Genomic DNA, 144,179 nt, shown 5'->3' with positions numbered 1-144,179 from the left:
AGGATGCATCTTTTCGGCTACTGCTGTTATTGTCACCTTCAGAATTGGCATCATCATTGCCATTAGACTCATCACTGCTATTGGGATCATCTCCTTGTATGGATTCATCATCAAACTCATAACTATCATATCCAGCACTGTTACTCTCACTACCTGTTTGGCCATGTACAACTTTATTTCCAGGTTTTGAATCCTGGCCAGATTTTTGCATAGTGTCAACCTCTCTTTGTGTCTTGACATTTCCATTGCCTATAATCATTCCATGTTGTCCTTTACTCTCTTTGTCAACTTTCCCAGCTTCTTTGGTAATATTGTTTCTGTTGCCGCTGTTGGGACCTTCCATTTCTATTCCCTATGGAAGAATTAAAAGAAGAATGGTTAACTAGTGAATGTTATACTGCAAAATTGCATTAGTCTGAGAGAGACTGACTGAAGAAAGTGACCAGGGAAGCATAAGTTTACTTCAGAAACATTATTTTTGTGAAAATGTGCTTTATTCAGTACTTGAAAGTGCTCTAATGTTTAGATTATATAACATCCCATCCATGTTTTTGACTTAGTAGAAACTTTTATAAAATGTTACATGGTGCAACCATTATTTAGCATAAGATTATTCTAGAATTATAACCAAATTTTCAGAAATGTCTGATATTTAAAATTGTTATATATCAAAGTCTAGTAAGGATTCTGACTTTCCCATCAAGTATTCAAGTAATTTAGGTGCAAAAATACATAATGTATTTATGTGCTACCATTAGTGGAGCAGAGGATAGAATTTAAACTACCATTAAAAAAATCAGCTTCACAAACTAACCTTATCTTGACCTTTCCCATTAGAATTTGGCTCTGATTCTTTGGTGATTCCATTTTTCACATCATTGTTTTCTCTGTGGTTGGTTTTCTGGATGTCCTCTATTCTTGGGCTATCATTTTCCTCTGGAATACCATCAGAATCCTCCTCACTTTTGAAGGCATTATCTTCATCCATGTCATAGAGATCTTCTTTGTCTTCAGGGTCATCATCTTCACTACTGATTGAATTTTCATCTAAGCTATTATCATTGTCATCTTCTCTTCTATGACCCTGCTCCTCCTGCCCCTTGCTGTTATCAGCACCCTCTTTTCCATTTCCTGTTTCTTCACCTTCATCATTTCCAGAGCCCTTGTCTTCATCTTCATCTGCTCCATCCCCACTAGGACTCCCATCAGAATTACCTAAACCAGAATCTTCTCTATTGCAAGCTCCACTTTCCCCTGGTGTTACTCCTGCCTCCTCATGACCATTTCTCCCACCTTCTTTGTGAGGTGTTATTCCACTTGTACCATCCTCATTTTTACAGGAATTACCATTTATTTCATCCTCGTGGTGTGTACTGTTACTGCTTCCAGCTACTTGATGTTCATCTTCTTCAACAGCAGTGGTATTCTCACTCTGAGTTGCATCTCCAATATCCTCATTTTTTGAATTCTCATGAGTATTTCCATTAATATTGCTTCCATTTTGTGCTCCAGTATTGTCAATAATGTTTACTTGTTCCCTTATACCAGTGGCTATGGTAGTATCTTCTTTTTGATGTATCCCATCATGACCATATGTTTCTGGTTTTCCTGTGCCCCCATTTGTATTCTCAGAGTTCCCTTCTTCGTTTACTAACATGGGGTGTATAGAAGAACTTTTCCCTCCTACTTCTGTCCACTCAGAGCCATTTGTCTCTACTTTGTAACAATCTTTGGTATACTGTTGCCTTCCCATTTTATTTTCATGCATGGGGACACCACTTCCATTGGTGGCATCATTAGCAACTAATTCATCCTGGAAAAGTAACAGTTCAAAATAAATTGTGAATATCATCATGAAGTAACACAAACTGAAAATATGGGCATTAATTTTTTGAAAGGTAATAGATTCTAAAAACATATTAGAAACACATTTTATATTCTATACCTGTATTGGCGCTTTTAATTTTGCTGGAAGATTGAAATTTACAGATTTGCCAACAGCATATTTCTCCAATGGCTTTATTCGAGGAACCTGCCAAAATCAAAAATATTCTTACTTTGTGTACATGTACAGATACACACAACACATCTTTCCCTAAATAAAGAAGAAAATAAAGATACAACATAAAGGCTGAATTATGCTTTAATCAAGTAGAAAAGAAAAATGATTTTTACAGGGCTTATATAGATTTAAATGAGCATACAGATATTTTTTACATTGGTTTTATTGAAGAATTAACCAAACCATTTATCTCAATTATAGAAGAGGAACAGCCTTTTCTAAAGATGAAAAGATAGAAGTTTGTTATTTCTGTACAATAAGCTTGCAAAGCATAAAATTCAACCTAAGTATAATCCAGGCCAAAACCCTTAGGAGATTAGTTAGTATAACCAGAGTCAGTGCAGAAGAAAATCAAATAATAAACTATTTCTGTGCTTTTTAGGAGCACATTTGAAAAAGTTGAGAAAATACTCAGCTACATAAATACCAAAGTGTTGGTATTGTAAAAACATATCAAAATGTTAACCATAGCAGCTGGCTAATAAAATTACAAATATGTAAATTTTCTTAATTTTTCTTTGTTGGTATTTATCTGTCTATTCCAAATTTTCTACAGTGAGCATACAAAAAGTAACTTTCTGAATAAAACATTGATTATCTCCTACATTTAAAAAAAATCCTATTCTTTTTCTATTTTTCTTTCTTGAAAACTTCCTAAACAATATAGGCATTATTGATATTAAAATGAAGCTCAGGGCTGACCAGGCAGTGGCACAGTGGATAGAGTGTCAGACTGGGAAGCAGAGGTCCCAGGTTCGAAACCCCAAGGTCACTCACTGGCTTGAGCGCAGGCTCACCAGCTTGAGCGCAGGGTTGCTGGCTTGAGTGTAGGATCATAGACATGACCCCATGGTCACTGGCTTGAGCCCAAAGGTCGCTGGCTTGAGCCCAAAGGTCACTGGTTTGAGAAAGGGGTCCCTAGCTCTGCTGTAACCTGACAGTCAAGGTACATATGAGAAAACAATCAATGGACAGTTATGGTGCCGCAATGAAGAATTGATCATTCTCATCTCTCTCCCTTCCTGTTTGTCTGTCTCTATCTGATCGTCTCTCTGACTATCTCTCTCTGTGTCTTTTTCACACACACACAAAAAAATGAAGCTCAAAGCACATGAGCAAAGAAAAACAAGTCTTTATGATTTCTGGGCATTAAATGTAAACTGATCTGAATGAATTTTTAAATAAGAATCCTACTGAACATCATGAATTTGATTGGAGATGACTTTGAAGTCATGTTTGGTTTTGTTGAGATCTCAGAGATACCTTGTCAAGTCTTTAACACAAATCTAAATGTTTAGGCTCAGCTTATCAGCAAAGTCTTAAGGAAATACATATAAATATGTATTTGATGTTAGATAAAAAGAGGTAGCAAAGTAAAGATGTTTACTGAGGAAGACATACTTACTGGAATGGCCCATGCTGCTGCCCAAATGCAAAAATATACGACTATCTTCATTTTCTTTAGAAATATTAGTTAATGGCTATTTAAAAGAAAAAGAATAGCAGAAAATTATTTATAAAGCAAAAGATAATAACCGCATTAATATATCATTTGGTTTGTAAGCATTTGCCTTTTTCCTGGGCAAGGAGTATTTATTGAGCATAAGAAGGTGGCTGTCATGTTCCAGAACATACCTAAAGTGGGTGGTCACTAAGATATGTAGGGCATCATTGGCTTCAGCACCAATGTGGCCACCTAGACTTCTCTGCCTCTGCCAGTGAAGGGGAACAACCATGTAGCCACAAAGTCATAACCATAACTTTGTCTTTCTGCTGTTCTTGATGGTGATAATACCTCTCTTGTCTGAATAGTTTAATCAAATATTAAGCAATTGTGCTAAGATTGGACTTAAAAGATGAAGCACTTATTATAACCTCTATAAATTCATACAGTTTGACTAATCAAGAAGGTAAGGGACAGGTGTGAGGGAGCCTCAGCTAATGAAAAAACATAAAGTTTAGATTTAGAGACCTGGGTTTGAATTCTACCTTTGCTACCTGATGTGTGAGTTTGACAAATTTAAGCACTTTATTAAGCAGTGTTTCCTCTGTCTGTGATAATAATTGAACCTATACTTGAAGATTCCTCAACTGTCTTAACAGAAGAATCTTCTCCGAGAAGCCTTGTCTGACCCCATTTCAGAGGGGTTAGGTGTCTCTTTTTTACACCTGGCAGCTCTGCACACCTCACAGGTAGCATCTTACATGTTCCCCTGCCCCACTGAGAGCTCCTCAGACCCAGAAGAATGTCTTGATAATCCTTGTATTACAATACATAGCACAGAAAAAGACAGTTAATGAATATTGTTGATGACTAAATATGTACTTATTAGTATAGCAATACGTGGCACAATCCTGGGTATTTAGCAATCTCTTAATAAATGATCATTATTACGAGGGACTTCTAAACACATGATCCTTTATTTCTGTTAAATCACATTCAGAAATGGTCTAATATATATACATGTATTTTTATGCACTGGAACAGGCATGTATTGATATATAGTCTATGTGAATCAAAAACTTAAATTTCTATTCACTGCAAATTGGATTGCTTGATGTAATGAGACCATTACTATGAAAAGGAAAGGAGAGTTTTACTCTTATTTTATGAACTCCCACTATATTTATAGGTTATAATGCTGCATGTTATAAAATAGCTTTAATTAAATTTAATGTTGATAGTGAAAGCATAATAAAACCTCAGCAAACATTAGCTGCCATAACATTATTAGCATTTCTTCACAGGAGAAAGGATACACAGTTCTGGAATTACTGAGAGGAAAAAAAAGTGTTTACTCTTGCAGCTGCTTAGCAGAAAGTCAAGACCTCCTTCCAAAATGTTATAGATTAAAAACAAGGCTGAGGTGACCTCAGGACAATTATAATGCAGAGCTCTAGGCATAGTTCAAGGGCAATTATTCAGTAAGCAGGGTTATACCATACTTTGTAATCCCAAACCTAATTATTACATAGGTTCTGAAGAAGGCCAGTCTACACTGTGATTTGGAGGAGTCATAGTGCCCTGGAAAGGAACCTGTATTGAAGGCCAAGGTTATCTGCAGCCCCATTTCTAAACTGCAATCCAGAAATCTGATCACATTAGGTCCCTTTCAGACCCACTCCAGAACAACTGCACAATTCACGATGGTGCTCATCACTGTTTCCACAGGTAGATAAATGGCTCAAAAGACTCCTATAGAAATGCCTTTGGTCCTGTCAGCCTGAAAGCAGAGACTTAAGAACTGTGTGAAGCCTCTTCGGATTATTTCATGTATTGTCAGAAATGAGATGAGATTTAGCAATTACCTAGTTAATGGGGAGGGGGGGTAAGGGAAAGGCAAAGCCTAATTAAAGCCCTGTTTGAATGCCCAAGTTAGATTTCTAAATCTGAGTTACCTAATTTCTTATCAAAACTAACCAAAGCAACCAGATAACTATCAGATTTCTACCTCAATTTGCCAATTTTTTAGCAACATGTCTTTCTTTTTTCAAATGTATCATATTGCAAAATGGAAATCCTTTTTTGAAACAGAAGTCAAGATCTCCAGCTATTCTAAGTAGAAGTGTATCTAATATAGCTTTTAATATAGCTTTTAAAACCTTAATGTTAATTAGCAAAAGAAATAATAATTTTTTAGGTCAAATGTTGATTTTTTCTTTTTAGGGACCAAGAAGTTAAATGTAAGCTGAGAATCATTCATTCATTCAACAAACATTTGAAGGCCTAATATGTGTCAAATACTGAGTCCTAGAAACAGACATGAGCCCTGCCCTCATGGAGCTTACCACTGAGTGAATTAGACAGATTTTGAAATAAATGTAACATAATATATTAAGTCAAATTCATGTTTATTTCCTAACAGAGTCAGTGTTAAAATTTTACTATTTTTACTATTTGAAAAGATGAAGAGATTGTTTCTTTTCTTTTTTATTCACTCGCACCAAAACTTACATGGCACTGGTCAGCCCCACCCCCCAAAACTGCCTTTAACTAGACTCAAGATTATTAAAAAAAAAATTTTCTGGGTAAAAATAACAGTACTGAAACTTTAATGAATTATACATAAAAGATTCTAATCATTCATTCTGTTGTTAATATTTTAGATTTAAAATATTTGCTTCATCACATATATACTCTTTTTATTAACAACTTACATTTTAACACATTGGCTGTGGGGGGAGGAACCTATTCTTCAGTAATGCAATGTTTTTCTAGATGGCATTAGTATTCCTCACCACATAATTTTCCATTATCTTTTAATACAAACTCTTTATTTAACAAGTTAAAAGGGAAGGGGAAACCTAATCACACAGGGTTATTCACTTTATAAAATCTAGTTGACTTCTTTGAAATTCAAATTTCTTCTAAAGACAAATATTGGTTCTGAGTAAAGAGGGTGTTTCATCTTACCTTAAAAGCCTTCAAAGGGACTTTGAAAATCCAGGATTTCTTATCTTTTCCTTTGAAGACTGAGTGGTACACTGTCCTGGACTTTTGCATGATAATTTTGTACCTGCTGACATTTAAACACAGTTTCATAATTTTCTCAACCAATCAGTGCCTAGGATCCCTGATATAGGGTTATAACATGCCACCATGTCTATGAAACACATAATAACTTCCTCCACTTCCTTCACCTGCTGACATGTATTTGTTCACTGAACCATTCGATTCCAAAGGGACTAGACTTACTTTCTCTTAATTAAATAGCATTTGGGAGGCTGTTTTGCATCTTAAATATAGAGAATCAGTGTAACATATCTGAAAAGAGCCACTTAAACTCTATCACCCTGACATTTCTTGTCTTACTAAGATTGGCAATCTAAGAAAACTCTAGGTTTCTTTAGTAAATATGACTGCCTATTTAAGATCCCTGTCATTCCTGAGGTAGGTATTAAATGTTCTGTGCTATAATTCAAGAAACTGTCCACATGCTACAGCCTTGGCATTGAGCCAAGAGGTGGCTTTAACAATCTATGAATAGTATCTCTGAAATCAGAGAGAATTATGAAATCTCTCTGATCAAACTACTTATGTGAAGTTTTAAAATATATCAATTTATTATTCAAACTAAGTTTTAAAATGTATACTCAAAATACCAAAACTGTATTATAAGGTAGTTAGAAATGCAAAAGTATGTACAGACAAAAGATTTAGCTGTTAATTATCTCTGTTATCTGTCAGCTGTGGAGGACAAAATAAAAAAACAAGATCGAGTTTCTAGCAGAAACTTGTGGTACCTGAACTCACCATTCTCTCAAACCCCAGACTGTGTTATAATGGAGGTAATCTCTAAGCTATTTCTTTAGTTTGTGAGTTCAGAAACTTGACAATCTATGTCTTTTCATGAAATTGTTCAGAATTTTCAGGAATAACCATTTTTATATGTTATAGCAACAAAAGATATGAACTATGTTTGACTGCTAATATCCTACTACCCAACAGTAACACAGAACAACCTCAGAATTTATAAATTTATACATAGGACTATGACAGGGATAGCAGTAAGGTTGAAAGGGCATAAGGAGAATGGAAAGAGGATTTGCTTTGATGCTGTGTTGTCATAGCAAGCACTTTGTTTTTATTTAGACACCATGTTTATGTGGATGGCTTAAAAGACCTAACCAAGTTTTAAGGAGTCTTAGGTCACTCCTGGGAATAACACAACACCATCATTCACAGAGACACTGGTGGAGGTGAGCAAAACTGAACCTGCCTTTCTTATTCTTTAATTTGAATGAGCATGAGTTCTAGTCAGAGATTCATAATTGATAGAACTAGTAATCAGAAAATCAGTACAAACAAAAAGTTTTAAAAAGAAATGTCAACCAACTTGATCCTACCATTTATTCCACACTTCAACAATAGAAAAATAAACATTCTTTTCAAACACTTACTAAGATAGACCATATTCTAGGTCCCAAAACAAATCTCAATAAATCTAAATAAATTTGAGTCATACAAAGTATGTTTACTGATCACAATAGAATTAAATTTGAAATTAGTAACAGAAAGATCTCTGTAAAACCCAAATATTTGGAAGCTAAATAGCACACTTCTAAATAATCAATAAGTAAAAGAAGAAACCAAAGGAAAATTCAAAATGTATTGAATTAAATGAAAATGAAAACATAATTTATCAAAATTTCAGGATGTTACTAAGCATTTGTAGGGAGAAATTTATAGCACTAAATGCCTGTATTAGAAAAGAAACAAAAATGTCTGGAAACAATGACTTCACCTTCCACCCTACATAACAACAAAAACAAAAAAAAAATTAAATTCAAATTAAGCAAAAAAAGGAAATAGTAAATATCAGAACTGAAATCAATAAATTTTTTTAATAAATAGAGAATATCAATGAATTCAAAAGCTGTTTTTTATAGAAGCTATAATTATCAATATAAGGAATGAGAGGAAAATACTACAGATTCTACAAACATTAAAAGATTAAAAAGGGAATATTATTAATAATTTTATGCCAATAAATATGATAACTCACATAAAATGGATAGATTGCATAAAACCACCAAAGTTCACTGAAAAAGTAGATGCTTGAATATTGAATAGCCTTATACCTATTAGAAAAATTAAATTTGTAGTTAAAAATCTTCCCACAAGAGTCTATTTTTATTTTGTATTCTCTAAATTATCCTTTTTAATCTAAGCAGGCAGCATTTCTATTGATAAAAAGTTTTTTTAAGAAGCCTTCCATGAATTTCACAAGGACTCACTTAGACAAAATTTCTATCCACAGATCTTTCTGTACCTTTGGATTTTGCTGAGATGGTTGAAGGGCAATGCTCTAAAACTACTTAGAGTTCCTCTGGTTTGAAAGAGAAGAGCTGTGAAGAGAATATTTAATCTCCTGTGAAAGAATATTCAGATATTTTGATAACTTTCCCAGCTTTTAGCACAAGGTTGTAGAATCACTCCTTTTTTCTAGATCATGCTCCCCTTACAACGAATCTCTAAATTTTAGCACCTTTTGCACTTTAAGAGGCAGAGTATTTTCAATATATCATCAGGTCCTGGTTTCTTTTTGTTTAACAGTTCTTCTCTCAATGTATTTCTCTCCTCTTGCATTTTACTGTAAGCCAGGCAGCATCCCCAATACTTTGCTTGGAAATCTCCTGAGCTATATATCAAGTTCATTGCTTCAAGTTCTGGTTTGCACATAACTGAAAGACACAATCCAGGTAAGCTTTCTCCTAAGCTTTTTTCCATGCAGCTAACCATCCTCCTTCCTCCACATTCCAGTAATGTCTTCCTCAATCTCTCTGGGACTTCACCAATGGCATCTTTAACATCTGTATTTTTACTAATAGTCTTCTAGCCTCCACCCACTGCCAGATTCCAAAGCCACTTCCATCTTTTAGAAATTTCTTATGGCAGCCCCCCCCCATTTTCATGTACAAAAATCTGTGTTTATTTTCTATTTTTTTGTTTTTGTGTTTTGTGTGTGTGTTTGTTTAATTAGGTGAGAAGCAGGGAGGCAGAGACAGACTCCTGCCTGTGCACTGACTGGGATCTACCAGGCAAGCCCCTTACTGGGTGATGCTCTGCCCATCTGGACCGCAGCTCTGTTGCTCTGCGACTGAGCTGTTTTAGCACCTGAGATGAGGCCATGGAGCTATCCTCAGCACCTAACTGGGTGCGAGGAGCCAACTTTGCTTGAACTATTCAAACCATGGCTGCAGGAGGGAAAGAGAGACAGAGAGAGCTAGAGAAAGCAAAAAGGGGAAAGGGAGGGGTGGAGAAGTAGATAGTCACTTCTCCTGTGTGACCTGACTGGGAATCAAACCCAGGACTTCCACATACCATGAGATGCTCTGTCACTGAGCCAACTGGCCAGGGTCTTTCTATTGCATTCTAAAAAATCACCAAGTGTACCTCCACTTTTAGAGGGTTCATTTGGCTAAATTAGCCTCATCCAAGTAATCTCTGTATCTTAAGATCAACTAAATAGGAGACTTAATTACATCTGTCAAGTCCTTTTTATCACATAACAGGACAAAATCATGAAAATTATACTTCATCACATTTATCCTTTTTTCCCCATAATCAAAGGAGAGGAAATTATAAAAGGGTGCAAGTCACTGGGGGTCATTTAAAAATTCAGCCTACTATACAGTTTCATCGATAATGAAAAAATAGATGAGTGACTTCATGGAGCTGGGAGCCAGGGGTGGAGAGAAGGGTGGAAGGAAGGGATTATAAAAGGGTCATGAAGAAATTTTTGTGGGTACTTCTTACTATCTTTATTGTGGTGATGGCTTAATAGATGTATATATATACATATATATATATATCAAATTATACACCTTACATATGTGCAGTTTATTGTGCATCAATTATACCTTAATAAAGCTATTAAGAAAAAAAAAGTAATTAAACCATTTCAAATCCTGTAAACTACTCAGTTAAAACTACGGTTTTAATACGGGCTCCTCAAAAGGAAATATAAACCCCAATTTATTATAGAAACCAAACAACTAAAATTTAAAATCTGGAGTCAGATATCCATACCAATTTAGTAACTAAAAAAGTTATCTAAAAACCCTTCATTAGGATTGTTATTATGTTCTTAAGGAAAGAATCTGGACTGGAATTCTTAACCTAGTGGCTACTCTATTACCATGACTTTGAACAATCTGCCTTCCTGTTTTCTTAAATTTGGATAAACAGTAACTGAGCCAAATGTCAAAACTAAGGCAAGAATAGCAATAGCAGAACTGACACAGAATGAATGTTCTAACTCAAATTATTTCAAGTTGATTCAAACTGATTCACAAACCAGCAGAAGACAAATGAGTAGTGGTTTTCCATGTGGGTAGATAGATGTACAGCATCTCTGACAGGGATCTTTGGTGAAAATTTAAAGGGAAAAAACCTTCAACTCAATTGTCCTTTGAAGGGCAATTAAATTAATATTATATTAATGCCAGTGCAATTGGGAAAAAAGATACAACCTTAGTTTTTGAAAAACAATAACCATAGTTTTTAAATAAATGGTATCCAGGCCCTGGCCGGTTGGCTCAGCGGTAGAGCGTCGGCCTGGCATGTGGGGGACCCGGGTTCGATTCCCGGCCAGGGCACATAGGAGAAGCACCCATTTGCTTCTCCACCCCCACCCCCTCCTTCCTCTCTGTCTCTCTCTTCTCCTCCCGCAGCCAAGGCTCCATTGGAGCAAAGATGGCCCGGGCGCTGGGGATGGCTCCTTGGCCTCTGCCCCAGGTGCTAGAGGGGCTCTGGTCGCGGCAGAGCGACGCCCTGGAGGGGCAGGGCATCGCCCCCTGGTGGGCAGAGCGTCGCCCCTGGTGGGCGTGCCAGGTGGAGCGTCGCCCCTGGTCGGGTGCTTGCGGGAGTCTGTCTGACTGTCTCTCCCCGTTTCCAGCTTCAGAAAAAGTATAAATAAATAAATAAATAAATAAATAAATAAATAAATAAATGGTAACCATTTCTTCTAGATTTTTTAATTCTATTTCTCTCAAGTCCACAGTAGGCATAACTTTCTTTGAAATATCTTTATTAAAATGGACATTATAACTAAACTTTAAGTAACAGACATGTCCATTGACCAGTCATAGCTTCTATTGTCTCATTATGACCGAAAACACAACAGTTACTAGACCATTTAATCTTTTCTTCCCATGAAAAATGGAACACTTCGATTTCTCTCTTTTCATGTGCATATATTTTCTTTCAAAATTGTGTCTCGTATTGAGAGCTAGCAGAGAATAATAATTGAGATGAGAGGCTTTGAAATCAGATATGTCTGGGTCAAATCCCCACCAGTCAGTTACTGTGTGACCTTAGAAAAATAAACTAATCTAAGATTCATTTGCTCCTCTGTAGAATTGTTATAATAGCTAACACTTGTTAAGCATTTATATGTATTCAACAATCTAAGCCTATTAACTCATGCTATCTTTAAAACAGTAATAACACAATTACCTGCATCTTAGAGATGAAGAATGTGGGCCCTGAAATAGCACAACCAATAAGTGACATAACCAGATTTGCATCCCAGAATTCTGACCTTAGAAACTGATTCTTAGCCACTGCACTAAATTAACTGCTTGATTCTTAAAGACATCATGAGGGTAATACACACTCGGTGCCCAGAACACACACATAACTCCTAATAAGGAGAGCTATTATAAATTCCATGGCTTTTCATTAAGTCCAAGTCCTTTACCTATCACTGAGCAAATTTTCCTAGGATTGTTGACTAAATGATGCCTTTTAAATAAGACCCCCAAACACTGACAGTTAATTTATTTAATACAATAGGAAACACAAATCTAACGACTTTCATTCTTTCTCTCCTGCTGAATGCTAAGACTCCCAACAGACTCACGTGCTTCCAGTCTCTGGGCCTTGCTTCCAAAACTCTTAAACAGATGCCAGAGTTATCTTCCTAAAATGCAAATCAAATCATGTTACTACTTAGATTCAAACTTTTGAATGACTCTTTCATCTGGCTTGAAACTTCCTAAACTATCCATTGTCGTCTTGGACCACTCTCCTTTGAGAACCTTTGAGACCCTAGAGCACAACCTGTGTGTTCTGGCAAGGCCACAGAGAAGCTGGGCCCAACACCTGCTTGGAAATGTTGTCAGATGTCCTGAATACAGAGAACAAGTCCTGTGTTTTAATGATTTTTCCTACTCTCCATATTGACTTTGTGAGGATGACTTTAATGTTCTATACTCAGCTCCTCTCAATCACAAAAAGTTGGCAATTCATGCTAGTTTTCCACAACAGTAATTGTTGCTTGAATCTCTTATTTGGTAACACATATTTTTCATATATAAGAAAAGGTCATTCTTTTAGCTCTGGTCAGTTGGCTAAGTGGTAGAGCATGGGCCCAGCGTGTGATATCACGGGTTTGATTCCTGGTCAGGGCACACAGAAGAAGCATCCATCTGCTTCTTCACCCCCTTCCCCCTTCTCTCTCTCTCTGTCTCTCTCTCTCTCTTTTCTCCTCCCACAACCATGGCTCGATTTGAGTGTATCACCCCTGGCGCTGTGGATGGCTCCATGGAGCTTCTACCTCAGGCACTAAAAATAGCTTCATTGGGAGCATCCCCAGATTGGCAGAGCATCAGCCCCAGACAGGGGTTGCTGGATGGATCCCTATGGGGGTATATGGAGAGGTCTGTCTCTCTCTATCTCCCCTCCTATCACTTGGTAAAGAAGAAAAAAAGAAAAGACTATTCTTTGACCAAAGTCTCAAGTCATGAACAAAAAACTACCTTTAATATATATATTAAATATCAGTACCCATGCTCTGAAAATCAGCCAATGAGAAACAACCTCATTTCATTAACTATACTTCTGAAAGTTTGCAAACCAATGACAGTCCAAGCTTCCAAAAATCAATCAGTAGCAGTCCTATGCTTTTATACAGCAGCCAATCAGGAAGTATGTCACTCCAGTGACCATACTAGCACATCTGCAAGTCCACTAATCCCTGGATTCTCATTTCTGAGAGTCCACCAATCGTTGAAAGCCAGGCTTCCAAAAACATTAATTCAGTAATGCTGTGCCTTACAAGTGCAGCTCTTCCTTGTAAGTAAAAGGGAACTGCATCTGTTTTACATCAAATAGGAAGTTCAATTTATTGTTGATTTGCAAGTTTACAACTCTTTTAACAGTTCTGCCTGTTTACAGTTAGTTATGAATTCCAGCTTGTGAGTGACACACTATCACAACTGTTACGTTATCAAGTTCAATCTTTTTAGTTCTTGCTGTGGTTGTTTTTTATTTTAATTTGTGTATATGTTAACCCCAAAATGCCAAAACATAAGTGTGAATTTTGTGATAAATTTTATGAATGGTTAACATGTATCATGTATTAAATAAGGAAAAAGAGAATTTTTGAAACTCTTTTGGGGCTCCCAATTGTCGATTTAATATTAAAAAATGTGGAGAGTCAGCTGTAAGCTCATATACAATAGTAACTAAACATAAGGGAAATAAAAATTTCTCAACTAGTGCCAAAGATATAATAAAATAATAAATTTTCATAAAACATTTAGATGAGAGAGATAAAATAATCACCAAAGAAGTTGTCATGACTTTCCACACTGCATCTCATCATCAGTATTCAGTGCAAATGACAATTAAAATGTCCAGCTACCAAGAGTATTTTCTGATTCCAAAACCACAAGCAAGTTACCAGGATGAAATCTACTGCAATAAAAAAAAAAGTGTGATAGTTCCATTTACTTCCATAGACCTTATTGAAGATCTAATGCCTTACCTTTTCACAACATAGCTACGGATGCAACTATAGTTGACCCTTGAACAACATGGGTTTGAACTGCATGGATCCACTTACACACTAACTCAAAAAGATATATGCACTCCCTTGTTCATTGTTCATAGCAGCATTGTTTAGCCAAAATATGGAAACAACTTGTATGCACTGATGAACTAGTGGATAAAAAGTGTATCATACATATGTACGACATGGACTATTACTCAGTCATAAAAAAGAAGAAATCTTGCCATTTGCAAGAATGTAGATGGACATTGAGGGCATTATGCTAAGTAAAGTAAGTAGGACAGAGAAAGGCAAATACCATATGATCTCACTTACATATGGAATCTCAAAAACACAAACAAATAAACAAAACCAAATGCATAGATACAGAGAACAGATTGGTGGCTGGATGCCAGAGGCTGGGTGGGGAGGTGGAGGCAGGATAGATTAGAGGTAGGTGAAAAAGTAAAGAAGGTCAAAAGGTATAAACTTACCATGACAAAATAAATAAGTCCTGGGGATGTAATGTACAGCATGGTGACTATAGTTCATAATGCTTACTCTATTGCATATTTGAAAATTACTAAGAGAATAGATCTTAAAAGTTCTCATTTTTATAAATGGGCATGATAATATTCATTGCTATTTGTTTTGTTTTTAATTTTTTAATTATTTCTATTCATTTTAGAGAAGAGAAAGAGAGAGAGAGAGAGAGAGAGAAGAGGGAGGAGCAGGAAGCATCAACCCCCATATGTGCCTTGACTAGGCAAGCCCAGGGTTTTGAAATGGCGACCTCAGTGTTCCAGGTCGACGCTTGATCCACTGAGCCACCACAGGCCAGGCTGTTTTTAATTTTTTAAGTGAGAAGAGGGGAAATAGACAGACGCCTGCATGCGCCCTGACTGGGATCCAACCGGCAACCCCATCAGGGGCCACTATTTGTTATATTAGCAAAAAATTGGAAACAACCAAAATACTCATTAGTAGGGGACTATATAAATGAAAAATGATATATAATGGAATAACTATATAGCACTTAAAAAAGAATGAACTGGACTCAATATAAAAACATGGATAGATCTAAAAGAAATAATTGAAAAAATAAAGCAACTAGAAACCAACTGATATGTTTTCTATCCTTATAGTTTTGCCTTATCGAACATGTTATATGAATAGAATCATATAATACAGGGGTCCCAAAACTACGGCCCGCGGGCCACATGCAGCCCCCTGAGGTCATTTATCCGGCCCCCGCCACACTTCTGGAAGGGGCACCTCTTTCATTGGTGGTCAGCATCCATATCCTGTGCTCCTGGAGTACTGTATGTAGCAGCGTCGCTCACGTACAGTACTACTTCCGGTGACGCGGGATGCACGCGTCCCGGCTCTGGAAGCGCGTCATATCACTTGTTACGGCTAGCAGTGACAAATATAGAACCGGACATTGACCATCTCATTAGCCAAAAGCAGGCCCATAGTTTCCATTGAAATACTGGTCAGTTTGTTGACTTAAATTTACTTGTTCTTTATTTTAAATATTGTATTTGTCCCGTTTTGTTTTTTTACTTTAAAATAAGATATATGCAGTGTGCATAGGGATTTGTTCATAGTTTTTTTTTTATAGTCTGGCCCTCCAACAGTCTTGAGGGACAGTGAACTGGCCCCCTGTGTAAAAATTTTGGGGACCCCTGATATAATATGTAGTCTTTTGAGTCTGGTTTCTTTCACTTAGCTTAATGTACTTATGATTAATCCATATTGTTGTAGATATCAACAGTTCCTTTTTATTGCTCAAATGTTTTACCTAATTTTTATTGGGCTATTATTATATATATGTAACACTGCTCTAAAAAGTAAAATAAATCTTTGGGAAGATTAAAAGTGAATATTATTGTGATATTATTAGCATTCAACAGTCTTCAATTCTCTTACATTCAGAACCCATTGGCTCTCTTGAACAAAGTCATTTAAGAAAATTTTCAGTTTATATGAAGCATTTAAATCATATTTTAATTCTGAAAAAAAGACTCCCTAAAATTTTATTGCCTTTTAAGTCTTGATCGAAGCCTACTTCTTTCTTATACTTCTCAATATCTCTTTAGTGATACAATTATGAAAATTGAAAGAAAAGCAAACTGTGTCATTGAAGTACAAATTCTTAAGGGAAATTGTGAAATGTGTTAAAGAATTACAGAAAAATGTATTGCTTTAAGTGTCAAGCCTGTGCTTAGTAGATTATTGCTTACGAAAGAAAAAAATTCTGACTGGATATAGATAATATTATGACATTTGTCATGACTATTTTGTGACATAATTTCATTCCTTGAAGGATTTGATTCTTTTATATAAATGTTTTTAAATACTCTTCCAGCATGGGAACAAGTAAAATCATCATGTGCACTATTGAAGAAGAGAATAAACATTGACAACAATGATTTTGTCAGTGGACATAATTTTAAGACATCATTAATCAAGAGATGAAATACAATCCTGAAGGATGGAGAAGTTATTCAGTGAAATATGGTATTATGTTCTTCGATAAACTGAATTTGAAGAGCAATTCTTAGAGTTTATGCCAGTACATACCAGCTCATAGTATTAACACTGAGTGTGTTTTTTAATTAATGAATTCTTAGTGGACAAAAGAAGAGACAAAAGAATTGGATGTGACCACTGTAGAAGTTACGTCACAGTGTATTAAACATAGACTATAATTGCAAGACGGTATTTTATAAGTAAATCCTGCAAAATAAGTAATTATAAGAAGAGCCAAATAATAAAGATAATTTTAAAATTATGTAATTTAGATATAGCAGTAATTTATTTCATAAATAACAAACACTAAGTATAAGCATGTCCCATGCAATAATTTTCTTTCATCTCAATATACATAAGTATAGGTACTTAGAAATCACTTAAATTTAACTGTAGCCTTCTGCATTTTTTGTTTGCTAAATTTGGTGATTCTAGATTGGATTCTACCAGCAGATGTAAAGCTGCTCTCGAGGTGGTCATTTTGTAAACGTTTTACGCTTTCTTTTCAGGAGAGACAATCAGATATTTGAAGAGATGACAAGAGCTCTGTAAAAGCCCCAAGCTCTGTAAGAATTGTCTTCACTTTTCAGCTGCCCCTCCTCTTATTACAGCTGCCTGGTCTTCCCACAGAGTCTTCTGTAGTAAGACTGTAGTGTGGGCTCAGATTGGCGTCACCCAACCAACCCCTCTACAGGTTGCATGCTTGGTGGATTAGGGAAGCTGAGGTTGTGACTACAACATTTATGGGACCCCTTACTTCAGGAGTCTCTTGATCAGGAGTTCAGTACAGGGCATATGGCTCCTACTCCAGATCTTGATCCTTCAGCCACTGCTGGATACTCAAGTTTTATTTCTCCCCAACAAGGGGAGCAGCAGGTTCAGACCAAGTGTGGCCAACAGTCCTCTCTGCAAAAGTCCTTTCAGCTGTTGAGAACTCCATCTCAGATAGGAAGACTGAGAGAGTCCTCTCCTGGGGCTGACTGTGCTACTCCCAAAGTTGGCTATGCCCCTCGACTAAATCCAACAATAGACTCACAGGAACCCACACTTCCCCCTGTGGAATCTAGCCCAGCAGGACAGAATATCCAGCACCCAGGCCGGCTGACTGTAAAGCTCCACCCTACCCAATGCACATGAGCCGCTGTGCTGTTGCTGATCACAGAGAGTGAAACTCACCTCAGCCGGGCCAGGTGTGGGGAGATTTTCATTAAGATATCATCCTAGCAGGGATTGTTAGGTCCTGAACCAATGCTTTCTGCAGCTAGCCCCTGGATGTGCCAGCTCTGGGCCTCCCAAACAGAAACCCAGCACAGACCAGTGGGAGACACTGCCCGTGACTGGCCCTCAGCAATGTTTTTGGAGCTACAAACAATTCAGAGTTTGTGGCTGCCTCTGCTGGGCCCAGGTGTACATGGAAATACCAAGCTGCACTCCTAGGCTGACTTTTACTCACTCCGGTCCACTCTGATCTGCTCAAATGGCCAGGTTTCCCTGAGTCTCATCTCCTGCAGCCTGTCTGTTGGCTGCTTGATGGACTCAGCTGCTGAAAAAACCTCTGCTAGAGTCTATAGCCTGCGGCAATTTAGCGATTAGGAAGGGTTGTGGGTGTGGCTCTGCCCCTTAGCCCCAGGTGTCAATCTGTCCAGACATTTTTCATAGACCTCTGTAGGGTGAGGCCCCAGGAGTCTGGTGGGTGTGGCCTCTGAGACCCAGAGGTGTGGTCTGCCTACCCACAGTTTCAACTGAGTCTCTTGTGAGATGAAAGCATCAGTCATAGACTCAGGAGAGTGTGGGAGGGGAAGCTCCAGTCTCAACACCAGAAAACTGAGTCACTGACATGCCTCCTGCTTCCTGGCCTCTCAGAACAACCCATCTCCATGACGGGTAGGAGAGACTCCCCACAGCAGAGCAGTTGCTTTTCCCCAGGCTGATGCCATTCAGAGGGGATTGTTCTGCCCAAGAAAGATAGCGACTGCAGTACTGGAGAATGATTCAGCCTAGGGGTTCTGGTGGCCATCCCCTACAGTGTTTCTCCCTGGGCCTCCAACTTTACACTCTCCTCCTGCAACTCCAGTCCTCTCAGCTCTTCCCTGCCAGAGCCCCAAGTAAGTGGCTGTGAATGAGGTTTTCTACGTGGGACCTTTAAAATAAAGGTGTGTCTCTTTCTCACATACAGAAACCCGGCTCTTTTCACAGCTAAATGATATCTGGGTGCTTCTTCTAGGCTCTGGGGCTGTAGGTTGGGCTCCAATTCTGGGGCCAAGAACCCACACCTCTCACGGCAACCCACCCCACATGAGAGTCCCTCTGGGCCGCCGATTGCTCCTGGGAGTGGGTCAGCCCTTTCCGCATCTCTGCCCTTCCTACCAGTCTCAGTGTGGCTTCTTCGGTGATCCTTGGTTAAAGAGTCCTCTTAGTTTAGTCCAAAGTTGGTTTTTCAGGATGACTGTTCTTAAATTAAGTTGTAATCCAATTTGATCCTGGGAGGTGGCAGTTGAAACATCCACCTACTCTGTTGCCATCTCAGTCCCTGGTAATCATTATTTTTATCACCATTTCACAAATGAGGAAACTGAGGCACAGGAAGGTTAAGTGCCTTGCCCAGGACTTACATTAGTGAATAGTGGAGTCAAGAGCCAACCCAGGAAGAATGGATGAGAAAACACAGAGTCACAATTCTGGCTCAGGTTAAAGAAGTCTATGAAATGCATTTTTGTTACTTTAATTTGGGGGCACAATTTTATATTTTTATTTTTTTTCTTTTCTTTCACCAACTACTTTCAACATCTTGATTATACATATTTTTATATGTTCCCTCAGTTCTTTCTCCTTAATCAAAGCAGTTCATAAATAAACAAAAGGTCACTTAGGACTTTTTACCAAAATACTATTATTTATGATTAATCATAATCATCATTATCAAAAATATTAACATTTATATTTGTTCATAGTATTCTACTGGAAAATATAAAAATTTAGTCAATGAAAATTGAATGGGATTTGGCCTGGTTGGTACCATGTAAAACTTAAAGTATTGTTGTTAAATAATATTTAAAAGGCAATGTGTTTCCCCTTCCCCTTTATTTCCCAATGTGGAGAAGTCAGCAAGGTGGTTGACGGTGTCAGGGCAGTGAAGGGTTTGGGGCACCATGGGAAGGCACAGGACAGCAACTATATTGACCAAGGACATGATACAATAGTGAGAAGGGAGACTGAGGTAGCAGCAGGAGATAATGACTGACAAAGCTGGGAACTGGTTACACTGAGCAAATGAGTAAATAAATTAGAAAAAATGAGAGCCAAGTTTCTTTTTGCCAAAAAAAGGTATTTAAACTATGGAAAGGTAGGAGGCTGGAAAGAACCTGGAGATATGGGATTAGAATCAGAGGTAACGATGCAAGCTCATGGTTTTGTAATACACATATGCAGATAAAAATAGTTATAGATGTATATGTGTAGTCATATGCATGCTTATATAATCCCAGCTTTGTCTACTAAGAAAGACCAGAAGCAATGATGCCACAGTAGTAATGAGTACACCAAGCACCCAGATGTTGGTTTAATTCTCCTCTGGAAAAACAAACAAACCAAAGTTCCTTGAGAAATGGCTGATTCTAGAACTGAGGCAAATAAAATACAATCTGAGCCCCAAATGTCTTTTTGTATCAAAAAGGACATAAATCTGTAAGAATCATGGTGTCACATCACAGGGATACAGGAGCCAGATTGAAAGGGCTCCCACTGGCCAATGGGCAAACAAATTTAAATGTCAAAATAATGGTAGTAACAGATTACAACCAGTAATAGAATAGAAATTCATGCTAGAGTTTAGACATAACAAGTAGAATCACTGTTGAAATACATGATGTGAACCTGCTGTTTTCTGACATTGATAGATTTCCTGACATGCACTGGCCTCATTTTATGATTTATTTTAAATTTTATTTGCTTGTAATGTTGCAATGATTATACTACACTTTATCAAATTTTATATGTTCATATCAACTTGGAAAGTACCTTGAGAGGTAAAAATAAGTATGTAACAAGTTGTTCTTACCTGTGAGCACTATATATTGGTAAATAAGCTTGCTTTGAACTAATGTATACTTGTGCGTTAATGCATAATCCTGGACTCTGGCAGAGAGAAAAACGAGTGATATTCTGTATCTTGGACTGTACCATTTGCAAGTAACTGGAGACCCTCTGAGATATGAATATATGTGGAACATGAGTTTAAAAAAAAAAAAAAGAATTCCAAAAAAGAAAAAAGTCTTCTCTAGTATTAGAAAAAAAAAGTCTTTTTATTTGAAGATCCTTTCCTTTTCATTTAGTTTCATAGTCCCATGGGTTAGGATAAGAGTGAGAGTGGAATTGAGAATGTATCAGCTTCATAGACCAGCTTTTTTCTTTTCCTTTAAGTGAGAGGAGGGGAGATAAGAGAAACAGAATCCCATATGGGCCCCAACTGGGATCCACCCAGCAACCCTGTCTGGGGCCAGTGCTAGAATCAACTGAGTTATCCTCAGTGCCCAAGGCCCATGCTCAAATAAATTAAACCACTGGCTGTGAGAGGGGAAGGAAGAGAGAAAGGGGAAAAGGAGGAGAAAGAAAAGCAAATGGTCACTTTTCTTGTGTGCTCTGACCGGGGATCAAACCCAGGATGTCTGCACACGGGGCCAATACTCTATCCACTGAGCCAAAGGCCAGGGCCCTGTTTGCTTTTTAAAACAGGGGAAAATCAAGCTCAGCAGTGCCCCACCACCATTTACATTGCCTGACTCCTGCCCTCCCTTCAGTTTCCTCTACACCCACCCAGCCTGAGGTGAGACACACCAGCCCACTCCTCTGCACACACCTGTAATTGGACAGAGGAGGAAACCTGGTAACATTTGCCACCAAAGATTGGCAAGGTGCTGGAGTCTTTTAGAACCTAGTATATTTGAAAAATGAATAAAAAGAGAAGGAAAGCTATCACTGTGGGATACTCTTAGTGTGGCAGGCAAAATATTGGCCCATATGACTTTCACCCTCTACTGCGCCCATAAATATTTTACCTTACATGGCAAAAAAAATATGACTTTGCATGTATAATTAAAGTTATGACTCAGTTGACCTTAAAATAGGAAGATTATTTTAGATAATTTGGATAGGCTCAATATAACTACCTGAGCCCTTAAAAAACAAAAAGGGATGGGAGCAGGGAGAGCCAGAGTCACTGAAAGCACAAGAAGCAGTCAATGCATCATTATTTACTTGAAGATGCATGAAGCCACAAGCAAATGGGAATCTCAGTCCTACAGCTGCAAGGAACTGAATTCTGCCAACAAACTAAATGAACTCAGATGTAAATTCTTCCTCAGAAATTCTTTTTTTATTATTATTAAATTTAATGCAGTGACATTGATAATTCAGGGTACATATGTTGAGAGAAAACATCTCCAGATTATTTTGACATTTGATTATGCTGTATACCCCTCACCCAAAATCAAATTGTCTTCCGTCACCTTCCATCTGGTTTTTTTGTGCCCCTCCCCTCCTCCACCCCCACTCTCCTTCCTCGCCCCAACTTCCTCTCCCCCCACCCTCCCACCCCCGTACCAACACATTCTTGTTCATGTCTCTGAGTCTCATTTTTATGTCCCATTTATGTATGGATTCATATAGTTCTTAGTTTTTTCTGATTTACTTATTTCACTCCGTATAATGTTATCAAAGTCCAGCCATGTTATTGTAAATGATCCGATGTCATCATTTCTTATGGCTGAGTAGTATTCCATAGTATATATGTACCAAAGCTTTTTAATCCACTCGTCCTCTAACGGACACTTGGGCTGTTTCCAGATCTTCGCTATTGTGAACAATGCTGCCACAAACATGGGGGTGCATTTCTTCTTTTGGAGCAGTTCTATGGTGTTCTTGGGGTATATTCCTAAAAGTGGGATAGCTGGATCAAAAGGCAGTTCAATTTTTTGAGGAATCTCCATACTGTTTTCCACAGTGGCTGCACTGGTCTGCATTCCCACCAGCAGTGCAGGAGGGTTCCCTTTTCTCCACATCCTTGCCAGCACTTATTCTGTGTTGTTTTATTGATGAGCACCATTCTGACCCGTGTGAGGTGATATCTCATTGTGGTTTTAATTTGGATTTCTCTAATGATTAGTGATGTTGAGCATTTTTTCATATGCCTACTGGCCATTTGTATGTCCTCTCTGAAGGAGTGTCTATTCATTTCTTTTGCCCATTTTTGGATTGCATTGTTTGTCTTCCTGGTGTTGAGATTTACAAGTTCTTTATAAATTTTGGTTATTAACCCCTTATCAGTCGGGATGTCAAATATGTTCTCCCATAGTGTAGTTTGTCTTTTTATTCTATTCTTATTGTCTTTAGCTGTGCAAAAGCTTTCTAGTTTGATATAGTCCCATTTGTTTATCCTGTCTTTTACTTCACTTCCCTGTGGAGATAAATCAGCAAATATATTGCTCTGAGAGATGTCGGAGAACTTACTGCCTATGTTTTCTTCTAAGATGCTTATGGTTTCATGGCTTACATTTAAGTCTCTTATCCATTTTGAGTTTATTTTTGTGAATGGGGTAAGCTGGTGGTCTAGTTTCATTTTTTTGCAGGTAGCTGTCCAATTTTCCCAACACCATTTGTTAAAGAGGCTGTCTTTACTCCATTGTATTTCCTTACCTCCTTTGTAAAATATCAGTTGTCCGTAAAGGTGTGGGTTTATTTCTGGATTCTCTATTCTGTTCCATTGATCGATATGCCTATTCTTACACCAGTACCAGGCTGTTTTGAGTACTATGGCCTTGTAGTATAGCTTGATATCAGGAAGTGTGATACCTCCCACTTTCTTCTTCTTTTTTATGATTGCTGAGGTTATTCGTGTTCTTTTTGGTTCCATATAAATTTTTGGATTACGTGATCTATATCTTTGAAGTATGTCATTGGTATTTTAATTGGTATTGCATAGAATTTATAGATTGCTTTGGGTAATATAGACATTTAATGATGTTTATTCTTCCTAACCATGAGCACGGTATATGCTTCCACTTATTTATATCTTTCTTGATTTCTTTTATCAATGCTTTATAATTTTCCGAGTACAAGTCTTTAGTCTCCTTGGTTAAATTTACTCCTAGGTACCTTATTTTTTTGGTTGTAATAGTGAGGGGGATTGTTTCCTTAATTTCTCTTTCTGACTGTTCATTGTTGGCATATAAAAATGCCTCTGATTTCTGAGTATTAATTTTATATCCTGTCACTTTGCTGAATTCATTTATCAGGTCCAGTAGATTTTTGACTGAGACTTTAGGGTTTTCTATATATAATATCATATCATCTGCAAATAATGATAGTTTTACTTCTTCTTTTCCAACTTGAATGCCTTTTATTTCTTCTTCTTGTCTGATTGCTGTGGCTAGGACTTCCAGGACTATGTTAAATAAGAGTGGTGAAAGGGGGCACCCTTGTTTCTGATCTTAAGGAAATTGCTTTTAATTTTTTGCCCATTGAGTATGATGTTGACTGTGGGTTTGTCATAGACGGCTTTTCTCCTTCTTTTTGTTTATGTGATGAATCACATTAATTGATTTACAAATATAGTACCAGCCTTGCCTCCCCAGAATACACTTGATCATGGTGTATGATTTTTTCCATATATTGTTGGATCCAGTTTCCTAATATTTTGTTGAAGATTTTAGTATCTATATTCATCAGAGATATTGGCCTATAATTTTTGTTCTTTGTGTTGTCTTTGCTTGGTTTTGGAATCAGAATTATGCTCGCCTCATAAAAGAAGCTTGGAAGTTTTCCTTCCTCTTGAACTTTTTGAAATAACTTGAGAAGGATAGCTTCTTTGAATATTTGGTAGAATTCAGTTGTGAAGCCATCAGGCCCCGGACTTTTCTTTGTTGGAAGTTTTTGATAACTGTTTTGATCTCATTTGGTGTAATCAGTCTGTTTAGGTTTTCTGATTCTTCCAGATTGATTTTTGGAAGATTGTATGTTTCAAGGAATTTGTCCATTTCATCTAGGTTGTCTAGTTTTTTGGCATACAGTTCTTCATAGTATTTTCTTACAATATTTTGTACTTCTGTTGTGTCAGTTGTTATTTCTCTACTCTCACTTTTAATTTTATTTATTTGAGTCATCTCCCTCTTTTTCTTGGTGAGTCTAGTTAAAGGTTCATAAATCTTGTTTACCTTTTCAAAGAACCAGCTCCTAGTTTCATTGATCCTCTCTATTTTTTCTTTAGCCTCTATGTCATTTATTTCTGCTCTGATCTTTATTATTTCCTTCCTTCTACTACATTTGGACTTTACTTGCTGTTCTTTTTCTAGTTCTTCTAGATGCAGGGTTAAGTTGTTTATCTGAGCTTTTTCTAGTTTCTTAAATTGTGTCTGTAGTGCTATGAACTTCCCTCTAAGGACTGCTTTTGCTGTGTCCCATAAATTTTGAGTTGGTGTATGCTTATTGTCATTCGTTTCTAGGAATTTTTTTATTTCTTCTTTGATCTCATTCTTAATCCATTCATTATTTAACAACCTGCTATTTAGTTTCCATGTGTTTGAGAATTTTTGAGCTTTTCTATTGTGGTTGATTTCTAGTTTCATGCCATTGTGATCAGAGAAAGTGCTTGATATGATTTCAATCTTCTTAAATTTGTTGAGACCACTTTTGTGCCCTAACATGTGGTATATCCTAGAGAATGTACTATGAGCACTTGAAAAGAATGTATATTCTGCTGCTTTAGGGTGAAAGGTTCTGAAAATATCTATTAAATCGAGATGATCTAGTGTGTTCTGTAAGTCTGCTGTTTCTTTGTTAATTTTCTTTCTTGAGGATCTATCTAGTGATGTTAGTGGGGTATTGAAATCCCACTATTATAGTATTGCTGTTGATCTTGCCCTTTAAATCCATCAAAGTCTGATTTATATATTTAGGTGTTCCTATATTAGATGCATAGATATTTGTAATAGTTATATCTTTCTGTTGAATTACTCCCTTTTTCATTATGTAGTGGCCTTCTTTATCTCTTACTATATCCTTTGTTTTAAGGTCCATTTCGTCTGATATAAGTATTGCTACCCCAGCTTTTTTTTCATTTCCATTTGCATGAAATGTTTTTTTCAATCCTTTTACCTTCAATCTATGTGCATCTTTTGTTTTAAGGTGTGTCTCTTATAGACAGCATATGTATGGGTCCTGTTTTCTTATCCATGTAGCTACCCTATGTCTTTTGATTAAATCATTTAATCCATTTACATTTAAGGTTATTATTGATATGTAATTTTTATTGCCATTTTATTCTTTAAAGCTGTATTCCTTTTTTGCTATATTCTTCTCTCACTTTGATCTGTTTACAGTAGGCCCCTTAACATTTCCTGCAGCATTGGTTTGGTTGTAATAAATTTCTTGAGTTGTTTTTTGTCTGGGAAGCTTTTTATTTCTCCTTCAATTTTGAATGATAGCCTTGCTGGATAAAGTAGTCTTGGTTGTTGGTTCTTGTTCTGCATTACTTTGAATATTTCTTGCCATTCCCTTCTGGCCTCAAGTATTTCTGTTGAGAAGTCAGATGTCATCCTTATGGGGGTTCCTTTGTATGTGATAGCTTTTTTTCCTCTAGCAGCTTTTAATATTTTCTCTTTATCACTTAGCTATTGTTTTTTAATTATGATGTGTCTTGGTGTAGATTTCTCTGGGTTTCTCTTTAATGGAGTTCTCTGTGCTTTTTGAAATTGTGAGAGTTTCTCCTGCATTAATTTATGGAAGTTTTCAGCTATGATATGATTAAACAAAGTCTCTATCCCTTGTTTTTTCTCTTCTTCTTCAGGAACTCCCATGATGCAGATGTTATTTCTCTTCGTGTTGTCACAGAGCTCTCTAAGAGTTGCCTCAAACTTTTTGAGTCTCTTTTCTTTTTTCTTCTCTGCTTTCTTGCCTTCATTGAAGTTGTCCTCCAACTCGCTGATTCGATCCTCAGCTCTATCCATCCTGTTTTTAATTCCTTCCATTGTGGTCTTCATTTCTGATATTGTATTTGTCATCTCCAACTGATTCTTTTTTAATATTTCAATATCCTTTTTTTTTTTTTTTTTTTTTTTTTTATATATTTTTTTTTTCTTCATTTTTCTCAAGCTGGAAACGGGGAGAGACAGTCAGACAGACTCCCGCATGCGCCCGACCGGGATCCACCCGGCACGCCCACCAGGGGCGATGCTCTGCCCACCAGGGGGCGATGCTCTGCCCATCCTGGGTGTCGCCATATTGCGACCAGAGCCACTCTAGCGCCTGAGGCAGAGGCCACAGAGCCATCCCCAGCGCCCGGGCCATCTTTGCTCCAATGGAGCCTTGGCCGCGGGAGGGGAAGAGAGAGACAGAGAGGAAAGCGCGGCGGAGGGGTGGAGAAGCAAATGGGCGCTTCTCCTGTGTGCCCTGGCCGGGAATCGAACCCGGGTCCTCCGCACGCTAGGCCGACGCTCTACCGCTGAGCCAACCGGCCAGGGCTCAATATCCTTTTTTTATACTTGCTATTTCTTTATTTAGGTGTTCATGATGACCATCCATTGTTGTTCTAAGTTCCCTAAACATCCTTACAATCATTATTTTGAACTCTGCATCTGGAAGTTTGATTATTTCCATATCACTCAGTTCATCTCCTGAAGGTTTCTCTTGTGGTTTCATTTGTATTGCACTTCTTTGTCTTCTCATTATCTGTGTTTGGGTGTTTTGTTTGTAGAGTTGGTTGAGTCTAGGCTTGGTGTTGTTTGCCTCCAGTTTTCAGTTGTGTTATTTCTTGGTCTTCTTGGGTTGGTATCAGCTATTATTTGTAATCCACTTTCAGATTTGTGCCGCTTTGAAGTCTTGATTTGTTTGTTTTCTTAACAGGTGATAGTCTTGTTTACTGATCTCAGCAGAGGGCTTCCTTGAAACTGTATCCAGGAATGTGATGGGTATAACCTGAGACTCTGAAGACCTCTTCCACCAACTAATCTCTCTGGGGGCAGGGTGTTTTCTCAGCTTCAGTAGGGGGAGGTGTATCTCAGATCTCCATGGAGACCTGAGTTACTTTCCCTCCTTCCCACTTCTTGTTTTCAGCTGTGTCTTGTTGCACTAATTGGAGCTGGAGAGATATCTGGAGATCTGTGATCTGGAAATAATTCAGTTCTGTTTTGTGGAAGGATCAGTCCCTCCCCCAGCTATGGCCACCTCTACCATGGATGAGTCAGTTTTTTATGTCATCTCCTGCATTCCTTTGCCCCTCACAATCTGTCCCTCTCTCTTTCCTTTCCACTTGGGAGATAAGCCGGTCCTTTCAACACACCTCGCTCCCTGGTCACCAGGCAAGTGGCTGTGAGCAGTATTTTCTGCTCTTACATAAGTTTACAAACTTTATATCATATTTTGCTATTATCACCAATATCCAAGGAAGGTTATTTTAACTCCAAATCAACAGGTAGGATATACTCCCATTAAAAGATGACAGTCTTTCTCAAGAGAGAATAGTTGACACCCTTTTCATTTCACCCTTTTCAGTATTTTCTGAAAATCTCACCAGTATTTTCCCTGGGGTGAGATTCCCCTCTAGGCTCTCAGCCTCACCCCCCCCCCTCCATTTCTGTAAGCAGGGGAGATTCAGGTGCTTTCTACCAGGTTTGTTGTGGCTTCTTCTTTGCTCCTTGGTTTTTGAGAGCTGTTCTTATAGTCCAGAGTTGGTTTTTCATGCTGATTTTTCCTATATTGATTTGTATTCCAGTTTGATGGTTAAAGCTGGGCGTCTGTGCATCTGTTTACTCTGCTGACATCTTCAGGTCTCCCCAAAGCATGCATTCTTGACAAAACCTTGTCTTTGGCTTGTAATACCCTGAGTGAAAATTCATCCAGCCCATAAAACTGTGAGATAACAATTGGGTGATATATTAACCCACTAAGTTTGTGACAGTTTGTTAGACAACAATAGAAAATGAATACAATAGGGATTGAAGTAAAAGGTAATGAAATAGACTAAAGGCCTAAAAATTATGATCATTTCTTACTTCTGCTGAAAACTTTATTAGAATCCGAGAAAAGATGGTGTGATAGAGAAAATACTATGATCATGGACACATTCTCTTTCTGGACACACATTTCACAGCTGGTCATATATCTAGGGTGGGATCATGGGACTGAGCTCTCATTAACAGAATGTGGGCATAGGAGGTAAATGCACTTCTAAGCCTGCGCGTAAATTGTTCCATACAGTCTTCCATTTCTCTCCCTGCCCCTGTTCATATGTTGAAAGTGAAGAAATTTATCCAGATGGTAGAGGGACTTACATAAGTTTACAAACTTTATATCATATTTTGCTATTATCACCAATATCCAAGGAAGGTTATTTTAACTCCAAATCAACAGGTAGGATATACTCCCATTAAAAGATGACAGTCTTTCTCAAGAGAGAATAGTTGACACCCTTTTCATTTCATTTTGTATCATTGAAACCTTTGCCATGGACTCACACTAATGTGAAGAAAGTACTTGGGAACCATTGTACTAGGTGGAAACCTCAAATGGCATATATGGTATGAGAACAATAGAGCTCCTGTACTTTTCCAGAGTTAATTTCCACAAAGACAATAAAGTTTATGGTTCAAAGATCTGGGAGGGGATTTAGCAATACATTCATGTGGTCATATGATTTTGTGAGTATGCAAAAGTAAGACATTTTAACCAAAATCAGTGAAGATTTTTGTCTCATTTCATTCTGACTTCCCTTATGTCCGTTGATGCTACATGGCCATAGGCACTTTTGGAGTTTAGTTAAAGTAAAAAGTGAAATGAGGGCATAAACATTCTGAGTTGAGTGGGATATTTATGTTGTTCACAGTAATTTCTGTGCATAGTGAAGTTATTGGTAGCTGTCACAGTAGATAAATGCTTCCAGGAATACTCCTAACACTGCTGTGCCAATTCACCAGGCATTACAAAGTTGCAGGGTCAGAGCCAGTTCAAGAAATGAACCTTTTGGCCTTGGCCAGTGACTCAGTGCATAGAGTGTCCACCCAGCATATGGATGTTCCAGGTTCAATTCCCAGTCAAGGCACACAGGAGAATAGACCATCTGCTTCTCTCCCTTACTTCTTTCCCTCTCCCTCTCCCTTCTGTCCCTGTTTTCCTCCTACAGCCAGTGGCTCAATTGGTTTGAGCATGGCCCCGGGTGCTGAGGATAGCACAGTTGGTCTGAGTGCATCAACCTCAGGCACTAAAAATAGCTGATTACTCAAGCATTGGCCCAAGATGAGGTTATCAAGTGGATACTAGATGGGGCACATGCAAGAGTATGTCTTATTACTTCCCCTCTTCTCACTTAAAAAAGGAAGAAAGAAGGAAACAAATGAACCTCTCATATTGTAATTGGCCCCAGAAGCATGTGGTCATCATTGAGAATCAAGGGTTGAAATGTATGGAGACAGGATCTATAAAAGTACTTCCAACATCAGACTTGCAAAATGGTAGTGGGAGATTCAGTTCTCATCTATATTTTCTCAAAACAGAAGTTCTCTCCTATCAAGATTATATGCTCAATGATGCAGCATATACAATTATAAAAATGAAAATGGCATACTTGATAAAATCAACTGCAATTTGGCAAGAAGTATAGCTTAGTTTTTTTTTAAATAGTGAGAAATTACAATCTTCTGACTTGATTTTTATATAAAGCATAACTTGTTTTACAATTTTAATTTATAAGAATAAAATAAATTGAAATTAATTCAATGTTGAAAAGAGAACTGTAAAATCTTTTCAGATTATGTCAAAATCAACAATTAATTAAGAGACAGTGATAAATTTTAAATAGAAGTGGGAGGATCCCAAGATGGCAACAGAGTAGGCAGATGTTCCAATTGCCACTCTTAGGATCAAATTAGATTACAACTAAATTTAAGAACAATCATCTTGCAAAAACAGCTTTGGACTAAATGAAGAGGAGTTCATAACCAAGAATCACAGAAGAAGCCACATCAAAATTGGCATCAGAGGGCCCAGAGGTACTCTTACTAGGGGGAGGTGTACCCGAAGAGGTGTGAGTTCTAAGTCCCAGGTCCAGCACCCCATCCTAGAGCCCCAGAGCCTAGAAAAGGCACCCACACAGCATTTGGTGATGAGAAGAGCCAGGGTTTCTGTCTCTGAAAAAAAAGACAAGAGCTCTCAGAGATTCAGGCTCCATATTAAATGGCTCACACAGAAAATCCTGTTGACCTTGGCTGGTTGGCTCAGTGGTAGAGCATTGCTCCAGTGTGTGAAAGTTCTGGGTTCAATTTCCAGTCAGGGCACACAGAATTTACCATCTGCTTCTCCCCCTCTATCTTTCTCTCTTCCCCTCCTGCAGCCATGATTTGAATGGTTCAACCAAGTTGGTCTCAGGTGCTAAAGATGGCTCCATGGCCTCTCCTCAGGTGCTAAAATAGCTCAGTTGCCAAGCAATAGAGCAGCAGTCCCAGGCAAGCAGAGCATCGCCTGGTAGGGGCCTTGCTGGGTGGATCACAGTTGGGGTGTATGTAGGAGTCTGTATCTGCCTCCCTACCTATCACTTAATAAAAAAAATTTAAAAACTTGTTCATAGCCACTTACCCTGGGCTCCAGTGGAGGCAGAGTTGACAGAACTAGAGTTGCATGAGAAGAATGTGAAGTTGGTGGCCTAAGGAGACACATTGTGGTGATGGCCACTAGAACCCTTATGCTGAGTCATTCTCCAATACTGCAGTTGCCATCTTTCTTGAGTGGAGCAGTCTTCTCTATGCTGCATCAACCTGGGGGAAAGTAATTACCCTACCCTCGAGAATCTCTCCTGTCCCATCCTATGGAGACTAGGCTGTTCTGAGAAGTAAGCCAGGAAGGAGGGGAGCCTTCATGACTCAGTTATTTGGCATTGAGGCTGGAGCTTCCCACATATACACACATTCTGGAGACTATGACTGGTGCTTCTGCCTCATGGGAGACTCAGTAGAAACTGTCCAGACTGTAAGCAGACCTCATCTCTGGGCCTCAGAGGCCACACCCACTGGCTTCTTGGTGGCCACATCTTATTGAGATCTGTGAAAAAAATCTAGACAGACTGACACCTGGGGCCAAAGGGTGGAATCCACACCCACCAACCTTCCTAATCCCTGAACAGTCCCTACGCTCTAGACTACACCAGAAGTCTTATTTCTGTGGTCAAGCCCAACAAGCAGCCAGCAGAAAGAGGCTGCAAGATTCAGGTCTCAGGGACCCTTGGCCTTTTGCTGACCTTCACCCAGGCCCAATGTGGGTAAAAACCAATCTAAGTGTGCAGCTTGGTATGTCCATGTGAACCTGGGCCCAGCAGAGGCAGCCACAAGCTCAGATTGCTTGTCACTGCAAGCAAGCTTCAAGAAGGTTGCTGAGGGCTAACGATGGGCAGTGTCCTGCACTGGTCTATGCCGGGTTCCCTCCAGGGAGGCCCAGGGAAGGCACATCCAGAGTTCAGAGGCCAACTGTGGAGAGCTGTTATCAGTTCTGGACCTAACAACCCTTGCTGGCGGGGTGTCCTAAGGGAGGGCTCAGCAGACACTGGGCCCAGCTGAGGCAAGTTCTGCTTTCTGTGATCAGCACCTTGCACATATTGGAGCTTCACAGTCAGCCAGCCTGGATTCTGGATAATCTGTCCCGCTGAGCTAAGTTCCACAGGGAGAAGGGAGAGAAATTTGGGACACAGACATTCAAAGTGTGAATCCCCACGAGCCCATTATTGGGTCCGGTTGAGGGACTTAGCCACTTAGAATGGGGGGGAGCACAATCAGCCACAAGGGAGGAGACTCTCATCCTTCCGCCCTCAGACCAAGGGCTCGCCAAGTGGAAGAACTTCTGCAGAGAAAACTGTCGGCCTCACCCAATCAGAATCTGCTGCTCACCTTACTGGGAGAAATAGAACTGGAGTATCTAGCACTTTCTGAAGGATTAAGCTCTAGAATAAGGGCCACTTTCTCCATACTGAGCTCCTGACCAAAAGGTCCCTGAAATAGGGGATCTCACTAACATTGTATTCCCAACCTCAGCTTCCCTAACCCACCAAACATGAGATCTGTAGAGGGATTAGTGGGGTAAGGCCAGTCAGAACCCATACTACAGTCTTTCTACAGAAGACTCCATGTAAAGACCATGTTGCTGCAAGAGGAGGTGGAACTTGGGGCTTTTATGGAGCTGCTGCTATCTCTAAGGAGGAGGAAGCTGATCATTATACACAGGTTGGCCCCTCCCACACTACTCAGGCACAGAAAATGCAGACGCAAACTGTGAACATAGCAGTAGCTCCAGACAGGTAACCCAAGGCAGATTACAAACAACAGTTGATGCCAACCCAAAAAGACCCAGAACCAACACAACCAGTAGTAGGTAGCAGATGGCACCCATGCTAGACTCAGCTAGCTGCACAAGCTGTATGCCAAAAGGAGGATTCCAGCAAGCACGAGACACTATGGAGAATAAATACGTGCAACAGGACAGACACTACACAGAGTCTAATACACATGATCTAGGTTGATCCTTAGAGCCAGTCAGCCTAAAGGGATAACCATGAAAGGACCAACTGCTTTCAATGCTCACATACCACATGGGGGTAAATAATACCCTCATGAAGCAATCCTAGAGCAAGAAACTCAGGAGGCCTGGAGGTCAGTACCACTGAGCTCATCTTTCTTATGAAGGCACAACAACAAATTTATGTCAGAAAAGAGATACCTAATACACAGACAAAATGAGAAGACAAAAAATATGGCCCAAATGAATCAATAAGAAAAATCCCCAGAAACAGAACTAAATGAAATGGAAGTAACCAAACTACCAGATGCAGAGTTTAAAATAATGGTTATTAGGATGCTCAAGGATCTTAGAGCAACAATGGATGATCACAATGAGAAGTTAAACAAAGAGCAAGCATCAAAAAAGACATTGAAATCATAAATAAGAACCAGTCAGAAATGACAAATACAATATCAGAAATGAAGACTACACTAGAAAAAAACCAAGAGCAGGCTGGATGAAGCAGAAGATTGAATCAGTGATTTAGAAGACAAAATAAACATAAGCACAGTAGCAGAGCATCAAAAAGAAAAGAGGCTCAGAAAGACTGAAGAAACTCTAAAAGACCTCTGCAACAACATAAAAAGAAACAACATTGCATCATAGAAGTTTTTGAAGGAGAAAAGAATGAACAAGAAATAGATAACCTGTTTGAAGAAATCATAGCTAAAATTTTTCCTAAATTGATGAAGGAAGAAGTCACACAAGTTTAAGAAGCACAGAATGTCCCATTAAAGAGGAAGCCTACACCAGGACACATCATAAATAAAATGCCAAGTTAAGAGATAAAGAAAGAATACTGAAAGCTGCAAGAGAAAAGCAGTTAATTACCTACACAGGAGTCCCCCTAAGAATGACATCTGACTTCTCAACAGAAACACTTCAGGCCAGAGGGGTTGGCAAAAATATTCAAAGTGATACAAAACCAGAACCTACAACCATAAGAACTTTATCCAAAAAGGCTATCATTTAAAATAGGAGAAATAAAAACTTCCCAGACAAAAAAAAAAGACTCAAGGAATTCATTACAACCAAACCAGAACTGCAAGAAATGTAAAGGGGCTGCTATCAAAACAGCAAAGGAAAAAAAATTGAAGGAAAGAGGATTGTAGGTTAGAGAATAAAATGGCACTAAATAAGTGCATATCAATAATAGCCTTAAATGTAAATGGATTAAATGCTCCAAACCAAAGACATAGGGTAGCTGCATAAATAAGAAAATAGAACCTGTATATATGCTGTCTACATGAGACCCACCTCAGAACAAAAGATACACAGACTGAAAGTGAAGAGATGAAAAAAATATTTCAAGCAAATGTAAATTCAGGAAAAAAATTTGGCTTAGAAATACTTATATCTGACAAAATAGCCTTTAATGAAAAGGCTATAGAAAGGGACAAAGAAGGTCACTACATAATGATAAAAGAAGCAATCCAACACAAAGGTAGAACCATTGTAAATATTTATGCACCTAATATAGGAGCATCTAAGTATATAAAGTAGCTTTTGATGAACATAAAGGGCAAGATCAACAGCAATACTATTATAGTAGAGGATTTTAATACCCCACTAACATCAATGGATAGATCCTCCAGACAGAAAACTAACAAAGAAACAGTGGCCTTAAATGACACACTAGATCAACTGGATTTAATTGATATCTTCAGAACATTTCACCTCAAAGCAGCAGAATATACATTTCAAGTGTTCACGGTACATTTTCTAGGATAGACCACATGTTAAGACACAAAACAAGTCTCAATAAATTTGAAAAGATTGAAGTTATATCAAACATCTCTGATCACAAGGGTATGAAAATATAAATCAACTACAATAGAAAAACTGAAAAACATTCAAACACTTGGAGGACAAATAGCATGTTATTAAATAATAAATGGGTTAACAACAATATCAAGGAAAAAATAAAAAAAATTTTTGAAACAAATGAAAATGAATATACAATAATCCAAAATCTATGAGACACAGTAGAAGCAGTCCTGAGAGGGAAGTTCATAGCATTATAGGCATACAACATTATAGGCATGCAACACTATAGTTTTTCTTAAGAGCAAGAAAAAACTAAAAACAAAACAAAACAACCTAACCCTGCACCTAAAAGTACTAGAAAAAACAACAACAAATAAAGCCCAGAGGAAGTAGAAAAAATAAAAGAAGATTAGATGAGAAATAAATGACATAGAAGCTAAAAGTCAATACAAAAGCTTGATGAAATCAAGAGCTGATTCTTTGAAAATGTAAACAAGATTGACAGACAACCTTTAACCAGACTTATCAAGAAAAAAGAAAGAGAACCCAAATAAATAAAATTAGAAATGAAAATGGAAAAGTAACAACTGACACCACAAAAATACAAAAGATTGTAAGAAATTATTATAAAGATCTATATGCCAAAAAATTGACAACCTAAGTGAAATGGATAAATTCCTAGAAACATACAATCTTTCAAAACTTAATCTGGAAGAATCAGAAAACCTAAATAGACTAATTACAACAAATGATATTTAAAAGGTTATAAAAAGCTCCCAGCAAACAAAAGTCCTGGGCCAAATGGCTTCACAGGTGAATTCTACCAAATATTCAAAGAACTAACACCTATCCTTCTCAAGCTTTTTCAAAAAATTCAAGAGGAGGGAAAACTTCCAAGCTCATTTTATGAGGCAAGCATTATCCTGATAAAGGCACTACAAAGAAAGAAAACTATAGATAAATATCCCTGATAAACTTAGATGCTAAAATTCTCAGCAAAATATTAGCAAACCAGATCCAGCAATACATTGAAAAGATCATACATCATGATCAAGTGAAATTTATTTTGGGGAGGCAAGGCTGGTAAATATTTGCAAATCAATAAATGTGATTCACCACATAAATAAAACAGATAAAAATCATATGATTATATCAACAGATGCAGAAAAAGTATTTGCTAAAATCCAGCACCCATTTATGATCAAAACTCTCAGCAAAGTGGGAATACAGGGAACATACCTCAATATAATAATGGCTATATGTGACGAACCGACAGCCAACCTCATAGTCAATGGGCAAAAATGAAAAGCCATCTCCTTAAGATCAGGAACAAGAGAGATTACTCCCTTTCACCACTCTTATTCAACATAGTTCTGGAAATCCTTGCCACAGCAATCAGATAAGAAGAAGAAATAAAAGGCATCCAAATTGGAAAAGAAGAAGTAAAACTGTCATTATTTGCTGAGGACATGAAACTATACATAGAAAACCATAAAGTCTCAGTCAAAAAACTACTAGACCTGATAAGTGAATTTGGCATAGTGGCAGGATATAAAATTAATAGTCAATGAGAAAGCAATCAATGAACAACTAAAGTACCACAACAACAAAAAAACATTGATGCTTCTCATCTCTCTCCCTGTCTGTCTGTCTCTATCTATCCCTCTCTCTGACTCTCTTTCTGTCTCTGTCAAAAAAAATTAATATTCAGAAATCAGTGGTATTTTTATACACCAACAATAAACTGTCAGAAAGAGAAATTAAGGAAACAATCCCCTTCACTACTGCAACAAAAAAATAAAATAAAGTACCTAGGAATAAATTTAACCATGGAGGTTAAAAACTTGTACTCAGAAAATTATAAGACATTGAAAAAAGAAATTGAGAAAGATACAAACAAGTGGAAGCATATACTGTGTTCATGGATAGAAGAATTGACATCATTGAAGTGTCTATACTGCCCTAGCTGGTTGGCTCAGTGGTAGAGTGTCATCACATCATATGGAAGTCCCAGGTTCTATACCAGGCCAGGGCACACAGGAGAAATGCCCATCTGCTTCTCCACCCTTCCCCTTCTCCTTTCTCTCTCTCTCATCCCCTCCTGTACCCACGGCTCCACTGGAGCCAAGTTGGCCCTGGCACTGATGATAGCACCATGGCCTCCACCTCAGGTGTTAGAATGGTTCTGTTGCAATGGAGCAACGCCCCAGATGGGCAGAGCATCACCCCCTAGTGGGCTTGCCAGGTGGGTCCTTGTCAGGCGCATGCGGGAGTCTGAATTTCTGCCTCCCTGCTTCTCACTTTAGAAAAATACCCCCCCCCCAAATTGTTTATACTACTCAAAGCAATCTATTATTTCAATGCAATTCCTATTGAAATACTAATGGCGTACTTCACAGATATAAAACAAATATTCCAGAAATTTATATGGAACCAAAAAAGAACCCAAATTGCCTCAGCAATCTTGAAAATGAAGAACAAAGTGGGAGGTATCATATTTCCTGATATCAAGTTTTACTACAAGGCAATTGTATTCAAAGCAGCTTGGTGCTGCTTGGTGTTGGCATAAAACAGGCATACAGATTAATGGAATGGAACAGAGAACCCAGAAATAAACCCACACCTTTCTAATCAATTGATATTTGACAAAGGAGGCAAGAGTAAACAATGAAGTAAAGACAGTTTTTTTTAATAAATGGTGCTGAGAAAATTGGACAAGTACATGCAATAAAATGAAACTAAACCAACTTAAACCATTCACAAAGACAAACTCAAAATGAATAAAAGACTTAAATGTAAGTTGTGAAACTATAAAAGTCTTGAAAGAACACATAAGGCAGTAAACTCCGAAATCTCTCATAGTGATATTTTTGCCTATATATCTCCACAGGCAAGTTAAATAAAGGATAGGATGAACAAATGGGACTCTATCAAACTAAAAAGTTTCTGCACAGCAAAAGAAACCATTAACAAAATAAAATGACAAGCCACTCAATGGGAGAACATATTTGCCAATACATCTGATAAGGGGTTAATAACCAAAATCTAGAAAGAAAGAAAGAACTTTTTTTTTTTTGTATTTTTCTTTTTTCTGAAGCTGGAAACGGGGAGAGAGAGTCAGACAGACTCTTGCATGCGCCTGACCGGGATCCACCCGGCACGCCCACCAGGGGCGACGCTCTGCCCACCATGGGGCAATGCTCTGCCCCTCCAGGGCGTCGCTCTGCCGCGACCAGAGCCGCTCTAGCACCTGGGGAAGAGGCCAAGGACCCATCCCCAGCGCCCAGGCCATCTTTGCTCCAATAGAGCCTTGGCTGCGGGTGGGGAAGAGAGAGACAGAGAGGAAGGAGGGGGGGTGGAGAAGCAAATGGGTGCTTCTCCTATGTGCTCTGGCCGGGAATCGAACCCAGGTCCCCGCACGCCAGGTGGACGCTCTACCGCTGAGCCAACTGGCCAGGGCCTAGAAAGAACTCCTAAAACTCAACACCAGAAATGTAAACAATCCAATTTAAAAAATGGGTAAAGGAGCTAAACAGACACTTCTCCAAAGAGGACATACAAATGTCCAATATGTATATGAAAAAAATGTTCAACATCATTAATCATCAGAGAAATGCAAATTAAAACCACAATGAGATACCATCTCACACTGGTCAAAATGGTGCTCATTAACAAATCAACACCCAACAAGTGCTAACAAGGGTGTGGAGAAAAGGGAACCTTCCTGCACTGCTGGTGTGAATGCAGACAGGTACAGCCACTGGTGAAAACAGTATGGCATTTCCTCAAAAAATTAAAAATGAAACTGCCTTTTGACTCAGCTATTTCACTTTTAGGACTATATCCTAAGAATCCCAAATCACTAATTCAAAAGAAGAAATGCACCCACATGTTTATTGCAGCATTGTTTATAATAGCCAAGATCTAGAAACAGCCCAGGTGTCCATCAGTGGACAAGTGGATAAAATAGTGTGGTACATATACACAATGGAATACTACACGGCCATGAAAAAGAATGAAATCTTATCTTTTGCTATGACATGGATGGACCTGGAGATTATTATGCTAAATGAAATAAACCAGGCAGAGAAAGACAAATATCATATGATCTCACTTATATGTGGAATCTAATGAACATGGTAAACAAGAATGAGATAGAGGCAGAGGTGGGGTAACAGGGAGCAGAGGGACAGCTTCAAAGGGAAGGGAGATGAGGAGACAAGATCAGAGAAGATGAAGGGATTATCAAAGTTATATATACACAACACATAGATACAGATAAAAGGACAACAAATCCCAGAAGGAAGAAGGGGAGGTAGTCCCAGGAGGGGGCAAAGGGGGTGTAATGGTGGGCACATTTTGGGGGGTTGAGGGTATTAAATTGAGTGAGACACTTGAATCTATGCTGACTCAATAAATTAAAAAATTTAATTAAAAAAAGTAACTCATAGACACTTGTTGAAAATCTAAATAATGAGAAAAGTAAGTCTTTGGAAAGTGTTTTCAATTTTCTTTTTGCAGATTTGACATCTACAAAGATGTAGCAATAAATCAATAAAATTAAGACAGACACTAGTTTAATGTGTCACCAATTTAGAGTTATTTACAATTAATCTTTACACAAAGAAAATTTTAATGTACTGACATCTTTACACTCATAAATGAAAGAAATTTGAAGTATATATTTTTTTAATTTGACAATGTTATGGATTAAATTATGTCCCTTCAAAATTCATATCTCAAAACCCTAACAACCACTCTCCCAAGTACCACCAAACATGACTGTATTTGGAGATAAGGACATTAAAGAGGTCACTGATTTAAAATGGGATCATGGGGCTGAACCCTAATTCAGTGTGACTGCTGTCTTAGGAAAGGAAACCCCTATGTTCATTGCAGCATTATTTCCAATAGCCAAGGTCTGGAAACACCCGTCAGTAATGAGTAGGGGAAAAAAGCTGTGGTGCATCTTCACAGTGGAATACTATACTACTCGGCAGTAAAAAAAAAGAAAAATAGAAAATTTTCCTTTTGCGACAGCATGTATGGACCTGGAGAGTATTGTGCCAAGTGAAATAAACCAGTCAGCAAAAGATAAATATCATATGATCTCACTTATGTGTGGAATATAATGAACAAAATAAATTAATAAAATAGAAACAGAGGCATGGATATGTGGAACAGACTGACAGCTGTCAGAGAGGAGGGGAGTTTGGAGGACTGGATGAAAGAAGGTGAAGGGATTAAGCAGAAATTATATATATATATTTCTATATATATAATATATTTATATATTTATATAACACATAGGTACAGTCAACAGTGTGTTGGGGAAAGGGAGGTGGGAAGTAGATGGAGCTGGAAAAGTGGGGAAAACCAGGACAGAAGACTTTGCTTGGAGTGGTGGGCACATGGTGCAGTGTGCAGATGATGTTTTATTGACTTGTACACTTGAAAGCTGTATCCCAATAAAATCATTTTTAAAAAAGAAAGAGAGATTAAGACAGAGACAATAAAGACAGAGTTGCAACCTTATGAGTTTACAGCAAGAAGGTAACCATCTGTGAGCCAAGGGGAGAGGCCTCAGGAGAAACCAAACCTGCTTTCATCTTGACCTTGGACTTTCAGCCTTCAGAACTGTGAGAAAATAAATCTTTGTTATTTAAGACACACAATCTGTGGTGTTTTGTTATGGCAGCCCTGGCAAACTAATACAGACAGCAATCTATAAAAGTTTTACATACAGTGTGTCCGTAAACTCATGGTGCACTTTTGACCGGTCACAGGAAAGCAACAAAAGATGATAGAAATGTGAAATCTGTACCAAATAAAAGAAAAATCCTCCCAGTTTCTGTAGGATGATGTGGTAGCATGTGTGCAGGTGCAGATGATGATGTATCACCGTGTATACAGCGGAGCAGCCCACAGCCATGCCAGTCGAGATGTGGATGGTACAGAGAAAAGTTCAAGTGTGTTCTGTGGCTTGCTAACTTTGAATCCGTGGCCAAAGTGCAACGTGAATATTGGTGCATTTATAGCAAAGCGCCACCACATAGGAATAACATCACTTGGTAGGATAAGCAGTTGAAGGAAACCAACAGTTTGGTGGAGAAACCCCATTCTGGTAGGCCATCAGTCAGTAATGAGTCCGTAGAGGCTATACAGGATAGCTACCTGAGGAGCTCTAAAAAATCTGTGTGTGAGCCCACATGGAACTGTACCAAATAGGTATGAAACTGGGAGAGTTTTCCTTTTATTTGGTGCAGATTTCACATTTCTATTGTCTTTTGTTGCTTTCCTGTGACCAGTCAAAAGTGCACCATGACTTTACAAACACGCTGTATATTACAAGAATTTGTGACACTGGAAGAAAGTTTTCTCAACTATCTACTTTTTTTTTTTTTTTACAGAGACAGAGAGAGAGAGTCAGAGAGAGAGATAGATAGGGACAGTCAGACAGGAATGGAGGGAGATGAGAAGCATCAATCATCAGTTTTTCGTTGCAACCCCTTAGTTGTTCACTGATTGCTTTCTCATATGTGCCTTGACATGGGGCTATAGCAGACCGAGTAATCCCTTGCTCAAGCCAGTGTCCTTGGGTCCAACCTGGTGAGCTTTTGCTCAAACCAGATGAGCCTGCTCTCAAGCTGGCGTCCTTGGGGTCTCAAACCTGGGTCTTCCGCATCCCAGTCTGACGCTTTATCCACTTTGCCACCGCCTGGTCAGGCATCAACTATCATTAGTAAAACCTAAATTTCTACTATCCTAAAGGAAAGATCACATAATTGTTCTATTCTCTCTAAACATAAGTCAAAAAGTATGAATCTAATCAATGTAAAATAGAATATATTAAAGAGTCATGTAAGGCAATAATGAATAAAGACATTTTATGGAATTTTTTATGTTTGTGAAATTTGTAAGCTTTTTAAAATTTGCAATTTATTGTTCTTTTTCTTTATTCTTCTAAAACACTTATTTTCTTACCTAATTTTGGATTATTTTTTCTTAAAAAACACTCCAAAATTATACAAACTTCAGGCTTCACAAAACCCGGACCCTCCCCCACACTTCACTATCTTAATTCTCAGCCACAAATGAAACCATTGGAGCCATACCCCTAGACCAACTGCACTCCCAAATCTGTCAAGTGAAAAGTTTTTTAAACTTTCCTTATGACTCCTTGGATATTCTGAGTTAGTAAGTCTTACGTGAGACCTGGACATTTGTACTTTTGAAAAGTTTCACCAGTAGTTTTTATGTTCGGCCCAGATTCAAAGCCACCATCCTGAGATGCTCAGATGCCACATTTGATGGTTCTTTACATAGAGTGGCTCATCCTAATCATGTGTTGTGAAATCAACTTAGTGGTTCCCAGAATTGTTTTAACGGGATGGAATCGGTTTGTATGTGTCACAAGGTTAGTGGTTCTCGTCAAACTTTTGTTTCAAAAACAAAACAAAATCTGCAATATTTATATTGCCCTGGGGACCCATTTCTTAATATCAGGATAAGTTTCACAGCATCTACAGCAGGAAAACTAGACACTGTTTAAGTCAAAAAAGAACGATCTGGAATTTAACTAATAGTAAACAAGCCTACCTTGCTTATTCCTTTAAAGCACTTGAGGGAAAAAACTTCAGAATAAAACTATAAGCTCATAAGACTTTTTTTTTTAAGAGATGGTGATTGTGGTGTGTATGTATGTGTGTGTGTGTGTTTTCAAGTCCTAAAAATACTAAAATAGAAAGAGGAAATGCAACTTGAAATTTAAAAAAAAAATTATTGTTTTACTATGGAATGTGGTAAGGAAAGGAAATAGGAGTTTGGAAAAGCTTTCTTCATACAAGCAAAAGTTTCTATCCGTGTACTTTAGAAGAAAGCAATAATCACAGACAAAAGAACATGGTATAAAAGCAAATGGTGTGACATTTGTAAGTCAAAAAGACTAAATTCTTTATACTCAAAATAAAATGCTTAAGTTATGCTGTCTGGCAAATCCCACTGAGAGTTGGTAATGTGCTCATACCTGGATATCTTCGCTTCCTGGAGCCTCTAAAAATAAAAAGACATTCTATGTTCCATTTAGATTTAGTCAGCAACCAGCCCTGGACTGTTTTTGCTAAGAGGTTGCTGAGCTTTAATTTAGGCAGCAATGAATCACCTTTTCTCCTAGCATTTGTGAATGGATAATCCCGAATTTGGAAGACCTTGAAAATTCAAGGCAGCAAGTTTTTTGACAAGAAACTAAAATGTGGGTCAGTAAGAACTTCTACACTTTTCTGTGAGAAAGAATATTTTCTGTGTTTCTAGTTTTATTACTGTGGGGCAATATTAGGACATTACACTATTAATTGCATTAGTGTTTACTGAAGACAGTATTGCAAATGCATTAAAGCATGAGCTCAGGGACCAGACCACTTTGGTGACAATCCAACACTGTACTTATTATCTGCAGGAAACTGTGCCTTAGTTTACCTATTTATAAGTGGAATACTAATTACTATAACTCATATGAACATTAAATGAATAATACAATATGCTTAAAATTGTTCTTGGCATGCAGAAGTATTGAATAAATTTTAAAATTATTGAAAAATTTAATAAACATTAATAGCACACACAGAAAAGTCAAGGAAGAGATTTTTATGCTCATTAAACATTCTTCTAACATTTTTGTCCCGTTTCAATATATCAGAAACAAACAGTGTCAGCAAAATGGAACTATTATTAAAAAGGATCAAATAATGATTTTTAAAACAGACTAACACAATGATTCTCAAGCTGAGGCATTAAAGATTCTTGGCATTTTATTTAACAATTCTATTTTTTAAATGCTTTTTTATGATTTTTTTAAGTTAAGTATGTTATCAGTAATTTTATTTATTACTTTGTTAACATTTTATAACCTAAGATTATTTGAACTATCCTAGGATAATCAAACTAGGAATCACTGGTATATAAGAAATGTTCCCCAGTAGAGGTGGTTGGGATTGAGGGAGGGATATCGGGAGGCAGAATTACTTGGAAAACTTACTCAGAGTACAAATGCCCGTGTTCTCTACCACCCCTGTACGTGGAGAATCAGTGACACCAAAGAGGTAGAGAAACAACTTCATAGTTAAGTGTTGGGAATATAGTGTAGTAGTCCCAAGTTCTCCAACTCTTGGAATTAACTTTTCTTTTAATTTACAAACTAAGGATACAAACCACATTCTTCATATGATGGGCAATCCAGAGTCTTCTCCAGTGTTCCTATGATATGCTGTAAAACAGAGTTATATCCTCCTAAACAGACATTTGTTACCGCGAATTCCTGCTTCTGCAGAATCTGGAATCCCCATTCCCAATCTTCATCCCTGTGTTCTCAATCACCGTAAAAGTAATCATCTCTGTGATTGTTTTCTCTTTATTTATTCCAAATACCACTATATACCAATGTCAATCGCCTCCACTTCTGGCTCTACCTCTCCTTTACTCTGCTTCCTTTATTATTGAAATTATTGGGGTGACATTGTTTAATAAAATTATACAGATTTCATGTGTACAGTTCTACAATACACCATCTGTATATTGTGTTGTGTGTTTATCACCCCAGTCAAGTCTCCTTCTATCACCACTCATCACCCCTTTATCATCTTCTACCTCCCCCAACCCCCTTTTCTTCCTTTCTTCTAATAATCACCATACAGTTGTCTGTGTCTAGGAGGGTTATTTTTATTTAATTCCCTCATCTTTTTCACTCAGCCCCAAACCCCACTCTAACAGTTGTTGATCTATTCTCTGTATCTGAGTCTATTTTGTTTGTTTATTCTGTTCATTAGATTCCACATATATGTGAGATTATATTGTACTTGTCTTTCTCTAACTGACATTTTTCACTTAGCATAATACTCTCGAGGTCCATTCATGCTGTAAGATAAGATTTACTTCCTTTATATAGCCGAGTAGTATTTTATTGGATAAATGTACCACAGCTTTTTTATCCACTCATCTTTGCATTTAATGTCATCTGGAAAATTATATAAATTATATATTGACCCCACTAGGACAAAAACTTGATTGGTCTGGTTTGCTGCAACATCCATAGTATTGCACCCCACCCAGTAAGAACTCAACAAATATGTGTGTGATGAACAAGTGATTGAATAAAGACTTTCATTATTATTATTATCTTATCTATGTAGCTGACTTTTACTGTCAGCTTTGGATAATAGAGGTTACTTATACCAGAGCTGAGAACAAGAAACAACTTAAAATGGGTCCTTAAACATCTGTTTTCCAAGGTCCCAAAGGGAATTTCTCACAAGCTTTCCTACTTAGGCCATGTTTGTGACTTTCTCGGGTCCTCCTTCCTCTTGCCTTTCAGACCCCATCCTGTTTCTCCTCCTGTCCCAGGTCTTAGGTTCTTCTCACTCCCAATGCTGATTCAACCAGAAACATCTCTGTACAATCAAAAGTCCATGTGTTGTGTTTCTAACACTGGGTGCCTAAAATTTGACTAATCACAACACTTAGTCCATGACAGAGTCTCATTCTTTATCTGGGCATTGCCTTTATTTATTTATTTACTTACTTACTTATTTATATACTTACATAGTTACTTACATATTTTTTTGTTAACAATAAATACCTGTGTATGTACCACCTAGCATGAAAATGAAAATATTTATATTTTCTAACCTACATTCTCCTCCCTGTCCTGTACCCTGCTTTTTCCACCAGAAGTAACCACTATTTTACAACTTCTACTATTTTTCCCTTTGCCTTTTATAACTACAGTTTTACCACAATATAAATATTTCTTTCTTTTTTATTTTATTTTATTTTTTGTGGCAGAGACAGAGAGAGTCAGAGAGAGGGATAGATAGGGACAGACAGACAGGAACAGAGAGAGATGAGAAGCATCAATCATTAGTTTTTTGTTGCGACACCTTAGTTGTTCACTGATTGCTTTCTCATATGTGCCTTGATGGTGGGGCTACAGCAGACCGAGTTACCCCTTGCTCAAGCCAGCAACCTTGGGTCCAAGCTGGTAAGTTTTGCTCAAACCAAATGAGCCCGCACTCAAGCTGGCAACCTCGGGGTCTCGAACCTGGGTCCTCCGCATCCCAGTCCGACGCTCTATCCATTGTGCCACCGCCTGGTCAGGCAGTATAAATATTTCTTAAAAGTATATTGGCTACTTTTGTTTGTAACTTTTCTTAATAAGGTGCATTAAGATATATTTAATCTTTAAAGGCTTAAACTTTATTCAAATTATACTCTAGGGTAGATTTACATTCAATTTTTGTATAGAAAAATGTTGTATGAATAATACTGTGTGAACATACCACAACTTACCAGTTTTCTTGTCATTGGCATGTGGATTTTTCTTTTCGCAATTTCAAACAGCAATGCTTCTATGAACATACTTGTGTTTGGTTCCTAATGTACATATATGTACAAGACTTCTTTTGAGTACACATGTCTAAGAGTAGAACTATTCATCATAGGATATATAAATATTCAACTTTAAAAGAGAATGCCAAACTTTTTTCCAAAGTAGTTGAACCAATTTATACTCTTACCAGTGAAGTATAAGCTAATTTATTGATCAATATGCTCCTTAATATCTGATGGTATTAGACTTCTTCAGTTTACCAATTTACTGGGTTTTAAATGATATCACATTATGGTCTTCTTATTAGCATGTAGATATCTTTTATATTCTTACTATCAGTTCTTTGTCAGAGTGTTACAAATGTTTTATCTCACTTTATTTTTTCACTTTCTTAAATATATCTTTTAATATACAGAAATGTTTAGTTTAATATATCAAATCTATTATGTAAAAGAAATCTGCTGTCATAGATATTCAAGGGGTAGTCTTGAAAGAGAAATCCTGTAAATAAGCAAAGCTTTATTCAACAACAAACAAGCAAACAATCCAATTAAAAGTAGGGAGAGGGGCCCTGGCCGGTTGGCTCAGTGGTAGAGCGTCGGCCTAGCGTGCGGAGGACCCGGGTTCGATTCCCGGCCAGGGCACATAGGAGAAGCGCCCATTTGCTTCTCCACCCCTCCGCCGTGCTTTCCTCTCTGTCTCTCTCTTCCCCTCCCGCAGCCAAGGCTCCATTGGAGCAAAGATGGCCCGGGCGCTGGGCATGGCTCTGTGGCCTCTGCCTCAGGCGCTAGAGTGGCTCTGGTCGCAATATGGCGACGCCCAGGATGGGCAGAGCATCGCCCCCTGGGGGGCAGAGCACCGCCCCTGGTGGGCGTGCCGGGTGGATCCCGGTCGGGCGCATGCGGGAGTCTGTCTGACTGTCTCTCCCTGTTTCCAGCTTCAGAAAAATGAAAAAAAAAAAAAAAAAAAAAAAAAGTAGGGAGAGGACCTGAACAAACTCTACTCCTATGAAGACATACAAACAATAAATAAATATATGAAAAGATACTCATCTTCACTAGCTACTAGAGAAATGCAAATCGAAACTACAATGAGATACCACCTCACAGCTGTTAGAATGGCTATTATCAATAAGACAGGTAATAACAAGTATTGGAGAGGTTATGGAGAGGTTACTGCTGGTAGGAATGTAAACCGGTACAACCATTATGGAAGATAGTCTGGAAGCTTCTCAAAAAATTAAGAATAGAATTACCATATGACCCAGCAATCCCTCTACTGGGTAGCTACTCAAAAAACTTGAAAACATTGGTACACAATGACACACACACCCCCATGTTCATATTAGCTTTATTCAGTGGCCTAGACATGTAAACAACCAAAGTGTCTTTTTATAGAGGATTGGCTAAAGAAGTTGGGGTACAGCTTAACCAGGCAGTGGCACAGTAGATAGAATGTAGGACTGGGATGCAGAAGACCAAGGTTAAAAACCCTGATGTCACCGGCTTGAGCACAGGCTTATCCAGCTTGAACACTGGCTCACCAGCTTAAGTAAGGGTCACTGGCTTGAGCGTGGGATCATAGACACGACCCCATGGTCACTGGCTTGAGCCCAAGGTTGCTGGCTTGAGCATGGTGTCACTCGCTCTGCTGTAGCCCCCCGGTCAAGGCACATATAGGAAAGCAATCAATGAACAACTAAGGTGCTGCAATGTAGAATTGATGCTTCTCATCTCTCTCCCTTCCTGTCTGTCCCTTTCTCTGTCTCTCTCTCTGTCACACACAAAAAAGAAGATGTGGTACATATATACAATGGAATGCTACATAGCCATAGGAAATGAGATATTGCCATTTACAACAACATGAATGGAATTTGAGAGCATTATACTAAGTGAAATAAGTATCAGTAAATCAGAAAAAGCTAAGAACTATATAATTTCACACATAGGTGGAATATAAAACTGAGACTCAGGGACATAGATAAAAGTGAAGGGTTACCAGGGAGAGGGGAGCAAAGAGGGACAAATACACAGTGACAAAAGATGATTTGACTTGGGGTTATGGGGGCATACAATGCAATCAACAGTCCAAATGCTATAGAAATGGTTACTTATAACCTATTTTATCTTATTGATCAATGTGACCCCATTAAACTTAATTTCTAAATTTAAAAAACTGTTATGCATAAAAAATAGGCAGAGCTTCAGTCTATGGAAGCTCTAATTGCCCACTTTGTGTGGAGAGAGAAGTAGCCCAAGGTAGAACATACATGGACTGAAAGATGTTGGCAGATGCTTGGCCAGCTGATCAGGGACCATGTCAGTTTCCTAGAGTTGCCACACAAATGGCCACAAATTGGTTAACTTAATTTTACTCCTTCATAGTTCAAGGAGGCCAGAAGTCTGAAATGAAGGTGTCAGAAGAGTTGGTTCTTCTGGAGGCTCTGAGGGAGAAACTACCCCAAGTCTCTCTTATAGCTTCTGGTGATTTCCAAAAATCCTTGACAGTCCGTGGTTTATAGCTTTATCACTTCCATCTCTGCTTCTATTGTCACCCTGCTTTCTTCGCCCTCTATCTCTGTGTCCTGTCCTCTTCTATAAGAGCACCAGACATTGGACTTACAGCCCACTATAAATCCAGGATAATTTTAACTCAAGGTTTTTTAACTAATTACATATATAAAGACAATATTTCCAAATAAGTTACATTTTGAGGTTCTCAGTAGGCAGGAATTTTGGAGAGACACTGGTAAACTCCAAGGAGAAAAACTGGAATATCAGGGAAAAGAAAGTCTAGGAAACAGGCATACAGTGAACATTAGAGACTGAGCATGAGGCCTGAAGAGCTTCTTAATACAAGTAATACATGTGAACCCTCACCCAGGAGCACCAACACAGAAAAGTACTAAACAACCAGGTAGACAAAAATGACTCTGCCCGTTGACATTAACCATCCTCTGCCAACAGCCACCCAATGCTAGCACAGCAGCACAGCAGGCAAGTGGATGAAGTAGCTTTGAGTCAGGGAGAGAGGCTATGCATGTGTCCAGCTTATGCTCCTCTTCTCCAATGCTGATTTAGCTGCTGCCCCTGCCCACTATACAACCTGCAAGCAAGAGAGAGTAATGTTGAGGGCTCTATAAAAGCATCACATTCTTCTGCATCTTTTTTTCCGTCTCAACAATAATTTACAGAAATTTCTGAGAATCATTTGGATTAGCTTTAATTCATTATTTTTAATGGCCACCTAATATTCCAGGGCATTCCAAAGTCTTTCCTGCTATGGCCTCTTTTCACATTACAACTCCCTCAAATTTCCTCCTGTGGTAGGAAAATGGGGCAGTAGCCAAGAGCAATCGACTGTGAGGACACCTGAGAAGATTCTGTCTGACTTATTTCCCCACAAACAACAGACTTCCTGCCCTGCTGCTCCAGTTTCACATTACACATCCAAATTTACCAGTTCAGAGAAAAGTTGGACTTCTGCAACTGATAAGTTTAATTCCAGGAATTGTTATATTTTTTAAGATCCATTTTTTTGCCACAGGCCAATAAAGCTCCTGTTCTCTCAAATAAATGATGAAAACAGAGAAACTCTTTGAAGAACTTTTTAAGAAACTTGGCAGAAAGATAGTAGTGTTAGAAAAAGTTAGCTGTGAAAACATTTTTAGAGTCACTGTAAGCAGAGGAAGGTCAAAATCAAGTCTTCAAAACACTGGTGTGAAAGTTCACATAAGTCCCTTTGAGGATCACTGCATATACACAAATTTTTTTTAATGATCAGCCTCAAATTCATTTAGGAAGGGGAAACGGAGAACACGTCTGCTTTCAGTTGTCCACAGAAAAGCAGCAGCTACTACAGGATGTCCTTACATGGCATTTGTTTCCTGTTGTCCCTGAGTAAGGGTTGTGGGGACACACTAGGGCAAGTGGTACTTGCCATTTCCTGGAAGACAACCACAAGGCCAACTCTATAATTACTCGGAGGTCCTGTCTAAGTACCACAGTGGTAATCAGTCATCGGTCACCGGAAGGAGTTATTGGGGCTCTGGGTAGATGTGTCGGCATGGGGAATGAAGGGACGGGTTACATCTGGTCAGGTCTTACCAGGGAAGCCTTGCCTCCACAGATGTTGGAAGGAATACTTTCATGTGAAGTGGTTGTCTGCCATCCAAAATCTCTGAAAGAGGAAAAAATTTCGTGGAAGCAAGAAAAGATTTTTTTTGGAATGTTCAGAGGCGTAGTTTATATTGGCAACAAATCCTCCGTTAGGCTAAGCTAAGTAGTTTTGTAGCTGTCTTGTCTTTCCTAGCAAGATTTCAGATTGAAAAAAAATCAGTGCTACTAGCTAACTGCTAGCTTTAAATGACTTCTAGAAAGAGCCCATCAATGATTTCATTTCTCTGCACTGCAACAAGCAGTGTATTAGCTATGGTTAACATCAGTGGCTATAATTTCACAGCAGACAAATCAATTCTCCTACCATGTTTAAAATAATGTGGTTACTCACAATCACTTCCCTTGGAAGCTAAACCCTTTGTTACAATGAATAATCAAATTGCCTTCTAAAGCACACCACACTTACTTTTCTTGATTAAAAACTAAATGATTGCACATTATTTGATTATTATTTTCTCAAAAAATTTCTATAACCTTTTAGAAATGGTTTTCAAGCTTTATCTCAGAAGTTTTCTATTCATAAGAAATCCTCCCAGGGGGATAAACAGGAAAAAGCAGAACTGTTCTGGTTAAAGCAGTTGGGAATGCTCTCCCCTTCTTACCTTACCCTCATACAATACAATAAAATTTCATAGTTGGTAAGCTAATGTAAACATCGTCTTTTAAAATTTATTTTTAAAGATTTTATTTATTTATTTTTAGAGAGGGGAGAGAGAGAGAAAAAGGGAGAGAGAAGGAGGGAGAAGCAAGAAGCATCAACTCCCATATGTGCCTTGACCAGGCAAGCTTTGAACCAGCGAACTCAGCATTCCAGGTGAAGGCTTTATCCACTGTGCCACCACAGGTCAAGCAATCATTATTTTTAACATTTTTATTTTTAAATAATATAGATTAACAAAAAGTTGAAAAAAATAGTACAAAGAAGTGCTATGAACCCTTCACCCAGCTTCCCCCAAAAGTAACACCTTACATGAAAACCAGAAACACTATTAAGTAGACTATAGACTTTACTCAAATTCTACTAGTTTTCATGTACACTTATTGTTTCATATAGTTCTATGAAATTTTATTACTGGTATAGATTCCATGACCACAAAGTAAACCTTCATGGTATCCTTTATAGTCACCATCCTTAATTCTTAGCAACCATTGATCTGTTCTCTGTTAATATGATCTCTATAATTTTCCTATTTCAAGAATGTTATACCCATAAAATCTTACAGTATGTAATCTTTTGAGACTGGCTTTTTTACTTAACATAATGCCCTAATCCATCCAAGCTGGTAGCTGGTACATAAATGATTGATTCCTTTGTATTTCAAAGTAGTGTTTTGTTGTATAGATTTACCTCAGTTTGTTTATCCATTCACCCTTTGAAAGACATTTATGTTGTTTTCAGTTAAGCCTATTATAAATAAAGCTGCTGAGAACATTTGTGTACAGGTTTTTGTGTGAACATAAGTTTTCATTTCTCTAGGATAAATGCCCAATAGTGCAACTGCTAGGTTGTATTGTAAGTATATCCTTAATTGTATAAGAAACTACCAACTGTTTTTCAAAGTAATTGCTCCATTTTGCATTTTCACCAGGAACATACAAGTGATCCAGTATCTGCATTCTTGTCAGCATTTAGTATTATTAATATTTCCTCCAGATTAACTGGTTTATAGTGGAGTACTCATTTCTTTTCAAAATAAATATAACCCTTCCTTTCTTTATGTCTAACTGAAATTGTGAACTATTTAAATAATGAAAAATAATGTTTCCCATGTAAAAACACAAGTGATTATATGAACCCAAGGATAGCTACTTTAGATGAACTCTCAGTAGATGGATTTTACTGAGGTCAGTGATATGGTCTCAGCTCTAAAGATTCAGAAACTTTATTTTATTCATTGACCTAGAAATAAAAAGCTATACAAGTATTAAACCATACCAAACAAACTCCTAAGACACTTACCTGCAGGCTAGAATGTCAGACAAATAATACCAGACAAACATGGCCTACAGAGAAGGTATTATCTCCTCTGACATAGTCAGTCTACCCAAGAGCCCAAACCTTAGAGTGAATGTTTACAGAAGGAAAGCACAGGACGTGGACATTCTTACAGGCATTTTTGTAACATATCGCTAGCCTGAGAGAGGCTCTCTTCACTTTAGGTATTCCCAAATGAATCACAATCTACATGATAAAATAATCCTTTGGCTATGACCATGCTAAAGAAAAGACCCATTTTTAATTCCCTCCAATGTTGAACCTGTACTGTCTCCATGACGCTCTGACCAAGGACAGTGGGGAGGAGCATGCTGACAGGGTCCCCTCAAGCTGTACCCAGGCACACCAAAAGGATTTTTGAGTCATAAATCGCCTGTTTGATTCTTGCAACTGACTTATGTGTCGGCCGTGTCTTTCATCCGGTGGCAGTTGGTCTCGGCACTGACAAGTAGAATTCTCATAGCTGCCTCAAGAGTAGTCTTCAAGAGGCTGCCAGCCCTTCTGATAAGCAGGAATGTCCCACTGTGCTGGAAAGTCGAATTGGGGATGCCTGAACAACATAGAGCTCAGGCTCTACTGGGACAGGCACACATCACTTCTGTCCCCATTCTTTTGTCAAGAACTTAGTCATAAAGATATATCTAGTTTCAAACAAATCTGGAAAATAGAGTACCCAGCTGAGAAGCAGAGTGCCCAGCTATGACCCAGCAGTTTTAATACAATAGACATTGACATACAACTCGTAATTTCTCCCAAAGTGACCAGTTAGTTATTCCTCAATTATATCCAGCTTCTTACCTTTTCCATTATTTTCCAGTATGTCACAAATTCCAAGTCCCAATGAAATAAACTGAAAAACAGGGGGTTTTTTTTGCCTCAAACATGTTGTTCAAATTACAATCTAAGAAACTCCATGAGTGCTTCTAGAGTCAAGAATCTGAAGGGTATTCTTTAATACAGTTTCTTGATAACATTCACTAATTTCTATTGATGTGATTATACTTGAGTGATAAACAAATGAATATAGATAGGAATATGAGGGAAAGTGTTTTTAAAAACTGTAAATGGAGCCTGACCAGGCAATGGCAACAGTGGATACAGCCTGGGACACTGAGGACCGAGGTTCAAAACCTCAAGGTCAATGGCTTGAGCACAGGCCCAAAGACATGACCTCATGGTCACTGGTCTGAGCCCAAAGGTCACCGGTTTGAAGCTCAAGGTCGCTCACTTGAGCAGGAGATCATTGGCTTGACTGGAGCCCCCCAGTCAAGGCACACATGAGAAAGCAATCAATGAACAATTAAGGTGCCACAGTGAAGAATTGATGCTTCTCATCTCTTTCCCTTCCTGTCTTGTCTGTTCCTCTCTCTCTAAAAACAAACAAACAACAAAAACAAAACAAAAAACCTGTAAATGGAAGTCTCTTTGAGAGTAAATTTAAGGGTTTTCCCAACATTCTTATACTAATAGCAATAGTAATTGTAGTGGTAAATAAAATAATACAAGTTGCCTTTTTTTGTTCACTTGCCATGTGTCAGGTCTTTCTCAAGTTATTTGCTTAAATTATTTTGTTGGATTCTCATAACAATCCTAAGTAATTTGCTTGCTGAAAATGAAGCTAAGCCTTGGCCAGTTGGCTCAGTAGTAGAGCATCAAACCAACATGTGGATGTCACAGGTTTAATTCTAGTCAGGACACACAGGAGAAGCAACCATCTGCTTCCCTACTTCTCCCCCTTCTCTTTCTCTTTTCTTCTCCACCCCCCACCACCTCGCTGCCATGGCTCAATTGGTTTGAGCGAGTTGGCCACAAGGTGCTGAGGATGGCTCCCTGGCTTCTACTTCAGGCACTAAAAATATAATAAAATGGCTCGGTTGCTGAGCAACAGAGCAACGGACCCAGATGGGCAGAGCAGTGCCCCCTAGTGGGCTTGCCAGGTGGATCCTGGTTGGGGCACATGCAGGAGTCTGTCTCTCTGCCTCCTCTCCTATTACCAAACATTTTTAAAAAAAAAAGAAAAGAAAAAGAAAATGAAGCTAAAATAAAGTGAGGTAAAGTATTTTGACCCAAGTTGCATAACAAGTAAGTAGAAAAGCCAGAATTTTAATACAATATTTTTTTTTTGTATTTTTCTGAAGCTGGAAATGGGGAAAGACAGTCAGACAGACTCCCGCATGCGCCCGACCGGGATCCTCCCGGCACGCCCACCAGGGGTGACGCTCTGCCCACCAGGAGGCGATGCTCTGCCCCTCCGGGGCGTCGCTCTGCCACGACCAGAGCCACTCTAGCGCCTGGGGCAGAGGCCAAGGAGCCATCCCCAGCTCCCAGGCCATCTTTGCTCCAATGGAGCCTTGGCTGCGGGAGGGGAAGAGAGAGACAGAGAGGAAGGAGGGGGGGGTGGAGAAGCAAATGGGCGCTTCTCCTATGTGCCCTGGCCGGGAATCGAACCCGGGTCCCCCGCGCGCCAGGCCGACGCTCTACCGCTGAGCCAACCGGCCAGGGCTAATACAATATTTTAATATAGACAGTCTGGCTACCTATATCATAGGGCATTCTTAAGAGATATTCTTTATTTTATTATTATTTTCTTTTAAGTGAGAGGAGGAGAGATTGAGAGACAAACTTCCACATGTGCCCTAACCAGAATCCACCCAGGAACCACTGTCTGGGACCGACATTCAAACCAATCAACCACTGGCTGCAAGATGGGAATAGGGACAGAAGGGGGAGAGGGAGGAAAAAAGAAGCAGATGGTCACTTCTCATGTATGCCCTGACCCGGGATCAAACCCAGGACTTATGCACGCTAAGCTGATGCTGTATCACAGGGGTCAGGAACTTATGGCTTGTGAGCTAGATGTGGCTCTTTTGATGGCTGCATCTGGCTCTCAGACAAATCTTTAATAAAAAATAATGTTAAAAATATAAAACATTCTCATGTATTACAATCCATTCATTTCCTACCGCTCATGTTCATGGTTGCGGGTGGCTGGAGCCAATCACAGCTGTCCTCCAGGACAACACCAAATTTTTATTGGATAATGTGTAACATACATGAGTCGTTGTATGGCTCTCATGGAATTACATTTTAAAATATGTGGTGTTCATGGTTCTCTCAGCCAAAAAGTTTCTCGACCCCTGCTCTATCCACTGAACAAGCCGGCCAGGGCCAAGGTACTCTTTATGAAGACACTATGCTTTACATGTATTTTAGCTCATTTTATCCTCATAATAATCTAATGGTAATAATTACAGATGAGGAGACAGGGTTAAATGGATTAGATAACTCTCCTTAAGTCACACAGCTATTAAGTAGTGGAGGCAAGATTTAAACCTAGGCAGTATGATTCCTATTCTCCAAACTGATAAAGCTCATGCTCAGAGCTATGTTCACTCGATGCATCCTCACACTGGGCAAGAGAGCATAAACTAACATGACTTGATTGTCTTCTAGCAACCTTCCCATTTTGCCTTCTAAGTCAGCCAGTGCTACTGGTATATCAAGTTAAAACAACTTCCCAAAGGGAACAGGTGGGTTTGGGAAAGTACATTTGCTTTGTCTGATGATTCATCTTTGTCTTGTGTCTGGTAAAAATGAAGTTGTTTTGTCTCGTTGTGGCCCTAGTTATATCCAGAGATATAGAGTTTGTCATCTTTGTCTGGTTATAAAAATAAAACTAGATGGCATGATGCAGGTGGGAGCACACAGAGTAAGTATAGAGATGGAAGGTCGGAGAGGTCAAGTGAGTGATAGGAAGTTCCTTAGCAATATCATTGCAATGCCTTCCTGCCCCTCTCCTCTCTCTCTCTCTCTCTCTCTCTCTCACACACACACACACACACACACACACACACATACACAAATACACACACACACTCCTAAAATACAGGGTGAGGCAGAACCAGGTTTACAGTTGTTTGTATGTAAATTAATAAATAAAACTACAAGGATAAACTTTGTTTCACATACTCACAACTGTAAACCTACTTTTACCCCACCCTGTACACTGGAGGCAACTGTTTATGAGCACCTATATCCAATCATTTGCCTACACTTCAGATACCTGCCAGCAAGGTCAATCCTAGAAAAACTGTAAAGTGCAATATATATCACCCGCTCTCCCCCATTGTTTGTCTTCTCTCTGACCTTGTTTTGTTGTGTCTTCAAACTGCACTCTTGACATTTGAAAATTCCTCATAAAAGCCCCTGTCCTAACTACAGAATTCTGTCTCCACCTATGGTTAATGAACCTATTCAATAAATATGTCTGGAATGGTTACTGTGAGCCAAGTACTGTTCTGGGTTCTTGAGAGACATTAGTAAGCAAAACAGATCCATTTATTTTTTCTTCTTCTTCTTTTCCAGGTGAGAGGAGGGGTTATAGTCAGACTCCCACATGTGCCTCAACCGAGATCCACCCAGCAACCCCCATCTGGGGCCAATGCTCTGCCCATCTGGGGCCATGTTCACAACTGAGCTATTTTTAGCACCTGAGGTGGAGGCTCTACAGAGTCATCCTGAGTGCCCAGGGCTGATGCGATTGAACCAATTAAGTCACGGCTGTGGGAGGAGAAGAGAGAGAGAGAGAAGGGGGAAGGGGAAGGGTGGAGAAGCAGATGGTCGCTTGTCCTGTGTGCCTTGATTGAGAATAGAACACAAGACATCCACATGCCGGGCCAATGCTTTACCACTAAGCCAACCAACCAGGGCTCAGATCAATTTCTTACCATTCAGAAGCTTACATTCTAGCAAGAAAAGAAAGAAAATAAATACAATGCATTATAAATAAGTAAATTACTTAGATTGTGAGAGCATTATTATTGTATAAAACTATAATATGTTGGGACTGGGAGAAAGATCAAGAGAACTCAGGGGCGAAGGCAAAGCTGTGGTTTGCAATATTAACTAGCACGGCCAGAGGAGGTCTCACTGAGGAGAAACTGGAACAAAGACTTGAGGTTGAGAGAGTGTGAGCCAAGTGCATAAACTAGAAAAGAACATTGGAGGTTTAAGAAAAAGCAAGTATAATGGCCCCAGGCGAGAGTATGTCAGAAAGGTTTGAGGAGCAGCAAGTAGGCCAGTGTTGTGAAACAGAGTGAGTAGCAGGAAATGAGGTCAGTGAGGAAGGCAGCCATAGCTTCTAGAATCTAGACCTTGTAAGCCAATGCAAGGACTTTGGATCTTAAATTGGGTCAAACGGAAAATAAATTACATTTTCTCTTAAATTTAATTGCTATAGGCCCTGGCCAGTTGGCTCAATGCTAGAGCATCGGCCTGGCGTGCAGAAGTCCCGGGTTTGATTCCCAGCCAGGGCACACAGGAGAAGCACCCATCTGCTTCTCCACCCCTCCCCCTCTCCTTCCTCTCTGTCTCTCTCTTCCCCTCCCGCAGCCGAGGCTCCATGGGAGCAAGGATGGCCCGGGCGCTGGGGATGGCTCCTTGGCCTCTGCCCCAGGTGCTAGAGTGGCTCTGGTCGCAACAAAGCGACACCCCAGAGGGGCAGAGCATCGCCCCCTGGTGGGCGTGCCGGGTGGATCCCGGTCGGGCACATGCGGGAGCTGTCTGACTGTCTCTCCCCATTTCCAGCTTCAGAAAAGTACAAAAAAAAAAAAAATTTAATTGCTATAGACAAACTATCTCTCCTTTTTTAAGAAAACAAATAAAAATCTAAGAAAATACATAATGGGGAGGACCAACGCCCTATCCAACTGAATCTTTTATATCTAAAGTGCTTCCAGCTTGCTGAATAGAAAAGCCGTGTGCAATATACTGATCATGAAGCTCCTTTTTAACATCTATCAGACACTTATAGAGAAATGCACATAATCCCATCTTAAGATACATTGTTTTATAGCCTGACCTGGAGTGGCGCAGTGGATAAAGCATCGACCTGGAACCTGAGCTTGCCAGTTCAAATCTCTAGGCTTGCCCAGTCACGGCACATACAGGAAGCAACTACTATGAGTTGATGCCTCCTGCTTCTCTCCTCTCTCATTCTCTCCTCTCACCCCTCTCTCTAAAAGTGAAAAAATAAAATTTAAAAAAAGATGTATTCTTTTAGTTTGCATAAACACAGAAAGATGATCTGTATGTTGAGGATAGAAGGTTCCAACCCTTAACACTTACCAATTGTGTCTTCCATTTGTAGCAGCCACTACGCCATGCCAACCTTCTGTCCCCATGACCCAAGATTCCTATAAAACTGAAAAAGCAAACAAACAGTTTTTCCCAACAAGTTTGAGGATTTAGGTGTCTCAGACTTTAAGAACCTGGTTAAAAGTCACAAGGTTCTCTTTTCAGCACCAATAAATAATTCGATGAAGTAATTCTTCTCTCTGGTTTCAATTTTGTACTAATTATTATTTATCCGTTGCTTAATTGAGAAGGTCTAGGTGGGTAAAATTATTAAACATTCAAGGGAAAATATTTATATTGAAAAAAAAAACTTTTTATTCATGTTGTAAAGGCACTGTATTTATTCAGAAAAAAAAATGCTGATAAGCTATTTGGTGAAGGGTGAAATCTTGAGTAATAGAAGAAAATTGATGAAATGCCAGCAAATTAAGGGAGAAGGAATGAGAGGCTGGAGGAAAGCTATCCTCCAGTGGGAGAAAGGAGCCAGGCAGGCAGGCACAAGGACAGGGAGGAGAAACACTCCAGAATAAGGTAGCCCAGAGAAACAAAGAAGAACAAACATGTCAGCTGTGATTTTTTTTACCTGGATTTCTGCATCTTGTGTTCTGTGGTCTTCTCTCTCTGAACCCATAAAAGGACAGCCAACACATTGGTTTTTAGCTTTCCTAAATTATTTAAACTTATAAAAAGCAACCCTGAGACAAAATAGCCATGAAATCTAAAGACATATAATTCTCTCCTAATAAATAGAAGTAACTTTTTTCCTTAGGAATTTTTAATGTTTAAATGCTTTATGATGCTTTATGTTCGTTATTATTTTCTCCCAATAAAGAAGGAAATAGGCACTTATTGTTAACCCTAGATTGTATGTGATGACATCACCAAAGCAACAAGAAAGCAAATGGTTTAGAAAGGAAAATGTTAACTGTGTTATAAAGCAGAATTTCTCAACCGTGGCACTACTAATATTTTAGAAAAAAAGAAAACCTTTGTCAGAATATAAGGGAGTAGTGGGGACCTATTCTAGGAATTGTAGAATGTTTAGCAGCATTACTGGCAATGCTAAGTAACATTAAGATGCCAGTAACATCTTCCCCAGTCATAACCATCAAAAATAGACTTTGCCAGCCTGACCAGGCAAGTGGTGCAGTGGGTAGAGCATTGGTCTGGGATGCTGAGGACCCAGGTTTAAAACCCCGAAGTCACCGCTTGAACGCGAACTTACCAGCTTGCTTGAGCGTGAGATCATAGACATGATCTCATGGTCGCTGGCTTGAGTCCAAAGGTTGCTGACTTAAAGCCCAAGGTTGCTGGCTTGAGCTGGAGCCCTCCAGTCAAGGCATATATGAGAAAGCAATCAATGAACAACTAAAATCATGCAACGAGTTGATGCTTCTCATCTTTCTCTCAATCTGTCTGTCCCTGGCTGTGTCCCCCTTCTTCTCTCTCTCCCTCTCACTTAAAAAAAATAGACTTTGTCAAAAGCACAATCATCCCCAGTCGAGGACTGGCTGTCATAGACAACCCTGTCATGTCATACATAACTCTTAGTTCATGTTCACCCTCAAAAACTATCCAAAAAACAATAAGGAGACTATTATCTCTGTACTTTTGAAAACTACAACTGAAGTAGAGATTGAAAGTCAGCAGAAATAAAAAATATATATGTATATTTCAGATTTCTGGTTAGATGCAATTTAACCTTATGCTTTTGCAATTAATATGAGGATATTTTGCATAAATAGATAAGAGACTACTTCACATAAATTTCTGTTTGTTGATGTGATCAAGGAATGTAACCCATATGAAAAAATGTTATCAATTGCTGAGGAACTAGAAGACTGAAGCTTTTATTTCCTTGGTCAAAAGGTGAGCCTATCCATTCCCCTCTTCTTTTAAGTAAAATAAAGACATAGTTTGAAAACACACCTATCCATTTAGCTCAAAAGTTAAGTCTTGTCTGGCTGAAATGTAAAAATAGCTATTCCTCTGTCTGAACATGAAAATAGCACTTCCCAACAAAAACCTAATGTCTTAGAGCTGCAAAAGATGTTTACTTTCACACACACACAAAAAAAGCCTTTTCCTCTAGTGTTTATTTTGGAATCCTGTAGGTGTTCCAGTAGAGGTAAGCAGGTATATAAAGCTCAGAAACAAACCTATAAGAGTATGCTTCCTGCAGTAGCTGAGAAAGGCTTGTTATATTCAAAACTTTCTACATGTTAGGTTGAGAATATATGCTGGTGTGATGTATATCCTCCCCTTTTGAAAAGGTGTGGATCAGGCATCCCCAAACTACGGCCCGCGGGCCTCATGCAGCCCCCTGAGGCCATTTATCCGGCCCCCTCCACACTTCCGGAAGGGGTACCTCTTTCATTGGTGGCCAGTGAGAGGAGCACTGTATGTGGCGGCCCTCCAACAGTCTGAGGGACAGTGAACTGGCCCCCTGTGTAAAAAGTTTGGGGACCCCTGGTGTGGATCAATTGAAAAAATGATAATGACCATAACTAATTGTCTAATCTTTGAATTACATTTATCTTCATTCATTCATTCATTCATTCAGCAAATGCATATTGAAGACCTACCATGTACTTTGCAGGCCACATAATCTTGCAGCTCTGCTACTGTAAGGCAAAATCAGCCAGAGTCAATACATTAACAAATGAATATGGTTGTGTTCCAATAAAACTTAATTTTCAAAAACAAAGGGTCATAGTTTGTCAACCTCTGAAATAGAGTAAAAGGAATCAGGAATTCAAATGTGTCATCAATTTTAAATAGGATGATCAAAGTGAGTCTCATTGAGAAGGTAATATTCAATAAAAATCTAGAAGTAAGTGAGCAAGTCAGACTTGTGGCTATATAGTGGAAGAGGATTCTGGGTTGAGGGAGCAGCCAGTGCCAAAGTCCTGTGGCAGCAATGTGTCTGGTGTGTTTTGGGGCTTTGAAGCAGCTCAGTCTAACTAAGAGAGACTGTGGGTAACCCTATTTGTAACCACTTCAGTTGGTATCTCTAATTCATTTTCTCTCTCTTCCTTTTTTCCCCCTTCTGTTAAATGAAACACGTTCTACTACAATGAGTAAGGATTCAGAAATAGACCTTTTCCTGACTAATAAAGGTAACATTGATATGTTTTGTTTTGTCCCCATTAATGCCTTAGTTTAACTCTATATCAAGACAGCAATGATAGATGAAGAAAGAACACCTAACTGCCAAGGTTTCCTCTAGGAATCTTTAACCAGCACATTCTAATATGTAGCAAAGCTGGCAGAATAAAGGTTTATATTCAGAAAAGCAACTATAAAATACTGCCTTTTTGTACAGTTGCCCTTTTTGTTCCTGAATTGCTTTTAAGGGGCAGCTGTCCATGTTTTTACAGAATCAGAAGGTGGGCTATTTCAAAATAGAATTCTAAGAATCTTCCAAGAAGAATTCTCTGACTCTGGATCCTGATATGCCACAGAGGAAGAGGAAATGAGCCTCCAGAGTAAAGCCAATGTGTGTTCTCAAGCTCACAGGCTCATCCAGAGTGGGCCAGTCCACCTGTGTCCACAACTAAGGGCCTGCGGATGAGCCTTGTGGTGGAGATGTATGTGTGAAATTGTAATGCAACTTGGAATAACCACTTTTAATTTATATCCTATCTTGTTCCACAAAAGTATACTTACTATGAAAGGATAACACAGACAAGAGAGAGAGAGAGAAAAACAAAAGCCTGGGTAAGATTAGCGAGCAGAAATGCGTGTACAGCTGCCAGCGCTCCTCTGCCCTCTCAGCCTTGCCCAGGCCTTCCCCGCCTTGTCCGGCCCTTCAGTCCCCCTGTGATTCTTCTTCCAGCTTCCAGATACACAATGGTGCTGTCTCCTTCTGGTCAGGAATGCTAGTGCCCCATCCCTATCACTCAGATAACTCTTATTCATCCTTGGGTTCAAAAGGCACTTTTTTCAAATTAAGTCCAGTCTTCCTGCTTTGCACTCTCATGGTATAAAGCTTCCTTTTTTCATAGCACTTTTCAGTGTGTAGTTTACACATTTATCTGAGTGGTTAATAAATATCTATCTGTCTCTTTCACTAAAATGGAGACTCCATAAGGACAGCAATCCTCTCCTCCCTGTTTGCTTCCTGTGACTCCAGCAGTGCCTGAAATATATTGGCCACTCCATAAATATTAGTTAAATAGCAGAAGCTTCCCAGTAGTCAAAGGAAATAAATAAGCATAAGTTAAAATAGTCTTGAGGTCAATAAGTAAAAGCAAACAGCTTTTCCTGCATTCTGAGATTTGAGCAAAATTTCTCCGATGGGTCCTCAAAAACATAACATTATGTGATTTTGTACACTACATCCTTACATTGATATAATACATTTCAAACAACTATTTCTTACCCCATCCCCCAATACAGGCCTATGACAACATTTTAAGTCACCGTCCAATATGTAAAACAAGGTGATTTGAGAACACAGTTTTCTCAGGGTTCTGATGCAAAGGTTAAATAACATTAGTGAAATTGAGGGAGAGGGACTGCACATCCTTTCAGTCCTTTTCCACAAATCTTTCTTCCCAATGAGATTATGGCATTATTGGACAGCTGAAAATTGAAGATTATATTCTCTGTGATGACATAAAGGGAAAACTCACGTTCATTCTTTGGCAATCAGCTGGAAGAAGGATGATTACTCAATTGACTATTGTTCAGAGTAGAACAGGCATTCAGCTGGTGATTCATCGGGTCCATTCATTTGTGGAAGAAGACCATGGTTCATACTCCCCTCTTGTGGCCACTTGCAAGTATACTAGCTTGCACACAGGAGCATAGTAAGGCAAATGAGCAATCCCCATTTTCTTCTTTCAAGTCAGGTATCCTGAGAATGACTTATTCTTTGGTTCTCCAAACTGTCAGATCAATTTTTTTTAATTGGCATGAGGGGTTTTTTTTGTTGTTGTTTGTTTGCTTGTTTTTTAAATGAGAGGAAGAGAGATAGGGAGACAGACTCCCACATGCACCCCAACCAGGATCCACCCAGCAACCCCCATCTAAGGCCAATGCTCCAATCAACCGAGCTATCCTCAGCACCTAGGGCCGATGCTTGAACCAATCAAACCCCTGTCTGTGAGAGGGGAAGAGAGAGAAAGGGGAAACTGAGGAAAAGAAAAACAGATGGTTGCTTCTCATGTGTGTTCTGACCAGTGATGGAATCCTGGACTTCCTCACACCAAGCCAACACTCTATCCACTGAGCTAACAAGCTAGGGCAGTGATTCTCAAACTTTTGGAAGTCGAGGCACATTTAAAATCCTACAAATAATTGTAGGCACACTATATATAAATTTCTGAGAAATATGTTATAATAATTAAATCCAATATTAAATAAAAAATATAAAGTCCAACTGTGCTTTTATGGTAATTAAACAAAATAAATATGACAAAACTAAATTTATTCTGACATTAAAAATATTTTTATGTTACATTTTTTGAGTTATGCTTTTTAGAATTCATAAAAAAGAAGGGTTAAAAGTAAAAAAACCCACAAAAAAGTTATCTTTTTATATATATAGATACATTCTTAGGAAGATTTAGTAAATTCAGCAGGTCCCAGCATGAATGTGTTAAGTTTTTTTATTACTGAGTTTATGAGAAACATGAGTCTGATGTGTCCTAACAATTTCTTCAATGTTTGGGCATATATTTGAAAGGCAAATGCTCATTTCCTCATCAATACATGGAAGAATTCCTCTCTTTTTACTCTTAATTGTGTTGAGTGCAGAAAATCCCCACCATACATATCATCTGAACTTTACATCAAACAAAGGATAGAAGAAACTTGCCTCCAGTCTTTCTGGGGAACATGGGGGGTAGTGTAAACAATCCAGAACCACAGCTTAACAGCTTTTGCAACCTAATCAGGCAAGTGAGGTGGGGGGTTGGGCAGATTGTCAGCTTACAGCCAAATCCCCACACCTCTGTCCCCCAAAAATCTAAACTCCAAAAACCCTGTTGGTTTTTTGGTCCCCAACAGGCACATATTTCTCTGGAATACCATAGGGCATACCTGGAAATCTTCTAGGGTGCACCAGTGTGCCCTGGCGTACACTTTGAGAACCACTGAGCTAGGGCCTAATAGGCATATTGTTTAATAGCATCTTAAAACAAGGGTTAATAGACATTACATAGATGATACTTGGGCCTGATCATCCCTTGCACATTACTCTTCCTTAATTATATTTGCCTTTTCTCAGTCTGTGCCTTTCAACTAACACACCAGTAGATTTGGAAATTTTGGAGAGTGTAGGAAGGAGTAATCTAGTGGATGAAGCAATCAATAAAGTCATAAAATGCTCATTTGACATATATTTTTTTGAGTAATTACCACTGTAAGGAAATAAGGTTTTATGAAATAATCCCTGCTTTAAAATATTATCTAAGAAGAGAGGACATTTTATAGTACTGTAACTATATTATATGATAAATGTCTTAAATGTCTCCCAAGTTAAATTAGTATGTTATTTTCTTATTACACAGGACAAAACCAGAGATGGGAAATGAAGGGGGATAGATGATGTGATATTTCTTCTAAGTCAATACATTCTAGTGCAGGAAAAATATGGACATAGCACTTAATCAATGTCAAGTGCTCTAAGCACTTTATTCAAAAATATGCTATTCCCCTCAGACCCATTAAAGTATGTGTATATTCTGTGCCATTGAATAAGCTCCAACTCCTGATGATCTTTTGAATAAGTGATGTACACAATGTTCCGTCCTCAGCCCTGCTCAATTTCTGTAGCATCCATTAGAATGGCTATCATAAAAATAAAAAGAAAAGAAAAGAAAAATAGAAAATGACAATTGTTGACAAAGGAGAAATTGGAACCATAGTATATTGTTGTTGAAAATGTAAAATGCTATAACCACTGTGTAAAACTGTATAACCATTCCTCAAAAAACTTAAAATAGAGTTATCATATGGTCCAGCCATTCTTTTTCTGGATATATACCCAAAAGAATTAAATACAGAGTATTAAAGAGATATTTATAAAACTATGTTCATAGCAACATTATTTACAATAGCTGAAATGTGGAAGCAATACATGTATCTATTGACAGATACATGAATAAGCAAAATATAGTATATACATACAATGAGATATTATTCAGCCTCAAAAAGGAAGGAAATTCTGACACATGTTACAACATGGATGACATTATGCTAAGTAAAATAAGCCAGTCACAAAAATACAAACACTGTATGATTCCACTCATATGAGATACTTAGAGTAGTCAAAATCATAGAAACAAATAAAAATGTTGTTGCCAGGGCTCTGAGGGGCAGGAGAGAATGAAGGTTATTGTCCCATGGATATGGAGTTTCAGTTTTACCAGATGAGAGTTATGGAGCTAGGTAGTGTTGATGGTTGCATGACATTATGAATGTATTTAATATCACTTAAAATAATGCAGGTGCTACATTTTATCTTATATGTATTTTACCACAATAAAAATTATTTTTAAAAATATACTATTGAAACCAAGATCTAATACTTAACCTGAATTCAGTTTTAGCTTTTCCCAGGAAGGTCATTTAAACTGGTTAATCTGTAATTTCCTGGTCAATATCAATGAGGTAATTTGCCTAATAGCTCCTAGAGTCCTCAAATGCGGTGACCTTTTCAGAAATAGTCTTTTTTTTTTTTAGTTTGTGACTTCCTTGTCTCATCATGCCTTTAATGCCCTTTCTTTTTCTGTAGCTCCTTGAAGCTCTTTTCTACTTGCTAAATGGAATGCTTCCCAATTTTTAAATTATTCAATAAAATTGATTAGATCTTTAACATTTAAAAAATAAATATGCTGGAGGAGTGGCAAGATGGTGATGGAGTAGGCAGACGTACCAACTTCCACCTCCCAAAACCAAAGTGGATTACAACTTAATTTTAAGAACCATCATCTGGAAAAACCAACTTTGAACTAAACTAAGAGGACTTTTCAACCAAGGAACACTGAAGAAAGCACGCTGAGACTGGTAGGAAAAGCGGAAATGTGGAGAGGGCTGCCCAGCTCCCTGGAGCAAATGGCAGCCTAGAGAGACTTGCATGGCAGGAAGTGATTTCAGCAGAGAGGGGAGGGTCCTCAGCCCCAGGAAAAAAGCCCCAGCCTGCAGCCCCAGAGCCTAGAAGAGGCGTACAGACAGTATTTAGCTGCAAAACAAGTCAGGATACTATTTGTGAGAAAGAGACAGATTTCTCAGACCCAGGATTCTTCTTAAAGGGACTGCACAGAAAACCTCTCTCACAACCACCCACCCAGAGCTCCACAGGATGGGGAGAGAGAAGAGGACCAGAGCAGCGGGAATAGAGTGTAATCTAGGAGGCACAGGGAGAAACACTTTGAGGGACAGCCACCCTAACCCCTGAGCTGAGTCACTCCCCAAATCTGAAGTGAATATTTCCCCTGGAGACAGCAATACCAGCAAAGGGAAGCAGGACACCAGTCAAACAAGCTCTCCCCTGGCACTCAGAGCAGTCACTTAAAAGGAGGGAGCTTTCAAGACTAGAGTATAGAGTGTTAGGGTCTGAGCTGCACCATCCCCACACACACAGCTGAGGGCTTGCTGGAGGGCAGGTGGCAGTGGGATGCAGAAGCACGGTTCTGTCAGCAAAGGCAGAAGCTGGATGGCCACAACTGAGGCCTGAGTGTAAGCTCAGTCTTGCCTGGTGGGGGCAAAGGGGATGTGGGAAAGCAGTCAGGCCCAGCTGTGGGCTCACCTACAATCTCACCTGCAGGGGAAGGGCAGGAGCCCTTGAAGGGTTGGAGACCCGCTGCTGAGCAAAGGCATGCAGGCACGCAACATCACCGGCCCGTGGAACTCAGGTTTGCCGTCCAACATGTGAGCTGGCTCCTCATGCAGGGGTGGGAGGAAACCCAGAACAGGTGAAGTCCCATGACTAAGTGCTGGTGTGCAGCCCTGCCCGGTCTGTGGAATCCAGGCTTGCAGCCTACCCCCGAGTGGGCTCCTCCTATGGGGGTGGGGTAAAAGCTCAGAAGAGGTGGAGTCTCTGAGGCCCACGACTGAGCACAGGTAAGCAGCCCAGCCTGACCTGTGGAGTCAAGGCTTGCAGCCCACCCACAAGCCAACTCCTCTTGCAGGGTCAGGGCAAAAGCCTAGAAACAGGCAGAGACCCACAGCTGAGCAAAGGTGCTACGTGAGGCCTCAGAGCTGAGTCTTGCAGGCCCCAGGCATGATACATAACCCCACCTGCAGGGACGGGGCAAAGGAAAAGGCTGCCGAAGCTCATAGAACCAGACACGTGATCAAAGCCCTTCCCATGGAGAAAAGGCAGAAACCACAGCAACAGCCTTCAGCCCCAGCGGGCTGGAGCCGGTAAAGCTCATACCTGAATGCCCTAGGCAGCAGCGACAGAGGGGGTGGTGGGCCTGCAGACAGACCACACCTAGGTAACACAGAGGCCACAGCCTATGACTCCAGTGGCCAAAACCTTCTTATACACAGACAAAATGAGAAGGCAGAGAAATGCAACACAAATGAATTAAGAGAAATCCCCAAAAAATGATCTCAATGAGTCAGACATAACCAAATTACTGGATGCAGAGTTTAAAATAATGATTCTTAGGATGCTCAAAGATCTTAGAACAACAAAGATGGTCATTACAAACACCTAAATAAAGAGATAGCAAATATAAAAAAGGACATTGAAATAATAAAAAAGAATCAGTCAGAAATGACAATTACAATATCAGAAATGAAGACTACAATGAAAGGAATTAAAAGCAGGATGGATGAAGCTGAGTATCGAATCAGTGAGTTAGAGGAGAAGATAAATGAAGGCACAGAAACAAAGCAGGAAAAAAAAAGAGACTCGGCCCTGGCCGGTTGGCTCAGCGGTAGAGCATCGGCCTGGCGTGCAGGGGACCCAGGTTCAATTCCCGGCCAGGGCACATAGGAGAAGTGCCCATTTGCTTCTCCACCCCCACCCCCTCCTTCCTCTCTGTCTCTCTCTTCCCCTCCCGCAGCCAAGGCTCCATTGGAGCAAAGATGGCCCAGGCGCTGGGGATGGCTCTTTGGCCTCTGCCCCAGGTGCTAGAGTGGCTATGGTCATGACAGAGCGACGCCCCAGAGGGGCAGAGCATCGCCCCCTGGTGGGCAGAGCATCGCCCCTGGTGGGCGTGCTGGGTGGATCTCGGTCGGGCGCATGCGGGAGTCTGTCTGACTGTCTCTCCCCGTTTCCAGCTTCAGAAAAATTCAAAAAAGAAAAGAAAAAAAGAGAGACTCAAAAAGTCTGAGGAAACTCTAAGTGAGCTCTGTGACAACATGAAGAGAAATAACATCTGCATCATAGAGGTTCCTGAAGAAGAAGAGAAAGAACAAGGGATAGAGACTTTGTTCAATCATATCATAGCTGAAAACTTCTCTAAATTAAAGCAGGAAAAAGTCTCACAAGTTCAAGAAGCACAGAGAACGCCATTAAAGAGAAACACAAAGAAATCTACACCAAGACACATCATAATTAAAATACCAAAGCTAAGTGATAAAGAGTAAATATTAAAAGCTGCTAGAGAAAAAAAGGTTATCACCTACAAAGGAGCCCCCATAAGAATGACATCCAACTTCTCAACAGAAACACTTGAGGCCAGAAGGGAATGGCAAGAAATATTCAAAGTACTGCAGAACAAGAGCCTACAACCAAGACTAATTTATCAAGCAAGGCTATTATTTAAAATTGAAGGAGAAATAAAAAAGCTTCACAAACAAAAAAAAAAAACTCAAGGAATTCACTAGAACCAAACCAATGCTGCAAGAAATGCTAAGGGGCCTCTTGTAAACAGATCAAAACAGGAAAAGGATATAGCAAAAGAAGAATGCAGCTTTAAAGAATAAAATGGTAATAAACAACTACATATCAATAATAACCTTAAATGTAAATGGCTTAAATGATCCAATTAAAAGACATAAGGTAGCTGCATGGATAAGAAAACAGGACTCATACATATGCTGTTTACAAGAGACACACCTTAAAACAAAAGATGCACATAGACTGAAGGAAAAAGAATGGAAAAAAAATATTTCATGCAAATGGAAATGAAAAAAAATGCTGGGGTAGCAATACTTATATCAGACAAAATGGACTTTAAAACAAAGGCTATAGTAAGAGATAAAGAAGGCCACTACATAATGATAAAGGGAGCAATCCAATAGGAACATATAACCATTATAAATATCTGTGCACCTAATATAGGAGCACCTAAATATATAAAGCAGACTTTGATGGATATAAAGGAAGAGTCAACAGCAATATCATAAGAGTAGGGGATTTCAATACCCCACTAACATCACTAGATAAATCCTCAAGAAAGAAAACTAACAAAGAAACAGCAGACTTAAAGGACCCACTAGATCAACTGAATTTAATAGATATCTTCAGAACCTTTCACCCTAAAGCAGCAGAATATATATTCTTTTCAAGTGCTCATGGTATATTCTCTAGGATAGACCACATGTTAGGAAACAAAAGTGGTCTCAACAAATTTAAGAAGATTGACATCATATCAAGCATTTTCTCTGATCACAATGGCATGAAACTAGAAATCAACCATAGAAAAACTGAAGAATACTCAAACACTTGGAAACTAAATAGCATGTTATTAAATAATGAATGGGCTAACAATGAGATCAAAGAAGAAATTTTAAAAAATCCTAGAAATGAATGATAATGAGCATACAACAACTCAAAATTTATGGGACACAGCAAAAGTAGTCCTGAGAGGGAAGTTCATAGCATTACAGGCATACCTTAAGAAGCTAGAAAAAGTTCAAATAAACAACTTGACCGTGCATCTAAAAGAACTAGAAAAAGAACAGCAAGTAAAGCCCAGAGGTAGTAGAAGGAAGGAAATAATAAAGATCAGAGCAGAAATAAATGACATTGAGGCTAAAGAAACAATACAGAGGATCAATGAAACCAGGAGCTGGTTCTTTGAAAAGGTAAACAAGATCGATGGACTTTTAGCCAGACTGACCAAGAAAAAAAAAGAGAGGACTCAAATAAATAAAATTAGAAATGAGAGTGGAGAAATAACAACTGACAAAACAGAAATACAAAGGATCGTAACAAAAAACTATGAAGAACTGTATGCCAAAAAATTAGACAACCTAGATGAAATAGACAAACTTCTTGAATCATATAATATTTTAAAAATCAATCTAGAAGAATTAGAAAACCTAAATAGACTGATTACAAAAAATGAGATTGAAACAGTTATCAAAAAACTCCCAACAAACAAAAGCCTGGGCCCCGATGGCTGACATACTTCAAAGATATAGAACACATATTCCAAAAATTTATATGGAACCAAAAAAGAACACGAATAGCCTTGGCAATCTTGAAAAGGAAGAAAAAGTGGGAGGTATCACACTTCTGGATATCAAGTTATACTACAAGGCCATTGTACTCAAAACAGCTTGGTAATGGCATAAGAACAGGCATATAGATCAATGGAATAGAATAGAGAACCCAGAAATAAAGCCACACCTTTATGGACAACTGATATTTGACAAAGGAGGTAAGAGCATACAGTGGAGTAAAGACAGCTTCTTAAACAAATAGTGTTGAGAAAATTGAACATCTACCTGCAAATAAATGAAACTAAACCACCAACTGACACCATTCACAAAAATAAACTCAAAATGGATAAAAGACTTAAATGTAAGCCATGAAACCATAAGCATCTTAGAAGAAAACATAGGCAGTAAGCTCTTCAACATCTATCACAGCAATATATTTGCCGATTTATCTCCATGGGCAAGGGAAATAAAAGACAAGATAAACAAATGGGACTATATCAAACTAAAAAGCTTTTGCACAGCTAAAGACAATAAGAATAGAATAAAAAGACAAACTACACAATGGGAAAACATATTTGACAATACGTCTGATAAGGGGTTAATAACCAAAATCTAGAAAGAACTTGTAAAACTCAACACCAGGAAGATAAACAATCCAATCAAAAAATGGGCAAAAGAAATGAATAGGCACTTCTCCAAAGAGGACATGCAGATGGCCAATAGGCATATGAAAAAATGCTCAAAATCACTTATCATTAGAGAAATGCAAATTAAAATCACAATGAGATATCACCTCACACCAGTCAGAATGGCGCTCATCAACAAAACAACACAGAATAAGTGCTGATGAGGATGTGGAGAAAAGGGAACCCTCCTGCACTGCTGGTGGGAATGCAGACTGGTGTAGCCACTGTGGAAAACAGTATGGAGAGTCCTCAAAAAATTAAAAATCGAACTGCCTTTTGACCCAGCTATCCCACTGTTAAGAAATATACCCCAAGAACACCATAGCACTGTTTGAAAAGGAGAAATGCCCCCCCCCATGTTTATAGCAGCATTGTTCACAATAGCAAAGATCTGGAAACAGCCCAAGTGTCCGTCAGTGGACAAATGGATTAAAAGGCTTTGGACATATATATAATGGAATACTATGGGGCCATGAAAAAGAAGTAAATCTTACCTTTTGCGACAACATGGATGGACCTGGAAACTATTATGTTAAGTGAAATAAACCAGGCAGAAAAAGAAAAATATCATATGACCTCACTCATTTGAGGAATCTAATGAATAATGTGAACTGAGAAACGGAATTGAGACAGTGGAGAAATCAAAGGGACCAAAGAAAAAGAGGACAGAAGGAAAGGGGATGATAGGATGGGATAAACCTGAAGGGAAGGGGGGAGGGCGCTATGGGGAGGAGGGGGAGGGATCTCCCTTGAGGGGAATACCGGGGAGGGGGGATGCATTTGGGGCAACACTAGAATCTATGTAAACATAATCAATTAAAATCAATAAAAAATATATATATGCTATTGAAATTCAAAGATTAACTTCTTTTGTGTGACAGAGACAGAGAGAGGGACAGAAAGAGAGGGAGAGAGATGAGAAGCATCGATTCTTCGTTGTGGCACCTTAGTTGTTCACTGATTGTATTCTCATGTATGCCTTGACTGGGGGGCTAGAGCCAAATGACGGACCCCTTGCTCAAGTCAGTGACCTTGGGCTCAAACTAGCAACTTTGGGTTTCAAGCCAGCAACCTTTGGGCTCAACCCAGCAACCATGGGGTCATGTCTATATCCCGCATTAGAGCCAGCAACCCCGTGCTCAAGCTGGTGAGCCCGGGCTCAAGCCCACATTCTTGAAATTTCAAACTTGGGTTCTCTGCATCCCAGTCTGACATTCTATCCACTCTGCCAACACCTGGTCAGGCCAAAGAGTAACTTCTTATCGGAAGTAGCACAGAGGGCTTCTTGGAAAGGATGCATCTATGTTGGACCTTGGAAGATTGGTAGGATTTAAGCATGAAGATGTAAGGCAGAAGAAACTCCTAAGCAAAAGCATCATGGCAGAAAATTACAAAGCAAGGAAAAGAGAATAAAGGGAAGATAATACCTAAAGTGGCAGATGGCTTTAAATGCCTGGCATATGAGCTCAGAACTGACTTGATAGGCAGTGACAGCTATTGAAAGCATGTGCAAGAGATATTTGTTCTGCTATTTTTGCTGAATCTCAACCAACTATTAACATACAATATGGAGAAGTGCTAACAAGATCATAACTATGAAAATTTTGCATTTCCTCAGAAAATGCAACTATAATATTACCAAAAAGTTATTCTGACTTGTTCCTTTTTAAGGGTAAGGAATTCGATAAGTATAGTATAGAGTTCAACAGGAAAACATGAATGACTCAGTTTCTCCAACCATAGTAATTGTTTATACCACAATAATTAACTTTTATGCATGTATATTTTTATTTTTATGCATGAGTTGTGTTTCTGTCAATTGGTGAAGCTCATTAGTCAAGGGGGCAAAAGCAGTTCTTGGAAGGGGCAAAAAATCCTATTATGTTTAATACATATTATAATAAAATACAGCTGTAGATATGGTGCATAAGTGAATATACAGTATATCTGTGGTATTATAATTTTATGGAGCAGGATGAGGGTGGGGACATAGGAAAAAATATTCAAAAATATCCCTTGGGAAAATGATGATGAAAAGAAATTTTTGAGAAAACTAAACTGGAGAGAACAGGTATAAATAATGGTGCAAATCATGCGTTTTGTCTCCATTTAAGTGGCCAGCAAGTTAATACCAGTGCTGGCTCTAACTAGTCCTAATCTCATTCTTCTACCACTTATTAGAGCTTGTGCCTCAGTGCAGTGCCACCTACACTCATCTGCATAGTCAGACCACACAAAATCTCTATGACATACCCAGTGCTCTTTCACATCTGAAATACTGACAAAAATACAAACGCTACTGCTCAAAAGCAAGAGAAAAGCACTACCACTGGAACAAATTTCCAGAATAGGATTGCTTCATTACGTAAACAGTACTTCTTAGTTTAAAACATCTTGCCCTGGGAACTTAATACAAGAGCCAAGAAAACATCAGACAGATTTGGAGCAGGACAGCTTTTGGCTAGCAACAGCGAAGTGACCTCACTCATGAGAAGGCTGAGTATAAACTTCAGTCTTGGTGAACAAGACACATCCTGCAATTCAGACGTGCAGAAACGTTAAAAAGCCCAGCTGCCTCACACTTGAACAAGAGATCCGCACACCAGGCAATCTGATGGATTGGGCTCTGTGTCTACCCCAAGGTGAGGTCAGAACGAGAGAGCAGCTACCCAGCTCACATCGCTAGTGTGTGGCCCACCCCGATTTCCCCAAATTCAATGCTGGTTCTGTCTGAGAAAAGATGGTGACATGGGACTCCAGGGATTGATGTGAGCAGCTGCTGTGTTTACAGAGCTTGAAGAAAAGGATATGTTTCATCCCTGCCTGGAAGCCATCGTCCCTCAGAGTATTTTAGCAATTTGTGTGGAAAGAGAAGGCATTCTAATTTCTGTTACAGAAGGCTTCATGGCAATCTCCAGCAACATTCAGCTTTCATATTAGTGGCCTTCATCATTATCATCGTCTTTTATTATTTATTATTATTATTTATTAAGCCCTAGTCCAGTCATGCATTGCACAAAGCACTACGCAAACATTATCTCTTTTCTTCAAAATTACTCTTAGAGGTAGGTATTATTATCACCCTCATTTGACAGATAAAGACATGGAAACACAGAGAGGTTAAGTAATTGTCCCAAGGTCACACAGCTAGAAAGTCTCAGCTGGGACCTTAAATCAGATCTGTCTGATTTATTAATTCTCTACTATACTTCAACCAGAGAGAAGAAGGATTTTGAACATGTGTTCTATCCTTCAATGGCTTGGTTGGTACAATTTAGACTGAGAGGTAATAGAATTCTTTTGGGCTACTATTCAATGGCATCAGTGATTATCACGATCTTATCAGGCCTCCCTGACCAAGTGGTGGCACAATGGATAAATAGAGCATTGGACTGGGATGCGGAGGACCCAGGTTCGAAACCCCAAGGTCGCCAGCTTGAGTGCGGGCTCATTCAGCTTGAGCGCGGGCTCATCAGCTTGAGCATGGGGTTACTGGCTTGAGCGTGGGATCATAGACATGACCCCATGATTCTGGCTTGAGCCCAAGGTTGCTGGCTTGAGCAGGGGGTTATTCGCTTTACTGCAGCCCCCTGGTCAAGGCACATATGAGAAAACAATGAATGAACAACTAAAGAGAGTAAGGAGCCGCAATGAATTGATGCTTCTCATCTCTCTCCCTTCCTCCCTTCTTGTCTGTCTGTCCCTATCTGTCCCTTTCTCTGTCTCTGTCTCTGTCACAAAAAGAAAAAAAAAAGCATGTCGATATTTACGTACATGTAACTTTTTGGGTTGGGACAACTAGGTTCAAACCCACAGGCATTATGAACTGAAATGTGTCCCCCCGCAAAAGTTCATATGTTAAGGCTTTAACCCCCAATGTCACTGAATTTGGAGAAAGGGGCTTTAGAAAGCTAATTAATGTTAAATAAGATCATAAGATGAAGCCATAGTCCAAAAGAACTTGTGTTCCTGTAAGAAGAGGAAGAGACAGCAGGGGTGCTTGCACAGATAAAGGCCATGTGAGCACACAGTGAGAAGACAGCCATCTGCAAGCTGAGGAGAGAAGTTGCAGAAGAAATCAACCCAGCTAGCACCTTGATCTTGGACTTCTAGCTTCTGGAACTGTGAGAAAATAAATTTCTATGCAAGCCACCCAGTCTGTGGTGTTTGTTATGGCAGTCCTAGCAAACTAGCCCACGGGGTAAGCAAAGGGGAGGGTCCTACAGGCCAGGTCCTAGCCAAGATAATGATGGACACTATTTTCATTGCAGCTTTCCTCAATCTATACTCACCCCCAGGGCTTTCCATTCCTCCAAGGGAACCACACCCGCTTCTAACAGCGAGTGCATGTCTCACCTCTTAGACTCCTAATAAGCAGGAATGATGATATTTCTCTCATATCACCCAGAAACTTGTACTGTGCATAACAAAAGGTCTTACCCAATACTTGAAGATTAACTTATGGGTTCTCTAGTCCTTCACTTGAATCAGAAGTTCTTCACTTCAGGAACCCCTGAGTGCGGAAGTTCATAGATGGACCTTAGGAACTTGCCCACAGCTTTCATCAAATTCGCAAAGGGAATCCTAGCACTAGGAGGTTAATAAACGCTTAAGCTTTGATGTTGGCTTTTGTTAAACCCTTCTCTCCAATGCTGATGTTATGTAGGTCAGTTCATGTGCAGTAATGGAATAAGCTTTTTATTAGTCAAAGTTCTCCCATCACATTTAGACATTGGATAAGCTTCTAAATCTGAGCTACAGCTCCATCTGCTAAATGGATATTGTTGTAGGTTTATTGTCCTTGGCTTCATGAGCTATATTTTATAAATGACAGCTTCAGAAACAATAAGAGTTTGGATATTTGCCCATGAGCGCTCCCAAAATAAAGCCATACTTAAAAGACATTGTGGATTACAGGTCCTTTTATTTTTTCCAAAAATTCCATCTTTTTTTCTTTACAAGAAATACAGTGGATCATTTTAATCATATTATAGACTAATAAGAACTAGAGAAAACATCAAGTATAACAGTTAAAATCCTCAAGCTCTGCCACCAATAAATGAACCATCTGATACATATTTACATTTAAGATACAAATCTAGTTTGCTTTAACCAAATTATTTTTATATTAACATAGATTTCTATAAGAAATATTATTTTGATCATTTCGTAGAAACATAAAATACCAGTGTTAGTGTTAGAAAAAAATATTTTGGTTGGTTAAGTGTTTTTTCTATCTCCCTCTAGCTAAAGCTTTCTCTATATTCTCATTGAATTGGTTTAGTCACCTAAAGTAAACCTCATAGAACTATTTGAAATAAATAGGGAATGGAGTTAGAATAATGAGTTAACATTTTGAGTCTCTGAGAACATTTTCTTCAGCTAACCTTGGCAAAAGTCTTGAGAAATGCTTGTCCTACATATCCTGCAATAGTCCCACTACACCCTCGGGAGCTGTTGGAGAAATGGTGCTTGTGTCCCCCACACTTCTCAGACCCAGATGTGCACAGAGGCAGAGGAAAAGCAAAGTCAAGTATAGCCTACCCCTTTGATTTTTCCTCTGAGTCGTCTTAGCTGAGGAAAAACATCTCATTGTCTGAGGCAAAAGGACATCACGTCATTTCATCCTGTGCCTGGAAAGACAGTTTGAAACAAGTCATCCTGATTCTAGAGATGTAAGACAGTTCCCAGCTGCGCTATGACTTGTTTTTGGTACCTAGGCAAATTGCCCGGTTTCCTCTGCGCCTACATTTCCCCAACTGCAAAAGAGAGATAATTCACGTTACCTTTCTTTTTGTGGTGTTCTGAAAAATAAAGGGTAGATGTTTGTAAGGTGCTTGGAGACAACTCTCTGTGGGCAGATTAACCTAAAACCAGAAGTGGGATTTTTATTTATTTTTGTTGTTGATTTTCTTTTGACCTGACTTTGGCATAAATGTAGAATGTCTAAATTAAATTCTATGACAACTATTCATCTCATGTTGCTGGAGCATCTACACTATGTAAACCTAAGCACATGGAGAGCACAGAGGGGATATGTTTCTACCACCAACGAGCTCATGGCTCACTCAGAAGGAGATATTATAAACTAGCAGTTGAATAATACAACACACCCTTCAAGGAAGCTGGTTTTATTTTTTTTTAATTTTATTTATTCAATCTAGAGAGGAGAGAGAGAGAGGGAGAGAGAGAGAGACACAGAGAGAGAGAGAGCAAGAGAGGAGAGAGAGACAGAAGGGAGGAGCTGGAAGCATCAACTCCCATATGTGCCTTGACCAGGCAAGCCCAGGGTTTCGAACTGGTGACCTCAGCATTTCCAGGTCGACGCTTTATCCGCTGCGCCACCACAGGTCAGTTTTTAATTTTTTTTTAAATTTTATTTATTCAGAAGCTGGTTTTAAATCTCCCTCTGCAACTGATCAGCTAGAGACCCTGGGAGAATTACTCAGCTTCACCAAAGCTTTGGTTTTCTCATGCAAACCACAATAGCTGGGTAGTAGCAGAGGTTCTATGCACTAGAATTTACTTAAAACAATAACTTTGATAAGTATTATTATTGTCTTCATATTTGTATCTCCATGTTATAGGAATGGTTGCTGAAGGTTCCATAATTCGTCTGAGGTCATACAGTTAGGAAATGGTTAAGCCAGGATGCAAACCCAAGATGCGTGGCCTCAAAGTGTGCAGACTTTACTACTGTACTACAGTCAAGTGGAAACATGGTGATACCTCTTATAGACTTGTGAGGACCAACCAAAATAATGCATAAAAAATGTTAGTACAGTGTCTGAAGCATAATAAATGTGCAATAAATGCAGAAGTGTCAGTAAAAGAGATCAGACACCCATATAAATGACAGAATGTCAAGTCAAAAAACAAATGCATGCCTCTAGCCCATTTTAGAGGAAAACTTACAGATCAGTCATTATACAGGGGGTTTACAGTAGGGATTCGTGTTGGGGGAGGAATAGTTCATGAACTGCAACATTGTGAGTCGGCACACAAGTGATATGTAATGTGAAGGGGTGGTGCTTCATACATGTGTGAATTTCTGAAGGTCATTCACAGAAAGGTTCAAGTATCTGAAGTACCATGCTATTATTAAAATTCAAACTGTTTTCATGAGAACAATTTCTAATGAAGCAATGTGAAAATGCATCTGCTACAATTCTTCTCCCCTTCCTCAGCCCCACCCCCCCAATTTCCTTTAGGAAGAAATAACAGAATGGAGTTTCTTTTCCAAGTCTTAAAATAAAAATCCCCTAAAAAGGGATCTTGCTTATAAAACCTTTCAGAGTTGTTTGGGGAGGGGGGGGGATTACATAAAGAGCCAAGCGCTTATATTCTGGCCAAGTTGTGAGCTTCTGGGAACAAGAGCTTAAGGGAAAGGCTGTTAACTCTTTCCCTGTTGGTCTGCACTGCTCCTGAAGCTCCTCGCGCGAGGCCAGCCTGCCAGAGAACTGCAGGATTCTGCGACAGAAACGATGACAGTCTGAAATACTCCCTACTGCTAACCTGCAAATCGGCCCACCACCTCAGACCCTGACAGAACAGTAGAATTTCAACTCTAAGCTCGAGTGTGTTTGTTTCTGTGCAAAGAAGCAAAGCTAACGAGGGAAAAGATTTAAAGAGTGTTGTGTATTTGTCAAACTTCTATTCCCTGGTTGTGAGCAAAGAGGGGATTCAACTTCCATTTTCTGCCAACGCTCTGGATCCAGCCACCTACCTGAAGGTAAATTTTAATAAGTTTACTGTATCATCGAATTGCATTTGTTTAACTAATTTGCATGATCTAGTAAAGATAGCTAAGATTTTTGTCTAATACAAAGCCATTCATTTATTTAAAAAAAGAAAACTTTTTGTGTGATTTACAGAAAAGCTACCTAATAGAGGATTTTAACTCTTCTATTTATATTTTCTTTTTGTCTCCAAGATTAAATAATAAGTACTAATAAATAATGGTTTTAGTATAGAGCAAGAACACAAATGAAGGACTATTGTCAGTTAGAATTGCATGCACATTTTGGTTAAGTCTAAATCCTGAACTGTGTTTTGTAGAAATAATTTACTAATTATATTAAATAAATCATAGGGAAAGTAATTTTTATAAAGAACTTGCAAATCAAAGTAATTTGCATGTTTTCCATGTCTAATTCAAGCAAAATTATTCAATCACCACCATTGTCCCAATCTGTACCTAATAGCAATATAGAAATGGAACATTTTGCTTTTCCAAAAAGTGGTAAAATCTCTGATGCTATATTCTTCTTTGATTATTTTTTAGTTATTGTGACTATTATTCCTTTCCTGATTTCTTTTTTAGTCTCCTTCTTTTGTTTTTAAGATATTGTCTCCTTCTTTTGTTTTTAAGATATTCAGACACATACATACAATTTCTCTAATTCCAAATGATGTCTTATTTAAGAAGGGGAAATAGAAGGACAGGACTCAAAGAGCTAAAGAGATTATGATAACTCTTATATTGTAAGGAACTATCATTTCTGGCTCTATCTTCTAAAATAAAAGAAATAATGCAAGTCATGCTCATTCGTGAGAGGTCAGCCTGCAGGAGAAAACCATGCTTTCAACTGCAGATCGATGCTGTTGATACTATAACCAAGAAGCACTGCAGAAAGAATATCTCCTGTACGGCCTTTAATCTGTTAAGAGGTTAAATATGTCACCTTGGCATTGTATCTGAGCTGTCATCTGGCGCAGGGCCTAAGTACACTGCCTAGAAATATTACCTCGGTCCAACTCAGCAGAACTCATTCCTTTTTAAATTCCCCGTTCTCATGGATGACAGTTTTTGGTTTTAGTTGGGTTTTTTTTTCAGTTCACAGTTTCCTCAGCTAAACTTTGATTGTTGTGACCATTATTAACTATGACTATTTTTTTTAAAAAAAGGACACCTATTTTAGGAATGATTTAAGTACATATTTCTGTTCATTCAACAAGATCTAGCAAATCAAAGCCATCTGTTTTATCTACTTACCATCCAATCAACTAATGCTGCTTTCCACATTTTGAAAAAGACTATGTAGATATTATTAGTAAATCTTGCCTTTTTTCTTTCAGAAAATTTTTGTCTAGCCATTTAGCCATTTGAGTACTAGGTTTCCTTTCCAAGTCCTTTAGGATTTAATCCCCAATTTCTCATGCACAGTTTCACCTGTCAACTAAGTAAAAATAATAAATAGCAATAATAAAAATAAAATGAATACTGACGTATCCAGGAAACTCCAAAAACATTATACAGTTCATTTTCCTCCTAACTGTTTGTCATTTTTACTCAGTTGATTTGTAAGAGTCCACAAACACTGCTATTTTAATGAAGTTTAGCACGATGGCTAGAACATGTTGGGAATCTTTCCACCATGACCATAAAAAACTGTTGTTAAGACTTTGGGTGCCCTTTTCTCTCACATATCATTCTGTAATGACCTTTAGTGAAGGAGAAGGGGCCCCTCAAAACCATGAGGAAGAATTTCCCCAGTAGGCCTGGCTGGGTAAGAGATGCCCAACTAGGCCACGGTCTGGTTCACGCAAGGCTCACAAGCGGTGGTGGGATTCAAATAACTTAACAACCAGTTTGCTGCCCTGATGACAGACTGTTTTAAGTATAAAAGAACAATATATCGAAAGATAGTTTATTATTTCATGCATTTAATACTTAAATAAGAACAATAAAAGAAGTATACAAAGTTAGATTATAAGTTTTAAAGTATTAATGAAAAAATATAAAATAACAGCTGACAATAAACAATGACGACAATGACAGTTATTTAAGTAATTTCCACATTGTTTCTTGATTGGCCTCCTCACTTGCAATTTTTTTCACTTATGAACAGAATGAACATTACTACGGGCGCTTAGAACATGTTGTTGCTCAGATGAACGTTAAAAAAGAGTAAGGAGGCCCTGGCCGGTTGGCTCAGCAGTAGAGCGTCGGCCTGGCGTGCGGGGGACCCGGGTTCAATTTCCGGCCAGGGCACATAGGAGAAGCACCCATTTGCTTCTCCACCCCCCCCCCATCCTCCTTCCTCTCCGTCTCTCTCTTCCCCTCCCGCAGCCAAGGCTCCATTGGAGCAAAGATGGCCCGGGAGCTGGTGATGGCTCCTTGGCCTCTGCCCCAGGCGCTAGAGTGGCTCTGGTCACGGCAGAGCGACGCCCCGGAGGGGCAGAGCGACGCCCCGGAGGGGCAGAGCATCGCCCCCTGGTGGGCAGAGCGTCGCCCCTGGTGGGCATGTCAGGTGGATCCCTGTTGGGCGCATGTGGGGGTCTGTCTGACTGTCTCTCCCCGTTTCCAGCTTCAGAAAAATACAAAAAAAAAAAAAAAAGAGTAAGGAATGTAAATTTGTGATTTCCACATTGAGTGGCTGCCCAGGTGCCTACCTTAGAGAGAATCCTGATTACAAGTGCCATTTTAACAACTGGTTCACCAAACTCAACAAAAACTTAATATTAGTTTTACTGAACCAGTGCAAACCAGCTAAATTCTACCAATTGCCCACAGGGCTTTCCCCCCCCCAAAAGCTGAGCCTGCAATGGTGGTCCACCTGGGATAACTTGGTTTTTGTTCTGAGCATCAAAAAGGTAGACAGAATTCTGGAGGACAGAGTGACTGTAGGGAGACGGTACAATACAGCGACTAAGACCATGCACTCTGGAAGCCTTGCTGACTGGGCTTTACCAGGCTCAGGACAAATGACTCTTTGAACATCAGTTCCCTCATTTGTGAAAATGGGGATCCTAAAATTAGCTGCTACCTCAGAAATTAGTTGTGATAATTTAGTGAAGAAAACAGCTATGCCTGGTACATATGAAGCAATCAGTCGGCCATAGCTAATATTAAAACCCTAGCCCACCTATATGTCCTGATTGGAAATCTGAAGAAAGGGAATTTAAGCTAGGTTTTTCTTCAGGTTTCTTCTTTATACTTACAAACTCTGCTCTATAATAAAATGTCAATGCCAGGTCTCTGGCTCAGAGTCTGGCCCAGCAAAGTGGACAGAATTGGTTTCAGAGTCTTGAATTTGAACACTGACTCCGACTCTTACAGGTTGTGTGAGCTTGAGCAGTCACATCTCACCTCCAGGCCTCAGTTTACCCATTTATTAAGCAAACAGTGATAATATTACCCACAAATGGGGCTGTTGTAGAAATTAATTTTTTTTAATGCTAAGTATAGCGTTGGCAGAGTACTAAACACACAGTGAGGAAGTGTTTGGTTATGCATTTAGAATGATTTTTTGGTAGTAAAATTGGGGATCAAGAAGGAAACATTTGCCAGACCTGTGGTGGCGCAGTGGATAAAGCATTGATCTGAAACATTGAGGTGGCTGGTTTGAAACCCTGAGCTGGCCCAGTCAAGGCACATATGAGAAGCAACTATGAGCTGATGCTTCTTGCTCCACACCTCCCCCTTCCCTGCCTTTCTCTCTGCTTCTCTCCTCCCTAAAATAAAAAAAATATTTTTTTTTAAAAAAAGAAACATTCCTTTAAGTTAATTTTGTTTTATCTAAAGAAATAAAAAAATAAATCTGACACTACTGCATTCCCCTGGGGGCCTCAACATGAAGCATTTATTACTGTGAGTCTTTATGCTTCATCAATTAGTTGCTTCTTAATGACCAAGTCAAATGAAACCAAAGGGAGTTTTCTGTTTCAGATCGCCATTAAGGAGAGTGAGAGAAATTCTGCTTTGCAGTTCGTTCTCTCTCATTGGCTTACTTGGACAGGGGTGAAGGCCCCCAGCATTTTACTTTTCTTATCTTTTCTAAAGGCAATAGGGGTTTGACTTGCTCTAGGGGGTATTTTTCCTCTCTAACTGAAATTCAAATGAGAGGGTTTGTTTTTTGTCTTTGTAAATCTCTCCCCTATGTTCCTATCATTGAAATGTCAGCTGCTTTTTCTGGCTAGATGTAGCAGGCAAAGCCTGTCGTCATAGCAATGAAAGGGTATGGAGAGACTAGAGTTTCATGACCCACTCTGTGAAATAAATCTTAGTCTGCTTTAAAACCCTTCTTTAGAACTGAAGTCTTTAGTCCTGGCTTGTTTCCTTCAGATCATGCCACCAACTTATGTATACCAATTGAGGTAGCTAAATGTTTCCTTTAAAGATTTAATGAATAGATGTTAAGCAAAAGAACAAGGAAACTACTTAAGTGGTGACCAGTTAACTGGGGAGTGCAGGGGAAAACAACTGGGAAGGCAACGAAAGAGAAACAGAAATGACCTCACTTCCTAGTACATACTTCACACTTCACAATAATTCCAGTTTCCAAGTTCCTGCTGCCTCCACCCAACTTCATGACGTACAGTGGATATCTAGGGGGCTTTGGGGCCAGGCAGCCTAACCTCAAATTCTGACTTTCATTTCTAGTTTGTTTGTTTGTTTTAATCTTGTCTATTCTTTGCTTCCATCTTTTAATATATAAAATGCATATGATAATAATAGTCATGAAAATGTCTTGGGAATTGAATGAGACACTGTATGTAAGGCTCTTATTACAGTATCTGAAGGTCATAATGGTTGGCTGTTAAGCTTGACAAGCTTAAGTTTCCCCTAATGGTTAAGTAGAGATAACAGCAAATTTATAAAATTGTTGTAAGATTAACTAAAATAACTATAAATGCTCAATAACTGGTAGTTCTTTTAATATTTTTCATCATGAAGTCTAACTCTAATAAGAATAGCTTTTTTCAACTTGTAATATCAGCCTCAGAAGTATTTTTGTATAAACATGAACCATTGAATTGCTAAAGAGAAAAAAAAAGAGATAGGGGTTTTTACATTTATAATGAATAAGGAAAAGTCTTCTTATCTTGATTAGCACTAAGGCAGAGGTATTAACACATCTTATCTTTCATTAAAATGTTTTTAGGCCCTGGCTGGTTGGCTCAGTGGTAGAGTGTCAGCCTGGATTATGGGAGGCCCGGGTTGAATTCCTGGTCAGGGCACAGAGGAGAAGCGCTCATCTGCTTCTCCATCCTTCCCTCTCTCTTCTCTCTGCCTCTCAAGTTGGCCCGGGCGGTGAGGATGGCTCCATGGCCTCTGCTTCAGGTGCTAGAATGGCTCTGGTTGCAATGGAGCAACGCCCCAGATGGGAAGAGCATTGCCCCCTAGTGGGCATGTCGGGTGGATCCCAGTCAGGCTCATGCAGGAGTCTGTCTGACTGCCTTCCTGTTTCTCATTTCAGAAAAATAAAAAAATAAAAAATAAATGATTTTTATTAATGTTTCCTTTTTAGTTTCTCTAGTGTCATGCAATTATGCAAATAAGTAATATTTTAATCTTCTGTTTCAAACAATTAATGTATTCAGTGTTCTATCCTATCTGAAATGCCAGAGACACTAAATGGAGCAAAAATTGAGAAGGACTGTGTTCCTGTACAGCTTACTTACTATGTAGTTAGGGAGATAGTCATTAATCACATCATCGCATTAATAAAAAGCGCATATGCTCAAACATAAGGTGACCTCGTTTCAAAGCAATCATCATTTTTATGATGAAAAAAAATCCTCAGCCAAAGTCTTTAGCCAACCTCAACGCACATGTAGGTAATACTAGGATTCTTACCCTGTTGTTACACAAACATATTTCAAATCTTGTTTTATTTTAAATATTTTATACTTATAAAAATGACTTCTTCCATTCTCACATTTCCTGAAACAATTTTGTTAAAACTTTCGATATGCATCTTTAACATCAGTGTCTGTGTTCACTGGATCCACTCTGCAATTATCTAATACAGAATATATCATCAGTCCTCTGAATGTTGTTTATAACTATGTCTTAAAAATCTGCTGATGTCCCACATTTGATCCCCAAGCAGGAATTCTTATCTATGGTGAGGATTCCTACATGTTAGTTGCTTACTATATTGTTTTTACCAGTGCTCTTTAAAGGACTTATTTGAAACCACTTTAGTCTCTAAAGTGTGGCTTTCTAAAATTGTTTAATCCCAACATTTGCAATGAAGTCATACCTCAAGGGTAATTACTAAATCTGCTTTTAATATCTTTGTCTCCTTTTCTATTGTCAAGGTGACCTCTTAAGAACAAAAAGAAGCATTGTTTGAGATCATCTTAGCTGTTTTCTTGAAATGATACTTTGTTGCTCAAAATGAAGTATTTGGGAAAATGACTTTTAATGTGAGAGACCTTGGAATTGCTGGAATATAAAGCAAATTCCTCTTGTTTACAGCACAATTTTAGGGGACAAAAAAATTCAAATTATATCCAACATGTATCGTATACAATTATACACTGAAAGAAGAGTTAATAAGGCAAAGTACCTTTGTTCTAAGAAAGTACAGTGAGGAGCCTGACCTCCACTCAAGGTCAATGATGGCCTTTTTTGATCCAAAAATTAAATAGAGGTTAACTCCATTGGGGGGGGGGGAGGTTGTGTATGTGTGTGTGTGTCAGGTGTCGGTAGTTGGGTCAAGTGGATGCTGGCAAGAGGGTTCTGAGAGTGTGAACGCCTTGCACAAAGACCTTGCAGCAGGAAGCATCACGACACATTCCAGGAACGGAGAGAAGGCCAGCATCCACTCTCCCCAACTACTCATCTAAGTTAGGGGTAGAGCAGTGCGAGATTCAAAGCCCATGATGTCCTCCTAGCTAAGCACTACAGGAATTTATCCCCTGCTTGATTCATGTTTAGTGTGTATCTTTAAGTTCTCTATTGAATTCTGGTTAGAGTAAAAATTCTAATGGGTATGAACCATGTCTGTCCCTAGCTCAGACTCACATGGTGGTAGGTCCAGTTAGGAAAAATGACAGCTGGTTGAAAGTCAGAGTTCCAGAAAAGTCTGTACCTTTAAGACTGAGTATGTTATATACCCTCATAGGGCTGGTCATTTTGATGTCAGATGGTGGTGACTCAGCAGAGAACTCGAAATGGGAGAGCATATTTTTTAATCCTTCAGGTGACTTTAATCCCCAGCTATTGATCTCACCCAGGAGACTCATTAATACTTTAAAAGCCCTGAAGCATCAGTATTAACCTTGGATCAGGTAACAACATGTCTATGTGAGCCAAAATAGAACTACAGGATTTGCTCTCTGATAACAAAGGCTTTGGCTATCATATAAAATAAGGGTAAAGAAGAATGTTGTTTGGGTCTGATTATGAAGTATGTATAATAATCATTTTGCTTACTACATTTCCCTGAAAGGAGATTTTTTCATAGTTATAGTGATTACTAAAAATAGCAACCTGCAGGCTTACTCTGATATAAACAAAGTCGACAGAAGATACCTGTCCTTATTTGGAAGTGTGGATGTACATGCTCTAGGAAATGACGTGCCAATATTCAATAAGGAGAAAAATAAAATAACAGGGAAAACACTCAATGTAAGCCTGTCCTTCTAGGGTATGGGGTATGTCTTCCTCAGGTCCTTTGCCTTAAGGCCAGATAGGATGAACAGATCAAGTACTAACCATCTGCCTTGAAAACCAAACGCTCTGACACAAGTGTCCTTGGTCCAGAAGGAAAGAAAGGAGGAAGACTTGTAAGTTTGGATGAGGCTGCCAGCCAAGGAGCCAACGACTGGGGAGTAATTCGGCAAAATGAAGAAAATTCTATTAGAAGCACTTAGAGCAATAACTACCAGTACTAAAATTTCCAAGGAGTCATTGATAGAGCCACAACAAGAGATGGAAAAGAGTAGACTTTAAGTGTGTTCTTCCCTTTAGAGGTGTGGATGGCCATATTTACCCAGACATTCAGTAGTCAGACAGCTTGTTAAATGCTTAAGAGAAAAGGAAAGAGAAGGAAGAAATAAAAAGAGAAGAGGTATAGTGAGAAAAAGTGATCAGTGGATGGTTAGGTTAAGTAGATTTAAGTGGCAATACAACACACAGACCTTCAAAATTAATGTTTGCCATTTTAAATGTAAATTTAAAGATCTAAATTAATTATATTGATATTTTTAAAAGCAATAGGAACTGAAAAGAAATCAAATACTTTAATCTACTCTGACCTAATTTTATTCTAATTTAAACTTCTAGAATATATTATGAAACCAATTACAAATAAGAACTCAAAATCAACCAGAATACCCAAAGTCTATTCTGGTTTTTGTGAATTTTTTTTTTTTTGGTATTTTTCCAAAATCAAAAGGGGGGAGGCAGTCAGACAGACTCCCGCATGCACCCAACCAGGATCTACCTGGCATGCCCACCATAGGGCAATGCTCTGCCCATCTGGAGCGTTGCTTCATTGAGGCAGGAGCCATTCTAGAGCCTGAGGCAGAGGCCATGGAGCCATCTTCAGCGCCCAGGCCAACTTTTTTCCAATGGAGCCTTGGCTGCAGGAGGGGAAGAGAGAAACAGAGAGGAAGGAGAGGGGGAGGGGTGAATAAGCAGGTGGGCACTTCTCCTGTGTGCCCTGGCTGGGATTCAAACCCGGGACTTCCACACACAGGGCTGATACTCTTACCATTGAGCCAACTGGCCAGGACCTCTTTGTGCAAATTTAATCCTAAATCTAGATGGAGAATGATATTCTAGATATACCAAATTTTTCTTTTTTTAGGATGTGCCAAATTTTTAGTGCCCTCTAGGACAGGGGTCCCCAAACTACAGTCCTCGGGCTGCATGTGGCCCCCTGAAGCCATTTATCCGGCCCCGCTGCACTTCCGGAAGGGGCACCTCTTTCATTGGTGGTCAGTGAGAGGAGCACATTGACCATCTCATTAGCCAAAAGCAGGCCCATAGTTTCCATTGAAATACTGGTCAGTTTGTTGATTTAAATTTACTTGTTCTTTATTTTATATATAGCATTTGTTCCCATTTTGTTTTGTTTTTTACTTTAAAATAAGATATGTGCAGTGTACATAGGGATTTGTTCATAGTTATTTTATAGTCCAGCCCTCCAATGGTCTGAGGGACAGTGAACTGGCCCCCTGTGTAAAAAGTTTGGGGACCCCTGCTCTAGGAGATAAAATTTTTAGGACACCAAGAGTCAGAGTTTTATTTAGAGGAATATCCTATGTTCCCTACAAAATGCAATGGCTAAGCAATATTTGCTATTACATGCACTGTTTTTCATGCACCTGGAGAGCCATGCACTCTGTCTTGGGGCCCAGAGCTGATGCTGCTCTGTCAGAGATCAGAGGTGGCTGACACGCATAGCCCTTTCTGACAGTGCCTCTCAGACCTATTGCTGCGGGTTTGACCGTGTTACCTTTCCAACTAGAGGGAAAAAATATTCAGGCCCTTTTCCTTGTTTTTCCAGGGACAGAACTTGTATACCTGCTGAGAAATCTAATTATAATGTCCTTGTACGGTGAAATCCAATTACAGCCTCTTTCCTGGTGGAAGCCAGTCCTTTTGATGCAAAAGGAAACAAAGCAAAGGAGTTTCACGCAGGGAATGTGCCTGTGTTCTGCCTTCTCTCTTAAGCAACTATGCGAAAAGGTTGCCGTGACCTTGGCTTTCTCTGCTTGGAAACAATGGTCATAATCTATTACTACTATTCTCATAAAAAGGACAACTATCTTCATATCTAATGCCAGGATTTGGAGGAATTTTTCAAGGATTCATTTCTGGGGAAAAACAAATTTTGAGCCACCCTCTACACACCCATTCTTGATTCAGTAAATTGACTTCTCTTATTTGACTTGGAATGTAGTGTTACACAGGAAAAATGGTAGTGAGTCACTTAAGTGAGAAACTCCTATAACCTGTTTCTGACATTTTTATGGTCTGTGCCACCCTTTCTGCCAATCTCTTTTCTTGAGGATAATGAGAAAATGCAGAGCTGCTGGGAGAAATGTCACCCAAAATTTCTAGCACCTAATTGATATAAATGGAGACAGTTATCAAAATAGTCACTTATGAAATACCCATTTTACAAGTACCTGACATAAGCCTATAACTGCTGAAACAATAAAATTACCAACAGCATTCTAATCAAATCTCTGTCACTATCACACAATCACAGTCATCCACTGAATAAGTATGAAACCCAGATTTGCAGCTTCTCCTCCCAAAAATGGGCAAAATTTTTAGAAGGGTCATTCAGTCAACCAATAAGTTTTTAATTATGAGTGGAGTGAGAATTGGCAAATGTATTTTGGTTTTGGTTTTGCTTTTTAATAGGATGAAGTTTAATCTAGATTTAATAAAAGTGCTATGCCTATATCGTTAATAAAAGTAAATAAACAAGGATAAGAATCCATCATTCAGAGTGACCCTCAATAGCTCTGAAAGCAAAGCATTTTCATTATCATTGATTCAGCTTGAGTTGCTTAATCATCCGCATAATATGACAGGGAGCCAATGCAAAAGTGACCTGAGATCTACAAAAGTCAGAAAAATTGAATCTTCCAATATTAGTGCCGAAGCAAGCACAGAAAAATAGAATCTTGATTATGGGTCAGTGAAAACTTATAATGGGTTTCAAGACACTGTGTGGTCAGATCTTCATACTCACTGATAAAAACAACTAATCAATGTCTTCTTATGGCTGAAAACAATTTCTTTTGAGAGAGGAAAGAAGGGAAAGAGAGAGAGAGAAGGAGGGTGATAGAGACAGAAACATCAACTCATTGCTCCACTTAGTTGTGCCATTGATTGCTTCTCATATGTGTCTTGACCAGGGAATGAACCAGCAACCTTGGTGCTCTGGGAGGATGCTCTAGCCACTGCGCCACCTGCCAGGGCCTGAAAACAATTGAAAGCAGTGGTGGGATTCAGCCAGTTCACACCAGTTCAGCAGAACCGATGCCTAATTTTTTGTTGAGTTCTGCAAACCAGGTGTTAAAATGGCACTTGTAATCAGGGTTCTATCTAAGGTGGGTGGCTGTACAGCCACCCAATGTGGAAATCACAAATTTACATTCCTAACTCTTTTTTAATGTTCATCTGCACAACAGCATATTCTAAGCACCATAGTAATGTTCATTCCATCCATAAGTGAAAAAAATTGTGAGGACACCAATCAAGAAGCAATATGGAAATAACTTAAATAAGAGTTTTATTGTATTTTGTCAGCTATTATTTAATATTTTTATTAATATTTTAAAATGCATAACATAATCTAATTTTGTGTATCTCTTTTATTTCATGCATGAAATAATAAACTACCTTTTGATATATCATTTTTTATACTTAAAATGGTCAATAGGGCAGAGAACGAGTTGTTAAATTATTTGATTCCCACCACTGATATAAAGCGATTGATTCCAAAAGCAAATATTTCCCTTATAATTTAAAAAATACTTTGGGTTGAAATGTAGGAGGTTATTATACTGTGAGGTCCAAATATGATTACTTCTTTTTTTCGCAAAAGATGACACACAAAACTCTCACCTATGCTTACTCCATGTTTGGTATGTACTTTGCTGTTTTATTTTTCTCAAATCCGATAAGAGTGGATGAAAGCTACAGTAAGGTCTGAGGCTGTGGTCATGGCTCAAGGTGGCTGACTCACCTTAAGCTTCCCAGCCTCTTGATAACAGGGCTAATATCCCTGGGGCTCCATAACCTAGTTATTAAAAATGGTGTGTACGTTTTAGTGTCATGAAAACAAAATGAGTTGTTGTCCAAACAGAATTAACAACAGATTCCCTCAGACACTGTTACCCAAAATACAACTTTGTTTCAATTTGACTAATTAGACTACTTTTGATTCAGCAAATTTCTACATGTTCTGGAACTAACCACTTAAAAACAGTAGTTTTAAAGTGTAATGTTTGAAATGTTCAGTCAAAAATTTAAAAAAAGAAAACCAGATGTTCGGTCAGATTGTGCTAATGAATTGGGTTCCCTCTGGGGTGTAGGGAGGGAACAGAGATTTACTTCCCAAGGTTTCAGATTAATCTTGGTGTCATAACATTCTAGAGTTTGTGTGAAAAGAGAAATGAGTAAGTACCGTACAATGAAAGGTGCCATGTTCTAACACGAAATGCTCCCAGAACTGGTTGCCCATATTCCTTCTAAATCTCTTTGATTGTATAGCACTTAAAATCTTGTGATTATAAGTTACATTTTAATACCTTCTAACTTTTTATTTTCTCCAAAGATGAGTCCTGTCATACTCCATCTAAAAAGAAAAATGAGCACCCATTACGGCAATGTAGCTAAGGAAAAACTTTCCTCTGCATTCGTATGTTCAGTAATTGGGCCCTGCAAATTCAACTGACAAGAAGAAAACAACTCATACGTATACTCTTAGGAGCCAACAAAAGTACTGACTCCCTAAACTGTTAAAGTCAAATTCTTATATACCGCCTGACCTGTGGTGGCACAGTGGATAAAGTGTCAACTTGGAACGCTGAGGTCACCAGTTCAAAACCCTGAGCTTGCCTGGTCAAGGCACATATGGGAGTTGATGCTTTCTGCTCTTCCCCCCTTCTCTCTCTCTCTCTCTCTCTCTTTCTCTCTCTCCTCTCTAAAATGAATAAGTAAAATCTTTAAAAATATATTTAAAAAAAAAAAGAAATGCTTATATACCTAATTTAGTAGGGGAAAAGCAAAGGAGAGAAACAGCTTCTAGGAAAGACCAAAATGATTTCGTTGGAAAAGACAAATGGATGTTTAGACCAAAACAGGAGATAAGAGTTTGTAATGTTTGTGTATAGATGTATAAGTTGTAAGGTATTTTTCCCCACTGAGGAAGAAGGAAGGGCGTAGTCATGAAGTATGGAATAATAAAAGCTTTATTCAGAGCGCTTCCCGGACTATGTTCTCTGGTCTGGGGGACATGGGCCAGAGAAGTCGCAAGGATTCTCCCACGTGAGGGTAATTTATAAGGTTGGGAAGGTGAAAGCGAGTTGATATGATATGATGAAATTTCATTGGCTGACAGATGGTCGCTCTTTTCCAAAGGACTCCTGGGAAGTTTCTTTTGGTGCACATGGATGTGGGTGGTTCCAGCCAAAGTTCCTGGGTCTGGTTCCTCATGTGACCTTCCTCCATTGCCAACCTACCTCACATTCTGACCTTTTATGTTAGATAGGGTCGCCACTGTTTGTCTGGCTACTTCCTGCTGGTTAGGGGCGTAGTGGGGAAGGGAGGTCAGAAGGTGGTAGCTCTGAGGGGGAGTATATGGGTGTAGGGACATCTGGTTGATCGTGACTCAGAAACTTTGCAGATGCAGTCCTGTAAAAATTTAAAAAAAAAAAAGGAGCAAATATGAGTAATATGCTGATAAGTAGAAGAGGACCTAGGATGGGGCAGTCCAGGTGAGGATGGTGGCTGCCACTAGGAGTTAAGCGGGTTGTAGAAGGAGAGGTTCTTGTGCAGTTTCTCTTGCAGATGGTGGAGGACCCTGATGCTTTCTTCCATTGGGCCAGTTTCATTGAACAGCATTGCTCCCTGCTTTAGCTCACTCTGGTGGGAGGAACAGGAACAACGGGGGGATCTGCAGGGCCCAACCTTTTGGTGAGCTGGAGACGGGTAGGGCCCAGGGATTTCAACTGCCAGCAGTCCTGCATGGGGGCAAGCTTGAAGCAAAACTGCATGTCAGGGATGGCATGTGAAGGGGAAAAGAAGGGGTCCCATCCGTTCCCATAACAGAGACCTGAGAGGGAACTAGAGGTCCAGAGTGTGATGGCAAAACAGAGAAGGTAGCCCCCATGTCCACAAGAAATGAGATGGACTTACCCATTCCTGCAGCATTACCCAGGGCTCGGTGAGGGTGATGGGACTCTTCGAGTCGGGGCCGTGTCAGTCATCCATGAGGCCTAAGAGTTCCAGTGGTGAGCCCGCCTGGCTGGCTAGGCCTCCCATTTGGGTGGCTTGTCTTCCACGTAGAGGCGCTGAGGACGAGTCTGTTGCCCAAAGGGGGCAATCGCTCCACCAGTGGTCAGGCTGCTTGTAGTCAGGGCAGGCCTCAGTGGGAGGCCTCGGACAGGGGCATTGCCAGGCCCAGTGACCCTCCTTGCCACATTTCGGCCCGCAGTTGGGTCGGGCACCTCCTGTGCCTTGCCCCTGTTGCTCGGCCAGCCTGAGGGCTGCCACAAGAGTCTGGGTTTAGAGCATTACCTTCTGCTGCATGTGAGCCTGGCGAGCAGCCTCGCCTTTTTCTACTAGTCGTGACAATTAAAAACTTTAAATGCCATGTTCACAGGTCTCAGATAGGGGTTTGGGGGCTGAGAATAAGAGGAGGGGGGCTCCTCAGGAGCCCAGCACCCAGATCTGGCTAGAAATGCCAGAGCCAGAGGCAGGACAAGGCCAGGCCTTCCTGCAAGAAGATCAGGGTTGGGCCGTGGGGTCAGGAGCCCTGCAAACCTGCGTGAGAGCCAATGGCCAGAGGAGGGTGGCCTGATGGAGGAGGGGCTTAAGAACACAGTGGAGAAGGGAGGGGCTCCTGGCCGGCAGGGGAGGGGACTTCCTGGAGGGAAGATATCCAGCAGAAGAGGTCTACAGAGGGACCAGAGAGGGGTCCTGAGAGAAGAAAGAGCACCCCTGAGGGTCAGGCAGGAGGGGGAGAGAGTTGAGGGTCAGGCAGGAGGAAAGATCAGAAGTGGAAGGTTTAGGTGAGGTTTCTCTGGCCAAAAAGGGCCTATGCCATAGAACAGGCAGCACAGAGATTAGAATGGGAGCACAAATACTAGAAGCCCTGAATGTAAGGGATCTCCAACCATTTTCCAGTTGTTTTTTTTTTTGTTTGTTTGTTTTTTGGTTTTGGCAATAAATTGGTAAGGGTATTAAAATTGAAAGTCCCTTCAGGAGGCCACCTGGTCTGGTTATCCAGTGGGTTCTGTGGCCTGGCAACAGTGGAGAAGAAGAACAGTTTCTTCTTCTTTAGGGAGGGAGAGATTTCAGATAAGGCACTCCAGGGGTGTTTTTGGATTAGGTTTAGATTCCTGTGCCTCTATGGCTGCCCTCAGTTCTCAGAGTGATCAGAGATAAGAATTGGCATCCGCAACTCAAGCTCTGGCCATCGATGGTTAGGTAGAGTGGATGGGTCTGGGACGTCTCCACAGGCACACACTCATTTGGAACAGATAAGAGTTCCCTGATGCAGCTGCGATTATGGACAGGGAGTCTCGGCAGAAAGAACTGAGGGGAGGCTGGAGGCAGGGGACTTACCGCACGCACTGTGTGCCGAAGTGGGTGGAATTTTGGAGATCCTGGTTCTTTCTCGGAAGGAAAGTGGAGAGGAGTGGCTTCAGCAGGCTTCAAACTCCTCCCAGGTTTCAGCACCAAGTGTAAGGTATTTTTCCCCACCGAGGAAGAAGGAAGGGCATAGCCACGAAGTGTGGAATAGCAAAAGCTTTATTTAGTAGAGCGCTTCCCAGAGGATCTTCTCTGGTCCACGAGACGGGGACCAGAGAAGTCACGTGGGTGGGGGGATCCACGTGGGAGGGTGAAGGTGAGTTGATATGACGTGGCAAAATTTCATGGACTGACAGATGGTAGCTCTTTTCCAAAGGACTCCTGGGAAGTTTCTTTGGGCGCACATGGGTGTGGGTGGTTCCAGCCAAAGTTCCCCAATCTGGTTCCTCACATGACCTTCCCCCATTGCCAACAGACCTCACATAAGTGATCTTTTCTGGATCTTGTTCTGGATCATACAGCTCCCCTGGAGAGGGATTCATAGTAGATTTATTCTTATGGTCTCTCTACTGAAAGTAGAAGACACCCCAAAGAGGAAATGTATGGCAGTTCTTCTTTCTCAAAAATTTCTGCTTTTAGTTAGTTAAGGGAAGCTCCATAAAGGCTTCCTCCTGCATCTGTTAAATCTCAAATGTCTTCATCTTAAAATAATTTTTATATTAATTCTAAGACTTCACAGCAACTGTAGAAAGACTTGAAACAAGGCAGCACTGAGGAGGAGGAGGCAGCTTTGTAAGCTGAAGATCTGAAGATATCAACCATGAATCCTAACCTTTAAATCCAGGGTTGTATTAGTCCAGGTCCCAGCAAAGAAATTATGGTTCCAGGACAAATAACAATATGAATAATAATAATAGTAAATGTGGGGATTGGAGGAGTGTAATTAAGGATTATTTACTAAGTGTAGGCAGGGTATGGAGAAGCTACAAAGGGTTATAAGAACAGACTAGTAAGAGGTAAGCTTGGGCCCTGGCCAGTTGGCTCAGTGGTAGAGCGTCGGCCTGGCGTGCATAGGTCCCGGGTTCGATTCCCAGCCAGGGCACACAGGAGAAGCGCCCATCTGCTTCTCCACCCCTCCCCCTCTCTTTCCTCTCTGTCTCTCTCTTCCCCTCCCGCAGCGGGGCTCCATTGGAGCAGGGATGGCCCGGGTGCTGGGGATGGCTCCTTGGCCTCTGCCCCAGGCGCTAGAGTGGCTCTGGTCACAGCAAAGCGACGCCCCGGAGGGGCAGAGCATCGCCCCCTGGTGGGCAGAGCGTCGCCCCCTGGTGGGCATGCTGGGTGGATCCCAGTCGGGCGCATGCGGGAGTCTGTCTGACTGTCTCTCCCTGTTTCCAGCTTCAGAAAAATACAAAAAAAAAAAAAAAAAGGTAAGCTTGTAGGCGCCAAGAAAAGGAGCATTTTCTGAACCCAAACAGAAAATGCTGTGTGGAAGTCATTGGGAGGGGCTGTGATCTTCAAGAGACACAATTACAGAGAGGGAGCTAAAAAAATATGTACCCTGATTTTATTCTTATCCCTCCTTCAAATCTCTCCTGCCAGTGTTTCCCATTGCCTAAACCCACCAGAAACCATCAGGCATGAGAACCTGATCATGCCATTCACAGAACCCTGGGACAGCTCAGGGTGGATAAGGCTGAAGAGTGAACCTAGAGTGAATCTGGAAGAGCAAATATCTAGATATTCAGAGATAAAAGTCTCTTCCCCATAAGGGAGAAACAGGATTCACAGCTGCGAGCCAGCTGTGTTCTTTTCTTGCTTGAACAAATCTTCTAGTGCTTCTCCTCTGAAGGCATAAATAAGCATAAGTTTTCTACCCGATTTTCAAAGAACTCTTTAATCTCCAGCCACGAATTTTATTCACGTTAATTGTAACTGCTTCTTTCAGAGAAGGCAAGTAATGAGTAATGTTGCACCACTGGGCAAGTAATTGTGTCTCCTCTTCAATGTGTTGGCCCTCAGCAAGACACATGAGAGAAGTGCCCATCGTGTGCTGAATTCTGGAGGGACTTCTGCTTAAACTGAGTGCTTTCATTAGTGGTTCACACAAGAACTATTCATCAAAGCCCACCATTGTTCCCCCATGGGTCCCAACACCATGAGAATGAGGCTACTTGGAACTGTTCTTAGGTATGATTTGCTCTTTTTCTTAATTCCTGAAAGACAACTACCCCAGTGAATAATTCTTCGTGCATTCACGGAGCTGAAAGCTCTTGAAATTCTTCTCCCAACTAACAGGACTTAACAACCAATTTGCTCTAGTAACAAAAGAAGAGAAACAATATCCATTGAATCCAGAGAGGTTTTATATTATGTTGGCAGAGTTTAAGAAATAAGGGAAATTCAAATAAGAGTACTCAGAAGAGAAAGCTAAGAACCTGGAATTCAGGGGAAAGAAATTCCAGAGAGAAGAGAATGAAATAAATTAAGGGGTAGAGTGAAGAACTAAAGGCAGGAAAAGAACAGGATTACTGAGCAATCACTTCAGTGGTGAGACAGGCTTCAAAGGTGGATCGTCAGGCTATTCACACTGCAGTAAATCAAAGGTGGATCGTCAGGCTATTCACACTGCAGTAAATCATTCAGATATCATTAGGTCCTGCACCCTAACAATGCCACAGGTCTTCAGGAATGGGCTCAGAATTTATAAACAGGAAGTTTATACAAAATGTAGAGGCATCTTTCATTAAAAAAAAATCTAGATATTCAGATAAAAAATAGAAAATTCAAAGTCCGGTACAAAATTTTGTAAGGAGCTTGGACAAATGAGACCTGAGACTTCTTAGATTTCTAATCCATTTACCTTGGGCCATATTCAAATATCTGTACCCCAAAGAATATGCCAAAAGGGGAGGGGGAGGAATAAATAAATTTAAATATGAGAAAACCCTCCATTTACAAAGAAAGAGGAAATGAAAGGAGAAAAAATATGATGTGAGCAAAGAAAAAACAAATACAGTCAGAATAACTTCTTCCACAACACAGCGGGGCAGGGTGTGGTGACTTTCTGAAGGGCTGGCAAATGCCTGAGGGGAAAAACCAGAGCACTGCCTCCACGGACCCATCCCATAGGAGTTGTGCAATGACACCCAGGGAGGTCAGGGAGTGGCGGGTGGTACAATGAGAAGAAAAACTAGGAAAGGAATGATGAAGTGTGGAAACATGGCTATTGCACAACATTGTCAAAGATACGTCATGGGGATCCTCTAAATATATTAAAGTAATCCTTCCTTTACACATTATAGAAGACCGAAAATGTACTAGTTTCTCCTAAGCTAGAGAGAGAGAGAAAGACATCTTTGAGAATGTCCCTGAAAAGCTCCTTTTTAAATTCTTGCATCCTAAGGCTTTCTTGCTCTTCATTCGTGACTGGGCACAGTGGCACAGAAGGCTGTTCAGGAAGCTCTTACTGGATGTATATGATGTGGAGATCAGGGGACAGGTGGGAATACATGAGTGCACATAGGTGAAGTGCTTAGCATTGTACTTGGCATCAGAGGCTGATTTAACAATGGGCACACCAGGCGCGTGCCTTAGTCCCTGACTTCTGAAGGGCCCTTCAAAACCCCAACTTTACACTTTTTTTCTAATGACACTAAGTTTGGTTTTATATGTGTAATTTTAATATTAATAGCTGTAAAGCCAGTATGCATGGCCACCATTATAGCCGCCTGGCCCATGCAGGTTCGCATTATATTCGGACAGATGGTAATGAAACAATGGAGCCAAGAACTGGTGGGCCATCATCTTTAATCCTAGCTTGCACCCAGCGGGCAAGTAAAAACACACACTGGGCTCCAAAACCCACTCATTCAGTGCTTACAAAGCTACTGACTTATCTGAGTTTCCTAGAATCAAAGGTGTCTACCTCACCAGATTTATTCACCTCTGTTCCCCATCTCCTTCCTTCTCCCTGCACAAACTCTGGACAAACTGGCTTCTCCTTCAGCACTCCACCCTCTTGGCTGCCTCTCCTGGCCTCCACCACGTGGCCTTTCTCTGCTCTCCTCTCTAATGCTAATCTCAGGAACTGAAAGAGCAAGCTCCTGGTCTGCCCCACCTTATAGTGCAGAAATCAAAACCTTTAATCCAATATACAAAATAGGGAAGTCTATAATACAAAATTACTTATCTGAAGCATGTTGGGGTTGCACCACCCCACATCAAAAAGGGTGGGAAAGGCTTAGTCCTAAAACCAAGCACCAGGCTACAAGGATCCTGCCTACCCACAGTCCAGCCCAAACACACATTAATATCACCTGAGTGACGGGCTTCCATGTGGGCAGCGCCATCTTTAACAAAGTGAGCATAATATACAGTGTGTCCATAAAGTCATGGTGCACTTTTGACCGGTCACAGGAAAGCAACAAAAGACAATAGAAATGTGAAATCTGCACCAAATAAAAGGAAAACTCTCCCAGTTTCATACCTATTCGGTGCAGTTCAATGTGGGCTCACGCACAGATTTTTTAGGGCTCCTTAGGTAGCTATCCCGTATAGCCTCTACAGACTTGTCACTGACTGATGGCCTACCAGAACGGGGTTTCTCCACCAAACTGTCGGTTTCCTTCAACTGCTTATCCCACCGAGTAATGTTATTTCTATGTGGTGGCACTTTGTTATAAACGCGCCAATATTCACGTTACACTTTGGTCACGGATTCGAATTTAGTGAACCACAGAACACACTGAACTTTCCTCTGTACCATCTACATCTTGAGTGGCATGGCCGTGGGCTGCTCTGCTGTATACACAGGGTTACGTCATCATCTGCGCATGCGCATATGCTGCCACATCATCCTACAGAAACTGGGAGAGTTTTCCTTTTATTTGGTGCAGATTTCACATTTCTATCACCTTTTGTTGCTTTCCTGTCACCGGTCAAAAGTGCACCATGACTTTACAGACACTCTGTATTTTATCTGCCCAATAATAGCACATAATATTTTTTATTTATTTAAAAATATAGTTAACATGTATTTTTATTTTCCCTGTCTCTCTCTCTCTCTCTCTCTCTCTCTCTTTGAGGGGCCCAATATTTTCTTCTGCACCCGGGGCCTCAACCAACCTTAATCTACCTCTGCCTGGCATATAATAAAACCTCAAAAACTATAAGCCATCACATTAGCTACCATAGTCAACAGCCAATAATAAAACTTACTTTTTCAGTAAAGTAAGACTTCGATGAACATAAATGATTTACTATTAATGAATACACTTGAGTGCTATTTTACTCAAGATATTTAATGTTTATTCTAATTCATTATTGCGGCTTACCAACTTAGTGGCTTAAAACAGAAACCATTTTATAATGTCTCAAGATTGTATGGGTCAGGAGTTTGGGCAGCTCTAGAGGGCCTAAGAGGATTTCACTCACATGTCCTGTGCCCTTGTGAGTACAGATAGAAAGCTGGGATCTTCAGGGACTGTTGAACAGTGTCTTGTGCAGCATGACAGTCTCTTACAAAATGACTCAGGGGTCCCAAAATGAGTGTTCCAAGTGATCCAGGTCAAAAATCCAAGGCTTCTTATAACTAACCTCTGAAATTCCAGAACACCACTTCTGTCTCAATGATTTGATCTAGTAAGTTACTAAGGCCAGTCCAGACTCGTGGGGAGGAAAATTTGACTCCACCTCAATGCAAAAGCAGCAAAGAATTTATGGCCATCTTTACTATACCTGAGTGTTTATACATATTAAAAGGAAAATGTTAGAAATTGTCTCACAATAGCTACCCACATGACTTAAATAGAGTTGATGGTTATCGATGTTTGGTTCTTAATGGGAAAATGTTTCTGAATGCCAAATGTTTCATCTAGACATTTGTTTTGATGGCATATGGTTCCAGCCAATAGAAGAACTCTAGGCATTTGAGATTCCAAATCCTGGGTTTCCCCAGAAAGGCCATACCTAAAAAAGGCTGTTTAGTTGTCATCTATCAAACTTCCAGGTGAGGTTCTCCTGAAAGTTTGCTAATGAGACACCCTGTTCCTAACAGAAAAAAAGGCTCTCCTCAAAGTTTCTACTGCCTCTCATCTTTAACCCCTCCAGGCCCATGGAAAGAAAGTGGTACACTGGAAAAAATAACTTAAGAACTCTAAGAAAGGGATGAATTCAAGTCTCTTGAAGTAATAATTATTGAGGTAATCAAGCTGTTTTTCCTTATGAGTGGCTCAAAGAAATACCTCTCATTTCTACAGTTGGTAAAATCTCCCAATGACTATATGTCTCCAAACAACTCTAGAAAATAAATAAGAAAGGTACTGTTATTCTTTCTGGTTTGTAGATGAAGAAACCTGTCACTTGACCAAAGTCTCTTGGCTGACAAAAGGTAGTTCAGTCTGGAATTTAGATCTTCCAATTCTATACCTAGTGTTCTTTCAACCATGCCACTGGCTTTTCATAAATTCATACATTTGGGCAAAATAGTATTTATCTAATTTCACATCAACTCTGCATATTTAAGTCTTTAAGAATAAGTTCGTATTCCAAAAATGTGTCAAATTGTTGCATTTTTCTCCAAGAATTTTACTTGTTCTTCTGGCAAAATACAATCTGCAATTGTAGAAAGTGCATAAAAAATTTGAATGTCTCAAAATATACGACTTTTTGCTTATCTAAGAATAAATGGGTGCTCATCCTACTGAGCAAGAACATCATGAGTTTCATTTTCAAAGTATGTTGCAAGCAGCAGCTAAGTAAGCCTCCCTATAGTCTTCAGTATGACAGTTCTCAAAATATCTCTTGTTTCCAGCATATTTATTTAGTTCTTAAAATAAGACCTAGAGGCCGTGAAATTATTTCAATCAATGTGTGGCAAATACAATTAGCTCGTGAGACAAAAATGCCCAGTGACTGGTCTAAAGGACAATGTAGAACTCAAGGCCTTTTACATTCTAAGTACTGCATTGTTGTACAAAGTCTTATCTTCAAAAATGCAACACAGCATCTGCTTTATAATTGAAAACTTTAGGTGGTTTTCCTCTTGGATGATTATAAATAATAATTATATTCCATCTTTAAGTTTTGTTTTCAATTTCTGGATGGAAGTATAAATAAACATGATACCTTTAAAAAAAAAGTTCTAAGTTGGGACACAGTAAACCAGGGGTCCCCAAACTACAGCCTGCGGGCCGCATGTGTCCCCCTGAGGCCATTTATCTGGCCCCCACCGCACTTCCAAAGGGACACCTCTTTCATTGGTGGTCAGTGAGAGGAGCACAGGATGGAGTACTCCTGGAGTACTGTATGTGGCGGCGCCGCAAAGCTCGGCATTGCTCACGTACAGTACTACTTCCGGTGACGCGGGACGCACGCGTCACAGCTCCGGAAGCAAGTCATATCACTTGTTACGGCTATCAGTGACAAATATGAAACTGGACATTGACCATCTCATTAGCCAAAAGCAGGCCCATAGTTCCCATTGAAATACTGGTCAGTTTGTTGATTTAAATTTACTTGTTCTTTATTTTAAATATTGTATTTGTTCCCATTTTGTTTTGTTTTACTTTAAAATAAGATATGTGCAGTATGCATAGGGATTAGATCATAGTTTTTTTTTTATAGTCGGCCCTCCAACGGTCTGAGGGACAGTGAACTGGCCCCCTGTGTAAAAAGTTTGGGGACCCCTGCAGTAAACAACCAGGGGCTCAAAAAAAAAACTAAATTATTTTCTCAGGATTATGCAAATTAAGTATTAGAGCCCAGGAAGTCTTGTTTAAGAGCCTATGTCATTCATTGCTAAATAATATTAGCTACACAATGAGTCAGGCAACTTCGTTGTTTTCCTCTATTTCAAGTATCCCTGCATAACAATCCACCCCCAATTTAGATGGCTGAAAGCCAATCCCCTTATTTGCACATGATTTTGCAGTCTGTACTAGACTCAGCTTGGTGTTTCTTCTATTAAATTTGTCTGGAGTTACTCAAGTGGTTCCAGCAAACTGGGAGCTCAGCTAAGGCTGACCCATCCCAGATGGTCTCTCATCCTCCAGGGTTCTCTGCATGGTATCTTATCACTCAATGATCCAAGCTAGTCTCCAGTCCACGCTTTCTGATAGTCTGTGAATGCTTTCCACAGAAAGACAAATCCTGGTGTGCAAGAACTTGCCATACCTCTGCTGGCATCGTGCTTGCTAATGTCCCATTGGCCAAATCAAGTCACAAGGCCAAGGCCAAAGTCTAGGACATGCAGCTCAAGAGTTTTGGGTTACTGGGATGATCACTGCTTACCACATTTTCTCTCTTCCCCTTTATCTTCTCATTTGGGTTACTTATGCTTTCCCCTAATCATAAAAAAATACTTGGATGACCATCTCTTTATTTATTTATTTTATTTTATTTTTTGACAGAGATAGAGAAACGAATAGACAGACAGGAAGGGAGAGAGATGAAAAGCATCAATTCTTCGTTGCTGCACCTTAGTTGTTCACTGATTGCTTTCTCATATGCACCTTGAGGGGGAGGGGAAGGGACACTACAGCAGAGCTAGTGACCCCTTTCTCAAGCCAGTGACCTTGGGCTTCAAGTCAGTGACCCTGGGTGAGCCCATATTCAAGCCAGATGAGCCCACACTCAAGCCAGAGACCTCGAGGTTTCGAACTTGAGTTTTCTGTGTCCCAGTCTAACACTCTATCCACTGCGCCACCGCCTGGTCAGGTGGATGACCACCTTTTAATACAAATAAAACATTCCTGTGATCGTGCTTTCCCCTTACTCTTTGTTCTTTCAAAGACAAGCATCTTAAAAGAATAATCTAGACTCACAGTCTTTACTTCATCACTGTCTGTCTATTCCCCAATCACTACAGACTGGACTCCACCAACATTATTGCACCAAAACGACTCTCCCTCAACTTTCCAGTAAACTCTGTATTTCCAAAAGCAATGGCCTTGTTTACTTTGAACTCTCTGTAACATTTAACACTTTCTTCTTGTTATATGACTCTCCTTTCTCTCATTCTTTACATCCTCAGTTTCTCCAATCCTCTAATGGACTTAAGTCTTCATTCACCATACTTCTGGCTCTTTCCCTCTGTTTTACTCATTACAGAGCTTCTCATGCTAATAGCACCCAAATTATATCTTTAACCCCAAACTCTGTGCTTACCTGCAGACTCGTTTATTCAAGTATATCTCTACTCATGTTCAGCAAGTCCAAAACTAATTCATCACCTTTCTTCTAAAACCAGATCTTTCTATAATTCCTTATATTAGTGATTAATACCACCCTTTACCCACTTACCCAAGTTAGCAGTGTGATAACCTAAGACTCTTCCTTCTCTTCTTCTCACAATATCCAATTGGTCATTAAACCTTATCTGTTCTGCCTTTATATATGTCTCAGAAATATTCAGTGGTATGTTGATAAATATTTCCTTTAGTTTATTGGGGTGGCATTAGTTAACAAAAACATCACAGGCTTCAAGTGTGCAGCAACTCAATATGCTGGTAACTGTTTAACAACCAGATTGGGGAGGGATGGGAAAGGATTGGGTAGCATTTGATGATTGTCATGGTATAATCCTCCCACCATGGCTAATTTCGAACAACTAGCATGACATCACTGAATAAAATTGAGAACAGATGCTCAGTAGCACACATTATATAGGATTTCCACCTACAGATACAACACGCATAAATAACTCCAAGAGATTAAATAACAGTAAAATGTAGTAAAATTAGTAGGAAGTAATGAGTTGTTTTTTTTAAAAATTATACTTGCTTTAATATTTTTTTTAAATTTTATTTTATTTATTCATTTTAGAGAGGAGAGAGGGGGGGAGAGAGAGAGAGAGAGGAGAGAGAGAGAGATGGGGGAGGAGCAGGAAGCATCAACTTCCATATGTGCCTTGACCAGGCAAGCCCAGGGTTTTGAACCGGCAACCTCAGCATTTCCAGGTCGATGCTCTATCCACTGCACCACCACAGGTCAGGCGGAAGTAATGAGTTTTGAGTATATATTTCCTTGGTTTTAATATAATTAATTGAAGTACATGTGTATAATAATTTAATTTTTAATAATGACTTTATTTAATAATCAGCTCACAAAATTCCTGGAAATTGAACAGTTGACTCTCACCAGCCAGTACAAACTGGATCTGTTCTTCTCTTTTCCATTTCCAAGACCAGAGCCAGCCCAAATGTACCACTCTAACAACCTCTCTCTTTAATATTACCATTTCCTCCAATTACATCTTTCTACTGGGCTGTCCTTCACAACTGTCTGAGAAAGCATTTGTAACATGCTACAGGCTTTTACCTAAACATGTTTTTTATTCAAGCAAAACTTAATTTCTCTGGTTTTGTCTTATTTAGACTATAAAAAGCATTATTGAAAGGCACTTTTGATATCAAATAATCCAACCAATCTATTATAATCAGCCTTTTTTTCCTCAACACACACAAAAAATGTTTATTTGCCACATATGCAAAACCTTAAACTTTAAAATGTTTGGAACTCCTTATTTAAAAACTCAACATGAATTCTGAATTTCTTCCACTACTGGTTTTGGGGTGTTTGTTTGTTGCTCCTTCCCAACATCTTTGTGTGTGAGGTAAATGAAGATCTTTATTTGCAAGAAAGCTGGAAAAGTTCCAGAATAGGAGCCAAGAAAACTGGGGTTTTTTCCAGTTCCCCTTCTTAATAGTTCTTTGACCTTGAGCAAGTCTTGCTACAGCCTTTCTAGGCCTGTTCATCTGAGACATCAATGGAGTTGTTGCAGTGATCAAATAAGATAATATCCCATTTATAAATATGCTTGGCAAACCCAAGGCAATTTGATAATATAAATGTGCAGTGTTTGTTATACACACCACTACTAGCTCTAAATAATGCTTATCTAAAGTTTATAATAAATGTAACACACATTTTACTGTTAGTACTCTGAATTTCTATTTAAGTTGTGAATAGTTATTTTCAGAGGGGTTCCTGAGACAAATTAAATTTAAATCTCCAAGCAAAGTACTTGTTATTTTTATTAAAACTGGAATAGATTAGTTATTTAAGGTTATAAAGTTTTCCCCTACGCTCCACCCCAAATCACCTTCTATGTGCAGCTTTACTCTCTGTCCTCCCAAAGCACTCTTCCATAGTGCAGGTGGCCTACCTTTGAGGTTCAGAGAGTGAGAGAGGTGAGAATGAGTTCTTATTTGTTTTGAACATGATAAGAAACAATGTAGCCTCCCTTTCGTCAATAAAAACTTTATTTTCTAATAAAATTAGAACCAAATACCCATAGTGATTCTTACAACATCTTAAAAAAGTAAAATATAAATCAATGAAGAAATGAAAATCTCTGTTGATTGAATGGGATAGACAAAACATATGTATATATTTTTCACTCCCTGCTAAAATTCCAGTGTAATTATAAGAAAAGAAAAATTTTAATATAACCTCACAATGACAAAAAAAAAGAGAAATCAAAGATAAAAGATATCAGCAAATTTTTAGAAGATAGAAAACAGCTGGAGAAAGAGAGAAAGCTTAAGCTTAAAGGTTTTCAGAGAAAAGTTCATAGACAAAGAAGCCAATTTGCATTGCAGAACCGGGAAAAGTTTCCAGAAATGAGTGCACCAGGTAATTTGGAAGACAAGGTGAGGGTAGAGGTTGAAGTCAGGAGGATTGAATGAAAGCCTATCAGGTAAACAAACATGAGGTCCTTCCTTATGCCTGCGCAGATAGGAGACTTATGCCCATTTCACCCGAAACAGGGGGGAGGTTATTCTCTGGCCCTGGACAGGTAGGCACAGTGGAGTGTGAGATGTGGTGCCGCCCAGAAACCTGGGGAACTAAGTGAGACTCAGTTTCTGCAATGAGAGATCTCTAGTTCCTTCACGCGTTCATCACAGAATGCTAACAACCAGGCTTTACCTACCTCCCCAAGATAGGAGATATGAAGATCCTCTCTAGAAAAAAATATCTCCTCAAGAGAAAAATCTGACAATGACATGTAGGGTATCTAATCAAAACTATTAAGTTCTTGCCTCAGCCTCTCCATGAAAGCTCTCCTAGGTGACTAGTCTGCCCATAAACCTTCTAATTGGATTTTTAGTGACTCACTACTAAATATTACTGGACAAAGATATTAGACATTTGAGAAAAGCTTTCAACATGAAAAATGAAGACCAAAACAAACAAACCAGAAAAAAGAGTGACAATATGGAAACAGAAAATGTAGAGCGCTAAAAATTTTTTCAAAATGTTTGATTAATATCTTCCAAAATAAAAGAGTATTAATATACTAATGAAAAAATAAGAGAAAACAATAAAAAGGGGAGTATAAGGAAATAAGAAATTAGAAGCATATGAGCAAAATGTTCAAGAAATCAATAGAATAAAGGAAAGATATAATTGAGGAAGTTTCCCACAATAATAGAAACAAGATGGAAAAGAGGAGCAAAAATAGCAAGTAAATTAGAGACTCAATCTAAGAATTCTGACATTTAACTAATGTAAATTTCAGAAAGAAAAAAAAGTTTTCAAAAATAGGAAGGCAAAAATTATTGAAGAACTAACAAGTAAAAATTTCCCAGAGCTGAAATATAAAAATTTTCAAATTTGAAGGACTTAATGAGTGACTAAAATAAATTAAAATGATCCAAACTAAGGCAGAGATTGTAATATTCAGAGCACTGGGGTAAATAGTAAAACTTAAAAATCTTTCAGAAAGAAAGGAAAAAAACAATTCTCATTACAAATAATTAAGGGAAACTGACATTGGAGTTCTTACTAACAATGCTGAACTCTAAAAGAAAATGAAACATGCTTTAAAATTTAGAGGAAAAAAAAATAATTCCAAATTAAAATTCTGTATCCAACCAAACATCAAGGGAAGAAAAAAATGTGGATGCTTTTCTGATACTCAATGTCTCAAAACTTTTGTCTCCTCTATGACTGTTTCTTGGGAAGCTTCAGGAGAATATGCTCTGTGAAAATGAGGAAAAACACACATATATATATGACCCTGGAAGCAAGAACTGAAATAAAAAATGAGCAAAGGGGATTTCCAGTGTGGGGTGATTAGAGATTTCAGGAGAAAAGCAGTCAAACGGAGCAGGAGAACTGATACTCTGAGAGGAACGTCTCCAAAGGAGAAATAGAACCCAGAGATTTCTTTGAGGGTTTACTGTTGTGCTTTTCTTATGATTTCTGTGTTGTCATATTAAAAGAAAATTTTAATTCTTGTATGGAAAATTGAGGAAGTGGTACATGGAGAAGTACATTAAAAAGAGAAGCAATTTCTAGGTCCAGGCAAAATCAAAATACTGTTCAAGAAAAGAAATTTAAGTATAACTCAACATAGAAAATTGCCAGGTATAGTGAATGTTCATTGTCATAAATGTTAAATAATGATTTAAATAAGATTTGTGATACAATTAATTTAGAAAGGGGAGGGGAAGGAAGAAGAGAAGAATTTGTGTGCACATGTGTGGGCATGCATGTAAGATGTGTATGTGTGTGTGTGTGTGTGGTGTGAAGTGATAGTTGTTACAGTATTAAATCAGTAAAATAATTTATAACATATTTTTTAAATATCCACTTAATCATGTTATTTAGAAATATCAAACCAGACTAGGTGGTGGCACAGTGGATACAGCATCAGACCGGGATGCGGAGGATCCAGGTTCAAAACTCCGAGGTTGCTGGCTTGGGCATGGGATCATAGACATGAGCTCAAGATCACTGGCTTGAGCAAGGGGTCACTTGCTCTGCTGTAGTCCCCCAGTCAAGGCACATATGAGAAAGCAATCAATGAAAAACTAAAATGCCACAATGAAGATTTGATGTTTTTCATCTCTTTCCCTTCCTGCCTGTCTATCCCTATCTGTCCCTCTCTCTGTCTCTGTTGCTGTCACAAATATATATATTGAGGTAACTAGTAGAAAAAGGCACTCTCTTTTATAAATTTCAAAGTGTCATTTAAAGCTCTGTGGATGCATTTATATATAAAACTATGATTGTAAAAGTAAGTTTAAAGAGTTAATCTACTCTTTCTGTGAGTTTCAGAGGTAGAAAAAAAATTTATTTTCTTTGTTTTCTATTTTTCTGAAGCTGGAAACGGGGAGAGACAGTCAGACAGACTCCCGTATGCGCCCGACCGGGATCCACCCGGCACACCAGGGGCAACGCTCTGCCCACCAGGGGGCAATGCTCTGCCCCTCTGGGGCATAGCTCTACCGCAACCAGAGCCACTCTAGCGCCTGGGGCAGAGGCCAAGGAGTAATCCCCAGCGCCCGGGCCATCTTTGCTCCAATGGAGCCTTGGCTGCGGGAGGGGAAGAGAGAGACAGAGAGGAAGGGGGGGGGGGGGGTGGAGAAGCAAATGGGCGCTTCTCCTATGTGCCCTGGCCGGGAATCGAATCCTGGTCCCCCGCATACCAGGCCGACGCTCTACCGCTGAGCCAACTGGCCAGGGCCCTTTTTTTTTTTTTTTTTTTTTGAAAAATTTCTATTAAAGACTAAAACTGATATCCCTCATCTCAGTCAGAGTTCAGATTACCATGCTTAAGGATACTGTGCAAGAAAATGTAGACAACCTACTCCTTTTCAGAGTTCAGCTAGAGGTCAATTTACTTGGCCTCATAGCCTCATTTGTCTCATCTTAAAACTGAAAAAGGTTGTTTGGAATGAACTAAGTTCAATTGGAAGGGAAATGACAGAAGTGAAACAGACCAGGTACAAACGCCAGCATCCCTACACAAAATAGTCTCTGCTCAGATCCAGCCAACTGCCACCTTGAAAGCCTGCTGTTGCTAAGAGGGCCAATAGTTCAAGAGAAACTGCAAATCTGAATTTTTTACATGAAATATTCAGATTTTTAAATGCTAATTTAAAATACACAGTGCCTAACAAGCCAAACCCATTTTCAGGCCACCACCAACTCAGAGATTGCCAGTGTAAAACCTCTAAATTCGGTGAACATTGATGGTCCCTTGAGGTCAGTGCAATGTATTTATATAGTGGTTTTAAACGTTCTTTTTTTTATTTTAATAATATTTTTCTTTACCCAATCAAGGAATAGATAAATAGAAAACTTGAGGTAAAGTATTTTTTTTTAAATATTTCTTTCAAATCTATCAAGCTCTATAAGATGCCTAAAAATGACCTGTGAATGTACAGGTATTTTTTTTTTTAAGATTTTATTCATTTTAGAGAGAGAAAGGGAGAAGCAGGAACCATCAACTTATAGTAGTTGCTTCTCATATGTGCCTTGACCCAGCAAGCCTGTGTTTTTGAACCAGCAAACTCAGCATTCCAGGTTGACACTTTATCCGCTGCGCCAGCAGAGGTCAGGCTAAATGCATGGGTCTCTTCACCACCAAAGAGGCATTCTTTAAATAAATAAATAAACAAACAAACAAATAAATAAATAAACTCTGTTACTTCACTTTGTAACTTCTGTTTTCACTTTGAATACTCACAAGTCTTAAAACCCAAGTTTTGCATAGAACTTTCATTCAAGGATGTACGGTCATAAACAGAGACAGCTTCCATCAAACACAGCTGGACCAAAAATTTAGGAGTCCTTCTCACAAGTACACAACTGGGAAAAACTGTCATTAATCTGTCTTTTCAGACATGTTAGTCCACAAAGACAGCCATCACCTTTAAATACAAAGGACAGCATCAAGATCAATACTTGCTAGGATTATCTTTTAACTTTTCATAAGGGAACTTTGCCTATCACTGCTAATTATCTTCTCGGTTCACAGGTCTAGAAAACATGAAGACTGTACTTCTCTTCCTGTGTGTTTTGGGAACTGTAGCTGCAATCCCGGTAAATGTTCTTTTTTCAGTTATTACATCTCTTCCTCTTGACATTTAGCTTAAAAAGTCTACATTTAAAAATAGTTCTTACATAGTGGTTTTAAACTTTTTTTTTTTACTTTATTCATATTCTTTTTTACCCAAGCAAGGGATGGATAACTAGAAAAATTGAGATAAGGTGCCGGTACTTTTTAAAAAATATATATTTAAATCTATCAGGTTCTATGAGATGCATTAAACATATAGTTAAATGTGTTGGTTATCAGTTTATTAGCTAGGAAATATGCCCAAATACCAAAGAGAATAAGAAGAAATAAATTCTCTTATGGAATCTCATCACATTGATAATCTCAGGCATTAGAAATCTAAGGAATTCGTGTGAAAAATCTTGGTATGCTCATCCACACTCTCCAGCAGCATTTTCTTTAAGATTAAATGCATGCTGGATGAGAAACACTCAGTCTGTAATAAAAAAAAAAAGGAACCAATGGGTAAGTGGCAGGAAATGGTATGGTAACCACAAATCAGTTCTTAACTCTCCTTGGGGGTTTGTTCATCAAACATGCTGAAAGCAGGCAAGACTAAAACATTCTCTTCTTCATGGCCAGATATACCAGCAATAGATCATCTGTACAAATCAAATCATTTGAGACATATCTGCATCCTCAAGATAACGTGAATCCACAAATCTTTTAGTTTGATTGAGGTTGGATGATATGGATCTTTGGGGGACATTCAAATGATCATCCAACCATGGTGATATATATATATAGAGAGAGAGAGTCTACCAGAAAGTTCTGTCCGTTTCTATCTCAACAAGTTTCGACACGTAAGCACATGTTTATTTGGCGCATGTGTGCCTCTCTATTTTTATCATTTAATGTATACATACTGACGTAGCAAATTAACTAAAACAAAGTTGATTCACGTTAGTCTTATGTGTGAAGCGATAGTGTACCCATGGCTACTGATAAAGTTCATTTACGCCACTGTAATTTTTACGAATTTCAACAAGGAAGAAATGCTTCAGAAGCATGTCTATCGCATCCACCATATTCCTCGGACTTAGCACCCTCCGACTATCACTTGTTTTTGTCCTTACAAAATTTTTTGAAGGGCAAAAAATTCAAAAATTCAAGATATCAAACAAGCACTGGTTCAATTTTTCACATCAAAAGATAAAACATTTTTCAAAAATGGGATATACAAATTGCCCTCACGCTGGCAAGAAATCATTAATAATAATGGCAATTATATTATTTAATAAAGTTTATTGACGGTAAGAAAAATTTGTATTTTGTTTTATTCCAAAAATGGACAGAACTTTCCGGTAGACCATATATATATGGTGAGGTCCCTGGTTTGAAACCCTGGGTTTGCCTGGTCAAAGCACATATGGGAGTTAATGCTTCCTGCTCTTCCCTCCTTCTCTCTCTCTTTCTCTCTCTCCCCCCCCCACTCCTCTCTCTAAAATGAATAAATAAAATCTTAAAAAAAAAAGAAATCTTGTATTGTTTCCCCCTTCTGCTGGAGTTCTCCAAAAGTCAGTGAATTGAGTCTGTGTAGTTAGAAGATTTGTACAGATTTTCAGAGGGTATGTTGTTATAACTATAGATGTGAGCATAATGATAAAACAATTTCATTTTCAAAAAATAAGCTGTTTTATTTTTGTGCATTTCTTCCATTTTGAGGAGGGGAAACTGAGGAGGAAGAGCTGTTCACTAATAAGCCTAAAATCTCCATCCATTGACTTACATGATGCCCCTTGCAGGCAACTTGCCAACCTAGCCACCATTCCTTCTCCTTTTCCCTCTTAAAAATGGCTTCTTTGGAAATTTTTAAAAATATTATCACTCTTCTTAATTGAAAAGATAATGAAGAGCAAGAAAACAAACCAATCTAAAATAAATCCTCCATTCCAAGCCTTTATTTATACTACACAATCAGCTTTATGGAATCCGCTAAAGGAGTAAAGACAAGACAATCCAAATAGAATCTGAGTTTTATGCTTACATCTGGCTATAATATCTGAGTATACACAGCATCTCTTTAATGAAGATCCACTGTGAATACCTGTCAACAACATCAGACACTTTATATTATTATCACTGCAAGATATTTCTACTAACCATGGTAATTTTTCACTTATGTAACTCCCTAAAATGTATAAAATATTTTAATGTACATAACCTTGTCTTGATATCTCTGCTCACTTTACCTTGAAAGAAGACAGGAGAGATAGAACAAAACCACCGATAGATGGTAAATAAGAGAGTCAAGACTTGAAGGAAGATGTCTTATCTCAACTTCTCCATTATGCTTCCAATCTTGCAAGAAATAGATGGAGCCATCTCTCTGGGGAAAATAATATGTCATAGTTGCTCTTCCTTACTAGACTTGGTGCCCTGTCCACAGGTTTTTAATTAGTTGACATTAAATTGTTTTTATTAAAAGATCATTTGATGACTATGGGCTGATAGTGTTAAGAAAGTAAACAAATATTGAATAAAAGGTTTATAACCTTTCTGCTAATTATCAGTGAGTAATTAACTAAGAAAATATACAATGCTATTATACCTTAAGGAAAATACACAAAGCTATATCATATGGTTAATTTAATTTAACTTCAACTTCTGCTAAGCAATATTTTTCAAAATTATAAAGTGTGAACACTTTGTAAAAATTTAGAAAACACAGAAATAATACCAAAACTCAAAGGTCAACATTATTGAAATAATTTTTGCTCTATTTTCACCCAGTCTCTGCATATATCTTTTTTTTTTTAAGTTAAGTGAGAGGCAGGGAGGCAGAGACAGACACTCGCATGTACCCGGACCAGCATCCTCCCAGCAAGCCTCCTACCCAGTGATGCTCTGCCTATCTGGGACTGCTGCTTTGTTGCTTGGCAACTGAGCTATTTTAGCATCTGAGATGAAGCCATGGGGCCATCCTCAGAACCTGGAGCCAACTTCTTCAAACCATTCAAGCAATGGCTGCAGGAGAGGAAGAGAAAGAGAGAGAGAAGGGGTAGGGGTGTAGAAGCAAATGGTAGCTTCTCCTGTGTGCCCTGACCGGGAATCGAACCAGGGACTTCTACATGCCTGGCCTATGCTCTACCACTGAGCCAACTGGCCAGGGCCATAACTTTTTCTTAAATATGATTGGGATTCTGTTTTCACTTGAGATTATATTGTAGATATTTGCTTATATCCTTACAAATTCTAGAGAATATTTTCTAATTGATGTTAGAACTGAAGTGTACTGCTACTACTAATAATTGTAATAAAAGTAACTAAAACTTTTAAACATTAAGATCCATATGTGAAAACACAAATCAATTTTTTTCTTTTTTAGACAAATGCAAGGTTTCTATCTGATCATTCCCAACCAACTGCTGATCCTCTGAGTTCCAGCCAACAGGATGAAATGTTAGTAACACCTGATGCCACTACAATGCCCATTTTAAGGGTTGAAGATGCAGAAAATGCAAAGGAAACTACAGTATCTGCAAAAGACCAACCCAACAATAAGGTAAAAATCACATGGTTATGCTAACATAATTTCAAATTTTTCCAAAGTTTTCTATTTCAAAGCATGGTCAAAGAGATCACTTCCTTCTTATGTCAGTTTAATTTTTTTAAAGATGGTCATATCAACTGCCTCCAGTTACTAGAAGAATTGTGACAATTAATGAGTTTCACTCCTGGACTGAAATGCTATATAATTGTTTCATTTCACAAAGTTCAAATTCAGGAAACCTTGTAGCTATAGAATGTGAAGGACATTATAAATTTACATGTTATTATATGAAAAAAAAGAATAATAAATATTAAATGTTGGCTTATGAATTATAAATGTGATATATATATATAAATATTAAGTTATCAAATTTGTTTCAAAATAAACTTTTTTTCTTTTAAGGCTGAAAAACTATCAGTACAAAAGTCAAAGGAGGAAGACCATGACCAGTCAGCAGATCAGGACCAGAGCTACAGTCAAGAGCCGAGATTACAGGATCAAGAGGAAGGTGAAAGTGACTTAAGTGAGAATTTGGAGTATACACCCACTGAAGGCACATTAGACATGAAAGAAGATAAAAATGAGCCTCAAAAGAAAAAACTACCAGAGAACATTGATTTTCTTGCTCCTGATATTAGTTCCACTGTAGAGTCTAACCAGCAAGAACACATCATAAAGACAGAGGGAAACCAAGAACAGCCTATAAATGATTCACACCCTCAGTTGAATGGGAGCAGCAACCACGGTGAAGACCAAAGTGACAAAGAAAACCAAGAGCAGGATCCAAACATTTCCAATGGAGAAGAGGAAGGAGAAAAGGATCCAGGTGAAGTTAATACCCATGATGATAACCAAGAAGGGGAGGGAGAATTTCCCCAGGAGCATTCTAATAGCCAGCAGGAAGAAGACAGTACCCAATCTGATGATATTTTGAAAGAGTCCAATCAACCAACTCAAGTAAGCAAGATGCAGAAAGATGAACTTGAGCAAGGTCAGCAAGAACAAGAAGAGGGTAACTCCAGTGAAGAAATGGAAGAGGAAGCCGCATCAAAAATCAATAAGCATGATCAAGATACTGAATGGCAGAGTCAGGAGGGAAAAGCTGGCCTTGAAGTTATCAGCAACCCTGAGGAGATAGAGAAAAAGACTGTTTCTGAGGCTTTGCTCATAGAGCCTAGTGATGATGGTGATGACGGCCCCAGGCACAGTGCAAGTGATGAAGACTTTATCCCAAGCGAGGCCTTCCAGGAGGCTGAAAAAGCTAATTCTAATTACTATCACATCGAATATGAGGAGCAAAGAGTACATAAGAATGAGAATGTAGATCCCAGTGAACTTGAAGAATCCCAAGGGGTAAGGTTATTTACAGTGATGCTAGTCTGATAAAGCAGCTGGCTTTATCAAGAAATAGCCATGACCTTTCTCTGTGCTCTTCCAGTCTCCCATACTTATCTTTATCAGTACATTATGAAATATATTACAGCTATTTCTTTTCCTCCACATCTTCATTGTCAGGCTAAAAATGAATGCTTTATTTGGGTTCCCCCAGAAGCAGACCCTGAGTTTTAGTGCAGTTTTGTTGTTGTTGTTATTTTAGTTCAGGGGACAACGAGAAGTGGAGAAGACATAGAAGGAGGCTAAGGAAACTAATCAAAGGTACCTGGTGAAAGCCATAGAAAGCACATGCCCCTGAATTGTCCCATTTGGAGAGTGAGAGCTGGGACTTTAAGACAGGCTGAGAAACCAAGAGGGTGTTAATTTCCTAGAACTTGCAGTCTGTCCTTTGAGTCGGTTTTGAAGCCTCAAAGGCAGATACTGGCAGTTGAAAGTCCCTAGAACTAACTAGAATGGTAAACTCTGACAGATACTGACAACTGCTGCTCCTAATGCCTTGAAAGGAGGTAGGTGTCATGTCATAGCAAACTGAATTACTAATATCTAGCAAAATGCCTCTAACATAAGAAGAGATCCAAAAATGTTTGTTGATTTAGCTATAAAGATTAAAAAGGAGGACTTCAGCTACAACTCTAGTAAGCAAACAAGCACAAAATGATCATTGGGATACAGCAGAGTGAGAGTAAGGGAGAAGCATATTGTTATTTGGTTGTTTAATAACTTGGAGCTTTCATTCAAAACCCTGGCAACCACCCACCAGGAGGTCTTGACACAGCATTTGGTGGGCAAGGTCAACAATATTCTTCACTTGATCTTAGCAAAAAGGCCGAGAAGAGATATTAATAATATTCTTGATTACTAAGAAATCTGCTGTCATTGTAAGGTAGTAGTTTTCTTATGCTTTAAAAACTGGTAAACGTTTACCAGTAGCTTCATAAAGATTACTGAGGTAACATTACTGAGGATTGCATGATAATATTACATTTCTACTGTGTTTTCCCAAATCTAAAGAAGTTTCAACTTTGTTCCTGATGTTAGTTCCAACTTTTATTGAGTGAGCCCCAAAGATAACAGCTCTGAATCCAGTTGATGAAGATAGAAATAGCTTCTGTTCTCAGAGGATTACTATTTATTTCCACAGTTGTGACTGGTGTCTCTTTTTCTTTTTTTTTTAAATTAAGTGAGAGGCAGGGAGGCAGACAGACAGACTTCCACATGTGCCCTGACCAGGATCCACCTGGCAAGCCCCCTATGGGGCGATGCTTTGCCCATCTGGAGCCACTGCTCCATTGCTTAGCATGAGCTATTTTAGCCCCTGAGGTAAGGCCATGGGGCCATCCTCAGTACGTGAGACCAACTTGCTCAAACCATTCAAGCCATGGCTGCAGAGTGGAAAGAGAGAGAGAGAGAGAGAGAGAGAGAGAGAGAAGGGGGAGAGGAAGAGGTAAAGAAGCAGATGATCACTTCTCCTGTGTGCCCTGGCTGGAAATCAAACGAGAACTTCCACATGCTGGGCCGATGCTCTACCTCTGTGGTGTCTCTTTTTGAGATCTGAAACGATTTGGGTGTGAAAAGCCCTGTGAGCCCTGGCTAGGAAGCTCAGTTTTTAGAGTGTTGTCCCGATTTGTCAAGGTCACAGGTTTGATCCGAGGTCAGGCACATACAAGAATAAACAATGAATGCATAAATAAGTGAGACAATGAATTTCTCTCTCTCTCTCTCTCTCTCTCTCTCTCACCCTCCCTTCCTCCCTAAAATCAATAATAAAAAAATTTTTAAAGAAAAACTCAGTGAAAATTTGCACAGTAGAAATATAAATTATGTAACAGCTTTCCAATATACTTAAACTTTTCCTCTTTTTATTATAAAGGACAAAATAGCAGAGAGCTCACTAAATGAAGATGAAAGTTCAAGTGAAGACAACATGAGAATGTACAATGTTGGTAAGTATGGACTAAGAAAGCTGTTTGGGACTCTATCAAGGAAGAGATGGAACTGGCCACCCCCCCATCCCTTCATTTGTGACTGCACAGAATTCTCCTTTCCCCAGTTCTCCCCAAGGAAATGCTCTCATAAACTGTAGACAGTCTCTTGCACATATTTGATATACGGTAGTCCACCCCATTTGTGGTTTTGCTTTTTGCAGTTACCCTCAGTCAATGGAAGTCCAAAAATATTAAATTTTCCCAACCATCAGTATCATCTGCTCCTGGGTTGGGATCACCCAAAATCAATGATGTTCCTCTGGATGTGTCATCATAGGTCAATAGTAGCTGAACAGTGCTTCACAGTGCCTAATTTATAAATTATACTTTATCATAAGTATGTACGTAGAATAAAAAACATGGTATAAAGTGTTTAGTACTATCTATGGTTTCAGGCATCCCCTGAAGGTCTTGAGTAAATAAATGTGTTTACAAATGAGAAGTCCTGTTGCAATAAATATTACTGTGAAAACTAGAATTTTTTATATCTAAATCCTTTTGCTTCTGAGAATAAGTTATTCTAACTTCTTGATTCTTAAACCCATAACTTACTAGTCAATTTACATCTCATATTTAATTAATATCTAATTCCTAATCACAAATATTTTTCATTTCAATACAACAAAATTCTCATGGCTTATTTAACCTCTGAACAACTTGTACCAAACTGCACTATAGACTTCAGACTGTGACCAGTGCAGGCAGGCCACGAAGAGCTGTTTGTTCATTCTAAATCTCTGATCCAAAGTGCACAGCAAATCTAGACTATTGTATTAAATAGTCTGATGCCAGAGGGCGACACCTGAGAACTAACATTACAATGGTTTCTGCTGTTTTCCCAGTTTTCTCCTATTAATAGAAATGGAACTAATGGTCTGGATGAATTTGAGTTTACATATTCAATTTAACTTATCCTGTCCAAACTTTTCTCTTAGATTCTTGCATGAACTTCCAGTGTAAAAGAGGACACATGTGTAAGGCTGACCAACAGGGAAAACCCCACTGTGTTTGTCAAGATCCAATGACTTGTCCTCCCACGAAACTTCTTGACCAAGTAAGTATTCTACAAACTGGCCTCTAAGGTGCAACAAGTAGTGATTTAATTGAAAACAGCAATTGAAATTTTTGTTAAAAAAATAATTAGGTAAAAGCCCAGGTTGTCATTTAATATTTGCATTAATATTAAATAGGAACATATGCCAACAAAATCAAAGAATTCCACTTGTGCCCTAAAAAGGTAATGATGGAACTGATCTATAGAAATCATTTCAAAATTCATTCTATCCTTGGAACATCTTCAGCTTTCATTCTACTGAGCCTCTCTAAAGCTAAATTATCATCACCACTGGTACAGCTTAGTTAATTTTGTGTGTGTGCCAAATGCGATTATTAATATAATTGTAATAGCCTCACCTGACCACATGTGTGGCACAGCACAGTTTTACCAGACAGGCTATGAGCAGTAAGAAGCAGAGTATTTTCCTGATGAACATTCAGAAACATGAGCCTAATCTCATGCTTGTCTTTCCTAGGTTTGTGGCACTGACAATGAGACCTATGCGAGCTCTTGTCATCTGTTTGCTACCAAGTGCAGACTGGAGGGGACCAAAAAGGGGCACCAACTGCAGCTGGATTATTTTGGACCCTGCAAATGTAAGGTTTCATCACTACTACCAATCATCAATGCTGGGAGGGTTTGTGGTAAATCTGTGCATATCTGAATAATACACGTATCTGTACTCATACATTCACAAACAAGAGCAAGTTAATATATGATAGTTCTGCACCCAGGCTGCACGTTAAAAACAACTGAGCAGACTTAAGAAAAAATAAGAAGAAAAATGACCAAGCTTTAACTATAAGAGATTTCAATTTTATTGAACTAGGTTAGAACCCTGGCATTGTTTTTTCATTTGTTTTTAAAAGTAACCTAGACAATTCTAACATGCAGCCAGGGTTCAAAACCACTATCTAATATTATCCACGTCATAATTGAGATGAATTATTGGAATTTTGCTAATTTATTTGTCCTTTTCTCTAATCAAGATAAGCTTCTGCCAAGAAGTTTTATGACAACATATTCTTCCAGAAGCTTTGTTTAAAAAAATCATCTTCCTTTCTCAGGATATTCTCAACTGTCTCTGGATCCCCTCAGTGCTAAGTGATTCTCCACATTAGCAGTGCTCACTCATATTTCCGGTGCTCCTCTTCTTTCCAACCCACGAGAGGATTAAACTTTTCAACCCCCTTGATTTTAGATGTGACCATATGAGTTACTTTGTCCAAGGAAATCTGAGCAAAAATCATCCCTGTGAGTTCTGAATAACAGTGTTTCAGAACCGGTGGATGGTTCTCCACACTCCTTTTCCCTTGTGTTGCGATGGTGGAGTCTCCATCGTACTGAGCCTCAGAGAGACTGCAGTGAGAGAGAATCCGCCAGCCCACTTGTACTGGACTTGTAGCAGGGTCAAGAAATAAGCATTTGATGTCATGTACAGCATGATGACTATACAGTTATATTCGAGACTCGCTAAGAGACTAGATCCTGAAAGTTCTCATCACAAGTAAAAAAAAATTTTTGTAAGTATATGAGGTGATGAAAATTAACTAAAATTATTGTGGTAATCATTTCACAATACTTGTGTGTTGTGTTATGCTGTATACCTTAAATTTAGAGTGTTGTATGTCAATTATATATCAATAGAACTGAAAAAAAAACTTTTGTTCCTTTAAGCCACTGAGATCTAAAAGTATTACATTGTGACCACAGTATAAGCTACCTCCAACCTTTTTATCTTTTCCCCTAATAAATAGCTCTTGTGTCCTCTGCCTCTACATCCCAGCTCTGGTTTGAGAGACATGGTTCCCAACCCTGGCTGCACATGAAATTACTTTGGAGCTTTTGAAACATCCTCATGCCCAAGCTCCACCCCAGAGCTATCAAATCAGAATTCCTCTGAATGGAAGCTGGCATTTGATATGTTTTTTAACCACCCAGGTCAATTCTGTTGTGTGGCCAGGGTTAAGGGCCACTGCTGTGATGACTGGGCAGTGAGAATGCTGTTAGTCACCACACTTCCTATAATAAGGACTCACCATAGGACAGGAGTAAGACCCAAAGGTTAACATTGTTTTACTTTCTGCTTGAAACAGCTATTCCTGTTTGTACGGACTTTGAAGTGACTCAGTTTCCTCTAAGAATGAGAGACTGGCTCAAGAATATCCTCATGCAACTTTATGAGCCTAACCCTGAACACGCTGGATATTTAAATGAGAAGCAGAGAAATAAAGTAAGTTATCCACAGGTCAGCTCCCTAAGTGTCTGTCTACAGGGCCTGAGGAAAAAGGTGTCAGGGGCGTGGTGGGGTTTCTACCTCCCACTGAGTATATAGCAAAAGCCCACTTTGCCTCCCCATGCCTGGTTAGCACATACGTATTAACAGAATAGTAGTGGTCACCATTCATGCCACAAGGTATGGGACACGACCAAACCACATCATTCCTACACAAAGGCAGTAGCCTAAACAAGGGCTCTTCAACTCATACCTAGAACAAACGCCTGGGTAAACAAACTAAACCTCGGTTAAGGCCCGGACATATTATTTAAATCTAAATGGGTTTTTTTTTTCTCTCATAGGCCAGACATAAAGTTATGATATACGAGAATTTATTACTCACAATGTCAGTAATATATGAAGATTAAAATGTGCAAAATATTATTACAGAAGTTCCCAGGAAAATGTTATCGCGTAATTATTGAGTGCACCCTAGGTACCTGAAATTGATTTATGCGCTGGAGATAAGGCAATCAATAAAACAAAACTCTCTGCCTTCATGAGCTTATATTCTAGGCAAAAAACACAGACTCTTAACTAATAAGTATATATGTGTATAATTAAATATATGTATATGTATATATTTATATACGTATATATGAACATACATGGAAATATATAAATATATGTATAAAATATGTCAGGATGAAGTGTACTATAAAGAAAAAATAAAACAATAGGGAGGGTGTGCATAAACTGTGTCAAATGCTATTTACAGGTTCTAAGATGAGGACTAAGAGTTGGCCACTGATTTGGCATGTGGCAATCATAGTTGACCTTCACAAGAGCTGTTAACACAGAATAGAAAGAAGACAAGCTTGAGTGGACAGAGTTCAAAATAGAATAAAAGGAAAGATATGGGATTATTAAGTACAAACATATTTTCAAGACATTTTGCTATAAAGGGGAAAAGTGGAATAGGGTGGAAGCTGGAAGGGAATGTGAGTTAGAGTTCAATCTCCCTGTGGGACACGGTGGAGGATATTTGTGTGTTTCTGGAAATAACCCAGTATAGAAAGAAAGATGCACAACTGTCATAGGGTATTCTTGAGTAGATGAGAAGGGATGAGGTCCTGAGCATCAATGAGGGATGGGCTTAGATCAACAGCACAGGAAGTTCATGCATAGTAATAAGAAGTTGGTAGATGCGCTCATGAGACTGGGTAAAGGTTCTGTTCTGATTGCTTCCAATTAATTATGCAGTGAAATGATGAGTAATGTCACCAGCTAAGAGCATTACTCACATTGCCCCAAAATAATTTCTATCCCCTCGTTTTAATACATCATCACAGAGAGCCTTGAGAGCATTAGAAACTAAACAGAAATTTTCATGAGGATGACCAAACAGTATCACATGAAGGTTGAACTGAGACTGAGCAGGCAGTGGGTGGAATTCATGAGGAGTAAGGATGGAGTATGCCAACAGGGAAGAGCAGGGCTGGTCGCTTATTAATCAACAATTTTGCTGAAGTCAGTTTAGCCCTTTTCATTAAAACCTCTCATTGTTTTTAAAAATGTGATAAATATTACTTAATTAAAAGAAAAATTTTAAAAAAGGCTATTCTTCTGAAAACTAAGTTTTTTTAATGTTAGCTATTACTCTGTGTAGAATGAAGAAAAGGTATAGTGTTGATTAGAAGGCATTTCATTTACTCTCGTACAAAGGCCTGGGCTTGTTTTCCTCTGTCATGTTATTGTTACTCATGTTAAGGTTTAGTAAGTGATAATTTGATTACACTTCTTCGATTCTCTGATGATCTATCTTCTCCCTTCCTAAACCCAGGTAAAAAAAATTTACCTGGATGAAAAAAGACTCTTGGCTGGGGACCATTCCATCGACCTTCTCTTGAGGGACTTTAAGAAAAACTATCACATGTATGTGTATCCTGTACACTGGCAGTTTAGTGAACTTGACCAACATCCTGTGGACAGGTAAAAACTCTTTACTTTCCTATGACTAGGTCATCTCCCTGATATAGTGTCTAATTTTCTTTACAAAGAGAATTCTAAACCATTTTAGGACATTTCTTGGGTTCAGTCTAAAACACTGAAATGCCAAACAAATGAGGTTAACTGTCTCTACAAAAAACTGCTTTGAAAATAACAGATTGGCCCTGGCCAGTTGGCTCAGTGGTAGAGTGTTGGCCCAGTGTGTGGAAGTCCTGGGTTTGATTTCTGGTCAGGGCACACAGGAAAAGTGACAATCTGTTTCTTCGCTCTTCCCTTTGCCCCTTCTCTCTCTCTTTCTCTTTCTCCCACTCTCTCTCTCTTCCCCTCTTGCAACTATGGCTTGATTGGAGAGAGTTGGGCCTGGGCGCTAAGGATAGCTCCATGGCCTCATCTCAGATGCTAAGAGGGCTCAGTTTCTGAGCAACAGAGCAACATCCCAGATGGGCAGAGAATTACCCCCTAGTGGGCTTGCTGGGTGGATCCCGGTTGGGGCGCATGCAGGAGTCTATCTCTGCCTCCCCTCCTCTCACAGAAAGAAAAAAGAAAGAAAGAAAAGAACAGATTAAGGCCCTGGATGGTTGGCTCAGTGATAGATCATCTGCCCAGCTGTGGAAGTCCTGGGTTTGATTCCCACTCAGGGCACACAGAAGAAGCAATTATCTGCTTCTCTACCCTTCCTTTATCTCTCTCTCTCTCTCTCTCTCTCTCTCTCTCTCTCTCTCTCTCTCTCTTTCTATCTCTTCTCCTCCTGCAGCCATGGCTTGACTGGTTCAAGCACATCAGGTTGAGCACTGAGGATGGCTCTGTGGAGCCTCCATCTCAGGTGCTAAAAATAGCTTGGCTGCAAGTGCCCCAATGGGCAGAACAGTGGCCCCAGAGGGAGGTTGCCAGGTGGATCCAGTTGAGGTATATGCGGGAGTTTGTCTATCTCTCCTCCTCTTACTTGGAAAAGAAAAGAAGAAAGAAAAAAAACAGATTATGGCCACACCCTAGTTCACAGGTTAGGGTCCAGCCCACCACAGAGGTTCTTCTCTTTCTCAGTCTAGATCCTGAAGTCCCAAGGCAATCTGATTGGCCCAATTTGGGTCAAGTGCCTATCTCTGGAACAGTCAGATTGTACAAACATGATGGCTGAGGGGCACCCCTATAAATGTAGGGTGGAGGGAAGATAGTTACCAGTGAAGAAGAAAAACTTGTGAATTAATACCCTCAAAGCTATCAATCTGACCCATAAATAGTTTATTTCATTTGCAGCTCTTCATGATTGTACTATTTATTGGGCATACCCAGCAACCTTGTAGAAAAAAAATTGCCCTTGATAATTCTAAGAGTTAACTTTCACACACAGGTTACTCAGTTAATAGGCTGCCATGTATTTTATTGCAGAGTCTTGACATATTCTGAACTTGCTCCTTTGCGAGCATCTCTGGTGCCCATGGAACACTGCATAACTCGCTTCTTCAATGAATGTGATCCCAACAAGGATAAGCACATCACCCTGAAGGAGTGGGGTCACTGCTTTGGAATTAAAGAAGGTAAATCCATCATCATTCTCTAGACAAACCCTAAACCCTGTAGTCCTTATAGAGAGATCCTGCTGTGTGTTCAAATTGAAACCTAGACACAGCAAGGTGGCAGCGTCCCAGGGAGGACTCCTTCAGAGTAAGTGCTGTCATGGCAAGGTTGTTTTCTACTCTCTTTATGATTCTCTGTTTTCAAAGAGTAGCTAGTGTGAATATTTAGGAGGTACCTGTATTGAGGTCTCATCCATTGGTTAAGCCTCAGAAAATGATGTGAATCCAGAGTTGTGCCTACTTTCAGAGGGCTTCTTTTTTTTTTAATAATTTTATTTTTTTAATGGGGTGACATCAATAAATCAGGATACATATATTCAAAGATAACATGTCCAGGTTATCTTGTCGTTCAATTATGTTGCATACCCATCACCCAAAGTCAGATTGTCCTCTGTCACCTTCTATCTAGTTTTTCAGAGGGCTCCTTTAACCTGGGTATTGGGCCAAACTTTTAAAAATTGTATGTGAAGAGTAAAACAGCCCGCCCAATTCTGCCAAAGGGAGATATCAGAAGACTCAGAATTTATTACCAACACACTGAAGATTGGGTCTTACATCACAAAAGTGATCCATTACTTCATCTTCAGTAACAAATAAAATAAAAGAGCTTCTTTCTTTATTCCCACAGTGGGGTAATTTAAATTTAGACATTTGTTTTGCTAGGTTATGTCTTAATCTACTTCCCTTTCCTTTCCTAAGTTAGAGTTGACTTTTATGAGCAAGCATGTTTTGAATAATCAAAATTTGAAAGATACTTTAAAAAATAAGCAAGCAAAACTGCTTGCAAAATGTAAATGAATAGTGATCAAATCTCTAAAGGAAGATTTTACACATATATTCACAACATCCATGTAGGATGACATGCAACCAAGCAGTAAAGAAAAGGTCAGAATTTCCCAAAAAGAGGTAACTTGTGTGAATTTCACTTTAAGAATATTCTTTATGCATCTGTATAATGCCTTGTAATCAGAGAGAAAGAGCTGAGAGCATGATTTAGTTATTATTGATAAATAGGCAAGCAGAAAAGATTAGTTCTTTTTCTCTACAATAGTATTATGTGAAATAAGCACAACTGTAATGAGCAAAGAACATATATTTTTGTAAGCAACTAGTTCTGTGCAGTTATTGTCTATTGCTGTGTAACAAATTACCCTGAAGTTTAGAAGCTTAAAGTCTCTCTCACAGTTTCCTAAAATCAGAAATCCAGGGATAGTTTCCCCAGTGGTTCTGGCTGAGGATCTGCTCTAAGCTTCCTCAGGTGGCTATTGTCAGGACGCTCCAGTTCCTCACCACGTGGTCTTCCCCATAGGACTGCTCACAGTGTGGCAAATGGTTTCCTCCAAAGTGAATTATCAAAGAGAGAGAGTGACTACAAGACTGAAGCTCTAATGTCTTGTATAGCCTAATCTCAGAAGTGACATATCATTACTTCTGCCATATTAGGTTGGTCACATAGACCAACCCCGCTACAATGTGGGAGGAGTTACAGGAGGAGGGGGTTGTTGAGGGCCATCTAGAAGTCTGGCTACCACATAGGGTTTATACCGTTAGCACTGATAGAAAAATTAGCAAACTATTAAGACCCAGATTCATACAAATAATGCCAATTTCCTTCCTAACACCTATTTTTCTATATACTTATAAATTCAAATATGTTTGTAAAAATGGTTAAAACTGGCTTTTCCGATTCCCATGTTAAAAGGCACCCAAGTACATCTTCCCTGCCCTCCCTTCTTCACCATTTTGAAGGGAGAATAAATTAGTTGCGGCAGTACATATTATGTAATCCCTTTAATCTGGCGCTTGATTTTAAAGGAGGAATCAAAAGGTGAATCTGAACTGAGACCATTTATCTAAAGAAACCAGTCAGGCTTCCCTGTTCCTTTGAAACGTGGGGCAGTTCTGCAACGCGGAGGCTCGCTCAGGCTCCGTGCTGGGCGTTGTCGGGAGGAGCAGGAATTGCTTCTAGTTCAGTGACTCGCAGAGCTGCTAATGGTCTTGTTTGCTCACTGTGGTTTGGCTGTGATTATGTTATTTTGAAGAAGGAAAAAATGATCACATAACAAACCAATAAAACAAATACGAAACATCCACTCAGAGGAAGTAAACAAGTTAGTTTTGGGATGCAGATAGGGAAAGCAAAACGTATATATACTATATATATATCTCTATTTGTAGGTCTACCCTTCCTTCCCTGGGCTGAGAAATCAAAAAAGGGGCAAGGTAATTTTAGCTAGGGTGTTTCTGAATTCTAATTGCCTTTGATTCGAACTAAATGTGCTCAAATATTCCAGCTCTGTTGTTAACTAGCTCTGTGAATTATGGCATGTCGCTCATGCCCAGCAGGTCTCATTGTCACTTTGTGTACAAAAAGGGATTCAATTAAGAGATGGAGGAGTCTTACTTATTTTCTGCCCAGGACATAACATACTGTAGTCATTGATATATATCCACGCTAATCTGTAGGAAAGTCTTCCAGATGAGACTAATAAACGAGTCACATCCTGCAGGTTCTACTAAGCCGGTTAAAGACATTATCCTAGGAGCACGAATGATCATCAAAATGTTTTAAGCAGGGGAGTGATTTCATTAAATTTGTATTTAAGAAAGCTTCTTTTGGTTACATTGTGAAGAAGCCAAAGAACACTAGAGAGGTTGTAAATTCAGGTAAGAATTGATGAGAACTTGAACTAGGGCAGTTATATTAGGGGAAAAAAAATAAACATATTCAAGATATCTATTAAAAATATGAATGTATTCAAGATATATTCAAGAATATAAACTTGTTCAAATATGTGCAAAGTATTAAGTAAATTTATAACTAATGAGACCATTATTCCAATTTTATAAATGAAGCAAGTGATCAAAAAAATACATACCAAATCTCATAATCTTTCCAACTCTTGGAGTGAGAGGAAGATATTTATCATTATATTGGGCAGGAAAGCTACCTGGTGCACCCAGACAGGGTAGTAGTTTAGCATGCTTCATATTAATCTGCTTTAAGTTACTGAGTGAAGGTGGGTTATACTGGTAAAGGGTGGTCATATAGCCCCCAGAGCATTTTGCCTTTTTCCGTAGATGCAGCAACAAATTCTTTTCCAATTGATTGAACTGGCACTATACCTCTAGTTATTTTCACAATGTTTCAACGATTCTTATAGATTGCTATACTTGGCACTACTTGACTGGGTCTCCCCTCTGCCTCCTCTATCAATAGTTCTCCACCCTACATCAGAACTACCTGCAGAGCTTTCTAAATATATACATGTCATTGGCCCACCCCTGGGGACTCTGATTCAGGAAACCAGGGGTGAGACCTGAAGTTTTGTGTTGTTTTTTTTAAAGCTTCACTTAGGTGATGTTGATGCCCTACCAGGACTGAGAACATTCTTACTGCCTTCTTAATAACTGCTCCAATCCTTCAACTCTAACATTATTTGTTGATAATACTTCTCAGGGTACTTTCTAAAATGTGATTTTCTTTTCATTTTTTACAGAAGACATAGATGAAAATCTCCTGTTTTAACTTAAGATCTGAAAGAATTTAAACTTTCCAGCAACCTCCTCTGTTCTGACTACATCTGAAACATGCAGCCGTGATCATTGTAGATTTCATTTAGCAAAAAATTTGCATGTCTAAGAAGACAATGAGGGTAATTACTTAATAACTGTATATGTACCCAGCATTTAACATTAACTTTGGAGATAAAAAATTTTAAAGTAGGTCAGTATATACAAAATACTGTATGCTGTTTATAAATAGTAGTTTAACTTAATCACTCTGCATACATTTATGAGATACGTTCATTTTGTCTATAATATCAAGAAAATGGAAAAATGTTCTTTTGTTGTGAATGTGTATTATCTTCAATGTTTAATAGCCTAATAAAAATCCATAAAATCCTAATGCTTATTCAAATTTATTTCTAGTCATTTCTTTAACAATTGTATGGGAAAGACCAACCCAGGAATAACACTTCATATCAAATTATAATTGTGCTTCCTGGACCCTACTACTTAAAAAAAAAGTTTGAGTGTGGTTGAGAGAGACATTTCCTATGGGAAACAAATTATTCAATTGGTAAATAGTAGTTGCTCATGAATGTCTTTTGTCATAATGTAAGTTTAAACAAAAAAATTGAATTCAAGTGCTCTTTACCAAATTCTATTAAAAGTGTGATGGCTATGCCCTGCCTGATACAACTAATTTTAGCTTCTATGCAGGTATTCATGTGTGTTGGAAGTCCTCAAAATAAAGTAATATAAAGAGAACACAGAAAGTAGAGGTTCCTGAATTGTCTTGATGCCCAATATGGTCAGAGATAAATATTACTACTGTAAATTGCAAACAAGAACATTTATCATAAGAGAAAAGGCGTTCTTATTTGAGCTCTTTCTTGATAACTATAATACAGTAAAACCTAAATTGCAAAAATATTTAAAAAAACCATAATAGAGTTTTCCAAGGTCTACAAGACCCTGTCACCCACTTTATTCTACTTAAAATATTTGAGAGAAAATAAAATGGTTTTTAAATATGTTTTTCTAGGCCCTGGCCGATTGGCTCAGTGGTAGAGCGTCGGCCTGGCGTGCAGGAGTCCCAGGTTCGATTCCCGGCAAGGGCACACAGGAGAGGCACCCATTTGCTTCTCCACCCCTCCCCCTCTCCTTCCTCTCTGTCTCTCTCTTCCCCTCCCGCAGCGAGGCTCCATTGGAGCAAAGATGGCCCGGGCGCTGGGGATGGCTCTGTGGCCTCTGCTTCAGGCGCTAGAATGGCTCTGGATGCAACAGAGCGACGCCCCAGAGGGGCAAAGCATTGCCCTCTGGTGGGCATGCCGGGTGGATCCCGGTCGGGCACATGCGGGAGTCTGTCTTACTGCCTCCCTGTTTCCAGCTTCGAAAAAATGAAAATAAATAAATAAATAAATAAATAAATAAATAAATATGTTTTTCTACATGGAATAAGACATCAATACAATTATCTTCAATTATTTCTTCAAATAATCAAAAATTGTTGTTGTTAAGATCCTTACCTGTAAAAATCATTGAGAGAATGTACCCCAAAGAATTTTATCTGAAGGATACTATGGCAGAGTTTATTTATCAGAATATTCTTTGATTAAATTCAAAATTGCATTTATCTCTTTTCTTAGCTCAGTGAGTCACTGTTTTTTTTTTGGGGTTTTTTTTGGTTTTTTTTTTTTTTTTTAAGATTTTATTTATTCATTATAGAGAGGGGACAGAGAAAGAGAGAGAGAGAGAGAGAGAGAGAAGGGGGAGGAGCAGGAAGCATCAACTCCCATATGTGCCTTGACCAGGCAAGCCCAGGGTTTTGAACCGGCAACCTCAGCATTTCCAGGTTGACGCTTTATCCACTGCACCACCACAGGTCAGGCGAGTCACTGTTTTTAACTAAACCACATCACACCATGTGATGTCTAAATAAGTAAATTTAATTTGATTAATCAAAATCTGATTATTTATAATTTTTTCCAAGTAGGGAAATAATTTCTGAAATTATTCCAAAATTGAGAATGTTTTTATCTGTAACTCCAAAGAGATCTCATAAGAGGTTTTAACAACTTACAAACCAAGTTTCTAATTATGAATTTGCTGGGAACAGTGAATTGTATTTAGAGGTATTAATTAGACCTAAATTCCCATTTTAACTGTTTTATGTTTTAAAGTAGTGAAAAGTAATTTCAATGTTTAAGACACTAGCTAAATATCCTGACCAGGTGTTGGCACAGTGGATAGAGCGTTGGGCTGGGATGCGGAGGACCCAGGTTCAAAACCCCGAGGTCACCAGCTTGAGCACAGGCTCATCTGGTTTGAGCAAGGCTCACCAGCTTGAGCCCAATGTCACTGGCTTGAGCAAGGGGTCATTCAGTCTGCTGTAGCCTCCTGGTCAAGGTACATATGAGAAAGCAATCAATGAACAACTAAGGTGCTGCAACGAAGAATTGATGCTTCTCATCTCTCTCCCTTCCTGTTTGTCCCTATCTGTCCCTCTCTCTCAGTCTCTCTCTGTCCCTGTCACACACACACAAAAAAAGACACTAACCTAATATTTACTGAAAATGTTTTACTTGAAAATAAGTTGGATTTTAAAATGAAAACTATTATTTAATAATAGAACATTTTAGAGGCGTACATTTTTCTATTCATTAAGGTTCCCATGTGTATCACTGCCCTAAATGACATATTACAGGAGCACTTTAATATTCTTGGTGGTCACAGTTTTTAATTGTGGGTTGTGGTACATTACTCTAATTCCAACTAAAGGTATGAAATTATTTTCTCAGTAATCAGTCTTTAATCCTATCTCTGTGTAATTCAGACACTTTATAAGTTGGAATTTCTAGTTTGGAAACAACTATTCAGTTTTTAGCTTTTAATTTAGTGACTCATGTTGCCCATAACCATAAAGGCATTAGTAACACAGTTTAAATACTAGACGGGAATAGAGATTCTAGGAGATCCCAGTGCTCCTTGAATTCTTGCTCCGAGGGCCATTTGAAGCAAAGGTAATTTTAAAAAGATATACTGTATCATTTGGGTGGATTCTATTGCACAGGGTAAAAGAATGTAATATATTCTTGTGGTGGATAATTTAATGTTCTAGTAGTTCCAGTTAACAAAGGAAAAAAATTCCAGGGTTTGAATCTAAAGAAGAAAAATACAAAGGAAAGATGCAAAAAGAGGGAAAGAGGTAAGTTGTCTAAATTCAGACTAAATAAAATAGCACAAAGGTAAATCAGATTTCAGTTTCAAGTACATATAAAATAGTTGTAATTATTTTTATTTTATTTATTGATTTTAGAGGAAATGAGAGAAACACTGATTTTTCATTTCACTTATTTATACATTCATTGGTTGATTCTTCTGTGTGCCCTGACTAAAGATAAAATCCACAACCTCTGCGTACTGGGATAACACTCTAACCAACTGAGCTACCCAGCCAGAGCTGGGACAAGTCTTAGTAAGAATATGATGAAGTTGATTTCTCTTCCAAAATTCAATTCCAAAGTTCAATGATTTAATTGGTAACTCACAAGTTAAGATAATTTGAATTTAATGTGATTGAGGACTATAAAAACTTTTGCTTTCAGAAACAGCTGGTCAATCAAGACCACATCGATTTGCTTTATGGAATCTACTCATATTGTGTTTATTGTCTACCAACTCATTATGCCTTACAGGATTTTTCCCATATAATTTCCTTCTTGAGAAATTATAATTGTCAGTAACAGCATCCATATAATTTGCTTCTTGAGAAATTATAACTGTCAGTAACGGGGGTAGAAGCTCAAGGTAGATTTATTTGTATATTACATAAGAAATCTCATTTGAGCCAGTAGTGGTACATCCCCAATACTAAGCATGATATGACACTGGTGTTTTAAGATCCATGCATACTGATCACAAATTCAAATAACTTCAGGGGCCAAAAAGGTATCGGTTAAACTATGAGATTATGAGGAAGACTAGGAAGTGTGTGCAGTGTTATGAACCAGAGACCGCATGTCTTATCTAAAGTCATTCAAAGCGTTTCAAAGCACTTGTCTTGGCTTACAAAGTCTGAATCTAGAGGCAGAATCTAGCTTGACTATGATTTCAACACCTGTAACTAGACAGTCTATTTACAATGGGAATAGGACTTAGATAGAAAAAATTGAAAATGATCTCCTAACCCTTCCTTCCATTCCAGACTCTTCCTTCAGAATGAGAGTTCTCATCCTGGCGGGCCTGTTGAGCACTGCTGCTGCTCTGCCCATCCCTGTGAATACTCCCTGTCAGTGGTCCACTGCATTTCCATTCTAGAGACAGTATTTCTGGGAAGACAGCATTCCTATGTTTTTACTTCACCAGACCCAGAAATGTACCAATTATCCTCAGCTCAAGGATCTTCCCAGTACAAATCTCAGCTGCATGTGCCATTTGCCAAGTGCGTCACCTTGAGCCAGGACTAACTCTGGCTTCCCTGACTATAAAATGAGTTAGAAGAACTACCTTAGAGCAGGGGTCCCCAAACTACGGCCCGCGGGCCACATGCGGCCCCCTGAGGCCATTTATCCGGCCCCCGCCGCACTTCCGGAAGGGGCACCTCTTTCATTGGTGGTCAGTGAGAGAGCACAGTATGCATCCTGTGTGCTGTATGTGGTGGCGCCACAAAGCGCAGCGATGCAGGACGCACGCGTCAGGGCTCCAGAAGCGCGTCATATCACTTGTTACGGCTAGCATTGACAAATGTGGAACCAGACACTGACCATCTCATTAGCCAAAAGCAGGTCCATAGTTCCCATTGAAATACTGGTCAGTTTGTTGATTTAAATTTACCTGTTCTTTATTTTAAATATTGTATTTGTTCCTGTTTTGTTTTTTTACTTTAAAATAAGATATGTGCGGTGTGCTTAGGGATTTGTTCATAGTTTTTTTATAGTCCGGCCCTCCAACGGTCTGAGGGACAGTGAACTGGCCCCCTGTGTAAAAAGTTTGGGGACCCCTGACCTTAGAGCCTTGCAAGAATAATAAAAATCTATCTTAGGCACTGAAGAGTCCTACCTGGAACAAGGGAAACTCTCAAATAAAATTAGCAGTATAGAACAAATATTCTGCAGTGACCTACGTTTTAATTACAAAGTTTGAATTGAGTTTTTTTTTTTTACAAATACCTTACCCCAAACCATCTCATGTTGACAGTGGTCATGCTTTCTATATCTATACAAATGAGATCTATGAATCTAATCTGTGTTTATTATATAGTCTTCTGAATATATAAGACACTCTCTTCCCTGCACCTTTTTTTTTTGTAACAAAGGAGCTTTCAAAGAAGTAAGGGAGCTTTCAAAATTTGTGTTTAGGTATACAAAATTTAAATATACATTTCCATACTCCCTTTACTTTAAACTTTTATATACTTATTTATTTATTTATTTATGACAGAGACCAAGAAAGAGGGAGACAGAGAGAAGGACAGATAGGGACAGATAGACAGGAAGAGATATAAATGAGAAGCATCATTTTTTTGTTGCAGCTGTTTAGTCTCCTTAGTTGTTCGTTGATTGCTTTCTCATATGTGCCTTGACCAGGGGGCTACAGCAGAACAAGTGACCCCTTGATTAAGCCAGAGACCATGGGGTCATGTCTATGATCCCACACTCAAGCCAGTGACCCCACGCTCAAGCTGATAAGCCCGCGTTCAAGCCAGCAACCTCAGGGGGTTTCAAACCTAAGGTCCTCTGTGTCCCAGTCCTACGCTCTATCCACTGTGCCAATGCCTGGTCAAGCTTCACTTTGAACTTCTAAATGCTGAGAAATAAATTAAGAACATGGTTGATTCAAAGATAAAGAGACATGCAATATATACTTAATCAGAAGAAATGTGAATAAAAACAATATTTGGAAATAAGGTTAAAGGCAAAAAGATCATGTTCTGAACACTGGGAAAAATTAATTCAACTTTTCCTTATTAGATACTATACTCATCTGTGTTTTATTTCAGAGGTAAAACTACTGCTCAGTGGTGTGGCTTGTTACCTATTCTCATTTAGAATAAAATTTTTGTAATGAGTGATGTATTGCCATATTTTGCTTCACCTTTTGTTACTGTTTTACAAGCTTGAGCAATCTGGAGGCAGTTCCAGTGGTCAGGTAAACTTTTAATTGTATTTTCAAATGTCATGTTCAGCATTTTAAAAGTATACACTTGTCTGCAATCATTGACATTATTTTTTTTAAACAGAGATTTAACTTTTACCCACAAGGAATACCATTTTTCCCTCAGTTCCCATTTCTCCCACCTCCACAGCTGCCCCCAGTAAGTATGGGTTTGGGAAATCTCAAACTGTGAAAAGTATTTATTAGTTAGATGATGATTATAAAAATTTCCAAATTGTAATAGAGAAACATGAACCTTTCTGAGGTCGCCAGGCATCAGCGACTCACACTCCCCTCGCTGCCTAACTGGTGCAGGGTGACAGGGGCTAGCAAAGTCCCCCTCGGACCTTCAGAGACTTCTTCCAGGGCTTCTCTCCACCTGCCATCAAGGAGGTGTTTATCTTGAACTTCTTTAACTATGATGAGGCTAATTACTCTTCAGGAAGGGACTAAGTCTTTCTATAATACCCTATTTCTTTTTCTAAATCAACTTGTTGCTTTCTTTTTACTATAAAGTTTTTTTCCAGCCCTGTTTTTCTCATAGGTCAAGCAATATAATTAGTTTGCTCTTCTTATTGGATCGTCACCCATCTTCCTAATATCTAGATTCTTATAACACTTTTTAATAAAGGCCAAAACAATGCTAAATCCATACTTGAATTGCCTTTATTCTGTATGTAATACTTTTGTTGGTACAGACAGCATTCATCCGGTTAATATTTACTAAATGTCTACATTATAATAGGGTCTATAGGGAGGGCTGTAAGAACAAAAAGTATGCACTAAGCTCACAGTCTGATGGGCAAGATTCATAAACGAAAAATCTAACTTGATAAGTGCTGCTAGTTGCAAATACAAAGGCTGTGGGTCACAGACTTCATTCACAGAGAAGACAGGATCCGAGCCAGGTCATGAAGGATGAGAAGTGGGTGGGGCACTTCAGGCAGAGGGAACTGCAACTGCTTGGGACAGACCTAGGAACGTGGCAATGTGGGGGATGGATGACCAGCAGTACCTTGAGGCTGCAGCACAGGTTGGAAAGATTACATTAGGGCAGTATTTAAGCAATGATAGTTTGGAAATGTTCACACACATTTTAAAATAGCACCTTGCTTAACTTTTTATCAGCTAAGTATTTTTAAAGTATAAACAGAATTTTACATTTTATTTTTATATCTAACTGTAACAAAGACCTTCCCTTTGCTTGTACTGTACTTGATTTCAAACGGTTTTATTTTCTCAACTTTAAGCGGGCTTTTAGAAATATGTCACCGAAGTTACAGTCCTCAATGGCACATTCTTTCTTCTTAATATTTTCACATGTCCTCACTGAATCTTAGCCACTAAATTTCTAGCGACTTCCATTTTAACTAGTTGCTAATTATTTTGGTTCGAGTCAAATCTAGGCTTATTGTTTCCCTTTTTGGGGGCTAACATTCAGTAAGATTTGTTTTAAATTAGTGTAAAATCCTGCAGTCTTGTTTTATAATTAGAATATGTATGTTAACACTTATTTATAAAATTATGTGAATCTATGTGGCAAAAAAAAAAATCACTCGTATTTGAAATGGAAACATTTCCTTCTACCAAGAGGCAGAATAGTATTAAATATCAGGCAAAGTATGACCTCTAGAAAAACAGATTTGCAATTATCAACACATAGAATGGATTCTTGGCTTTAGGTTTGACTAATTGAGTAAAATAAGCATAACTCTTGAAAGAAAAAAATACTTAAAATCCACTAACATCTAACTTCCACCAACTATAAAGTGGGCTCCCTGAAAGCACATACTTGCTCAATAAATACTGGATGGATGGATGGATGGATGGATGCACGGACAGGCCCGACAGATGAGCAAAAGGACAGATGGATGGATAGATGAGCAAATGGATAAATAAATAAGAAAAAAGCCAAAACAAAAATGTTCACATTTTATTTTATTCACAATTCATTTTTCTTTTCTTTTCTTTTTTTTTTTTGTATATTCCAATTCCTTTTCCTTTTCCATATAATCCAAATCAGGTAATTACACTTAAAGTTCCTTTTTAAAAAGTATTTAAATGAATACAAAACTTTAAAAAGTCTTGGAAAATTTAATCAGAGTAATTTGATACCAAGAATTAATGGTTAGCATTCCCTTTGAGGATCATTAGTTACTGATATTTTCTCTGATTTGAGTCCTTTAATGTACAAATCTCATCTACCCTTGAAAATCGAACTACATAGAGGGAACCCAGGAGACCAGGAGAAAAATCACTTGAAGTCAACCTGGGGATACAAGCTCTGCCATTTAGTACTTTGGAGTAATATCAAACTTCTTTGAGCCTTACCTTCTTCTAGAAGATAAAAGTGAAAATTATTGATTTATAGTCTAGTTTACCTCTTATATTTAATGCTTACATTTGCAATGGATGAGTGGGAAATGCATTCTTATTAAAATGGAACCTGTTCTAGAACCTTTGAACTAGATTTAAGGTTATAGTCATGGTATAAAAGAATTATTTAAAGTGTACTTTTGAAGGGATTTTATTGAACAAAGAATAATTACTTATGACAAGACTGACTCAGTCACAGGCCAAAAAATGTTATGTATATAATAGCAACTTTTTCTAAAATTATACGATATGATATTGAAGTTTTCTTTCATAAAGAGGTGACCATAGAATATAGCTTTTTCCAACCTGGTAAACATAAGTTTAATGATCTTTCCAAAAAGTCCCTGCTATGTCTGGAGTCCCCCCCCCCCCCAAAATAGGGAATTTGACTATGGGAGCTTAATTCAAATATTAATAAATATGAATCTTAATGACATAATTTTAGAAATGCTAAGTATTCTTTTAAAAGTATGTTTTCATTAATCAAGTTAATATAAAATGTATAACATAGAAACGATAAATAAAATGCTGAATTACACCTCAATTATTTGTTTCCTTCATTTTAGGTCCTGACACCTAGTGATCTTATAGCGGTAAATATATTCTAGCCTGCTAATCTGCAAAGTTTATAAAAATATGATATTACATTCAGCACTCTACATAAGATGAGCCAGTTCATTATGAAACTTACAATTGTTATTATTCCAATTCACTTGGAAACAAAATAAAAGACAGTTATTAAACTCAAAGACAAAAGCAATCTCAATGCCTACAAACAATTCCAGATTTAATTTATTCAATTCATCCAAACTATAAATCAGGGGTAGTCAACCTTTTTATACCTACCGCCCACTTTTGTATCTGTTAGTAGTAAAATTTTCTAACCGCCCACCGGTTCCACAGTAATGGTGATTTATAAAGTAGGGAAGTAACTTTACTTTATAAAATTTATAAAGCAGAGTTACAGCAAGTTAAAGCATATAATAATAATTACTTACCAAGTACTTTATGTCAGATTTTCGCTAAGTCTGGCAGAATAAATTTTTATAAAACAATTTACTATAGTTAAATCTATCCTTTTATTTATACTTTGGTTGCTCCGCTACTGCCCACCATGAAAGCTGGAATGCCCACTAGTGGGCGGTATGGACCAGGTTGACTACCACTGCTATAAATCAACAAAACAACCTATTCTACCAAGGATGAGGATGAACATATAAAGTCAAAATGTTTTAAAGTTACAGAGTAGATTGCTTTAGGAGAGATGAAATAGACTTATTTCTTCACTAACAAAGCATTACCATAGACATATAATACATTAAAGATTATCAAATCTAAATCCTAACATAATTTTTTACTAAATTGCACATCATTCAACTTTTTAAGGAAGACTTTTATTGATACAATAAGTCATTTAGAATCTTAGTTTACAAAAACACAGGAGAAACACTTGAATATCGAGTTACAAAAGATAACTTTAAAAAATTCTATTTTCCGGTGTAAAAAATACTTTTCACACTTAAACATTTTCTGAAATCAAGGCACATCTCACAACAGATACCTCCATTTCATTTAGGATCTCCTCTTTCTTTAAGATGCTGTAGTTAACTAAATGGTATACTTTACAGTTATTGTATTGTAGAATTAGGGGCATGCAGTGTTTTGTAAAAATGTCAGAAAGTTAGGCCTAAATCATTTCCAAGATTATTCAGTACAGACCATTTAAAGTCAACTATCTTGAAGAATATTGAAATATCCCAGAAATTTTAAGGTCAAACAGCTAGCTTCTGAGCCTAACTAAATAAGAACCTTGTGTCTTTCGAGTTCAAATAGCTAACTAAGTGCTCTTCCCACAATCTATTCTGTTGATGCATTATAATCCAACTCCAAACTGTAAATAAAAATTTTAGCATATTTCTAACTAAAATTGTTTTAGGAAAGTCAATAATTAATTATTGGTAATTATAAAATTAGCCAGTTTATCTTTACATCAAAACATGGCTAAAAGAACACTGGCCTGTGGTTGAAAAGCCTAAATTCTTATCTCATTACAATTAAATTATCTAAGTGACCTTGGGTAAGGTATGTATTTAGCTTCAATTTCCCTCCCGGTGAAAATATGGGCTCCTCATATATGTGTCTCATTCAAATTACCCAGATCTAAACACTTAACACCTTATTTATATTTTATTTTCTTGGACTTTTTTTTTTTTTTAAGATTTTATTTATTCATTTTAGAGAAGGGGGGGAGAGAGAAGGGGGAGGAGCAGGAAGCATCAACTCCTATATGTGCCTTGACTGGGCAAGCCCAGGGTTTCGAACTGGCAACCTCAGCATTCCAGGTCGACGCTTTATCCACTGCGCCACCACAGGTCAGGCTCTTGGACTTTTTTTTAAAAGTGCTGTAGGCCACAACCCATCCCGGAAAGAATCCTGACAGAATAATTTGTAGAACTGCCGTATCTTCATGGTCATAAGATTTGTTTTCTCCTAGTGGTAGTAGTTAAGCAGGGAGTAGGAAAAGAAATCTTAAGAGAACAAAAACCACCTCAGGTCAAGAACAAGTTGGAATAGTGTTTAAGCTGACTGCTCCACAAATAGATTTGTGTTCTTGGTAGAAAGGTTAATTCCTTGAGCAAGCTGCCAGTCTCATAGAACAGAAGGGCCACGTGAGAGCTACAAAGCAATACTTTCCCAGTGAAACCGGTTGTGTAAACAAACCCATAGAGCAAAGTATTCATAGTTGTCCTACAATGTTGGTTTAAGTATCATTCACAGAGAATTTGCATAATTTAAGAAAGCACTTGCATGGAAGTGTACAAAGGGAGTTTTTTAACCAGTCACATTAATTTTCTATCTTTTAGTTATAGTGAATACAGTTATAAGGCAGTTATAAGAAAATATTTCTGTGAATTAAGGAAATTTTTTTTTATTCATTTTTTTTTCTGTTTATTAGCATTTATTGACACCAACAGTATTAAGTGAAACAAGTCACTAAATGGCCTTATGTTAACCAAGATGTTAAAATGTCTCTGGCATTGCAGGTGACATTTATTTTTACTAATTTCTCCATTTTTTTATAATAGTTGACAGAATCAAAAGAATTTAAATCTAGATATAGCATATTCATTTTAAAATCTTGTATCATGCAAATAAAAAACTAAGCAGGAAAATGGAATTAGCTTTTCATTAAAAACAGATTTTCATATAGGAAATGTTTTAATTTATGTATATACTAATTTAAACATAAGTAAAAAAATAAATTCAAATCCATTAACAGCACTGATCTCTGACTTTTCTTCTTTCGCAGTTGATCACTTCTATTTTGAACCAACTCCTGGTAAGTCTGTATTAACTTTTAAGCTATTATAAACTATATATTTACTTAATGCACTGAAAATAATGTCTTAATAGTGTTTTTATTTTTAGGGCTTCCTTGGGGTAAGACTTCATTTCTATGATTATATAGAAAAATAAAAGTGACATTTAACCTCAGAAAAGGTAAGAATAATTCTTGGGAACTGTTGGGCAGATAAAATATATTATGCTCACTTTGTTAAAGATGGTGCTGCCCACGTGGAAGCCCATCGCCCAGGTGATAATATTAGTTGCTCTTTTCGCTTAGGATGGGAGTGATTATGTTAATATGTGTTGGGGGAGGGCTTTCGTGCCAAAAGGTTTTAAAAGCAAGAGAGATCACGTTCCAGGGAAAAGTGATAACGTTCTAGGAGGAGCCCATGCTAGAGTAGAGCAGAGAAAGAGGCCACATGGAGGAGAGGCAGCCAAGATGGCGGGGTGCTGAGGGAGAAGCCAGTTTGTGCAGAGTTTGTGCAGAGAGAAGGAGATGGGAAACAGAGGTGAATAAGGCTGGTGAGGTAGAAACCTTTGATTCTAGGAAACTCGGATAAGTTGGTGGCTTTGGGAGCCCTGAATGGAAAGGGAAGTGTTTTCCCACTGTGTGTATTACTTGCCCGCCTGGTGCAAGCTAGGATTAAAGATAATAGCCCACCAGTTCTTGGCTCCATTGTTTCATTACCGTCTGTCTGACTCTAATGTGAACCTGCATGAGCCAGGTGGCTGTGATGGTGGCCGCAGCTAATTACTGGCCATACAGGAACCATAAAAACATAGCGGAATCGAATTAAACTGATCTACCCAAATTAGAGCTCATGAATTATAAACTCAACTTCCTCCAATATCTTTAAGATCAGAATTTCTGCAGGTCTTTAAAGGTATTCTTTTCATAATGACCATGGTATTTGACAAAATTTCAGTTTCCAGAAATGTGTGCAATGTTAAGAAATTTCAAACAGCACATTTAGTTTCAAGCTTATTGTTGTTTCATGAACAATTCATAATCAGCAGTTAGCAAAGCCTGTGGCAAAACTACCAAATCCAGAAATGCCTTGACCTCAAGACAAGGCAGCATCCCTCAACACAAAAGCATAACTCATCTGACTGAAAGACCACAAACCTTTAGACTTCCACTTTCTCATCCAAGTTTGCTTTCATTTAAACTACACTACAAAAATACAGACTTAAAATGGTATATCCCTTTTTTAAATATCTGAATTGTCAATTAAAATTATATACAGTATTTATTTTAATCTACTTAAAGAGAAGCTGTTAAACCAAAATACTCCCAATTCTAATCTTGAGAAAGGAATTGGATTTCACCCACGTTTTCGTCCTGACAAGTTTCATTGCCCTCAAGAACTCGTTTAGTATATCCTACCACTTTAAATCTTATTTGGGCCATCAAGGCCAAGTGGGAGGAGTAAAGCTCTCCCTTACAGAAAAAAACAGCTGAGGATTCAGTTTATCAGCATTTAGGTAGAACAGAACCACATTATTCTCTACCTCTTAACAGACATGGATATGCCAACATTAACCCACCAGCAATAACATAACCCTACAATGAGAGACATGGGTAGAGGTGAAGAAGAAACAATGGCAAAAATACCATCATATAATAACTATAACCTGTATCATTTATTTCCACAGAGATAATTCTCACTACTTTGTCAAAAGTTATGAGGTTAGTAAAATCTCCAAATATCTTTCAAGGACTATTATACATTTTAAATAGTTTTATCTTAAGAGTTTAATAGCTTCATATTGTGTACATATTGGTAAATTAGTATGATGGAACTAGGTGTAAAGAATACCAAATTAATACAAATGCTTTCTTCAAAAGATGTACTTCAAAATAAGTTTATTAAAACTTCACAAATGTTTTAGAAAATACCAATCACATAAGTCTTTAAACTGTAAAACAGAGTAGCATTTAGCTTCTAAAGGAGTTAGAATTTTCAAGTGCCCTTTTTAGGTACTAGATATTTAGATTTTTAGATAGTTAAGCTCTTATGTAAGTTTAGCATATGCCTCTATTTAGATTTGAAACACTTTCAAATCTCAAGAGTACCTGCTGGCAAGACAAACACTGATTATTTATCCTTAGGTTAAGATGTTATCAAATAAATTGCCTTTGGGCCAAATTACGCAAACCAGTTCAACAATCAGATATGGACTTTAATATCAAGTCACAAACCATACTATATTACAATGGGTAACATTACTATTAAATAATATGTAATCTTCCAAACTGTGTACTTAAGTAACAAATCATAAAAGCTTCATAACCTTAGCAAGGACTACAGTAGACAGGGAATAAGTTTTGGAACCAAGTCAACTAGGATTCAAATCCCAGTTCTGTCCCTTATTGAATAAACCTCAAGGCATCCTTTCTACATTACATCCTCATTTGTGAAATGGGACTACCACCCAACAGTCTCACAGGACTGTTGTGAGTATTAAGTGATATAATATAGATTCAACAAATGGTATCTATTATTACTATTTATTTTATTAAATGTCTCCAAAATACAAATATATTCCTTACATCTAAAATGTAAGAAAAGCAAATTGATAAGCAGTATCACCTAGTGATATAGGAGCAGATATTCCTCCAGAAATGTCTTCACCAAAATCTTCATCTGGTTTTTCTCTATTATAGATGGTGCTGGATACTTACAGTTGCCAGAAGATTATCTACTTCGAGCCTAGCTATAACTTAGAGTCACAGTTTTATAATTTTGCATACTTTGTAAATGTTCCAGTGAAAACTCCAAAGTGCCACAAAGAATGTGCTTTAGTCACTCTTTACACAAAATGTTAATAACCTTTACTATTGTTAGTTTAAATGTATCAAAACTATTAAACATAAGTAAATATCGTTCTTGAAGAAATTGTTCAAGATTTCTCAATAGCTTTGTAAGCCGTTTCGATTTTAGAGTATTCTGTTCAGCGCCAGAAAGAAGAGATTTCCTCCTGCCAAACAGTAAAGTAGAATAAGACTTGTTCACACGGGGAGAAGGCCATCCTACTCATCTGATGAGCATGTTACTCTTTTCAGGTACAATTCCCTTATATACCCAGGGACCAGGATTTTATGAACTTTAGAAAATTAACACTGCATGTAAACCTTATACCTCTTCCAAAGGGATTTGAGAAAAACATCTGGAATCCCAACATTCTAATGTTTCTCAACAAAACTAAGCCACAGTAAGAGGTAAAAATGCTTCCTGTCAATTAAGTTCAGTTTTATGATCAAAGGATTTTTGACAATTGTATGGCCAGTAGTCACCGCCATTGTGGGCATGCACATGCAGGTTCCCATCAGATTCAGGCAGACAGTAAAGAAACAGTGGAGCCAAAAAATGGTGGGCCATTCCTTTATTCAAGACTCGCACCGGTCCACAAGCAAACACGCAGGGGAAAACACTTCCCTTTCACTCAGGGCTCCCAAAGCCACTGACACATTCTCTGGTTTCACAACCAGAAGAATCTTTTCTGGTTTCTCCTAAAATCTAAGGCCTCACCAGTCTCAGTGGAGCTCACAAAAGCCCCTCACCTCGGTTCCCCATCTCCTTCTTTCAACTTTCTGCACAAACTCTGCAAAAACACAGCTTCCTCCCTTCTCTTTTCAATACTCTCCTCCAACACACATTAGCAAGAAAATGGCCCTTCCTAAACAGGAAGGTAATTTGCAATTCCACAGATCAAATACCTGGCGCTGCCCAGCACCATTTTTTAACACTAAAAGTGAGCAAACACAAAAAATACAAATTTTACAAACTCATTTGCCCAACAGGCATTAACTCAAAAAATAAAAAACTTAAAACCTTTTGATTTACCTTAACCCTAGCTCTGTCCTCTAGCTACAGCGTAAGCCTAAGATCATTTTCAAATATCTAAATAAAAGATAACAACCATATCTCTAGCTTATAAATCTCTTCTCTTCAAACGCCCCATCCGTAGTCCAACTGGAATAAAGATGGGGTTATGACAGACAGCAGTTCAGGTTGGCAGGAGTTGACATCACGGGACCTTCCCAGTGGCAAGTCTTAGCCAGAGTGCGACACACACATCCCCTGAGACAAGCTGTGTTATTCTCCCTCCTCCTCCTCCCTGCTCCCAAGAGCACCGGAACACCAACCCTTTTCCCTTTGTCTGGGAATTAGCATGTCAACAGTATGGCCCTCAAAAGGCTATTTCAATCCTTAATATGCCCTACCAATTCC

At 38.8% G+C, this 144,179-nt stretch overlaps 2 protein-coding genes across 2 annotated transcripts in view; one reads left to right on the top strand and one right to left on the bottom strand.

Annotated features, from left to right (window-relative positions):
* Window positions 1-3,518, bottom strand: part of DSPP (dentin sialophosphoprotein) — a 5,548-nt gene extending 2,030 nt beyond the window's left edge. The window contains exons 1-4 of the mRNA XM_066387368.1: window positions 3,468-3,518; window positions 1,946-2,032; window positions 815-1,813; window positions 1-352 (exon numbers count right to left, since the gene is read on the bottom strand). The exon at window positions 1-352 is cut by the window's left edge and continues 2,030 nt beyond it. Of these exons, the coding sequence (XP_066243465.1) occupies window positions 1-352; window positions 815-1,813; window positions 1,946-2,032; window positions 3,468-3,518 (1,489 nt within the window). The remainder of the gene's footprint in view (window positions 353-814; window positions 1,814-1,945; window positions 2,033-3,467) is intronic.
* A 75,790-nt stretch (window positions 3,519-79,308) lies between these two features.
* SPARCL1 (SPARC like 1) lies at window positions 79,309-128,467 on the top strand. Its single transcript, XM_066385198.1, has 11 exons — window positions 79,309-79,687; window positions 110,745-110,809; window positions 114,154-114,330; window positions 114,721-115,671; window positions 117,584-117,656; window positions 118,634-118,752; window positions 119,231-119,351; window positions 120,852-120,988; window positions 122,817-122,965; window positions 124,370-124,518; window positions 128,058-128,467. Exons 2-11 carry the CDS (start codon window positions 110,756-110,758, stop codon window positions 128,084-128,086), a joined length of 1,959 nt encoding a protein of 652 aa, XP_066241295.1. The 5' UTR covers window positions 79,309-79,687; window positions 110,745-110,755; the 3' UTR covers window positions 128,087-128,467.
* Window positions 128,468-144,179: the final 15,712 nt, after the last annotated feature.

This window comes from Saccopteryx leptura, chromosome 5, assembly GCF_036850995.1.
Source record: "Saccopteryx leptura isolate mSacLep1 chromosome 5, mSacLep1_pri_phased_curated, whole genome shotgun sequence".
NCBI lineage: Eukaryota > Metazoa > Chordata > Mammalia > Chiroptera > Emballonuridae > Saccopteryx > Saccopteryx leptura.
This window is presented reverse-complemented; position numbering and strand designations above follow the sequence as displayed.

Excerpts from the sequence above, each read along its gene's own strand:
- SPARCL1 (XM_066385198.1), top strand. The coding sequence starts at position 110,756 with ATGAAGACTGTACTTCTCTTCCTGTGTGTTTTGGGAACTGTAGCTGCA. Across the intron at positions 110,810-114,153 it reads GAACTGTAGCTGCAATCCCG|ACAAATGCAAGGTTTCTATC; the intron begins GTAAATGTTCTT and ends TTTCTTTTTTAG. Across the intron at positions 114,331-114,720 it reads AAGACCAACCCAACAATAAG|GCTGAAAAACTATCAGTACA; the intron begins GTAAAAATCACA and ends TTTTCTTTTAAG.